Source organism: Schistocerca piceifrons, chromosome 2 (assembly GCF_021461385.2).
Source record: "Schistocerca piceifrons isolate TAMUIC-IGC-003096 chromosome 2, iqSchPice1.1, whole genome shotgun sequence".
Classification (NCBI taxonomy): domain Eukaryota; kingdom Metazoa; phylum Arthropoda; class Insecta; order Orthoptera; family Acrididae; genus Schistocerca; species Schistocerca piceifrons.
This window is the reverse complement of record NC_060139.1, coordinates 876,069,282-876,213,460: the sequence shown is the minus strand read 5'-3', so window position 1 is coordinate 876,213,460 and position 144,179 is coordinate 876,069,282. Positions and strand designations below refer to the sequence as shown.

At 42.0% G+C, this 144,179-nt stretch overlaps 1 pseudogene; it reads right to left on the bottom strand.

Annotated features, from left to right (window-relative positions):
- Window positions 1-52,545: 52,545 nt before the first annotated feature.
- LOC124775950 lies at window positions 52,546-84,270 on the bottom strand (annotated as a pseudogene).
- Between the last annotated feature and the right edge of the window lie 59,909 nt (window positions 84,271-144,179).

The following is a 144,179-nucleotide window of genomic DNA, read 5'->3' as shown; positions in this document are numbered from 1 at the left end:
GTGTTGAGCGAGCGAGCCAGTAAATCGCGCCTAGTCTAATATCAACTAATACTGCATCCGACGCTGTGACGTCGACTTTTAACGCTTCCTGTCCGCAGCTGGGTGCCCTCCAATGGACACGCAATATCATAGAGTTCAAAGGTTCTAGACCCGCAAGGTTTGCAGGAGAGTTTGCGAAGTAGGGAACGGCTACTGATGGAAGCTATGAGTGCGTGTCGTCAGTCATGTCTGCATTTGTTTGTCATCAGTTCTCTGACTTGTTTGCTGCGGCCAGCCATGAATTCCTCTCCTGTGCCAATCTCTTCATCTCAAAGTAGCGCAACAAACCTACAACCTTAATTATTTGCTGGACGTATTTCAATATCTGTCTTTCTCTACAATTTTTGCCTTTTACAGCTCCCTCTAGTGCCAAGGAAGTCATTCCCTAATGCCTTAACAGACGTCCTATCATCCTATCCCTTCTCTTTGTCAGTATTTCCCACTTATTCCTTTCCTCTCCGTTTCTGCGCAGAACCTCCTCATTCCTCACCTTACTAGTCAACCTAATTTTCAACATTCGTGTATAGCACCACATCTGAAATGCCTCGTTTCCCTTCTGTTCCTGTTTTTCCACGGTCCATGTCTAACTACCACACAATGCTCTGGTCCAGACGTACACTCTCAGAATTTTCTTCCTCAAATTAAGACCTATGTTTGATACTAATAGACTTCTCTTGGAGAGGAATGTCGTTTCTGTTACAGCTAGTCTGCTCCGTCCATCATTCGTTATTTTACTTCCTAGATAGCAGAATTCCTTAAATTCATCTACTTCATGACCATCAGTCCTGATGTTAAATTTCTCCCAGTTCTCATTTCTGCTACTTCTCATTACTTTCTTCTTTCTTCGATTTACTCTCAACCCATATTCTGTATTCGTTACATTGTTCATTCTATTCAGCTTCTCGCAGCTAGTTTTTCCTGACAAGATGTTTTTATATTAGAAGACACTACCAACACATATCATCACGAACTTCGGGTTGGATACCTGAAAGTGTTATCAAATACGAGTTCGTTACCGTGTCGTATCGTCATAGTTTTTGCACCGCCTAACAGCGTTGGTATACCTGTTATTCCGGCGTTGGTGTCGTAGTAGTTATTACCCCAGGATATGCTGGGAAATTTTTGGTGTGCGCAGTCCTCTCGTGCCAGGCCCTTGGCCATGTGAGGCGGACCTGTGTCTACTATGGAGAAGCTCGCGGAGCAGCCTTCGCGACCCTCCGACTAACGCACTGCCGCCCTTCGGGCAGAACCTCGGGGAAGAACAGTTTGGATTCCGTAGAAATGTTGGAACACGTGAGGCAATACTGACCCCACGACTTATCGTAGAAAATATATTAAGGAAAGGCAAACCTACGTTTCAAGTATTCGTTAGACTTACAGAAAGCTTGACAATGTTGACTGGAATACTCTTCGTGAAATTCTGAAGGTGGCAGGGGTAAAATACAGAGAGCGAAAGGCTATTTACAATTTGTACAGAAATCAGATGCCAGTTATAAGAGTTGAGGGCAATGACAGGGAAGCAGTGGTTGGGAATGGAGTGAGACAGGTTTGTAGCCTATCCCAGACGTTATTCAATCCGTGTATTGAGCAAACAGTAAAGGAAACAAAATGAAAAATTCGGAGTAGGACTTAAAATCCATGGGGAAGAAATAAAATTTTGAGGTTCGCCGACGACATTGTTATTCTCTCAAAAACTGCAAAGGAGCTGGAAGAGCAGTTGAACGGAATGGACAATGTCTTGAAAGGAGGATATAAGATGAACATCAAGAAAAGCAAAACGAGGATAGTGGAATGTAGTCGAATTAAATCGGGTGATGCTGTGGGTATTAGATTAGGAAATGAGACACTTAAAGTAGTAAAGGAGTTTTGCTATTTGGGGAGCAAAATAACTGATGATGGTCGAAGTAGAGAGGATATAAAATGTAGACTGGCAATGGCAAGGAAAGCGTTTCTGAAGAAGAGAAATTTGTTAACATCGAGTATAGATTTAAGTGTGAGGAAGTCTTTTCTGAAAGTATTTGTATGGAGTGTAGCCATGTATGGAAGTGAAACGTGGACGATAAAAAGTTTAGAGAAGAAGAGAATGGAAGCTTTAGAAATGTGGTGCTACATAAGAATGCTGAAGATTAGATGGGTAGATCACATAACTGGAAATGAAGTCCCATGCTTCTTTCCAGAGCGTAGGGGAACGATGCGGGAGACCCGCACCACTTTACTAGGCAAGGTCCTAGTGGATGGGGTTTGCTTTCCTCCGACCGGGATGGGGATGATGATGATGATGAAGGCGACACAACAACACCCAGTCATCTCGAGGCAGGAAAAATCCCTGACCTCGCTGGGAATCGAACCCGGGACCCCTTCTCGGGAAGCGAGAACGCTACCGCGAGACCACGAGCAGCGGAAAGATCAGATAACTAATGAGGAAGTATTGAACAGAACTGGGGAGAAGAGAAATTTGTCGCACAACTTGAATAGAAGAAGGTATCGGTTGGTAGGACATGTTCTGAGGCATCAAGGGATCATCAATTTATAATTGGAGGGCAGCGTGGAGGGTAAAAATCGTAGAGGGAGACCAAGAGATGAATACACTAAACAGATTCAGAAGGATATAGGTTGCAGTAGGTACTGGGAGATGAAGAAGCCTCCACAGGATAGCGTAGCATGGAGAGCTGCATCAAACCAGTCTCTGGACTGAAGACCACAACAACAACAACCATCGGTTAACTTAATTATCAGTGTCCGTCCTTAACGCCACAGCTCACACTCTTCAATTCGCTCCTTTCCCGAATTTCTCATATTCTGTGACACTTTTCCACATATAATTACCAGTACTATTGTTACTGGTCAAAAACGGCACATGCAATTTCCATTTCTTTAATTATTCTATGTAACTTCAACTTGCATCTCTAACCAGCAACATAGCCCCTCACACAACATCTCTCTCCAAGTTGGATTACCTGACAAATCCATCAGTATAAAATGTTAGTCATCCTCACAGATTTTCAGTAGTGCTTCAAACTGAAGCCAAGAGTTTCCCAGAAAGTCTGCACCTACAGCGAGATACGTACTACATTACTAGCTGATGGTGCTCACTCATCTCTAAAGATAATGGTACGATATGTCATTTTATAGAAGTCGACATTGGCTTATATTAATTGTGGACGCAGAGGGAAACAGAGTGGAGCTAACTTTGCGTATAATTTTTAAGCCGTAGGAAGTACGCAGGGCTTTAGAAACTTCGGGGAAGAGAGTCTCAAGATAAGCACCTTACAGCACGTCACGAATGAGAGTTAAATTTTGCAAGTTGTAGGAGTTAGGAAACCACTGAAGTACAGAAAAAGAAAGCAAAGAAGCAAAGTGTTGAATCTCTTCCAGAGAGTCCTCGACCCCTTTGCCCTCGCAGGTGCAATGAAAGACGCGCAGAACAATCAAGAATGAATCGTGAGGCATTTCGTTCACACACTGACTGATCGCTGCTTTAAATTGAAGTTTACGTGTTGCATGCTGAATTATCTTAAAGTCAAATAAAATACATTTTCAGGCAATGGCAATGACAACAACAGTATGAAATAGAAAAGCACATTATCTGATGATCTCAGATTTCACTGAAGTGCATTGCCGTAACATACATATTTTAACAGGTGCAAGAGCAACGTTGATCACAGTGTACGGCTCTGTCATTCAAATGTAGTGTACACAATTCACCAGTTGTCACGTACGTTACCAATAAAGTCTAAACAGAAATAAAAACGGGCGCATCGAGGACAAGTATCGATAAATCTACTTGGAGGCTATGAGAAGTCACTCGGGACTGCATTACGACTAGCGATGACACTTCACGAATTCGCGATACGGTCGAGAATCAGTAGCTCGACATACAGTCACATTCGAAGAAGTTTTGAACTACAGCGTCACACGAAAGGTCCGTGGGAAGAGGTGTTTTGGAGCTTTAATGACAACATTTTGTCAGATTTGTGTATAGGCATCACTTTAAGACTACCGAGGATATACTGTGAGACTACATCAAAAAAAGGAGAAGGAGGGAGAGAGAGAGAGAGAGAGAGAGAGAGAGAGAGAGAGAGAGAGAGAGAGAGGGGGGGGGGAGGGAGTGCGGGTGGAGGGAAAGAGAAATTTTGTCTTCGGAAATGTTTTTCTTATACAAACATCGATTTTGGCACCAAGACAATTTAGATTTTCACCAAACTGTTATCTAGGTGGTAATAGCCTATCTTCATACACGGCGATGGAGTACAACAGGCAGCGATAGATTGAGAGACCAGGGTATAGGTGGTGTTCTCGTAGAGAAAAACTGAAAATATTTTCTAAACACATCAAGTTCCTACGAAACCGCGCTGCTAATGATTAACACCCTTTGAGTAGAATATTTAATTTCTGCAAAATCCACAGTTTTAAAAATTGCAGTTACTGCTGGTAAAGGTCCGATGTGCATATCACCTCTAGAGGATTCAAGTACTGATTGATGATCGCTTGTACATTAGCCTTTTGACATTCACTGTTGGATAGACTACACGAAACAATACAGTTCCCGAAGATACACATCCACGTAGCTGCTGCATATTTTATATCTGCCCACTTCCCATTAGCTCGGAGTGTCTGTGTTCATCCTCCCTCGAAATGCAACACAGACTGTCTCTCTGTTCATTTACAATCCATTCATCTTTCTACACGTCCAGATCACTTCAATTTTATTTTCATTACAATCGTAATAGGTCTTGACTAAGTCTACAAGCTGTGTCCAAAAACCAACTGCAATTTTTGTTTTCTTGGAAAGCATTTAATTTATCCGGCTATGAGTCGTAACCTATCTCTGGAACGGTTAGTGTGTCCTTTCTTGTGCCCGCGCTTTGCCGCGGTGCGATTGGTTGCGATCGCTGATTTAGGTGCGCGAGAAACGATTCGAAAGGGGGAAATGGAAATGAGCGTATAGCATTGTTGGCCGGGAGGCCCCATGTTGGGGAGATCGACTGCCGTACTGCAAGTCCTCTTTAGTTGACGCCATTTCGGCGACTTGCGGGTCAATGATGATGAACAACACACAACACCCAGTTCCCTGCTGGGAATCGAACCCGGGCCCCCTGCGTGATAGGCGGAAACGCTATCGCCACGCTACAGAGGCGGACTCGAAAGGGGGAATCGGCGTAGCAGCGAGACGCGCTGGAAGATACGCTGGTTGCCGAGAGATGGCAGTGACCCTGTCAGTCGTCGTCGTTGCATTGCTGGTCGTGCTGTGGTCGATGGTGGGCCGTAAGAGCCCAGAGTTTATTTTGGCTGACTTCGGAAGCAACGTTTGTGAGTGGACGACGTGACGTGAGACTTGACGCTAAAAGCGGAACTGGGGCCATGCTACGTGTGGAGGACAATGTAGCCCTGCAAAGGCCTGAATACAACCGCCTGTAACCTATCACAATGCCGTTGTCACTTTCAGCTGTGTTAATTCTGGAGTGTAAGCTTTTTACCCATCCAGGATCGTTCTTGTAACTGTTGAGTGGCCCTTTACGACTTTCGCGGTGAGTTGTGGTATCTCAAATGTGCTATCGCGTTTTGTGTGTGGGAGTTCTTCGCCCTGTATGTGCTGTTTGCCGGTCGTTGGTGGCCGAGCGGTTCCAGGCTCTGAACACTATGGGACTTAACATCTATGGTCATCAGTCCCCTAGAACTTAGAACTACTTAAACCTAAATAACCTAAGAACATCACACAACACCCAGTCATCACGAGTGGTTCTAGGCGCTTCAGTCTGATACCGCTACGGTCGCAGGTTCGAATCCTGCCTCGGGCATGGATGTGTGTGATGTCCTTAGGTTAGTTAGGTTTAAGTCGTTCTAAGTTCTAGGGGACTGATGACCTGAAATTTTAAGTCCCATAGTGCTCAAAGCCATTTGAACCATTTTGTGCCGTTTTGCGTAAAACTACCACCTGTGTATATTGCGTAATTTACTGGGTCCAACTTACGAGAGCTGTGCAAGTTCATCAGACCATGCAGTGCTCTGCCACTTCGCCAACGCCCAGCGCCGACTGTCACGTACCCGTTTCCGTCGTAGTTGCCGATACGGTGATGTTAACATGGGCACATGCATGGGTTGTTGGCTGTGGAGACACACTTGTACTGTGCCAAGCATTAAAGTCTGATGTTAGTTCCGCCACAATTCGCCGCCTGTCCTCTTTTACCAGTCTTTCCAGCCTACAATGTCCGAAATCTGTAATGAGGGGTGGCTACCCAATCCAACGACATCTGAACGTTGTTTGACCTTGGTTTCGCCACCTGTCGAAGACACTCACCGCAGTACTCCTCGCAAAACCCTACAAGTCGTGCAGTTTCAGATATGTTCGCGCAGAGCTTCTAGGCCATCACAATCTGCCCTTGGTCAAACTCAGATATATCACGCGCCTTTCTACATACGGAAAGCACGCACTCAGATACTACACGTACCGTGCGTGTATCTATCGGTCATTCCTCGCCAGATTATGCTGCTCTCTCCTGGACGCCTTTATATCGATAGTACGTCGATGGTCCTAATGTTCTGCCTCATCTACTCTTTGTATGCTATCTGATAGGTACGATCAGAACCTATTATTACCCCTTATTCCTAATGCTTTTAGCTTACTTACTAGAATCTTATGGTCTAGAGTATCAAAAGCCTTAGGAAGATCTAAAAATATGCCTATGACGCATTTTTCTTTTCCAAGAGCATCAATAACAATTTTTATAAATTCTACGCTGGCTAAGGGGGCATACCACTAGTGGTCTAGGCGTAGCGTCTTTGATTACTAACCAAAACGTCCTCGGGCTCGGGTTCTAACGCCGCCACCTCGTAAATTTACAATAAAAATCATCAACAGTGGTGGCCGAAGCCTTCCGTGATAAGAAATCGCCGTCTTTCTATCAATGGCCTTGTCAAAGAGGGCGGAGGAACAGACACTATCTCAGGGCACCCTCGTACCCTTAGTGGTGGGAAACTGCCGCTAAAGGGGGAAGAATCAGCAATGATCAACGAAACTGAGGGTGCGTAAGGGAATGAAAACGACTGCATTAAAGGCACGTAATGTCTATCCACAGGAAATGTGGTCTGCCAAAATTGACATGATGATTTCTCCATTGTCAAAAGAGTCCGGAATACGCCCCCATTCGGATATCCAGGACGAGACTGCCGAGAGTGAGGTGACCGTGAGAAAAAGATTGAATAACCAACGAAAGGATAACGTTCTACGAGTCGGGGAGTGGAATATTTGAACGTGGTAGGAAAGCTAGAAAATCTGAAAAGGGAAATGCAAAGGCTCAGTCTAGATACTAAGGGTGCCAGTGTAGTGGAACAGAAAGAAGACGAGGATATCTGGTCAGATGAACAACATCAACAGCAGCAGAAAATGGTATAACGGGAATAGGATTCGTTATGAATACGAAGGTAGGGCAGAGACTGAGGTACTGTGAACAGTTCAGTGTTAGAGATTTCCTCATCAGAATCGACAGCAAACCAACATCGACAACGATTGTTCAGGTATATATGCCGACGTCGCAAGATGAAGAGGCAGAGAAAGTACATGAGGAAATTGAACGGGTAATCCAGTACGCAAAGGGAGGTTAAAATCCAATGGTTATGGGGGACTGCAATGCGGTTGTAAGGGAAGCAGTAGAAGAAAGGATTACAGAAGAATGTGAGTTTGGTGCTAAGAATGAGAGAGGAGAAAGGCGAATTAAGTTTTGCAATACATTTCAGCTGCTAATAGCAAATATTCTGTTCAAGAATCACAAGAGGAGAAGGTCCACTTGGAAAATACCGGGAGATACGGAGATGTTTCAGTTAGATTACAATAGTACATTATGGTTAGAGAGAGATTCCGAAATGGGATGCTGGATTCTAAGGTGCACACAGGAGCAGATGTAGGCTAACATCACAATTTAGTAGTAATGAAGAATAGGCTGAAGAATCAATGCGCAAAGAAGTGGAATACGGAAGTACTAAGAAATGATGTGATACACTTTAAGCTCTCTAAGGCCATAGATACTGCGATAATGAATAGCTCGGTAGGCAGTTCGGTTAAGAGAAATGGTTATCTCTAGAAAGAGCAATCCCAGAAATTGGAAAGAAAAACGTAGGTACAAAAAGGTAGCTACAAAGAAAGTATGGATAACGGAAGAAATACTTCAACTGATCGACGAAAGTAGGAAGTACCAAAATGATCAGGGAAGTTCAAGAATACAGAAATGCAAGTCACTTCGGAATGAAATAAATAGGAACTTCCTGGAAGTAAGCGAAATGGCTGCAAGAAAAATGCGAAAAAAATCGAAAAGAAATGATTGTCGGAAGGACTGACTCAGTATATGGAAAAGTCAAAACAACCTTCGTTGAAATGAAAAGCACGGTTGCTAATATCAAGAGTGCAATGGGAATTCACTGTTAAATGCAAAGGAGAGAGCGGATAGATAGAAATAATACATTGAAGGCATCTACGAGGCCGAAGACTTCTCTGGGACGTGATAGAAGGGGAAACAGGAGTCAGTATAGAAGAGATACGGGATTCACTATTAGAATCAGAATTTAGAAGAGCTTTGGAAGACTTAAGATCGAATAAGACAGTAGGGATGGATAACATTCACGTTGGCGTGTAGAATGCATGAGTCTGACGACATACCATCTGATTTTCGAAGAAAATTCACCCACACCATTCCGAAAACTGCGAAAGTCGACAAGTGCGAGAATTACCGTACAGTCATGTGACAAGGATAATACAGAAGAATGGGAGAGAAAATTGGGGATGTGTTGGATGAAGATCAGTTTGGCTACAGGAAAAGTAAAGGCACCAGAGAGGCAATTCTGACGTTACGGTTGAGAATGGAAGCAAGAGTAAAGAAAAGTCGAGACGTGTTCATGGGATCCGTCGACCCGGTAAAAGCTTTCGACAATGTAAAATGGTACAATATTTTCGAAATTCTGAGGAAAATAGATAAAGCTATAGGGAAAGAGGGGGTAATATACATTAAGTAAAAGAACCATGAGGGAAAAATAAGAGTGGAAGACGAAGAACGAATAGCCCGGTTTAAGAACATTATAAGATAGGGATGTAGTCTTTCACCCCTGTAGTTCAATCCATACGTTGAAGAGGCAATGACGGAAGTAAAGGCTGAAGAATGGAATTAAAATTCCAGGAGAAAGGAAATCAATCAGATTCGCTGGTGATATTGCTATCCTCAATTAAAGTGAAGAAGAATGACAGGATCTGCTGAATGGAATGAACAGTGTGATGAGTACAGAATATAGACTGAGAGTAAATCGAAGAAAGGCGAAAGTAATGAAACGTAGCAGAATTGAGAACAACGAGAAACTTAACATCAGGACTGATAGTCACGAAGTAGATGAAGTTAAGAAATTTTGCTATCTAGGCAGCAAATTAAAGCATGACGGACGGAGCAAAGAGAATATAAAAAGCAGACACGCAGTAGCAAGAAGGGCATTGCTGACCAAGAGAACTCTAGTAGTATGAAACATGGACTTTAATTTAAAGAAGAAATTTCTGAGAATGTACGTTTGGAGAACAGCATTGTGTGATAGTGAAACGTGGACTGCGAGAAAACCGGAAAAAAAGAGAACCAAAACATTTCAGATGTGGTGCTAAAGAAAAATGTTGAAAATTTGGGGGACTGGTAGATTACGGAATGAGGAGGTTTTTGTAGAATGTACGAGGAAAGGAGTATATGGAAAACCCTTGCAAGAAAAAGGTCCTGGATGGTAGGACATGTGGTAAGACATCAGGTAAAGAATTCCTTGGTACTAGAAAGAGCTGTAGAAGGTAAAAATTTAAGAGGAAAATAGAGTTAGTACTACATCCTATAAATAACTGAGAACGTAGGTGGCAGATACTACCTGAGCGAAGAAGCTGAAACAAGAGAGGAATTCGAAATTAGAGGCGGACCGCATCCAGCAGGTCATGTGACTAAAGACTTAAAAAAAAAAGCTATGGTTGATTCTGTATTTCTACCATTTTAGAAACGGAAATGATTTACTTAAAATATCATTCAAGCAATTTATTAATCTGCCTTTCAGAGTTGATTCTGTTATTTTTTAGAATCTGGTGGCAGGGAATTGGGACAGTAATTTTTATGTCTTATGCATTACCTTCCTTTAGCAGAGGTGTAACTATTGCCTGTTCTAAAAGCTCTGTAAAATTTCTCTAAAGTGAATGATTCAGTTACTATGTTTGTGAAGGTAACTTGTCCCCCCCATGAACCATGGACCTTGCCGTTGGTGGGGAGGCTTGCGTGCCTCAACGATACAGATAGCCGTACAGTAGGTGCAACCACAACGGAGGGGTATCTGTTGAGAGGCCAGACAAACGTGTGGTTCCTGAAGAGGGGCAGCAGCCTTTTCAGTAGTTCCAGGGGCATCAGTCTTGATAATTGACTGATCTGGCCTTGTAACATTAACCAAAACGGCTTTGCTGTTGTGGTTCTGCGAACGGCTGAAAGCAAGGGGAAACTACAGGCGTAATTTTCCGCGAGGGCATGCAGCTTTACCCTCTTGGGTAAAATATTCCGGAGGTAAAATACTCCCCCATTCGGATCTCCGGGCGGGGACTACTCAAGAGGACATCGCTATCAGGAGAAAGAAAACTGGCGTTCTACGGATCGGAGCGTGGAATGTCAGATCCCTTAATCGGGCAGTTAGATTAGAAAATTTAAAAAGGGAAATGGATAGGTTAAAGTTAGATATAGTGGGAATTAGTGAAGTTCGGTGGCAGGAGGAACAAGACTTCTGGTCAGGTGAATACAGGGTTATAAATACAAAATCAAATAGGGGTAATGCAGGAGTAGGTTTAATAATGAATAGGAAAATAGGAATGCGGGTAAGCTACTACAAACAGCATAGTGAACGCATTATTGTGGCCAAAATAGATACTACTACAATAGTACAAGTTTATATGCCAACTATCTCTGCAGATGACGAAGAAATTGAAGAAATGTATGATGAGATAAAAGAAATTATTCAGGTAGTGAAGGGAGACGAAAATTTAATAGTCATGGGTGACTGGAATTTGACAGTAGGAAAAGGTAGAGAAGGAAACATAGTAGGTGAATATGGATTGGGGCCAAGAAATGAAAGAGGAAGCTGTCTGTTAGAATTTTGCACAGAACATAACCTAATCATAGCTAACACGTGGTTCAAGAATCATAAAAGAAGGTTGTATACGTGGAAGAATCCTGGAGATACTAAAAGGTATCAGATAGATTACATAGTGGTAAGACAGAGATTTAGGAACCAGGTTTTAAATTGTAAGACATTTCCAGGGGCTTATGTGGACTCTGACCACAATCTATTGGTCATGAACTGTAGATTAAAACTGAAGAAATTGCAAAAAGGTGGGAATTTAAGGAGATGGGGCCTGGATAAACTGACTAAACTAGAGGTTGTACAGAGTTTGAGGGTCAGCGAAAGACAACAATTGACAGGAATGGGGGAAAGAAATACAGTAGAAGACGAATGGTTAGCTCTGAGGGATGAAGTAGTGAAGGCAGCAGAGGATCATGTAGGTAAAAAGACGAGGGCTAGTAGAAATCCTTGGGTAACAGAAGATATATTGAATTTAATTGATGAAAGGAGAAAATATAAAAATGCAGTAAATGAAGCAGGCAAAAAGGAATACAAACGTCTCAAAAATGCGATCGACAGGAAGTGCAAAATGGCTAAGCAGGGATGGCTAGAGGACAAATGTAAGGATGTAGAGGCTTATCTCACTAGGGGTAAGATAGATACAGCCTACAGGAAAATTAAAGAGACCCTTGGACAAAAGAGAGCCACTTGTATGAATATCAAGAGCTCAGATGGAAACCCAGTTCTAAGCAAAGAGGGGAAACCAGAAAGGTGGAAGGAGTATATAGAGGGTCTATACAAGGGCGATATACTTGAGTACAATATTATGGAAATGGAAGAGGATGTAGATGAATATGAAATGAGAGATACGATACTGTGTGAAGAGTTTGACAGAGCACTGAAACACCTGAGTCGAAACAAGGCCTCGGGAGTAGACAACATTCCATTAGAACTACTGACGGCCTTGGGAGAGCCAGTCCTGACAAAACTCTACCATCTGGTGAGCAAGATGTACGAGACAGGCGAAATACTGTCAGACTTCAAGAAGAATATAATAATTCCAATCCCAAAGAAAGCAGGTGTTGACAGATGTGAAAATTACCGAACTATCAGTTTAATAAGTCACAGCTGCAAAAAACTAACACGAATTATTTACAGACGAATGGAAAAACTGGTAGAAGCCGAACTCGGGGAAGATCAGTTTGGATTCCGTGGAAATGTTGGAACACTTGAAGCAATACTGACCTTCCGACTTAGATTAAGGAAAGGCGAACCTACGTTTCTAGCATTTGTAGACGTAGAGAAAGCTTTTGACAATGTTGACTGGAATACTCTCTTTCAAATTCTATAGGTGGCAGGGGTAAAATACAGGGAGCGAAATGCTATTTACAATTTGTTCAGAAACCAGATGGCAGTTATAAGAGGCGAGGGACATGAAAGGGAAGCAGTGGTTGGGAAGGTAGTGAGACAGGGTTGTAGCCTCTCCCCGATGTTATTCAATCTGTATATTGAGAAAGCAGTAAAGGAAACAAAAGAAAAATGTGGAGTAGGTATTAAAATCCATGGAGAAGAAATAAAAACTTTGAGGTTCGCCGATGACAGTGTAATTCTGTCAGAGACAGCAAAGGACTTGGAAGAGCAGTTGAACGGAATGGACAGTGTCTTGAAAGGAGGATATAAGATGAACATCAATAAAAGCAAAACGAGGATAATGGAATGTAGTCGAATTACGTCGGGTGATGCTGAGGGAATTAGATTAGGAAATGAGACACTTAAAGTAGTAAATGAGTTTTGCTATTTGGGGAGCAAAATAACTGATGATGGTCGAAGTAGAGAGGATATAAAATGTAGACTGGCAATGGCAAGGAAAGCGTTTCTGAAGAAGAGAAATTTGTTAACATCAAGTATAGATTTAAATGTCAGGAAGTCGTTTCTGAAAGTATTTGTATGGATTGTAGCCATGTATGGAAGTGAAACATGGACAATAAGTAGTTTGGACAAGAAGAGAATAGAAGCTCTCGAGATGTGGTGCTACAGAAGAATGTTGAAGATTAGATGGGTAGATCACGTAACTAATGAGGAGGTATTGAATAGGATTGGGGAGAAGAGAAGTTTGTGGCACAACTGGACTAGAAGAAGGGATCGGTTGGTAAGATATGTTCTGAGGCATCAAGGGATCACAAATTTAGCACTGGAGGGCAGCGTGGAGGGTAAAAATCGCAGTGGGAGACCAAGAGATGAATACACTAAGCAGATTCAGAAGGATGTAGGTTGCAGTAGGTACTGGGAGATGAAGGAGCTTGCACAGTATAGATTAGCATGGAGAGCTGCATCAAACCAGTCTCAGGACGGAAGACCACAACAACAACAAGGTAACTTGTATATTTTGTATGTGCTGTTTTCAGCACACACATTGGTACCTCATCTAAGCCTAACGAGTTTCTATTTTTTAGGTTTTATATATGTTTACTGATTTCGTTTCCTGTAGTTGGTTGTAACATCGCCGTACTTATTTACTGGTGCTATACTGGTTTTGGGGAATTTTTGATGTAATTTCACTGCAATAGTTGAACAATGCTCATTCGCATAGTTTGCTAGGTAGCGTGGTTCAATTATTATATCATCTCCCTGTCTTATCAGTAATTTATTACGTCTTTGTCTGTCTCTCCAACCTGTTGTCATGCATCTTTTCCTATTTTGACTATTTGTGAATCGTATTTATCGAGGTTTGGAAAGTGGGGACTAGCGCAGCATTTGCCTAAAAGAGAATGGGAAACCACCTAAAAACAACACCTACACTAGTCGGCGCATGGCTGCTAATCCGTTCCACGAGTTCGCTCCTGGGCTGGCTCATTTTCCTGTCTTCCAAGCTAACGCGCTGTGCGTTACGCTATATGCGAAGATACAATTGCTGTGCACCCTAATGGAAAGTCAAATTACATTATCGTGACATATATAAATATTGATTGTAGCCCATTACAGTTGTTTCAATACTAAAGAGCCTTATGTAGAAGTTTAATGAACGGTGAGCACACGACGCAAGTTAGTCGAGCAGACGTCTGTAAATACTGTAGAGATATGGAAGTCCTAGTAACGTAAAACATTGCGCACATCTTCGCAAGGCAGTGAAGTCGCTAACGGACAATTTCTAAGTTAAATCTCACTAAATTGTACAAAATTTTTCGTCGTATTGAAATCTATTAATGTTCGATTAAGCTGTTGGTGCAGAATCACTGTACATAGTAACAACCGTAAAATATGTAGGAGTAACTGCCCGGAGCTACCGAAAGTCGAATGACCCCATAAAGCAAACTAAAAAAAAATAAACAAAAAGGACGATGTCAGGCTGAGATTGATGAGAAGAATTATTAAGGAAATGTAATACAGCCACTAAAGAGGTTTTTGAAGCCATTTTGACTATTTCTCGACCGTGACCGTCTGAAGAAATACGTAATGTTTTTTAAATTACCGCTACCAGTCACAAACTTTGTCAACTGGAGTCCATCTTCCAAAGTGACAACACCTTTTACTAAGTTTTCTCTTCTTCCACAGGATGACCACAGCATTTACGAAAAGACTATGTAACATAAGTATGACCTTATTGAAAAGTTGTTTTTGTAATGTCATTCAGCCTGAAGATGAGGTTTAACCCTCTAAACATGTCGCTAAATAAATAAGTAATACAATAGTTGACAAAGTTTGTGACTGGTAACGGTAATTAAAAAAAAACTTTTATACTAAAGAAGTGCCTTGCAAAACAGTTGTTTGACCGAGTTTGAAATGTTCAAATGTGTGTGAGATCTTATGGGACTTATCTGCTAAGGTCATCAGTTCCTAAGCTTACACATTACTTAACCTAAATTATCCTAAGGACAAACACACACACCCATACCCGAGGGAGGACTCGAACCTCCGCCGGAACCAGCCGCACAGTCCATGACTGCAGCGACCGAGTTTGAGTAATGTTCATTAGTCTGGGACCCTTAACAGGTGCGATTAACAGAAGAGAGAAAGAAAATCCGAAGAAGAGCGGCACTTTTCCTCACGGGAGCGCGACGGTCTTGGGGATGTTCTCAACAATTGCCAGTGGCAATCGCTACAAAAGAGGCATTATGTATCACGGAACAGCTTACTGCAGAAATTCAGAGAGCGTACGTTCGGAGAAGATTTGACCAACATATTGCTTCATCACACGTTTGTCTTGCGAAATGACTGCGACGAAAAAATCAGAGAAATTAGAGCTCTTAAGGAAATTTGTCGACAGTAATTCTCACACCCACTGTTCTCCGTGGCGGGGTGATGATATGGATACTACAAGTACCTTTCGCCACACACCGTAAAGCGGCTTGCAGAATGTGAATATAGAATCAAGTTCAGTTATACAAGTCAGACTAAACTGAAGTCCGCTCGAGGAGGGAGTGAGTGGAGGTGCTGTTAGTAAGCGGTATGTGTCACCTACATGGGTGTTATGACAGTATTCTATAATGTTTGAGCTACTGAAGCATTCAAACGTCTTACGAGAAACTCACCTCCGGCCCTGAAGGTCAGCTACGACAGGCGTGGCGGTTGCGTGTCAAATACACCCCGCTTCCCACAAGAGGCTTAAACACTGCCGCCGCTACCGAGCCAGCAGCAGGTCTGACTGTGAAGTGCAACAGACGGCGGGTTGTTATCGCTGGCGCACCCTCCACCACCTGTGGCTCGCCGCTGTAACAGGCCACTGTCATAACGCCGATGCGATCGTATTCCGGTCCGATAGGGGCGGGCGCGCGCATGCGCCCTGCGCAACCGTCGTCCGGAGACAGCGCGCTGGACCTGTGACGCTGGTGTTCAGTGGCTAATTACCGAATCAATCACGCCTGCCCTCTACCAAAGCTCCGCCCTCTCACTCAATACGTGTCTCGTTTGAATTTTCTTTATGAAATGTCACCATCTCAGGTTTTACACGTAATTCCAAGTCACGACTGAAATAATTCTTCTTTAACATGCACATTCAAGGTTCAATATCGGGGACTACGAAGATAAATTTCGTTGCACAAGACATTCACAAATGGTCTCCAGCAATAGCATCTTCGAGGAAAGCTATTCGAATAGGTATTCCATAAAGTTCCATTAATGGTTAATTATACAGGGTGATTCAAAAAGAATACCACAACTTTAAAAATGTGTATTTAATGAAAGAAACATAATATAACCTTCTGTTATACATCATTACAAAGAGTATTTACAAAGGTTTTTTTTTCACTCAAAAACAAGTTCAGAGATGTTCAATATGGCCCCCTCCAGACACTCGAGCAATATCAACCCGATACTCCAACTCGTTCCACGCTCTCTGTAGCATATCAGGCGTAACAGTTTGGATAGCTGCTGTTATTTCTCGTTTCAAATCATCAATGGTGGCTGGGAGAGGTGGCCGAAACACCATATCCTTAACATACCTCCATAAGAAAAAATCGCAGGGGGTAATATCAGGGCTTCTTGGAGGCCAGTGATGAAGTGCTCTGTCACGGGCTGCCTGGCGGCCGATCCATCGCCTCGGGTAGTTGACGTTCAGGTAGTTATGGACAGATAAGTGCCAATGTGGTGGCGCTCCATCCTGCTGAAATATGAATTGTTGTGCTTCTTGTTCGAGCTGAGGGAACAGCCAATTCTCTAACATCTCCAGATACTGTAGTCCAGTTACAGTAGCACCTTCGAAGAAAAAGGGACCAAAAACTTTATTGGCTGAAATGGCGAACAAGTGTACAACTAAATGAAACTTTATAGCTCCCTTAATTCGCCGACAGATAGTGCTTAGGTCTGCCTTTTGTCGTTGCAGAGTTTTAAATTCCTAAAGTTGTGGTATTCTTTTTGAATCACCCTGTATTACTGTTTTCTTAAATAAGTAATCTACCACTTTATTTACACCAGCAAAATTAACTCGCGTAAACAGCTGTGTGACGGAAGAAATGCCATTGATTGGGTGCGATGTTGCCAGCTTGTACGAGGGTCACTCCAAAAGAAATGCACACTATTTTTGTAAAAATACAGTTTTCATTCTGCACGTGTGAAAGTTTTACAGTGTGTAGATACAACCTTCCCGCTAGTTTTCAAACTTTGTTCTACCATTTCCGGTCAGTGGCGCCGTCACAGCATGTCTTCAAGATGGCTGCTACACTTGACGTTCATCAGAAGCAACGTGCTGTCATAGAATTCCTGTGCTGTGAAAACAAGACAGTGGGAAACATCCACAAGAGATTGGAGAAGGTGTATGGAGATGCTGCTGTCGATCGCAGTACAGTTAGTCGGTGGGCAAGCAGGTGACGTGATGAAAGCGGGCACGGCAATATTGAGGATTGTCGTCGCAGCGGCAGGCCTCGTATTGCACGCACTCCAGACTATGTACAGAGAGTTAACGAATTGGTGACTGCTGACAGACACATCACAGTGAACGAATTTTGACGCTACGTTGGGATAGGGGAAGGAAGTGTTTGCAGAATACTGAAAGTGTTGGCGTTAAAAAAGGTTTGTGCCAGGTGGGTTCCCAGGATGTTGACAGTGGCTCACAAAGAAACAAGAAAAACGGTATGCAGCGAACTTTTGGAACGGTACGAGAATGGTGGAGATGAATTTCTTGGAAGAATTGTGACAGGTGATGAAACATGGCTCCATCATTTTTCACCAGAGATGAAGAGGTAATCAATGGACTGGCGTCATGCAAATTCACCCAAGAAAAAAAAAATTCCTAACCACACCTTATGCTGGAAAAGTTATGGCTACGGCGTTTTCCGATTCCGAAGGACTCATACTTGTGGACATCATGCCAAGTGGAGCCACCATAAATTCTGATGCATATGTGACAACACTGAAAAAACTTCTAGCTCGACTGAGTCGTGTTTGACCGCATCAGCAAAAGCAGGATGTTTCTTTTTTTGCTGTTGCACGACAATGCACGGCCACATGTCAGTCAAAAAACCATGGAAGCGATCACAAAACTCGGATGGACAACACTGAAACACCCGCCTTACAGTCCTGACCTGGCTCCATGTGACTATCATCTCTATGGGAAACTAAAAGATTTGAAGATGATGACTCCCTTGTGCACGCTGCCAAACTGTGGCTCCAACAGGTTGGTCCAGAATTTTATCGTGCGGGTATAAAGGTGCTGCTTCCAAGATGGCGTAAGGCAGTTGAGGGGATGGAAATTATGTGGAGAAATGAAAATATTGTTCCTAAACGATGTATCTACACACTGTAAAACTTTCAAACATGTAGAATAAAAGATTGATTTTTTAAAAAATAGTGTGCCTTTCTTTTGGAGTGACCCTCGTATGCAGGAAACCATGTGTTGATGGGATTAAATCAGTCCACGTTTGCTTCTCTACCTCCGTATTGGGAGCCCTGCCGCGTCGGAGACGACTCTGCCATTACCTACAAAACGAGTTACACAGCGAACACATGTATACCGAAAAACTACTGCATTTACCTGACGCCCGACCCCTACCTCACGACTCGCTGAAACGTAAGAAACAATCTCTTTTTGGATCGAATTCAAGTATAGATGTTAAGCGGAACAAAGAGAAATTTAATACGGAACATAGTTAATACTGTGTAAACCAACTACTCCTTTGTGTATTGTTCCGAGTACATGAAAGTATGTCTTCAGCAAAATACTCTTAATATCTGCCCGTTTTCCCGTGAAATTTAGACCAAAGAAATGAGTTTTAACACAATCTGACGACATTCCCAAAACATATTCAAGTGTAGATAGTACTTACCTGGCGAAAAGAAAGAATATAGACATAAACAGCGATTTGAATGAATCTTATGATCACAGTTACTTCTACCAGTTTCATAATCTGATTCGAAGACCCCATCTGTGATCCACCTTACAGGTGACGCACATGTAATAAGTATATTTGGCTTTGCCTGATAACCTACCACGTTCCTGTAGAACCGGCAAATATTCCAACTTTGGTAAGACTGTAGCTTTACGCAAGCCTTGCAATCCTGTTGAGCTAATTAGGGTCTACGTCAAAAGTCGGGTGATGTAAAGTCGTACCACTTTACGCGAGCTTTTCTGTGTGAATCTCAATGCATCATATCTTCTCTTTCTTCTCATTCTGCTTGATTCAGGACATGTATCAAGCATCTACAAACTCAAATGACATACTGTCAGTCATTTACACTCTTGTACAAGTTTTCAGGGGGTCTGTAATATTATTTACACTCTGAGATGTTGCTTTGGAAACAACGTTACCTATTGTAACTTGACGTTTATTCGCCCTGGTGAAAACTGTGGAGTTTGTCTACTGGTAAATTATGTAAGTTATCATCTTCAACTTTTGTAGTCCTGTCTTCTTCAGTTGCGTGTTATGTTACTGTATATTGATAATTTTTGCTTTTGGACAGTCTAACTACAAATGAAGGAAACACAATTTTCGTGCCATACAACCAGAAGCTTGCAGCACTGAGACATACGTATATAGATTACAGAGGGTTCCACTCAACAAGAGAAACTATGAAACAGAAATGAGAACAATCATTTAAATAGCTAGGAATAATGTGTATGACACACTTGTATTACACAGACTCAATCAAAAAATAAAAACGTAAACACAACATTTTCAGAATACAAAATAACTCGGAAGCTGCAATCTCACAAACAACAAACACACACACACACACACACACACACACACACACACACACACTGGCAGAACCACACATAATAGAAGCAGATGGCACACTGTGAGTTACACGTATAAATTAACACTCAGAGTGGCAAACATGCTAAAGAGGCAGGGTTTCCAAATACCATATAAAACTGCGCAAACCCTCCATTGTCACTTAAGCCAACCAACTACCAACAGGGATAAATTCCACGGCTCAGGGATATATCAACTTCAATGTCAAAGTCCTGATGCATTATACACAAGGCATTACATGCAGGAATTTTAAAATATGGTACGAAGAATACATCGCGTGTTGGAAGTACGAAACAAACCATTGCACATTTGAAGAGCATGTAAAACACCATAACTACCATCCTACAAACATGGAACAAGAAATGAAAATAATGTGCTGTGAAATGTGGAGAACAGAAACCCCAAATGACAATTATAAGAAGAGGAATAACCTCAAAAATGGAACAAAAACATAACATGTATAAAATCGTCCATGCAACCTGTAAGTAGGACTTCAAATGTTGCTACGTCATAAAAAACCACCCACCAGATTTGTTTGTAATTTATAGATACATTGCTCCAAAATGTAAACTAAATAGTAAAAGAATGTGCATATTCCACCCCACTGAAGATGCCTTGCGGAGAATAAAGGCGAAACACGCCTGGCACGAAAATCGTGTTTCATTCAGTTGTAGTTAGACGGTTCAAAAGTAAAAATTATCAATATACCGTAATATGTGAGTTATCTCTTGCATGTGTATCTCATGGATTCATTAACTTATACGTTTCCCTGGTATTACTAATTTCAACCACGTTTATTCCCATCTACACTCATGCTCGTAAATTATGGATAACGGCAGTATATGGTGCCACACATCGTGGCACTACACAAAACTGGCGCTAATAGCATAGGCACATGGGGAACACACACGACACAGATCTGTAAGTCCACGGTATTGGTGATAAGCTGAGAAAACCGACCCGAAACAAATCTTCTACAAAACGCCATTGTTTCCTGCGCATGTACCTCGACATCAATATGGGATATGATCACCATACATTCGTACACAGGCCGCACAACAGGTTGGCATACTCTGGATCAGGTGGTCGAACAGGTGCTGGCGTACAGCCTCCCATTCTTGCGCCAGTGCCTGTCGGAGTACCTGAAGTGCCCTAGGGGTTTGAAGACCAAGAGCATCCCAGACGTGCTCGATGGGGTTTAGATCTGGAGGTACTCCTCCACGATGGCAGCTCGGTGGGGCCATGAGTTATTATCCATCAGGAGGAAGGTTGGACCCACTGCAGCCGTGAAAAGGCGGACGTACTGGTGCAAAATGACGTCCCGATACACCTGACCTGTTCCAGTTCCTCTGTCAAAGACATGCAGCGGTGTACGTGCACCAATCATAATCCCACCCCACACCATCAAACCACGACCTCCCTACAGGTCCCTTTCAAGGACATTAAGGGGTTGGTATCTGGTTCCTGGTTCACGTCAGATGAAAACCCGGCGAGAATCACTGTTCAGATTATACCTGGACTCGTCTGTGAACATAACCTGGGACCACTGTTCAAATGACCGTGTACTGTGCTCTTGACACCAGACTTTACGGGTTCTCCTGTGACCAACAGTCAGTGGAATGCACCTTGCAGGTCTCTGGGCGAATAAACCATGTCTGTTCAGTCGTCTGTAGACTGTGTATCTGGAGACAACTGTTCCAGTGGCTGCGGTAAGGTCCCGAGCAATGCTACCTGCAGTACTCCGTGGCCTTCTGCGGGCAATGATGGCGAGTTATCGGTCTTCCTGTGGTGTTGCACACTGTGGAAGTCCCGTACTGAAGCTCCTGGACATGTTTCCTGTCTGCTGGAATCGTTGCCATAATCTTGAGATCACACTTTGTGGCACACGGAGGGCCCGTGCTACGACCTGCTGTGTTTGACCAGCCTCCAGTCGCCCTAGTATTCTACGCCTCATAATGTCATCAACATGTGTTCTTTGAGCCATTTTGAACACACAGTCACCATTATCATGTCTGAAAACGTCTGCACACTTACTCGCTGCACCGTACTCGGACATGCTCCAACACACTTCTGCGAATGTAGACTGCTGCCAGCGCCACCGTGAAACGACCGCAGGTCAAATGCACCGCATGGTCATACTCAGAGGCGATTTAAACCCACAAAACGCCAATCAGAGCGTTGTTTCACCATGTATCAGCATTATCCTTAATTTAAGAGCATGAGTGTACATTGGAATTTTTATGTTTTTTTAAGGGCAGGTATACTTTTAGCATACTCTTGAACTTGTATTAAGGGTTACACTGGACACGTGTTTCTGTTACGTTTTGATGTGACTAACAGTCTTCCGCAAACAAGGAAGTCGTAGCTGATGCTCTTACTCGGAGATTTTCGAGTGCTGAGACTACATGATTGTTAATCACACAGGTTATGTCTTATGACTTATGAGGGAAAGTAAGTACCAGCTGACAAAGACACTACTCCTTGCACGAATCGGACCCATAACGAGCGATGCCACCACTGGCACACCATGTTGTACACTTTCAGTAATTTCAGCCACGTGTTAAACGGTCCAGTCACATTAATATGACCAGCTGTTAACATGTTTGTATGCAAACACAGTGTATTTCACGAGTGCACATCGTAATAGTGAAATATGCAGTTCAACTTTATAAAACTGAAATATGGACGTGAAAATAATAACAAGTGTATAACAAAGTGGAAAAACTGTCACCACAGCGTAACGATAACAATGATGCATCTTCTTTATTGATCTCCAGCATATAAACATGTACATGAATGTATAAACACCTGAAGATGGGCGCCAGCCCCAAACTGGTCGTGCGACAAATAACCTTTTATTGTGACTGGTAGCGGAAATTTTTCTATATCCTGTAAAGGAACAGACACGGAGTTCAACAGCATCCACTATGGATAAAATTGATTTGCACTTTGTAATGACACCAAGCCCACATCCCTGCGTCAGCGAGTTACACTGTTGAGCACGTTACAACACCTAGCCGTGGGAGCTTTACTGTCCCTGAGTAGTGCGTGAACTGCATGCTAGTGTTCCGTAGTTCATGGGAGATGGGATTCAGACCACTAAATGGACCGTTGTCGTTAACGCGATGTCGATATCACTACTCTGTAACGACAGAGTCTAGGATAGTTACTGAGGCCGTTAACGGCTGCTAATGTCGGAAACGTGCAGCGACTGCAGGCGAAGGTGGCCAGTGAAAATCGGGTGAAAGTAATCGAAGAACTCCAGTGGGCAAATTCTGGTTCTAGGAAAACAGCATCGCTGCATTCTGATCGCCTGCGAAATCAGTGAAACGGACTTTTTCACAGAGTAACGGTTTAATCGAATGCAATGTTAGACTCTTGTAAATTACATAGCTCACAGAAATGCAGATCTTGGTACGAATCCCAGTAATATTTTTTGTTTGCATGTAGAACGTTAATGAGCCGACGAGTTTCAATATAAAGCGCGTTCAAATGTAAAAATTGGTAGAGCACGGATTGCATTTTGTGTGAAAATTTGTTACTACTTTTAAGTTCTGTCCTTTGACGCTTTCTCAAAGTTTCTGAAGTACCTGTTCCTTTCAAGACTACCGGATGGTGAGGTTTTAATGCTCGTATATCAGGCAGACAAACGGTCGTTAAACAAAAACCGTATGCTCTAAACGAACTGTGTTCAAAATGCCAAAATAAAATCATGTTTCGTAATGATGTACTTTCAAAGCATAACTTGAAACTCACTAAATCTATAAGGGGCGATCAAAAACTCTCAGTTCGGAGGCCATTCACCCCAGTATCGGTATACCAGTCACGCAAAATCGCCGTGAGCATTGAGGTAACCATCCCACCGGCGGATAAGGTTGAAGATAGCCGTTTGGTAAAACGCCGTTTTCTGTTGCGTGAAGAAGTCACATCCTCGTTCGAATGGATGGCGGCGGTCTCCCACATCGACCAGCTTCACTTTCTTCAGTCTCCGGTGAATATCTACCGGTGTTTGTCTTTCCGCAGGCACGAAAAGAATAAAGCACGTGGTCTCGTTTGGAAGCATCTGGTAATAACGCTTTCGCGTTTACCACACGCACCTGAGAACCACACGAACGCCACACTAATCTCTTGTCTACATATCGAGGCTTGTATGTACACATCCGTGGCTCCGCTACAATGGTTGAAGGGCATATAGTGGCAGCTACTCTGAAAACGCGTGGCTAATATTCTTCCACATCGTTCTCCAGGCCGAACTTGTGCTCCGTTTCCCATTGTCACGTCGTCGACATCTTACGCCTTAATCGTCCTTCCGTGATACGTTACGATGCCGTCACTCACATTTAGCATAATTAACTTTTATTCCCGTACCAGCCATCACTTTCGCGTTTAAGTTCGTGTTACTGAAGCGTCTAAAATCTCGGTCGCGTAAAGAACTAGCCTTCCAACGTTCGAGTAACCTTTGGTTTGGCCCGTTTGGGGGAAGAGACCAATCAGAGAGGTCATCGATCTCATCGGATTAGGGAAGGGCAGGGAAGCAAATCGGCCGTGCCCTTTCAAAGGAACCATCTCGGCATTTGCCTGGAGCGATTTAGGGAAATCATGGAAATCCTGAATCAGGATGGCCAGACGCAGGATTGAACCGTTATCCTCCCGAATGCGAGTCCAGTGTGCTAGCTGCGCCACCTCGCTCGGTTCCGAGTAACCTTTCAACTTGGAGAATATTCATGTTACTCATTGTATAGTAATGTCACGTATGACGCAATACCTCGTCTGCTAACCCGGCTTTCTAGACATTGTTATTATTTCGGCAATATTAACCGGCCAACTGCCATACTGATAGGAGATGCTCTTTAAAATTTCTAAGCTACAACAGAAATCACGATTGCCGGCCACGGCGGCCGAACGGTTCTAGGCGCTTCCGTCTGGAACTGCGAGACCGCTACGGTCGCAGGTTCGAATCCTGCCTCGGCCATGGATGTGTGTGATGTCCTCAGGTTAGTTAGGTTTAAGTAGTTCTAAGTCTAGGGGACTGATTACCTCAGATGTTAAGTCCCATAGTGCTTAGAGCCATTTGAACCATTTTTGAATCACGATATCGCATTGACAAAATGGAGAACATTGTATTTCATAGTCAAGTGAATCTACGCAAAAAGTCATGTTCGGGCAGGCAACGTGTTTGTATCAGTCACTTGTACTTGTATCGATAGTGGTGTCTGGCGAGTTCTTTCAAGGACACCCATTACTTTGATTCCACATATGACGTCACAGTTTCCATTAAACTCATTGTCGTTCTTGTAATGTGCAACATTTTTACGGCCTACAAAAGCGAAATGTATGTGATGAGCGGTTTCTAAGCAGAAAATCAGAGAAACTCGAGTCTATAAGGATACTCATCGACATCTAAATCTGTATCGATACGTCTTATGACACGTTTCGAAAGCTACCCAGTACCACCGCCAGTCATTTTCTTTCGTGTTCCACTCGCAAATAGAGCGAGGGTAAAACAACTGTATGCCTCCACATGAACCCTAATTTCTCGTGTCTAATCTTCGTGGTCCTTACGTCCAATGTATGTTGGAGGCAACAGAATCGTTCTGCAATCAGCTTCAGATGTTGGTTCTCTAAACTTTCTGAAAACCGATTCTCGGAAAGAACTTCGCCTTCCTTCCAGAGAATCCCATATGAGTTCCCGAAGCATCTTCGCAACACTTGCATCTTGTTAGGACCGACCAGTAACAAATCTAGCAACACGCCTCTGAACTGGTTAGATGACTTCCCTTAATACGACGTGGTACGGCTCCCAAACACTCGAGCAATACCGAAGAATAGGTCGCACCAGCATCTAATTCGCGGTCTCGTTTACAGATTATCTACACTTTACTAAAATTCTCCCAATAAGCCGAGTTGGTCATTCGCCTTCGTACCACAATCCTCACAGGCTCATTCCATTTCATATCGCTTTGGAACGTTACGTCTAGATATTTAAACGACGTGACTTTGTCAAGCAGGACACTATTAACCATGTATCCGAACAATAAGGGATGGTTTTCCTACTCATCAGTATTAACTTGCATTTTTCTACATTTACAGCTAGCTGCCATTCATAACGGTAACTACACTTTTTTTAAACTCATGTTATATCCTCCTACAGCCTCCTCTGACTCCTTACCATGCACCACAGCATTATCAGCAGATGCTGTCTACCCTGTCCGCCACATTATTTGTGTATATACGGAACAACAGCGGTCCTATCACTCTTCCCTTGCCACCCGCTGCGGCAGAGCGGTTCTACGCGCTTTAGTCCGGAGCCATGCGGCTGCTACGGTCGCAGGTTCGAATCCTGCCTCGGCCATGGATGTGTGTGATGTCCTTAGGTTAGGTAGGTTTAAGTAGTTCTCAGTTTAGGGGACTGATGACCTCAGATGTCAAGTCCCATAGTGCTTAGAGCCAGTTAAACCATTTGCACTCTTCCCTTGGGCTCTCCTGACGATACACTTGTCCCTGATGAACACTCGCCGTCGAGGACAACATACTGGTTTCTGTTACATATCTGCGAACCTATCCCGTATCCTTGTACCATCGTTAGCAATCTGCAGTGGGGTACAGTGTCAAGTACTTTTCGGAAATCTAGGAATATGGAATTTGTCTGTTGCCCTTCATACATTGTTTGCAGTATATCACGTGAGAAAAGGGAAAGCTGAGTTTAGCAAGAGAGATGCTTTGTGAAACCACGCTCATTAGAGGACATTCGCATCAGGATCGCAAGAAAATTTATTGAATTCTGCAGCAAATCGATGTTAGGCATATTGGTCTGCAATTTTGCGGATAATTTTGTCTTCTTATAAAAATGAGTCACCTGCCTTTCTTTCTAGTCGTTTGGGGCTTTGCGCTGGGCGAGGGTTTGCGATGCCGGCCGGTGTGGCCGAGCGGTTCTAGGCGCTTCCGTCTGGAACTGCGAGACCGCTACGGTCGCAGGTTCGAATCCTGCCTCGGCCATGGATGTGTGTGATGTCCTTAGGTTAGTTAAGTTTAAGTGGTTCTAAGTACTAGGGGACTGATGACCTCAGATGTTAAGTCCCATAGTGCTTAAAGCCATTTGAACCAGCCAGTTCTGCGATAAATGCAAGCTAAATAAGGGGCAACGCCTTACAGTATTCTTTGAAAAACCGAATTGGGATTCCATACGGACGTGGTGAATTGTTTGTTTTCAACTACTTTAGTTGTTTTTTTAAGCCACAGATGTTTATTACTTTGTCATCCATACAGGAGTTGACGGTCAAATGACGATATGTTTGTACGGTTCTTCTGCGTGTACGATTTCTCGAGCGTGAAATTTCAAACCTCGGCTTCCGTTTTGCTATCTTCAACTGACATACCAGAATGGTGAACAAGTAACGGGATGAAACCCTTATACTCACTTAGCTATTTTACAAAGAACCAGAAATTTTCTCGGTTTCTCTGGCAGATCTTTTGCTATCGTATCACGGTGCTAGCAGTTGTATGCTTCGCTCATAGATGTTTTCAGATACGCACGAATCTCTGCAAACCTTTACATGTCGTGATTTGCACGATCCCTTTTGAACCGAGAGCGCAAGAGTCTCTGCTTATCAGCATATTCCGAATCTAGTTATTGACCCATGGTGGGTCTTTTCCGTCCTTAATCCACTTACTAGGCACATAATTTTGCAGACGACGATTTACACTCTGCTGAAACTTTGCCCATAATTCTTCAACGTCCATTTTACTGGATCTAAGTGATGTCAGTTCACTGTCTAAGTGAGATGCAAACAACCGCTTATCTGATCTACCTAGCAGAAACTCTCTCCTAGCCTCCTTACCTGATTTATTAACTCTCGTAACCATAGTTGCTATAATGACATCACGATTGCTAATCCCGTTTCTATAATGACGTTGTCGACAAGGTCAGGCCTATTTGTTGTTACAAAGTCTGAGACATTACCATTGCATGTGGGCTGCCGAACTAGTTGCTCGAGACACTTTTCAGGAAACGTGCTCCGAACTATACTACTGGCCATTAAAATTGCTACACCAAGAAGAAATGCAGATGATAAACGGTTGTTCGTTGGACGAATACATTATACTAGAACTGAAATGTGATTACATTTTCAAGCAATTTGGGTGCATAGAGCCTTAGAAATCAGTACCCAGAACAACCACCTCTGGCCGTAATAACGGCCTTGATACGCCTGGGCATTGAGTCAAACAGAGCTTGGATGCCGTGTACAGGTACAGCTGCCCATGCAGCTTCAACACAATGCCATAGTTCATCAAGAGTAGTGACTGGCGTATTGTGACGAGCCAGTTGGCAGTCGAACATTTTCTGTATCCAGAAAGGCCCGTACCGGACCTGCAACATGCGGTTGTGCTTTATCCTGCTGAAATTTAGGGTTTCGCAGGTATCGAATGAAGGGTAGAGCCACGGGTTGAAACACATCTGAAATGTAACGCCCACTGTTCAAACTGCCATCACTGTGAACAAGAGGTGGCCGAGACGTGTAATCAATGGCACCTCATAGCATCACGCCGCGTAATACGCCAGTATGGCGATGACGGATACACGCTTCCAATGTGCGTTCACCACAATGTCGCCAAACACGGATGCGACCATCACGATGCTGTAAACAGAGCCTGGATTCATTAGAAAAAATGACGTTTTGCCATTCGTGCACCCAGGTTCGTCGTTGAGCACACCATCGCAGGCGCTCCAGTCTGTGATGCAGCGTCAAGGGTAATCGCAGTCCTGGTCTCCGAGTTGATGGTGCATGTTGCTGCAAACGTAGTCGAAGTGTTCGTGCAGATGGTTGTTGTCCTGCAAACGTCCCCATCTGTTGACTTAGGGATCGAGACGTGGCTGCACGATCCTTTACAGCCATGCGGGTAAGATGCCTGTCGTCTCGACTGCTAGTGATACGAGGCCGTTGGAATCCAGCACGGCGTTCCGTATTACGCTCCTGAACCCACAGATTCCATATTCTGCTAACAGTTATTGGATCTCGACCAACGCGGGCAGCAATGTCGCGATACGATAAACCGCAATCGCGAAAGGCTACAATCCGACATTTATCAAAGTCGGAAACGTGGTACGCATTTCTCCTCCTTACACGAAGCATCACAACAACGTTTCACCAGGCAACGTCGGTCAACTGCTGTTTGTGTATGAGAAATCGGTTTGAAACTTTCCTCATGTCAGCACGTTGTAGGTGTAGCCATCGGCGCCAACCTTGTGTGAATGCCCTGAAAAGCTAATTATTTGCATATCACAGCATCTTCTTCCTGTCGGTTAAATTTCGCGTCTGTAGCACGTCATCTTCGTGATGTAGCGATTTTAATTTCCAGTAGTGTACTTTGCATGACGGTCTGAACTCCCTGCGATGAATCCATACAAATCCCAATCTATATCGGTAAGTTACAGTCACCCCGAACTAGTAATGCACGATATGGATACTGACGCGCTACAGATCATTGACATTCGTTGAATGACAGTTGAAGTGTCACAGCAGAAGCGGGAGACCGGTGAAAACATTCACCTTGACCTGTTATACGCGGTCAGATAACTTCACTGTCGCACCTAACTTCGACCACAATAGAGACAATAATTTTGTCAACTGCAATGAATACTCCCTTCTTGTGTGGTCTCTAATCTGTCTTTTCGATATACGTTCCCCGATTCGCTAAATATATCATAGTTTTCCACTTTGTGTTTCAGCCAGCTCTCTGTCCCGAGAATAATTTGAGCGCCAGAACTTTTCTGTATCGCAGTAAATTAGGGAACTTTGCTGCGAATACTCTGACAATTTACTGCCAAAGTTTCAGCATTCGTTATTAGTACGCACCGCTCTATGCAGAAAATGGCTCTGAGCACTGTGGGACTTAACATTTGAGGTCATCAGTCGCCTAGAACTTAGACCTAACCTAAGGACATCACACAGATCCATGCCTGAGGCAGGATTCGAACCTGCGACCGTAGCGGCCGCGCGGTTCCAGTTTGAATCACCTAGAACCGCTCGGCCACATCTGCCGCGCTCTATGCAGATGAGGGAGGAAAGGACACTGGTGTCAGATGTATCCACCGCCACCCAACGCGAGCTCATTTGCTTAGATGTTGATGTAGATGCGAAGTCCGAATCCTTCCTCGTTCACTCCGTTGGTTTTCACTCCACGAGTGAGTTAGTGTATTTGGAGAATTGCCCTAGTCAAAGGGCGAATAACATAATTCCACAAAAAGTCTTGACATGGAGTAAACTTTAGATTCTAAAACTTCCTAAATTTGAGCAAATTCTTCTCCTTTCTCTTTAGGGCTACTGTACATCAGAAAGTTGTGAATCACAGAAATAAGCTGTAAGCCAACGCCAGCCTCTATCGAGACGAAGTCTGGAATACAGACGTCAATATCAGCTGGCGGATTTGGAAGTAACTTGTTACTAACTCATGAATTTGAGCGCGTCATTTGCTAACCTGATTGTGACAGTTTAATTACCTCCTGACAGTTTGAGATGCTTGACCTCCAACATTTCAGAATAACTGGGTACTATTGACGGATGTCTGCGGTAGGACTGGGGCGCCGGACTTCCTGTGCATTAATTGTGCAGCTGATGTCTTTACTGTCGGCAGCACACGCACATCTCGGCTAGGGGATAGTTCCAACTTGTGCAGCAGCTAAACAGATATACAGGAAGTTAAATTCTTAGTATACAATATATTACAGTGTTTCCTTTATGACCGCTAGGGGTCCATGAAGGTTGTGATACTAGTGATGTTCACAGACCACGTTAAAAGTGCCGTGTGATGAGTATTGTTTCAGAGATGTTACTGGAAATTAACATTAATGCACAACTAGCATCTACATGCTAATGATTGTCTAACAACCAGGCGTTCATGAATAATGGCTGCACCTTCAGCCCAACGGGCAGCCTCATTTTATGGATGGTCTTTCGTTGTCTCCTACAACAAACGCTTCGTCTTCCCACTCTAAAAGAAACCCAAAGAGTGAGGTAACATCGCTGAAATAATATTCATCACACGGCAGTTTGAACACCGTCTCCGAAACTCATTAGCTTCAAAATCTTCACGATCCCGTAGCGGGGGAACCGTGCACCTATGACATTTTTGTGACAGAAAAATCTCTGTCTGCTCTGAATATTCTAGAATTTTTGTATTTATTGTCTGCGTTATGAATATCCAACTATGGCCATAATCTAATTACTGATCGTGTCAGGTTTATGCGTTAAAAATTACATAAACAGCAATTTTTTATTGTCATTAGTGTTTTTCCAGTCGTTTATTACAATATCAAACAGATTATAGTAAATTTCTGAATAAAAAGTCCTGGGAAGTGCGAGCAGCACTAGCTCACCGAGGATTCCGTACAAACCCGATTGTGTGTATAGGCAGGTCATCGAACCCTGGAGTCGACCATTTCAACGATTTTTGACTGTTATCGATGTCGATACTGACAAGATATGGAAGAATCTGACATAAATGGCTGTATCTTTTGATTGCATTGATGTAGAAGCTTAAATTTCATTTATCGCCAAGGGATCGTAGACTTTAGAAAGTGACAAAAATTGCAACTTGGTACGCCTACCCGTTCCTGAGAAAGGTTTGTCTTCACAGACGGACATGCAGACAGTCGGTAACATGACAAAAGAATATTTTTATCTTATATCAATAAAAAGTTGCTACTTTTGGTTTTCTTTCTTTCTTTTGTAGTGCAAAATCTTACGTGCTGCCAAATTTCACGATCTTAAGTCGAAGTGAAACATGGTCGACAACTAGTTTGGACAAGAAGAGAATAGAAGCTTTCGAAATGTGGTGCTACGGAAGAATGCTGAAGATAAGGTGGGTAGATCACGTGACTAATGAGGAGGTATTGAATAGGATTGGGGAGAAGTTTGTGGCACAACTTCACTAGAAGAAGGGATCGGTTGGTAGGCCATGTGTTGAGGCACCAAGGGACCACAAATTTAGCATTGGAGGGCAGCGTGGAGGGTAAAAATCGTAGAGGGAGACCAAGAGATGACTACACTAAGCAGATTCAGAAGGATGTAGGTTGCAGTAGGTACTAGGAGATGAAGAAGCTTGCACAGGATAGAGTAGCATGGAGAGCTGCATCAAACCAGTCTCAGGACTGAAGACCTCAACAACAACAAAGTCAACGGGAAGTCCGCTGTACCTTTTGATGTGTGAATTTGCGGGTCTCATAGTATGTGACATAAATAAACGTATCTTTCGTTTACATTGACGTTGTTGTTGTTGATGTTGTGGTCTTCAGTACCGAGACTGGTTTGATGCAGCTCTCCATGCTAATCTATCCTGTGCAAGCTCCTTCATCTCCCAGTACCTACTGCAACCTACATCCTTCTGAATCTGCTTAGTGTATTCATCTCTTGGTCTCCCTCTACGATTTTTACCCTCCACACTGCCCTCCAATGCTAAATTTGTGATCCCTTGATGCCTCAGAACATGTCCTACCAACCGATCCCTTCTTCTGGTCAAGTTGTGCCACAAACTTCTCTTCTCCCCAATCCTATTCAATGCCTCCTCATTAGTTACGTGATCTACCCACCTAATCTTCAACATTCTTCTGTAGCACCACATTTCAAAAGCTTTTATTCTCTTCTTGTCAAAACTATTTGTTGTCCATGTTTCACTTCCATGCATGGCTACACTCCATACAAATACTATCAGAAACGACTTCCTGACACTTACATCTATACTCGATGTTAACAAATTTCTCTTCTTCAGAAACGCTTTCCGTGCCATTGCCAGTCTACATTTTATATCCTCTCTACTTCGACCATCATCAGTTATTTTGCTCCCCAAATAGCAAAACTCCTTTACTGCTTTAAGTGTCTCATTTCCTAGACTAATTCCCTCAGCATCACCCGACTTAATTCGACTACATTCCATTATCCTCGTTTTGCTTTTGTTGATGTTCATCTTATATCCTCCTTTCAAGACGCTGTCCACTCCGTTCAACAGCTCTTCAAAGTCCTTTGCTGTCTCTGACAGAATTACAATGTCATCGGCGAACCTCAAAGTTTTTATTTCTTCTCCATGGATTTTAATACCTATTCCGAACTTTTCTTTTGTTTCCTTTATTGCTTGCTCAATATACAGATCGAATAGCATCGGGGATGGGCTACAGCCGTGTATCACTCCCTTCCCAACCACTGCCTCCCTTTCATACCCCTCGACTCTTATAACTGCCATCTGGTTTCTGTACAAATTGTAAATAGCCTTTCGCTCCCTGTATTTTACCCCTGCCACCTTTAGAATTTGAAAGAGAGTATTCGAATCAACATTGTCAAAAGCTTTCTCTAAGTCTACAAATTCTAGAAACGTAGGTTTGCCTTTCCTTAATCTTCCTTCTAAGATAAGTCGTAAGGTCATTATTGCCTCACGTGTTCCAACATTTCTACGGAACCCAAACTGATCTTCCCCGAGGTCGGCTTCTACCAGATTTTCCATTCCTCTGTAAATAATTCTCGTTAGTATTTTGGAGCTGTGACTTATAAAACTTATAGTTCGGTAATTTTCACATCTTTCAACACCTGCTTTCTTTGGGATTGGAATTATCATGTTCTTCTTGAAGTCTGAGGGTATTTCGCCTGTCTCGTACATCTTGCTCACCAGTTGGTAGAGTTTTGTCAGGACTGGCTCTCCCAAGGCCGTCAGTAGTTCTAATGGAATGTTGTCTACTCCCGGGACCTTGTTTCGACTCAGGTCTTTCAGTGCTCTGTCAGACTCTTCACGCTGTATCGTATCTCCCATTTCATCTTCATCTACATCCTCTTCCATTTCCATAATATTGTCCTGAAGTACATCGCCCTTGTATAGACCCTCTATATACTCCTTCCACCTTTCTGCTTTCCCCTCTTTGCTTAGATCTGGGTTTCCATCTGAGCTCTTGATATTCATACAAGTGGCTCTCTTTTCTCCAAAGGTCTCTTTTAATTTTCCTGTAGGCTGTATCTATCTTACACCTAGTGAGATAAGCCTCTACATCCTTACATTTGTCCTCTAGCCATGCCTGCTTAGTCATTTTGCACTTCCTGTCGATCTCATTTTTGAGACGGTTGTATTCGTTTTTGCCTGCTTCATTTCCTGCATTTTTATATTTTCTCCTCTCATCAATTAAATTCAATATATCTTCTGTTACCCAAAGATTTCTACTAGCCCTCGTCTTTTTACCTACTTGATCCTATGCTGTCTTCACTACTTCATCCCTTAGAGCTACCCATTTGTCTTCTACTGTATTTCTTTCCCCCATTCCTGTCAATTGTTCCCTTACGCTCTTCCTGAAACTCTGCACAACCTCTAGTTTAGTCAGTTTATCCAAGTCCCATCTCCTTAAATTCCCAACTTTTTGCAATTTCTTCGGTTTTAATCGAAAGTTCATAACCAATAGATTGTGGTCAGAGTCCACATCTGCCCTGGAAATATGCTACAATTTAAAACCTGGTTCCTAAATCTCTGTCTTACCATTATATAATCTATCTGATACCTTTTAGTATCTCCAGGATTCTTCCATGTATACAACCTTCTTTTATGATTCTTGAACGAAGTGTTAGCTATGATTAAGTTATGCTCTGTGCAAAATTCTACCAGACGGCTTCCTCTTTCATTTCTTAGCCTCAATCCATATTCACCTACTATGTTTCCTTCTCTCCCTTTTCCTACTCTCGAATTCCAGTCACCCATGACTATTAAATTTTCGTCTCCCTTCACTACCTGAATAATTTCTTTTATCTCATCATACATTTCTTCAATTTCTTCGTCATCTGCATAGCTAGTTGGCATATAAACTTGTACTACTGTAGTAGGCATGAGATTCGTGTCTATTTTGGCCACTATAATACGTTCACTATGCTGTTTATAGTAGCTTACCCGTACTCCTATCTTTTTTTCATTATTAAACCTGCTCCTGCATTACCCCTACTTGATTTTGTATTTATAACCCTGTATTCACCTGACCAGAAGTCTTGTTCATCCTGCCACCGAACTTCACTAATTCCCACTATATCTAACTTTAACCTATCCATTTCCCTTTTTAAATTTTCTAACCTACCTGCCCGATTAAGGGATCTGACATTCCACGCTCCGATCCGTAGAATGCCAGTCCGTAGAATGCCAGTGACGTAGAAGCTTAAATTTTTCACATCCAGAAGGACCATAGGCTTTAGTATGTGACATGGAGAAAAGTTGTATTTAACAGCCGCAGACGCAAGCAGATATACAGATGGACAACCAAGTGATACTACAAGGGTCCATTTTTACTGATCGAGGTACGGAATCTTAAAAAGTGATATATTTAATGAATTTTCGGCCGTTACTTCACAGAACATGACAGTAATATTAAAAAGGGAACGATTTTTCAGATGTTCTATACAGTGCCCATAGATTTTGCTGCAAATCAGGCAAATGTTCCGTTTGTTATAAAAAATTAAAGGAGCCTTTATCAAGTGTCTTGCCTCTACGATGAGACATCAGTATTTACCAGGACTACCTCTAAAGACTGACACAGCCTTCAGAAGCTTAATGATATTGCTGACCAAAATGGTCTTCAAATCATTTACTAGATGATACAGTATATGGACTCACAATCGCTGCGCTGGGATGGCAACATCATTAACGTTCAACACTTCAAGTACTTTGGTGAAATTATCGGGAACACTGACATTGAGAATATAAGTAACAAAACAGTGCAGAAATAATATTTATAACAAGAAATCCCTTTCACCAAGGACAAAACACGCCGCTACCGCACAGAAGCACTATACGCACTTGAGACATCATCATTAACCTCTTCCTCCCCTGATTCTTCTTCTTCTTTTTCTTCTTCTTCGTCTTCTACTTTTCACAGAGTAGGCCTATACATCTGTTATGGCCTCAGTTACATCTATTAATTGGTCGTTCTATTTGCCTCTTGGCCTTGGGTTTGTGTTGTAGGCTGATCTTTGTATTACTTGTCTTGATTTTTTTTTTTTTTTTTGCATATTTTCCGGATGTTCCTTCCAGTCTTGTTTATGTGCTTCTGGTTTGTCCATTTTCTGCAAAAATATATATTTATTGTCTAACGTTTTAATTAGGAACCCTGTTCAGCTTAGTGTAACCTCTGACTTTCATTTCTGTCACCTGGCCTTGGCTAGAGATTTTTCTCTGTATAAACGAAGGTTCACTGCCGTGATTGAAGAAGATCGTCTTTTGACAGTGTGAATGACAAGAAGAGGAATGAATGATTGAAGCGCATGCTTCTGATGGTTGCGATAGGTGTCAAATTTGACACTGCCTTTCTCTAATCATTTTTGCAGATCTAAACACTTGAGAGTCTTGTTACTATCCATTAGCTCTTGACTGATTGGCATCTGAGGATGTAGCGAATTAAACCTTCAACTAGCCCTGAGACCTCTTCCACAGTACCTTCAAAGATAGTAAAAATGTCATCCACTTGACGCTTATAGAAAAGAACCCAATGGAGCACACCCAATGAGCCAATCATCCAGCGGCTCCATAGCACAAGCACCTTCTTTCACCGCAACATGGGACGGTCGGCGGCAGTCACACGGCCGACTTGTACTTGGAGCTACTTGACGCTTCACAGACACCCCCTAATCGCAGCTCCGAGACCGTCATTCGTGCTTTAGCTAAGAGAGTCTCAGCCCTGTCGCTACAGTGTTATATGGACTCTACTTCTTGCTGCATTATTTGAAATGAGTCTTCGTCCACTTGGAGAAGTACTAGTATATCATCTGTTTACTGTATTTTGTTCGCTAATCATATCCGCTCCTGTCCAGCTTTCCAACGACGACAATTGCCACGCCACTCTGTACCCCACCCATCTTTACCGTCGTGTACGAAGTCGTACGGAGTACAAAGTGGTAATATTAATAATAACAATAATAATGCTGTTACGTTGTGGTAGCAGAGTTAATTCACCTGATTTTTCGCTGCCATGTTTTGACGTACTAGATTTCACCTTAGTATGAAAAACATTCATCTACATCTACATCTACATTTATACTCCGCAAGCCATCCAACGGTGTGTGGCGGAGGGCACTTTACGTGCCACTGTCATTACCTCCCTTTCCTGTTCCAGTCGCGTATGGTTCGCGGGAAGAACGACTGTCTGAAAGCCTCAGTGCGCGCTCTAATCTCTCTGATTTTACATTCGTGATCTCCTCGGGAGGTATAAGTAGGGGGAAGCAATATATTCGATACCTCATCCAGAAACGCACCATCTCGAAACCTGGCGAGAAAGCTACACCGCGATGCAGAGCGCCTCTCTTGCAGAGTCTGCCACTTGAGTTTGTTAAACACCTCCGTAACGCTATCACGGTTACCAAATAACCCTGTGATGAAACGCGCCGCTCTTCTTTGGATCTTCACTATCTCCTCCGTCAACTCGATCTGGTACGGATGCCACACTGATGAGCAATACTCAAGTATAGGTCGAACGAGTGTTTTGTAAGCCACCTCCTTTGTTGATGGACCACATTTTCTAAGGACTCTCCCAATGAATCTCAACCTGGTACCCGCCTTACCAACAATTAATTTTATATGATTATTCCACTTCAAATCGTTCCGCACACATACTCCCAGATATTTTACAGAAGTAACTGCTACCAGTGTTTGTTCCGCTATCATATAATCATACAATAAAGGATCCTTCTTTCGATGTATTCGCAATACATTAAATTTGTCTATGTTAAGGGTCAGTTGCCACTCCCTGCACCAAGTACCTATCCGCTGCAGATCTTCCTGCATTTCGCTACAATTTTATAATGCTGCAACTTCTCTGTAAACTACAGCATCATCCGCGAAAAGCCGCATGGAACTTCCGACACTATCTACTAAGTCATTTATATATATTGTGAAAAGCAATGGTCCCATAACACTCCCCTGTGGCCCGCCAGAGGTTACTTTAACGTCTGTAGACGTCTTTCCATTGATAACAACATGCTGTGTTCTGTTTGCTAAAAACTCTTCAATCCAGCCACACAGCTGGTCTGATATTCCGTAAGCTCTTATTTTGTTTATCAGGCGACAGTGCGGAACTGTATCGAACGCCTTCCGGAAGTCAAGAAAAATAGCATCTACCTGGGAGCCTGTATCTAATATTTTCTGGGTCTCATGAACAAATAAAGCGAGTTGGGTCTCACACGATCGCTGTTTCCGGAATCCATGTTGATTCCTACATAGTAGATTCTGGGTTTCCAAAAACGACATGATACTCGAGCAAAAAACATGTTCTAAAATTCTACAACAGACCGACGTCAGAGATATAGGTCTATAGTTTTGCGCATCTGCTCGACGTCCCTTCTCGAAGACTGGGACTACCTGTTCTCTTTTCCAATCATTTGGAACCTTCCGTTCCTCTAGAGACTTGCGGTACACGGCTGTTAGAAGGGGGGCAAGTTCTTTCGCGTACTCTGTGTAGAATCGAACTGGTATCCCGTCAGGTCCAGTGGACTTTCCTCTGTTGAGTGATTCCAGTTGCTTTTCTATTCTTTGGACACTTATTTCGATGTCACCCATTTTTTCGTTTGTGCGAGGATTTAGAGAAGGAACTGCAGTGCGGTCTTCCTCTGTGAAACAGCTTTGGAAAAAGGTGTTTAGTATTTCAGCTTTACGCGTGTCATCCTCTGTTTCAATGCCATCATCATCCCGGAGTGTCTGGATATGCTGTTTCGAGCCACTTACTGATTTAACGTAAGACCAGAACTTCCTAGGATTTTCTGTCAAGTCGGTACACAGAATTTCACTTTCGAATTCACTGAACGCTTCACGCATAGCCCTCCTTACGCTAACTTTGACATCGTTTAGCTTCTATTTGTCTGAAAGGTTTTGGCTGCGTTTAAACTTGGAGTGAAGCTCTCTTTGCTTTCGCAGTAGTTTCCTAACTTTGTTGTTGTACCACGGTGGGTTTTCCCGTCCCTCACGGTTTTACTCGGCACGTACCTGTCTAAAACGCATTTTACGATTGTCTTGAACTTTTTCCATAAACACTCAACATTGTCAGTGTCGGAACAGAAATTTTCGTTTTGATCTGTTAGGTAGTCTGAAATCTGCCTTCTATTACTCTTCCTAAACAGATAAACCTACCTCCCTTTTTTTATATTCCTACTAACTTCCATATTCAGGGGTGCTGCAACGGCCTTATGATCACTGTTCCCTGTTCTGTACATACAGAGTCGAAAAGTTGGGGTCTGTTTGTTATCAGTAGGTCCAAGATGTTATCTCCACGAGTCGGTTCTCTGTTTAATTGCTCGAGGTAATTTTCGGATAGTGCACTCAGTATAATGTCACTCGATGCTCTGTCCCTACCACCCGTCCTAAACAATGAGCGTCCCAGTCTATATCTGGTAAATTGAAATCTCCACCTAAGACTATAACATGCTGAGAAAATTTATGTGAAATGTTGTTCTGCCACTGAGAGAACATTTCTGTTAAATGAGTTATGTGAGATAATCCAATTTATATAATGTGAACTGAGCATAATTATTATCAGTATGTGCAGCTAACGAACACGAATATAAATCGTATTTATTAAAATGAATACTGCATAGCAGTACTTTATTGAATGCTGTCACATATATTTTCTACGCTCAGTCACACACGTTTTGAATGTGAAGACGTGTTGTCTTCAGTTGGTATCTGTCAGCTTATAGAATGGAATTCATAGAAATATATTGTGTATAAGTGCGTGTTGTAAACAATTTCGCAAAATCAGCTGGGAAACGTGCAAGCCTTCAACCAGTTTTTAACTGTAGCTTTCTATATATTTTATGTTCACATGGTTATGGATTTGCTCTGTCCATAGCCCTTAGAGTCTCACTAAGTACATTTTTCAATTATTTTTGAACAACTTGTCCGGGAACGTTAATTTATGTTATAGTATAGCATCGTTCAATTTCCGTGAGCTATCGAATGCTGACTGGAAGAAAAGAGGGCGTATTATTAAGTCTATTTTTTTTTTAACTGAAGAAAAGTTCCTTATACTAGTCCTCGGAGATTCCGCGGCTCTTGTCCGCACGATCCTAGAGAAGTGTCGCGGGAGAGTCATTGCGCAACGTATTAAAACACTAATAAGTAAAGTAAGGGTTGATATGTGTCACATCTGTTACATTTGCAATAGGGTGTTAATATTGTCCATAGACTTGTTTTGAGCACGGTACAGGACTAGAATGGAAAGTTCTCCTTCACCGATGATAAATGCTTATCAATATCTCAACCAAGACCAAACAAGTTAACAATTCAGAGCTACGTGAATCAAGAATCACACCAGAAACAAAACAATTCAAGTCATGACAGTACTAAATACGTTTTGTGAGTTTCAATGAAACCTCGCCAAGTCTTCCACTACACGGGACATAAAACTGGCTATTAAATCCATGATTAGTACGAGGCGCCTGCCTACCAATTATGTGCACATTCACAAAGTCGTAACACTCGTCCATCGAAACCATACAAACTTAAGTTACTCATTTCATTTATTGCATACTTCGAAATCTCCTGCCTATTTTAAAAAGTTGTTCGTACGTTTTACAATTTTACATGCTACATAATTTTGTTTAATATTTCTAACAAAATTGTTTTTAACGATAAAACAAGAGTAACAGTTTAAATGAATATAATTTGAGGAAAAGAAAACAGAAACAACTATTTTTTAAAGTAGCTAACAGAGGTTTTTAATGGAAGGAGGTGTCCCACTAGCTAGCTATTCCAGGTTGGAGGACATCGGAACAACTTCGAGCCAGTCCCAGATGGAGCAGCAATTTGCTTAGATCTAAGCACACATTGTATTGAATTACGTTATTTACAATTTTTTTTATTATGTATAATCAATTAACATATGTTTCTCATATTAATTTTGGTGTTATAGTGCATATTGTAGTTACGCATTATGGAAAACGGTCTATTACGCAAAATTTACAGCTTACATGCCATTTGACAATAGTGGCATTCTTAAATAATTACTGGTAATGACATAGCTTTTCCTGTGGGTGGGAACCTCGGAATTTTGTAGAGCCTCCCCTCCCCAAGGAATTTTAGCTCGTTGTATTTCTGTATTGTAAGCCGCTATGAAATTAAACTTAGCAATTGTTTTCGCGTTACTTACCCATATTTACAACCCGAATAAATTTTCTATTGTTGGTTAATTCTATATATAGTTTTATTTTCTCATTGTTCTATTATTTTCTTTTACTTCGGTCTATGTATCCATGTTGTCTTGTTCTGAGTTCGTTGAGGCGTCCGAGTCAGTGGTTGTGTTGTTGTCAGAACCCTTCTATGTGTTGAATTGCCTGTTAGAGTGATTCCCTATTCTCCGTTTCACGTATGGTCGTTTCTGTCTGTATGATGCATGAAGTGCTTGAGAAATTTTGCTTGTGATAGTGTTTAGTTCTAAACAATAATCCGGCTGTCTCATCCTTTATCGTATGTCACCGGCTTGCTATTGTAGTAGTGTGTGTCTAAACATGTCGCAATGTAATGTAATGTGTCCCGCCGTGCAGATTTCTCCACATGCCCATATTCCTGTGTCAGTTAGTCTAACACGATGGATATGATGTCGTTACGGTCTGTGCCCTGTAAGAAAGTGGACCATGCCACACGTCGGATCTATGTATTTCATGCTCATTCGTTCTTGGATGTTCGGGAAGAATTTGTGTACTCTGCGTCTTTTGTTGTCTCCTATGTGGTCTGCCACGCTTCATTTCACCATTCATTAAATTGTTTCGTGTCAGTTATTTGTTGACCTGTAATTTCCTGTTCTTTGTCCTGCCATCCCACTTTCGTCTAGTATGCTACAGCTATGAAACGTACGCTAATCTTCTGGATACACACCCAGGACGACGCATAGTGCCTCTATAGATGTTCTCCAAAAACCGCTTCGTACTGTGGCTTTGTGTGAAGTGGCTGCAAAGCTCAGAATGGACTCAAACAAGGCGAGATGGTAGGTTTATATGATCTGTAGTGGTAGCCTAACTGTGCTGTGTTAAGTGTGGCCAGTTTATGTATCAGTTTCGTCGCTTTGTCAGTCGCGAGTTCTGCGTGGTCTTTGAGAGTTTTCTGTCAACATTTACTACGAGATATCTTGTAAGTCATCGTTATATAGTGGTATTGTCAAGTCTGATTGTTCGGTTTCTTTGTTATGTTCCCTTCAGCTGTAGGTAGGCAGTTTTGTTGCCTGCTACTTGAAGTCTGTTCTTATTGCACCAGTTATTCTCTTTTTCCAGTATCTGTGTTGTCTTTAGTTCAAGATTTTCTCTTGAGTTGGAGATGTAACTATCATTACGTCGTCTGCATACGCAATTACTCCTGTCACCATGTTGTTCTCATCAAGAGTATTTAAAAGACGTTATGCAGCGATGTCCTAGAAAATGGAACCGTACATACAGGGTGGTCCACTGATCGTGACTGGGCCAAATATCACACGAAATAAGCGTCAAACGAAAAAACTACAAAGAATGAAACTTGTCTAGCTTGAAGGGGGAAACCAGATGGCGCTATGGTTGGCCCACTAGATGGCGCTGGCATTGGTCAAACGGATATCAACTGCGTTTTTTTTTTAATAGGAACCCCCATTTTTATTACATATTCGTGTAGTACGCAAAGAAATATGAACGTTTTAGTTGGACCACTTTTTTCGCTTTGTGATAGATGGCGCTGTAACAGTCACAAACATATGGCTCACAATTTTAGACGAACAGTTGGCAACAGGTAGGTTTTTTAAATTAAAATACAGAACGTAGGTATGTTTGAACATTTTATTTCGGTTGTTCCAATGTGATAGGCGTACCTTTGTAAACATATCATTTCTGACAACGCATGCTGTTACAGCGTGATTACCTATAAATACCACATTAATGCATTAAATGCTCAAAATGATGTCCGTCAACCTCAATGCATTTGGCAATACGTGTAACGACATTCCTCCCAACAGCGAGTAGTTCGCCTTCCGTAATGTTCGCACATGCATTGACATTGCGCTGACGCATGTTGTCAGGCGTTGTCGGTGGATCACGATAGCAATTATCCTTCAACTTTTCTCACATAAAGAAATCCGGAGACGTCAGATCCGATGAACGTGCGGGCCATGGTATGGTGCTTCGACGACCAATATACCTGTCATGAAATATGCTATTCAGTAACTCTTCAACCTCACGTGAGCTATGTGCCGGACATCGATAATGTTGTAAGTACATCGCCATTCTGTCATGCAGTGAAACATCTTGTAGTAACATGGGTGGAACATTACGTAGGAAATCAGCATACATTGCACTATTTAAATTGCCATAGATAAAATGGGGGCCAATTATCCTTCCTCTCGTAATGCCGCACCATACATTAACCCGCCAAGGTCGCTGATGATCCACTTGTTGCAGCCATCGTGGATTTTCTATTGCCCAATAGTGCATATTATGCCTGTTTACGTTACCGCTGTTGGTGAATGACGATTCGTCGCTAAATAGAACGCGTGCAAAAAATCTGTCATCGTCCCAATAATTTCTCTTGTGCCCAGTTGCAGAACTGTACACGACGTTCAAAGTCGTCGCCATGCAATTCCTGGTGCACGGAAATATGGTACTAGTGCAGTCGATTTTGATGTAGCATTCTCAACACCGACGTTTTTGAGATTCCTTATTCACGCGTAGTTTGTCTGCTACTGATGTGCGGATTATCCGCGACAACTGCTAAAATACCTACTTGGGCATTATCATTTTTGCAGGTCGTGGTTGACGTTTCACATGTGGCTAAACACTTCCTGTTTCCTTAAATAACGTAACTATCCGGCGAACGGTCCGGACCTTTGGATGAAGTCGTCCAGGATACCGAGCAGCGTACATAGCACACTCCCGTTTTGCATTTTGATCACAGTAGCCACACATCAACACGATATCGACGTTTTCCGCAATTGGTAAACGGTCCATTTTAACACGGGTAACGTATCACGAAGCAAATATCGTCCGCAGTGGCGGTATGTTACGTGATACCACGTACTTACACGTTTGTGACTATTACAACGCCATCTATAACAAAGAGAAAAAAGTGGTCCATCTAATTCATTCATATTTCTTTACGTACAACACGAATATGTAATAAAAAATGGGGGTTACTATTAAAAAAAAACGCAGTTGATATCCGTTTGACCTATGGCAGCGCTATCCAGCGGGGCAACTATAGCTCCATCTGGTTTCCCCCCTCAAGCTAGACGAGTTTCGTTCTTTGTAGTTTTTTCGTTTGATGCTTATTTCGTGAGATATTGGGCCCGGTCACTACCAATGGACCACCCTGTAGACTCCTGTGGGTAGCCCATCGTAATTATTTTGACGACCCTCTGATGGCCTGCGTTCCATTCTACAGCTCTATTATTGCAGTTGTCTAGCAGACTAATATAAAGAAGTATCTGCATTTCCCTAAGTCTTGCAAATAGTGTAGGCCACCAGAGGTTATCAAAAGGCGCAGGCTATATCAATTAAGGCCGCTACTACATATTTGTTTTGTGTCGTTTTTATTGTCTGCAGTGAGTTGTTAATGACCTTATCTATAGATTTCTGTGGTCTAAAGTCGAATTGATGGGGGATAAGGTCGAAGAGCTGTCTGTGCAACTGAAGTCTGTCACACAGCAGTCTCTCCTGCACCTTGGCCAACGTGTTTATCAAGCAAATTGGTCTGTATGTCTTCGGATTCGTCGACTCTTTGTCCTCAAGCTTCTTGATGATTACTGCATATTCAGAGTACTATGTTGTGGGTGTCTTGTGTGCTTGTAAGGCATCATTCAGTAATTCAGTCCGAAATGGTGTGATCTGCGGTGTTATGTTCGTGATAGTTTCTTGCTGAATTCCGTCGGGGCATGGGGCTTTTTTGGGTTTGAGTTTGTTAACTGCCAGGGCAACTTCCTCCCGAGCGAAGGGGATGACTACTTGGTCAGTAGCGTAGTTAATATCTATTAGTCTGCGGAGATCGACATGTTGTTGGTCCTGAATGGGGTCATCGTCCGTGAGAAGCTTTTGTAGAAGGTATTCTGCAGAACGTCTCCAGCCTTGCGTAGTGGAGCGTCTGGACATCTCAGTGTGGACAGTACAAGTGGTGATTTGATTTTGTCAGTCTGCATTATGTACTGTTCTCCCCACACATTATATTCCAATTGAGTCCGCGTCAATTGTCCCTGTGGTCCTGTCTTGTTAAGTTAGGTTGCACACCTTTCTTTAGCTTCGCGATAGACTTGGAATCTAATTACTCGGTCTTGTGCTGTTTTCACCTTTGATAGAGTCGTCTTTTGTCTCGCGAGTCTTTCCGGAGTCTAGTCGATGTTGTGGACAATGGCATTCCATCCTTGCGTTTTCGTTTGCTACTGGTATGGCAGCTGATCGGGATTTTGTAATGTATGTGTCAGCATGTAAACCATGAAGTCAATACTACTGTGTGTGGTAGAGAGACGTCAGTTATTGATCTCCTCTCAGAGTTTGCCTGTTTGCCTTGTGTAGTAGCTACCGTGGGTGCTGTGTTGTGTGTGTGTTTGCGTCAGTAGCGGTTGCTGTATTTGACTATTATGTTGTGATCACTACGTGTGACTTTGTCTAGGACATGCCAGTGTAACTAACTTTTAGTTTGCGAGTGTAATGTCAATGTTACTGGTTCCACCTGCATATCCACAATGTTTCGGTGGTTGTCCTGCTTTATTTAGTACGAAAAGGCCTACTGTGTCTATATCGTCCTGCTCTATGGCGTCCGTTCTGTCGGCATGCCAGAGGTTCGTGTGTGCATTGATGTTGGCGTGTATCAGTAAGCGTCTGTCTCTGTCGAACTGTGTTATGTCCCTTATACTATTTGTAAATGGTTTTATTTCGAGGTACTATTGAGCATACATGGAAGAGGTTACCCAGTGGTCCCTGCCTAGTATGATTTATATTGTTACTGTGTGTTCCGTGTTCAACTGTGTAGTTTTTGTCTCCGTTATCTGTGTGTTTGCCACCACGATTGCTGCCTTTCCATGTGCGGAACCTGTGATTAGTGTATTGCCTCAAAATGGCAGGTATATTCTGATTGCGCATGCATGGTTACGTCAACTGCTTTGTCCTCTATTAGATTAATTAGCTCTGTCCTCACAAAGGCACTTCTCATGCAATTTAATTTGATATGTTGCATGTTTTGGTGGGTATTTTGTACTAATGTAGCTTTTTTGTCCTACCTCTTTAGGGTCATAGTAAACACACCCGTATGTCCTTACAAAATCCTTGTAAATTTGTTTCCAGTCTTTTCCTTTATCCCTTCTTGAGAATGTCTGTTCCAGGAGTTTGATTGAGATACGGTGGTCTGTCGGGAGATTTGCAGTTCGGAGTACCATTCCATCCGTTTGTTTGGTGATTGGAAAACCTATTTCATCGTCTTCTAGATATTGAATACGTATTATCATTCTTAGTGCTGTTTGGAAAAATATCTTTATTCTCTAGTCTATTGAGAAATGGGTTACTTTAAAGTTCCTTGTATATTAACTCGCTTTTGTCTGTTGTAGTTTGTTTGTCGTCTTTATTACGTGATGCGTCGATTCTCGCTGCATTTCTGTCTGTTGTGCGTAGGTCTTTATCTAGTTTTGTTTGTGACGAGTATTCTTCCCTGCCTGTGAGTGTATTTGAAGTGGAGATATGCTATCTGCTTGTATTCCTATGGTGGCTGTGTTAGCTTTTTGATTCTGTGTCAGGTTTTCTTTTACTATTTGGTGTATTTGAGATTTTGTTGTTTTCAGTCATAACATTTGTGTTTACTTTGAGTATTGGTGCATCTTGTGTATGTTGGTTGTTTTTATTTTCTGTCTTCAGCTTATATGGGCTGTGTGTGCTGACTCCATATGTGAAACGTAACGGTTTTATTCTATTTTTACATTTTGTTGTGTGATATTCTATTTTGTTTTCTGTATTTTCATATTGTGTGCTTAGCGCCCTTGTGTTCCTTTGATTCATTTCATCTTCCTTATTGTATTGCGGATGTGTTGCGTGTGTACTATTGCGGCGTCGTATGCCATTCTGTGCGTAGCTCGGATGGGTAGTACTTCCGTTTTGTGTATCTATATTGTGTAGATTCCTGTGTGTTACTCCATTTACACTGATATCAACTACTTCTAGTTCCTCAGTTCTTAACAGTGCTACATATTGCAACGTTGCTCACTGAAGAAGTCATGTTTGATTCAAATGGTTCAAATGGCTCTGAGCACTATGCGACTTAACTTCTGAGGTCATCAGTCGCCTAACTAACCTAAGGACATCACACACATCCATGCCCGAGGCAGGATTCGAACCTGCGACTGTAGCGGTCGCTCGGCTCCAGACTGTAGCGTCTAGAACCGCACGGCCACTCCGGTCGGCTTCATGTTTGATTTGTCTAGCTACGTAACAGTTCATGGTTCCTTGTGCGCATGCATCGTCAATGTAATCTGTGACGCGAAAATATTTTTCTTCTACCATGGTATTCATAAGGAAAACTGGGTCTCCGTTGTGCTCAGAGTCAAATGTTTGTGGTAGCGGTAAGTATTGTCTTCAGCCAACTGTGAGCCTCCAAGCTCGTCTTTTCGTGGAGGGTGATTTTTATTTCCTCCCACAGCCGTTCTGGACTGTCTCAGTGAACCGTATTCTGTTACATTATTAAACATTATCTAGGGAACCATAGGCGGTTCTCTCTAGTTATCTCTCGTACATGGATCCTTACGTAGGACAATCTGGTCCTTCGGCTTTATTCCATGTTATGTTGCGCTGTTTTCACGGTATACAACCAACAGTGATATCTTCTGCGCAGTCAGCCTAGCAGCTAATCAGAATGCTAAACGTTGGTGTGAGAGATACTCCCAACGCCTGGGACTTAGTCTGCCCTCAAAGAATGCTAGCTGCACAGGTCGACCGACAGGCTAGGCAAAACGAGTCCTCTAGCGGACTCGCGCACATCACTGAACGGCCGCGCTCCCTGGATTGATTAAATGGCAGAGTTTGTTACAGAGTCTGTTCCTGCGAGAGTTACAGTGAGAACCAGTCGAAGTTCCAGTTCTAGTCACCACAGCCGCTACCGCTTCAATTCATCGCAGCTCAGTTCTCCGAAGGAGGATCCGCCACTCTTTGACAACGCGCGCTATCGCCAAGGCAGTATCGACGACTGATTGAATTGGACTGAGAGCACAGGCAAGGGATATTGTACAACGATCTCTTGGAACTGAGTATTTGTCTGGCGGCCAGGTCCTAGCGACTGCCGACATTGTTTAAACATTGAGACCTTCCAGACAACAAGACCACGGGAGCAGAAAGGTTCATTTATACTCTGTTGTGGACCATATAATTGGTAGTCCCCTTCTCCCGTCTTTGAAAAGTGCTGTCTCCAGTCAAGACTTCTCGATATATTGATCCATATTTCATTGTGCTGGAACAAAACCTTATATCAGCATAAAGTCAACGAAAAGAATCCCTAAACGAGCCTTGTTGACTTTACCCTCGACATGCGTGTCAAACATTCTAAGCTGAATACTTCAGCATTGAGCAGCTTCTCAATTTTTTCCTATACTTCCATTTTTATTATATTCGACAACTGAGAAATACCTGCTTAGTGCTTTCCACATGTTTTACGATCGTTTCTTCTTCGGTATTGTGAATATCTAAATGAACATGATGTACCACTCATCGCACTTACTGTATTAACATAGAGTTTATCGACTCCGGTTCACATTTTTCTGTGCTTTGTCAATCTCTGTACACTCAGTTCATCATAAAGTTTTCACCTCCATTTCACAGTACCTGTTAGGGATCTGGCAAGCCTTACTTATTTATTTCCTTATAATATTTTCCTGACTTTTTTACTCCAGCATTTTTAGTAATTAGCGAAGTGGTCATTGCCTCAGTGATTTTGCACATCGTGTTACTATCTCTTAAGTTATCAAAACATTCCAATAACTTCTTTTACAGTTATTATGGCTGTTTACTAACTCAGCATATATAATCACGCTATTCTTTTATAAATACACTTATGCAATCAATATTCATGCTGTGTAGTCGCATATGGCGTCAAAATCGGGGACGAGAGGTCGAGGTTCCAATACATAAGGAGACACGCCATAGTAATAGCTTACTGGTTTCTGTAAAAACTTATTTCTACTTCTGCACTCTCAGCAAAGAAGGACGTGATGGTGATCCTTTTCTTTTCACACAACTCAACTAAATATGTTCCAATACGACAATGCAGTGCCTGTCATATTCCGAATTACGACACCAGGCAAGCTACTTTAAAGTACCTTGTCTCTCCTGTACTGGAATATACATAATACATGTACGGGAACATGTTACAGATACAGGGTTGACGACTTATGGAAGTTTGTGCCTGGCCGTGAGTTGTCTCGTACAGGCAAACGGAAAGGCGACCGCTCGCGGTAAGCAGGAAATCTGGGTTCGAGACCCTGTCTGGCACAAATTTCCATTTTCGTAATTCCATTATACAGCTGATGGTTTTCAGTATTCGCAACTGCGAATACATTTCATGTATAAATATCACTCAGCTTAATCCCGTATTCTCACATATTATTCCATTTAAGTCAACAATTCACAGAATGTGATTTCGAATTAGTAGTAAAGTAACAACTGTAGTAATTCTGTGCTGGTCCTACAAAAACTTATGTATGTGATGGTAAACATAAGAGTGAAGTGATTTAATGTGCAGGTGACTTGGTTCCAGTTTTTAGTGTTAGCACTAAGTACTGTTCACCTCCATAACGCCAGACCACGGCAAATTAGGCGATCTGCCATTGCAGGAAGAAGTATAACTGGAAAGATTCCGTTAGCTGATTTTTAGCAGATGAACTAACGTATCTCTGTCAACATTAAGCCATCGAGTTGCACACAAATCCATTAGAAATGCCCCTAGAAAACAGCGAGTCGACGGCAACGTGACTGTCCTAAGAAGGATTTTCACATGACCAGAGGCATGTGACAGCCAGTTTGAAATTCCGATTATCACGCCAGTGTTAAAGTACCACAACGTTTCGAAGAGTGGTATAAATCATCATCTTCTGCCAAACGTTGCAATACTTTGCCATTCGATTCGAAACCCGAGAGATTTTCATCAGCAGTACACGCCGGGAGAGTCAACCGTTCGAACTCCATACCACAGTCCTTACGTGCTCGTTCCATTTTGTGTGGCTTCGTAACGTTACACCCAGATATTTAAACGACGTGACTGCATCGAGCAGCATAATAACAATGCTGCATCCAAACATTACGGGTTTGTTATTTTTACTCATCCGGGTTAGCTTAGGTTTTTCTACATTTGGAACCAGCTACAACTAGAAATTTTGTCTAGATCATCTTGTATCCTCCAACAGTCACTCAATTTCGACACATTCCCGTACATTATGTAAGTAGCCTGTTTATATGGCTGTATGTTGGCAGCGCTATAGACTGTATCAATATCGCTGACAGCGGTCTGCGCCCTCAGCAAGAGACTCTGTGGTTGGACGGACTAGCAGTTAGCGAGCGGACAGTGTTGGTACGACATGCATTGTATAATGGGGATGGATGTAGTTGGTAATGTTTGGGTAGTGGAATTATTGATGAATATATAATTTTTGGAACTGGATGTCACATGAATAAGGTGAAATCTGTTAAATACATTGTTTGCTCGTCAACAAAATCATTCTTTTGCTAACCATATGCCTCCTAGTAGTTAGAGCCCATCGTAGTTAGAATCTTTTTATTTGGGTGGCTGTAGTTGCTGCTTGCTGTAATTACTGTAGTTCGTGTTGTGAAGATTTTCTGTGAGGTAAGTGTCTTGGGAAAAAGTATGGGTTATTGTTAGGATTTCTTGCAATTCAGGGCCATTCTTTTGTGTTAATTATTTGAACCCATGTTGTCATTGTACAGCAGTCAGATTGCGTTGCGCTTGTATATTGTGGGTAATAAATGAATAGGTTAAGTTTGAGTTGTCTTTGTCAGGGAAAATTCTGTTGGTCAGTGTTGAAATGAAAAAAAAAGAGACAGCAGCAGCAGTTTCACTCAGCAGTGTAAGTAAATACTAAGAAGTTTCACCTGTCGATCTTTAGCCGAGGATACTTCACAGGAATCTTCTGATTTTCTTGAAGTTTGAATTATTAGCACATGATTAGAAATTAGTTATTGTTTACTGCTAGCAAGTAATTGTATGTATCGAATTTCCTTTGTAGTTGTGGTTTCTTATTGTTGAACTATATTGTCATGAGCAAAGTGGTTGTAGCATGCATGTGGATTTACAGTCGCTTTTGAAACTAATTAGATATTGATTATTTTCAGTGCTATTATAGTGTTTCTTCCTGCTTTTGCTTTTAAAATCGTTTATTGTGTGTTTTTGTGTAAAATAGTGTGATAATTATGGCGAGCGAAAAGCGTAAAACTAGGCTGCAAAGCGAAGTGCGAAATGACTGAGGACGAGCGTAGCTTGTTAGCACCACCTAGTAACGAACTGACAAATGTTCTAGACAATAATTTGGTAATAGTGCGTAGGGATATGGACCTGGCAAAAAATAGAGGGGTAGAAACTGACACAATCAGTGAACAGGGAACTATTGTCGAATGATTGCTCGGTAACAATTCACGTCAGGAATGCGAAATAACAGAACAAAATCTTGCAAATACCTTAGATTCAAGTTTTGCGTCATAACACTTTTCTCAATTAAGTCAAGACACAATCTCTGGTTTTCAAAATACGAATATTGCCGGTGCAAATGATCTGACGAAAGGCACAAACGAACATGTTTCAGGCACTAATGCATTGTTATTGATATTAATTAAAAAATTTGATCAAACAGAGAAACAAACACAACAACACCTTCAGAAGATGGACGCAGTGGAACAAAATCAGAAACAAACACAGCAACAAGTGTAAAAGTTAGACACAATTGAATGAGCACTTGAACAAACATATAATGATTTAACCTCTGAGATATTCAAAATCAAATCAAAATGTCAAAACATTTCTGAAGACGTAAAAACACCTGTTTTTGAGCATTTTCAGCCTATTTTTTCGCGACATGAAGACACATCACAGAATCATGAAGCCGCTGTAAAAGAACTGGAGATCAATGCACACGAAAATCACGACACCTTGCGGGCTAAAACTGACTCTGTTGCATCTACCGATACGGTCGCGCAAATAGTTAAAAATCAGGAAAACTTCATGGACACAGTAGATACGATTACGACACAAATGGGCACACTAAAACTTGGCTCAGAAAAACACACGGAGGAAATCAACACATTATCGGAAAAAGGAGCCGAACTTTCGCATCAGTTAACAAATTTATATACGAAGGTAGAAGATCATTTGAATGATACAAGACCGGTAGCTTATAATTACACAGAGGAGTACGAGGAAATCAGGAAATTTAAACAAAGTCAGAAATAAATAAATACGCATCACAAAAGAGAAATGAGGGAAATATAAGATCAGTTGGCATAGGTGAAACTTCTTAGTGTGTACTTAAACTGCTGAGTGAAACTGCTGCTACTGTCTCTTTACTTATTTTTATCATTTCAACACTGACCTACAGAATTTTCCCTGACAAAGACAACTCAAACTTAACCTATTCATTTATTACCCACAATACACAAGCGCAACGCAATCTGACTGATATACAATGGCAACATGGCTTCAAATAATTAACACAAAAGAATGGCCCTGAATTGGAAGAAATCTTAACAATAACCTATACTTTTTCCTAAGACACTTACCTCACAGAAAATCTTCATAACACGAACTACATAAATTACAGCAAGCAGCAACTACAACCACCCAAATAAAAAGATTCTAACTACGATAGGCTCTAACTGCTAGGAGGCATATGGTTAGCAAAAGAAAGATTTTGTTGAAGAGCAAACAATGTTTTTAGCAGATTTTACCTTATTCATGTGACATCCAGTTCCTAAAATTATATAGTCATCAATAATTCCATCACCCAAACATTACCAACTACATCCACCCTCATTGTACAGTGCATCTCCTACCTATACTTACTCTCCACGAAGGACACATGTCCAAACCGTCCGCTCGCTAACTGCTAACTGCTAGCCCGTCCAACCACAGTCTCTCTTGTCGAGGGCGCAGAGAACTGTCAGCGATATTAATACAGTCTATATCGCTGCCAACATACAGCCATATAAACAGGCTACTTACAATTACAGCAGCGTTAGTTATTAACCAAAGACTTTTGCCCACCCCATCCGCCAAATCACTTATACCCGATGACCGCTGTTCTTCTCGAATCCGTGACCGGCATACGTTGGCAGTTATCGCCTCTACTATTCTGCCCCTGTCGCTGTCGTTGCAGCCACCACGGTGGTGGCAGTGGTAGTGATAGTGGTGGCTATCCCAGTCTTGCAGTCTGCGGTCCGTAGCCGCCATTCAATCGCTGTCGAGTGCAGACCTAACTGTGTGGTAACATCTGTCTTTTCCTGGTTCAGAGTAGAATTCCTCTTCTGACTTAGTTGTGGACCTTTGTCTCTGTTAATAAGACCGTCCTGGAATCTAATTTCAATGTTCTCTATTAGTCACGCTGTCGCTGAACGAGAATGGCGGCCACCAGAGAACTGGTTATACTTTCACTATACAGAGATCTACAAACGATGGCTTTGAAACATAACATCCCAGCCCATTGGCTGGAAAACCTGCAACAAGTAGAAACAATGAGAGTGAACTAGGGAACAGAAAAGAAGGGCAGAAGAACACTTTGCTATGTAGCAGTTCCGGTTCAAAATCGTTCAAATGGCTCTGAGCACTATGGGACTTAATATCTGAGGTCATCAGTCCCCTAGAACTACTTAAACCTAACTAACCTAAGGACATCACGCACATCCATGCCCGAGGTAGGATTAGAACCTGCGACCGTAGCAGTCGCGCGGTTCCGGACTGAAGTGCCTAGAACCGCCCGGCCACCGCGACCGGCAGCAGTTCCGGTTTCAGCCCTCGGAACAGGATACTCTGACACAATGTGCTGCTCTAGTGGATCCTTGGAAGAGTCGAGATGTGACATTAATCGCTGATGCTCCGAGATGGTAGCATTGCCTATGTCTTGCCTATGCTGCCGCCTGGTCCACTCTGCTGAGGACGACGTCGCGATGGCAGAGGGCCGAGGACGCTGTCTGACTGCCCGTGTACTGCCTGCAGATTATCTCAGAAGGCGGTAAATGCTGATTCTTCCTAAAGTCTCACTCTGCTGTTGACAATAACTGGTAATAGCTTATAACGAGTGTGTCTAGTGTAACCCAGGCAAAACATCCTAGGGGAATATCGCTGTTTGAGATATCATTCAATATTTGTAGCAGTCATTCGATTATAAATACTTTTCATATTGTTTATCCTCATTTTCAATTGTTCAATATATGTAGCATACTTTTTTTCAGTCATCAGTCTTCTGGCTGGTTTATGCGACCAGCCACGAATTCCTATCCTGTGCCAATCTTTTCATCTCAGAGCAGCTATTGCAAACTTCTTCGTTAATTGTTTGTTCGATGTATTCAAATCTCTTTCTTCCTCTACTGTTTTTACTCTCTACAGCTCCTTCTAGTATCATGGAAATATTTCGCTCATGTCTTAACAAATGTCCTATCACCTTGTCTCTTCTTCTTGTCAGTGTTTTTCATGTATTCGTCAATTCTACGGAGAACTTTCTCATTGTTTAGCTTATCGCTACACATTATTTTCAACATTCTTCTGTAATACCACATCTCCAATGCTTCGATTCTCTTCTGTTCCAGTTTTCCCATAATCCATGTTTCACTGCGAGCGTACGTCCTCAGAAATTACTTCCTCAAATTGCGGCCTATGTTTGATACCAACAGAGTGCCCTAGGCCAGGAAAGGCCTTTCTGTCAACGCTTGTCTGCTTTTTCGTCCTCCTTGCTTCGTCCGCCACGGGTGTACTTAAGCAACACAAATGTTTCATTAGTCGATACAGCACATTTTCGTAACGTATTCCTAACATGATCTCTTTCAGAAGTGCACGCAAGCTGTACCAAGCTTGAACTGGCCTGAAAAAACTAGCTTGTCGCTCTGATCACATAATTGAGCCACTTTGGCAAAAATTAACTAGATGTGACAACTACGAGAAGATGATTCCAGATTTCAGCAATTTCCTTTCCAGTAACTCTTGGACGTTAAAATTCCAGTGATTTCATCGAAAAGAAACTGTGAACGATGAAAAGCTGTATAAGAAGTTAAACTTCTGGCACGAGTAGTGTAATACGCTCAGCAATTTATTGCATATGACATGCGTTCCAAAAGGTAAGAAAATAATTCTATTTATTATAATCACTCATACGACAGGAAGTCATCTTAGATGGACAAGTATCTCAGAGGAAAACTCCAGTAACAAGTCCTCCAGACTGCATTGGAAGAAGTAATTATGACTCCAAAGAAAAGGAAATGGAGGTTAGTGGAGCGTTTTACCAGGAACATGGGTGGCTGATGAACCGAGATTATTGGATTGCAGGAGGTAAGAAAAGAACGAAAGGACGAGTTAAAGGAAATTTCGTACGTGATATGCAAGTACTGCAGAGGCAACACAGATACGAGTGACTGAAGACCATAATATATGTAAAAGTCTAGATGAAATATGTGTCGAACAGTGGATGTTAAATGGTTGGTGCTGACGACGACGACGACGACGACGACCAGTGAAAACAAGCAGAGATGAAACGGTATTAATAAGAAAAGTGTAGTATAAGAATAGGTGGAGGACAGCATCAAACTAGTCGAAAAACGAAGTACAGGACAGTCAAACGCCTAGTTTCTTGGTGCAAGTCGCCGAACACTGTGGCTCTAGGCTATAGTGCTGGACTGGTGGGAAATACCGTTTAATTGGTGACTTTCTTGGTTTTCGGTAACACAATTCTAACTTATCAATTAGGGTGGCCTAGTTCAACTAAACCCCAAGTGAACATTTCATCTAGTTCTGAGATTATTTTAATATGAAATTGATGTTCGATAAACTTAATTACGCTTTATAGAATTTAATTTTTGGCGCGTCATTTACAAAAATATCTACGTTTTGTGTATTATCCATTTTTCGTTGTTGGAAACGTAATTCATTTTTGTATCTAATATTTCAGTTATTGACTATGAGTCAATAAACAAAACGTCGGCATTACTGTTCCAATCGTCACCATTGTGAGCCGGGTGGCTCATTATCCGAAGATAGCCTACTACTAGAGGCAGGCCGGCCGCTATGACCGAGTGGTTCTAGGCGCTTCAGTCCGGAACCGCGCAACTGCTACGGTCGCAGGTTGAAATCCTGCCTCGGTTCAAAATGGCTCTGAGCACTATGGGACTCAACTGCTGAGGTCATTAGTCCCCTAGAACTTAGAACTAGTTAAACCTAACTAACCTAAGGACATCACAAACATCCATGCCCGAGGCAGGATTCGAACCTGCGACCGTAGCGGTCTCGCGGTTCCAGACTGCAGCGCCTTTAACCGCACGGCCACTTCGGCCGGCAATCCTGCCTCGGGCATGGATGTGTGTGACGTCCTTAGGTTAGTTAGGTTTAAGTAGTTCTAAGTCTAGGGGACTGACGACCTCATATGCCAAGTCCCATAGTGCTTAGAGCCATTTGAACTATTTGTACTAGAGGCAGAAACTGGTCATATTTTTAATAAATAACTGGGCGATCGAGGGCTGTTTTTTTAACTAATTTTGGCGTAGTCTGCAAGCCGCCTTACGACCTGTAATGGAGGGTGACTCGTGTACAACTGCATAACTCCCCCTCCTCCCCCCCCCCCACTTACTTTTACAATCACGAAGAGTATGCGTTAAGTACGACTGGTGATAAGTGGCCTTGTGAATTCTTCATGCCCTTTTCGCGAGATATACGTAGGCTGAAGCAATGCACTGTACGATCAAATGTATCCAGACACCTGTAGGACTGACCATTAGTCGTCACGAGAGATGGACGTGCCTGTTTAAAAATAAGCGGAGAGGACCGTGTTGTCACTAGAGAAGGAGTAACCAGCGGAATCGGTCGGCCAGGAGAGTTCAGTGACTTGGAACGTGCACTAGTCATTGCATGTCATCCGAGTGAGCAAGTCATTAGGGACATTTGAACCCTTCTAAAGCATCCCAAGCCAACGGTCTGTCACTGTTCTGATTGTGAAGCGGTTACGCTAAGGAACAACCACTGTTAAACCATGACCAGACGCACCTAATACGAGGGTTATTCCAAAAGTAAGGTCCGATTGATTGCCAAATTGAAACCACAGTGAACATCAGAAATGTTTTACTTGTAACAATTAGCTACACCTTTCAGCTACTTTTCTACGTAGTCGCTGTTCTGACTTAGACTTTTGTCATAGCGTTGTACCAACTTTTCAATAGCCTCATCATAGAAGGCAGCCGCCAGTGCTTTCCGCCAATTCTCCACGCTGGCCTACACCTCGTTGTCTGTGTCAAAATGTTGTCGTCAAAGACAGCGGTTCATGTGACCAGAGATGAAACTCAGGGGGAGACAATTGCGGACTGTATTGTGGGTAATCTAACATTTCCATTTGAAAACGATGCGGGAGCATCTTCATTGCCCCTGCAGAATTCGGCTGAGAATTGTCGTGAAGACGAAACAGCATGACAGTTATGTAATGTTGGCTGCATAGCTTCAGGCGAAATTTCTCACCAGGCCCTCGTACTTGGCGGCAGACACTATTTTCTAGACATCTTTACGCACTCAGTGCGAGCTCAGAAATGAGAAGAGCGACGTGATGCTAACTGGGGTTATACTAGAGACACTACCCAACACATCTGTGCAAAGCTTTATCGGATTTTCATAGTCGTTTCCATTTCGCGACCGATCGGACCTTACTTTTGGAATAACCCTCGTATATTAACGGACAGGGACCGTCGAACATTACGGAGGCTGATTGCAAAATATCGCATGAAATCTGCTGAAGGAATACGTCGCGAGCTCTAAAGTGTTACCAGCAGTCCAGCTAGCGCAATGAGAGTTCGTGGTTGGGGCTTAAGAGAATGTGCAGTGGTCGAGCAGCTACTCGTAATCCACACTATTCTGCAGCAAATGACGAGCGACTCTGAGGTACTGTAATAAGCGATGCCACTGACCAATGGCTGACTTTGGAGTAATGAAACGGCATGACTCTCTTCACCTCGGCAGAATCGTGGTGTCAGCGCTGTTTAATCTTCGCTATTTGGTCGTGGTATGAAGAACTTTCATGGGTTCAGTGCCTGTTTGCACTAAAAGAGTTAACCTAGCGATCAGTCGTCACATGCCTTTAAAAATGAATGGAATGACGTACTCTCAACACATAATACACGAGTATCATAAATTTCCTACGAAATGACACTCCAACGCCATAGAAGAAGATTTGAAAGATTTAGTTGACAGTCAAAAAGCGAAAAATTCCAACGATCAGCAGACAGGGATCATTGTTCTGTATGTCAAGAAACACTTTGTGCTAAATTTGCAGGATGGAGGACGTGAAGGAACTGGTGGTGCGAACTTCCGAAATCGCACGTGTTATTCCAGTCAGGTGCATCGGTTTTTGATGTAGTTGATCGAAGAGCGTGGAGATTTTATAAATTACTGCGGTGTAAGATCATTAAGTCAAGCCCGCTATTGTTGACTTTATGAAGGGAAAAGGAAGGGAGTAACGAAAATGAGGACATCCTAATGGACTGGAGACCTCCCATTTTAAGTGGTTTTGACTGCACACTGTCCACAATAACAAACTGAAATGAGAGACAACTTATTTATCCAGAATTAAATTTCCACTGTGCAGCGGAGAGTCCAGTGATATGAAACTCCCTGACAAATTAAAGCTGTGTGCCGGACCGAGACTCGAACTCGGACCCGAGTTCGTGTCTCGGTCCGGCACATAGTTTTAATTTGCCAGGGAGTTTCAACTTATTTCTAGTTTGATAGGGACACACTGAAAAACAAAACCGCATTGTAGAAGGGACAAGTTAGGACAAAAAAAGACGCATTCCAGTTCTCTAAGCTCAATGGCTCTAAAGGAAAAGCCAAGTTTGAAGAATTCGTTTTGGTCTTGAAAGAATTTCAAGGATAGTTTTCTAAATGTTTTGGAGACACTGCCAATCATACATCTGTTTTCGACCTGTTTTCCAGAGCGTAGGATTTTCAGTTGAAAGCACGGCTGTGCACGCGCTGATGGAACTGACTGATCTACAATTTAATTCCCGTTTTAAAGACAAACCGTTCCACGTTAAAAGAGTCCAGGAGGTCTAAATTGTTTTCCTCAGGTACAGTTTCCACACCTCCATAATGAGGCTGCAGAAGTGCTACAGTATTTCGATCTACATATATATGTGAAAGACCTTTCCTCGATTATGAAACTAAATAAGTCACGATTATGTACAACCTGAGTGTGAAAATCTGCGAAATTGTCCTCGTATGTCCGTACGTCGGCAGCTTTTAACACACAAAAAAATATTATGACTTCATCGCTCCCAAAAATAATTAAAGAATACTAAAAATTAAATTCATTTGTGATCTATGTGATTTCCAACATCTCGTGATTTCCTTGTGCTGGAAACAATTAAGTGCACTCAATGGAATATTGTTGTACAAATAATTTCATCGAAAAAAATGCAGGAAGGATCATTCAAGTACTGTAGATAATATTTAACTAGGACCCTAAAAGATTCCTGCGACACCTGTTTAATTTATTAGAGTTAGAACTGCACTTGTTTCTCCAGACGAAAGCTATTTATTTACGAAAAGTATAAATAACCCAAAAATGACCAGACGAGCACTTAATGGGTTTTTGGAGTGAGCCTACTATATAATGAGCAGAATTAATCATCGTTTACATACTGCTGCTGCTAAGAGGCTTACAAGTATTTGGTGCTGTAACAGATGTATGTCTTTCCTCTGTTATCACAACACAACGTTAAGTCTTTGATGTTTAGTTGCATGTATAATAAAGATTGTAGCTATTTACATCCTCTTAATCCTTTGTATCTATTTGATGTTATAATATGAACGATATGTAATGTATCATATGAATTTGTTGTGATATTTATATGTGAATTTAATTGTATGTAATTTATGTGTAAACTAGGTATATACACTTTGGAAACACAGGAAAAATTCATGTGTGGTGAAATTTTGTTATCTGGAGGGCAGAAAGCGAAATGAGTCTGTGTTGGGCCTCGTTCAAATAATGGGAAGTTAATTAATCTAAAAATAATAATCCCCCGGAAGAAGAAACTATTTTCATTGTGGTGGAAGATAGCGGATAATAAGAAGAAAAGATAAGTGTCCTATTGACATGCAGAACGTGGTATAAAAGTGTGGAAATGGGTCGACCACAGAAGTTTCCACAAAACTACTGCATCGACATTGTTGCAGAAAAACACTAAAATTTCTAGAAGATATCTGTTTCTAAAAATCAACGAAAAAGAAGTTTGGCAAGAGAAGATTTAGAGAAAAGCAAGAAGAAAGCAAGAAGAAAGATTTTCAGGACGGAATAATCATCCAAAAATCGGTGCAGAAAATAGTCGGGGATCAAGACGAACGTTATGTCGGGAAGAAGAGAGACAGAAGCAGATTCGTCTAGAAAACGCGAGCATATTTTGATTCTACTGGACGTTTATGTTTGCATGTTAGAAATATCGTGAATTATGCCAAAATTAAGGACTGTGTTATGGACAATAACTTATCAGTTATTTCGTACACCAAACGACTGAACTATGAACAGATTACCATAATGAACCCACTTCGTGAGAAGACCAAAGCGTACACAAAGTAAAATAAGTGACGATACGCCAATTAAATACATCGTTTTATACAGTCGACATTTTTTGCGTGCTAAAACAGTGTACATATTTCATTCAGACTTATATGTTGTCTGAAATAGTTTAACAGTGACAGTTTCACAGATGGTGGACGCATCGGAGTGATGGCTGGAATTTATTTGGTATTTTATCAAATTAATGTGCGTTCACGAGATAGTTCCTGCCATTCTTTTTTGTTTCTGCGAATCGTCAAACATCTGCAACGTGACGATAACAGAGATTTTCTGCGACAGCGGCGGCAACCAGGTGAAACAAGATAACATTCCGGTAATTAATCTCGAATGTCAAATATTGTTTTGTAATTCAGCGAATATAATCTCACAGCAGAATCTGCCGCAGGCACTTACGCAATACAAAGAACAGTAAAAATCAAATCCCCTTAGCAAAATAACGATTAGAGATTTAACACTTTTGTGTTTCTATCAACTTAAAACAATATCGTGATTAAAAATTATTATTGCAATACTTGAGTGGGCTGTGGAAGTATATGTGCTTAATTGGAAAACACAAACTGAACTGCTAATAAATTTCACACTGTAATTTGCTATTTCTCTAAATACGTTCAGCTGAAACAACTCAGAATAACGTATACCGAATGAGACCAGGAATAAAGCCCTACAGTACAACAGAATATGACAGAAGTTTCATTTCAGATCTTTTACGCTGCTGTCTCGTAGAGCTTTAAATCTTCTGCGACAGTGGTTCTACAACCTTTAACAAGTCATAGCTGTGCATACTTCAGTGATTTTCCTCTAGTAAAATTGTGTACCTTCAGACGCAACAGATACTTCGACAGAATGCGCTTATTACTAATCTCATTCCGAGTACCATGAATACCACTGAAAAATGACAACAGTCCATATTTTTTCCCTTTCGTTGAAAACTAGTTCGTAACCACATCAGTGTTATCAAAATGTGAACTAGTTTGTGCCACTGTAGGGAGAACTTTTTTCCTTTGCAGACGTAAGACAAATAACGCAAACGGAACTAGTCACAGGCTTAATTAAAATTTGAAAGTACCTCTAAAATGTGCGGTGCACAGCGGCAAAGTACTGGAATGATAAATAGAGGTTTACTACCACAATAATAACTGCAATCATAAATAAAGGCGATGTGATGACAACAAAGGGATTTGTTTTCAGGATAAAATGACTAATAATGCCACACACAATTAGAGTGCGGGGTAGATCTTCAAAGAGGATGAAGCCAATTTATACAAGCAAAGTTCCAATTATCATCTACCAAATTATTTTTTTTGTTGTAACAGAATATTCTCCCACAAGTTCCGTCAGATAACACAGATCAGCAGTGACAGTCACAGCCACAAAGCACACTTGCCACAATTATACAAACGAACAAGTAAAAGAATCGTATCTTTAGTACAACTGTATCAATGGCATTACGATACACGATAATGAATATGCATTTCGGGTTTCATTGCAGCTTTCTTAAACTTATCCTTTTCTCTTTGGTGTTTCTCACTGTGTTTGTAGACAAGCGGTTAATAATAGCATGTCATATTTTAATGATTTTTGGCTTACTGTAGAAAGTGAAGAGGTAGTATTATTATGTCACTGTCAGTGGCTGCAGTCAGTATTCTGGCATATATCAGCGATGCTCACACGTATGAGAACAGTAGCACTGCATAGAGAGACGATTTGACTATGGCGATATAATACAGTATCACATATTATTGTTAGTAACGTACAATTTCAGACCGTTTTAATACTAAGAAACGTGCATCACATGCGCAACAAGCTATTAAAGTACAGTGTAAAATAAAGATATACCTCTTACTTCTACAAAAAGGTATTTTTGTACTGTAACCTCTTTCACATTAGGCTAATAACGAACTCACTTACATGCAGTGTGTAAAAAAGCGTATACAGTATCAGTACAGTACCAGGGCCTGCTGAAAAGTAAAGCCTCTGAATTTATGTGAAAACTTTTAAATCATCTTAAACATTAAAAAACTTTAGAAATATTCTACATCTTCATTCTTCATGTTTACATACTAAATTCTCAACATAGTTTGGCGACAAACACATTTCTTCCAGTGAGAGACCAGTTTCTTGATTCCTCACCGTAGAATGTTTGACTTTGTTGACGGATCCACATTCTCACTTCTGCTTGCAATGCGTTACCACTGTTATAGTGAAGTCCTCGAAGATGATCTTTAAGGTTTAGAAACATGAACATTGTGTGGGGCCAACTCGTGGCTTTATGGAGTATGATCGATCACAGTGAACCTAAGGCGTCGGACTGTTGCAGACGTCGCAGCGTTTCTGTGTGACCTTGCATGTTATTTCAGTTGGAGACACGCATTATGCGGCTACAAACTCGAATACAGCACTGTGTTTCTCACGCATCGACATAGTTACGTTACAAACCGCCATGTTACACACTGCAATTCGGTGCCCTATAGCGGCAGAGGATTGATACTTGCTTCAGTGAAGCGAGTAGTATGCATACATTTAAATACGTCAACTGATACTGAGAACAGAATAAAGAAATTCGGAGGCATTAGTTTCCAGCACGCCGTTGTGCATTCTATTTCAGACTATCCCTTGAGGAATTCTTGTATATAATTCAAGAATTACTTGGATAAATATTACAACCTATACATGTAGTCTGATTTTATTTCTAGTTCACCTCCGCATTTCGAATTAATTGTCTTTCCATTTTCTTATCATACCCCTCCCTCTGCCACGGGATTTTGCTGTAATTTCATGACAGCGCATCATCTGAAAGTGGAAGTTCCAATAGTACAGTAATCAGTATCTCAGCGCCGCCAAGTTTGAGATTCAACGTGAATGAACGTAACAACTCACTGGAGACCGTAACACTGTCGGACAGTATTGTGTACCACACCTGACAGCAAACAATCACGACTGACTAATGCTGCAGATTTGTATTCTCTGAAAATGTATCCGGTTAGTCTTGGTTACATTCAGAGACAGACCTTTTGTAACATAAATAACATTCAGTCCATTCATTCACTTCACTTCTCAGAGTTCACGGTGTTCCGTAAAGAATCTTCACTCATTTTTAAAAGACCTTATCTCCTATACGAATGAAGATATTGCGGTAAATTTTAACTTTATTATCGAAACTAAAAGTGTACCTCTGCATCACTTGTAAGCAGCTGGTTCATGTGGTTGCCGGTACGTTTCTCTCTGGCACAAGTAGCTCGCTTGCAAGCTTCTTCACTATGTAACGGCGACGTGTCGAGATGGCGCTAAGACAGTAACAAAAGGTGGTTTGCACATCTCATTTCAACACCAGCACTTCACTTACGACCGAACCGAGTGTTTTTCGTCCAAATTGCGGCCCTGCACTCCTTACAGTTCTAAGCATTCGGTGATGGAAAGCGTGTGTCTGCCATGTCTTTGGACAATTGGTATTTCAAACAACAAAGGTTGTAAGTAGACTGTTTAGGTTTTTATGTTGGTAACGCCACGTAGCGCTCTGTACGAAAATCACTGACAATGCCGTGTGTAATCTGTGGCTGGTTGGCATTGTTGGAATATTCGCTATAGTGTTGGGCAGTTGGATGTGAACAGTGCATAGCGTTGTGCAGTTAGAGATGAGCCGCCAGCAGTGGTGGATATGGGGAGAGAGATGGCAGAATTTTGAGAGCGGACGATCTGGACGTGTGTCCGTCAGAAAAAGGAAATTTGTGAGACTGGATGTCATGAACTGATTTATATATTATGACTTTTGAACACTATTAAGATGAATACAGTGTTTGTTCTCTACCAAAATCTTTCATTTGCTAACTATGTCTATCAGTAGTTAGTGCCTTCAGTAGTTAGAATCCTTTATTTAGCTGGCAGTATTGGCGCTTGCAGCAGTTCGAGTAACGAAGATTTTTGTGAGGTAAGTGATTCATGAAAGCTATAGGTTATTGTTAGTCAGGACCATTCTTTTGTAGGGATTATTGAAAGTCAGATTGTGCTACGCTTAAAAAAAGAAAAAAAAAGAAAAAAAAATTGTGTGTCAGTTTACTGATGATCAGAAAATGTCTGAGTACGTTCAGTTTTGCTCAGCTGTTTGAAAATCAAATAACGTAAGAGGTTTACCAGCACTGTCATTCGTAATTTTTCTAAGGGGATGTTTCACGGTTTCGATTGCTACAAGCCCATGTGATGGCGTTAAATAGCAGATGGAGAGGGAATGCTTAACAACAAGCGCGGATGGAAGACACCACTTTCATTTATGTTTAGTGTTCAGTGATGAGGAATCATTCTATTTAAGTGTAAAAGTGTAAGAGTATAACGACGGATTGTCTTTCGTATATTTCTTTCTTGCTGATGTGTTTGTGAAAGACTTCATCTACGTGATTTCGCGCCCAACAGTTTTAGACGAAGTGTTACACCGAATGGGAACAGCGGTAGATGCCTTATCTCCAGGGAGGATCGCAAAAGAATTAGACGAGTTCGACTAAAAGTACTTGAATAATGATAGCAAAACCAACAGTTGTACTAGAATCCAACGTCGTTTGTTCAGCACATGCTACCAGTCTCGACAAGAATATGAGAGCACCGACAACATAAATCATAATTTATGACTAAAAATGGAGATAAATCGCATCATATAATTACATAATAAAATATATCATTCTTATAGATTCAAAACAATATCAGCACGTAACATATACTGCATTTTTTAATCCAATGGGAAAATACACCAATGACATAATGGACCTGAGAGAAACCCACTCGTACAATGAGTTACATCAGCAAAGCAGTCGAAGTCACATATATTCCTAACAGTAACACCTACAAATTTGGACATAACAATAATAAAAAAGGAAACAATCTAATAACATAATATCAAACAGCTGAAGTGAACAAATTCAATACATATCTAATGAACAATATAAGAAGAAAACGAAGCAAAGCGATGTAAAACAGCACAACGAACATTATGTTGCAATAATGCCTACTTGCTTCGTGCATTGGTGCAAAAAATGTTTATGAAAGTATGCAAGGCGTTGACTATGCGATAACCTGAATGGATGAACGTGCCAGTTTTTGAGTTGTGACGTTAGGGAACTTGCGTCAAGGAAAATGCCGAAGCAGTGTCATTCACGCTGTGTTGATGTCTCACGACCATCACGGTTTCCACGGATTGCAGCACAAATAATAATTCCTGGGTGTATCGTACACGATATCAGAACTGAACATCAAGGAGAAACTGGATAATATTGCAACAGCACACTTTTAAATCTCATGAAATATATTTCACGCCTCCTGTCTTCGAAGAGAAGCTCATGATGTGGAAAACCTAACTTTAGCGAAATGAAAGGTTGTTTCTGACGCTGGAATGCGCTGCGCGAATTTTTCTTCAATCAATGAAAGTAGCTGGTAACATAGATGTATAACTGCATTACTTCTTACGACAGAAATACCTATAGCAAAAGCGACACATTGTATCAAATTCAGAGCGTTCTGCTAGCCAGAGCAACAAGAAATCCCCTTCATGAAGCACCTTCCAGGAAGCACCAGCTTTGTTTCTGTGTACTAGTGCCGTCTGTCTACCGCTATCTGCTGTTAAATTCAATGCCACGTCACGCATAAGCAATACCAGATAACGGCCCACGATATTGGCTATCGAACAGAACGAGGCCAAGTAGCTTCTACGGGATAAGGCGGCGCGTTATTGTCTCTGCAGCTCACTACCGTTCGTAAGCGTTTCCGCGCTGCACGCCTGTCTGAAGGCACGACTAAGGAAGAAACAGTGCAACTCACCCGGCCGCTAGTCTAAAGATAAGGCGCGGTAATACCAGAAAGCACAGTGCATACAAGACGTATAAATTTCTGATAAAGCGTGTTGTTCTTATATCGATTCTACTAAGTTTCCTTTTGGCAGTGGTATTCCATTATCTGCTAGTTTCAGTGCCAATTTCATATTCTGGTATTGCAACGTGTTTTGATTATTTGTAGATCAGCTTAAATTCTAGACAACATTTTATGGACGCAGATATTCTCAGTATCCTGGAAATGCACATTTCGAAATGGAGAAGCGGCAGACCCATATGTACCTATGCTGCACAGTAAGAAAGCAAAAGAATGTAAATGGGAATTTCAGAGGAAACTTTATATGCTTCCTCCAGGCAACACTATTCACACAGGTGGGAACTATGTCCACCAACAGGTGAAAGGGGCGACGATCGTGCTACTGGATTCCAGGTTAACGATTCCTCTCCTTAAGTACTTACATAGCGGAGGAAATAACTAACCCATCAATAACGTTAGAGTTAAACGACCCGTCGACGACGAGGTATTTAGGGACGGAGTACAAATGCGGAATAGAAAGCACGGGGAAAGAAACGAGTCGTATCCTTTCCGAAGCTACAAACCTGGCATTTATCTTAAAACATTTATGGAAACAATTGGAAATCTGAAGCTATGTGGTCAGGTGAGGATCTGATCCACGGTCCTTCCGACTGAGTGTGTGATGTCTTATCACGGCGACAACTCGTTCGATCCCGTTGTCTACAAGAAATAGCAACGCCTAACGTAGTTTCATAAACTTACAGCCAATAAGCCTGCGCTTGAGGATAGACTTCTTTCACGTCTTCTAGGTAGCACGTTTCAAATTCATTTCAGCAACTTTAGATTTCTTTCATTTTCTACCAGTATTCCTTCATTCTTTCACTATATTTGCTTTTCCTGTTTTCAGACCACTTTTGCCAGTGTCCTTTACTCTTCTGCTTTGAAATACTTCCAGTTCTAAAACTCTGTTTTCCCAGTAGCTGTTCTTTTCTTATGTTATTCCTCCCCATGTACTTCCTTTTGAATGCAAGTGATTGTTAATTTGTTTCCGGTAAGACATTCAGAGATCTGCTTCGTGAGGATATTGTCAACCATTCTGTAAACGTACCCCAAACTGGTAATCTGCCCTTCCTTATTGTTTCTGACGTGTTTTCTATATTCCCGTTCAATTTCATTGCTACTTCTTAATTTCCGACAGAGGGATTAATAACCTAACATTTTTAATTCCTCACATTTATAATTTAATATTAGTCACTCGCTAACGTACATTCATTCGTTCTGGTTTCACTAATGTGTTGTAGGGTCTTACTTTGAGTTTTATAGTGAGTTATGCCATGTAATTTCTCCCACCTTTTACGAGTATATCCTTTCCTCTAAAGCAGATTTTTTAAATCTTTTTCTTGAATAATCTCCCCCCAGATATGTGAATCTTTTCGCCTTTTGCATTTGCCCAAAATCTATTACTAATTATTTTGGGGCATTGTCCTTATTTTTGTAGGGATATCTGTCATATTGATTGTATCTTCCAGAAGATTAACTTACACTACTGTATATGTCAGACTTTGTTGACTTACACTGAGTATGTGTCGAGCTTTCAGGAAGTACGGCAAAATCCTCTGCAAATGCTACGACATGTATTGTAGCATCTTCCTTCTTTATCCCCTGCATTAGTGACGATATTTTGGGTCCTTTCAGTTGTTATTCAAATTGTTAAAATGTTCTGGATGGCTATACTTAGTCTGGTTTACGTTTCAGTGGGTTGAGTGGTAGAGGCCGGGCGTCAGCCAATCGCTGCTGTTTCTTAAGCTGCAAGTGCTCGCTGTGTTGTCTGTTCTGCAGGGTAGATCGCAGACGCATTACATTTCTTTTGTGCTCACTTAACTGTGGATAGCATGATCATCATCTGGCATGCGTACATAAATCGGTGCTCCGGTCTTCAATATCATATACATCTGCCAATCACGAAGTTATTTTAATTGGTACACGTGCGACAATATACTGCCTGACAATGAGAGACAAGACACTACGACAATGACAACGAGGAAGAGAGAAGAGAGAGCAGCAGTGGGAAGGAAGGAATGAGATAGTAGGAGAAACACAGAAAAGAGAGTGAGAGTGAGAGTGAGAGGAGACAGCAGTAGCAGAACAGAAGGAAGGAATTGTGGCTGTGAGACAGGTGACAGTAACAGTTGGAGAGACACAAAGAGATAATGGCAATGAGTTGAGCTGAATGAGAATGGGCAATTATGGGGGATGTATCTGAACAACTTGCAGCGATAGAATGGTTCAAATGGATCTGAGCACTATGCGACTTAACTTCTGAGGTCATCAGTCGCCTAGAACTTAGAACTAATTAAACCTAACTAACCTAAGGACATCACACACATCCATGCCCGAGGCAGAATTCGAACCTGCGACCGTAGCGGTCGCTCGGCTCCAGACTGTAGCTCCTAGAACCGCACGGCCACTTCGGCCGGCCTGCAGCGATAGACTAGTGGGTGTGAATGAGTTACAGTTAGGGAAGCTTGTGGGAGTGATAGGTGAGCTGAATGTTACAAAGCGCGCAAATATGTTCGCAAGCCATAATTATTGGTATAATTCTTAAAGGTGCTGAGGGAGGAAGAATGTGACAAGCTGGTACCCCACTACTCAAAGTCTTTTAAAGTGGAGCATATTCGCATTTTTTTTATGCTCCAGTAGCAGCATTTTCCCCTGTCGAAGTATGAACGCTAGAAATTTCAAATGAGGAAGCCATTCGTGGAGGGGAAATTAGTCACTGTGCAAACCCTACTACAGATTTCCTATGAAGAGCCAGAGCTTCATCCTAGTAAGCTTGGACCAAAGAATGATAGGAGTGCTCCTGAAGTACACCTTACTATGGCAGAGCTTCACTGAAAAAATGGTTCAAATGGCTCTGAGCACTATGGGACTTAACATCGGAGGTCATCAGTCCCCTAGAACTCAGAACTACTTAAACCTAACTAACCTAAGGACATCACACACATCCATGCCCAAGGCAGGATTCGAACCTGCGACCATAACGGTCGCGCGGTTCCAGACTGAAGCGCCTAGAACCGCTCGGACACATCTGCCGGCAGCTTCACTGACATGACCTCTGTAGATGGTCGAGGAACTTCAGAACCAACATAGTACATCAATGTCTCAGTGACAGTAGCGTCAAGAAAACTTGGTGCAGCATCAGTCTTTCACATGCCCACAGTGAGCATGTGGTGAAGAGCAATTCTGAATGATGTTGAATAGTTAAAAGCTGTCCGAAGCTGCACTAAATGATTTCTTCGAAAATTATTCCGAGTAAATGGTTCAGGAGCCTTCACGAAAGGGGTGTGGTTGCTACAGAAAACTAGACCTCTTAACGATAAACAATCCTGAGGAAATAGGGAGTGTCATGACGGTTTGCAGAACTGGTGACAACAAGGTTGTTTTAGCGAGACTGAATGCCGAAACATCGAAGCTCACAAAAATGAAACGCATCTATTTAAAAAAGCTCACAAACCTTACCTTGGCGATTTCCTAAGAGGCAGCCTCCATTCCTAAGTATACACTGGCTAAATGTGACTGAAATAAAAACAAATATTGACGGTAAATGAGAGTTTCATACCAAGTAAATTAATAAGAGACACAACAGATCATACGCGTTACACAGACTGGGACGGGACACTTTTGCAGAAGCAACGAAGGAAGCATGCCAGATTTAAACGAACGGTAAATCTCCAAGTTTTGCGACGGTTTGAAGATGCTCTAAATATAGTGCGAACATCAACACGTGTTGCTATTAATCGTTTCCACAACGAAACCCTTTTAGAAATATGGCAGGAAATCCAAAGAGATTCTGATCTTATGTAAAGTATATCAGCGCTTAGACATATTGTAACGTTGCCACTAATGTAAAGTTGCTAAGTATAGATTCCTAAAAGTCTTTCACCAAACAAGACGCAAAAAATTTTCCAGCATTCGAATCAGGAACAACTACCTGCATGAGTAATCTGGAACTAGATATCTTGATCTAGCGTGACATCTAAAGGCACCTAATAAAAGCAAGTGTACCAGGTTTTATAGCAATATTGTTAATGTCAAACTACACTTGTGCAACTACTCCATTCTGAGCTATCATTTACAGCCGCTTGCTAGACGAAAGATCCATTCCTAAGGGTACCACAAAAAGAAAGTAGACATAATCCGCTGAATCATAGACTCATATCACTGACAACGATCTGTAGTAGGATTTTAGAGCGTATACTGTGTTCCAACATTATGAAGAACTCTGAGAAAACGATGTACTGGAAAATGACGAGCACGGATTTGGAAATCATTGTTATTTCAAACCAAGTCCATATTTCTGGATTTACAGATTTTTTACGCCGTTCTCCAAAAGGCTTCTATTCAGACTGCGTACCTACAGTGTATTGTCTCAGCTGCGTGACTGAATTAGTGATTTCGTGTCAGAAGCGTCACACTTTTCAGAAACTGACGGGAAGTCATATAGCGAAACCGAACTTATATCTGGGGTCCCCCAAGGAACTTATAGGCCCTCTGCTGTTCTTAGTCGATGTAAACGCCGTCCTCCTAGACTGTTTGCATATGATGACGTTTACCGTTTAGTAAAGTAATCATAATAAAAAAAGAAACAACAAAATGATTTAGATAAGATAGCCATTTGATGTGAAGAGCGATAATTAATCGTGAAAATGAAAAGTGTTGTGTCCTCCACCCGAGTACTTTAAGAAATTTGTGTTACACGATAAACCACACAAATCTGAAGGTTCTAGATTCAACTAAATACCTAGAAATCCCAATTACGGACAACTTGATGAAGAGATGAGCTACGATTTTTCGAAATCTAGCATGTGCTTTTCCGATGAGCACTGCCCGGTCAGTGCAGATTTATTTCCCTGCCCGAGTACAGTAAAACGTAGGAAGACACAGCATTGCGTTCTCCGATGTAGGAATTGCCATTTTCGCACCGGATATGATATGCCTCAGGTCTACGAACCAGAAGTCTTATTTTACGCTGCCCAAAAGGTTCTTTATTTTTGAAATTGGTAGAAAAATGGGCTTGATACCTTTCTTAGGTATACATCTCCCGTTTCTTTCCGGAGCTGCACCGACATATGGCAGGAACGAAAATTTCTGTTTCATTGTTTCCTCGTGTTTTTCTTTTGTCGTTGGGTCTTTGCCTCCAGCGCTATCTTAAGTACGTCATTTTAACGTAAGTCATTTTTGGCGGACCAGCTCTATCGGTAAATCCCTCTAATTACATAATGGCCTTCGTTCTGTCTGGCATTATCGTCAGAAAGGAGTGCAGATGTCCTGGGTGATGGCAGCTGGTCCCTGGAAGATACAGGGCCGCCTCGTTGGGTTTCCTTTGTACTCCATGTCCCAAAGCGACATCAGGCGTTTTCTGCTCATAAACTGTCAAAATCTGGCTACATTTGCTCTCCATAAATCTCACTGTAAATTCCATATTTTGAGGTCTTTTGCTGAGGTGCTCGAAGAATTCGTCTGGGGACTCTCCCATACTGTCACATAACGAACGCACCATCGACGTATGCGTGGAAATGATTAGTTTCAGATTTCATGAAAACTTGTTCTGGGTACGTATGTATATATGTATTACATCTTTTGCCTTTCTTATAAATGAAACTAAATTGTAAATAAAAATCAGAAGACCAGCAGTCGTCTATTTGCATTTAATTCATTTACGCAACGAGATTGTGTGTTCTGTTACACGATCTTTAGGCCCCTTGGCCAATGTAAACGGGCAGGATTCCAAGCTTGTGTACAGTCATATAATGGGCCCACATTAAATAGCTGGCGTGTAGTCGACACTACCCCTTCATCCATCAAACGAGATGGTACCAATATCGTCAGTTTTCCTTTCAGTTCCAGCTGCGCACTGAGCGAGGAAAAATACAGCTATATGTATGCCTCTATATGCTATCTGGTCTCCTTTATCTTATTCTCATCATCGAAGGGCGAAACACTTGTAAGGTGCAGCATAATGTCCACACAGTCATTTTAGGACCCAGATTGTCAAAAATTTACCTAACTGTGTTTGACGAGGACTACATCGTTCCCTAGGAGCAGTAGTCTGACCTGTTACAAACCTAGCAGCGCGTCACATAATTCGTTCAATTTCTGTTGGCATGCGTACTTGATACATATTATCAATACTGGAACAATATTCTCGAGTTGGTTGCACCAGAGTCCAGTATGTGATTTCCTGTACATATGCGAGACACTTTCCCATTTTGTGCGTTCCTCTCATTTTATATCGCTTCTTTGTTTTATTCATAAATACTGGATGGCACATAGGAGAAACGGTTTTTGAATAAAGAATGCTTGATCAGTTCTAAAACTAATGCATGTTTATTGACATTAAATCAAAGAAAATCACTTGCCATTTAATGTAGACGACACTTGCTTGTGAAGAACAATATCCCGAAGTGATGCCACAATTTTGAATGCACAGTTCAAGTGTCTTCTTCAAATCCCTCGTCCAAGGGGGATGGCTGTCTCTGCAGGAATGGCATCAATTTCTTGAATGATTCGATTCTTCATCTGGTCCAAATATCGAGGCTTTTGAGTTATTTCCACAGAAAAAAGTCAGACACTGATAAGTGTGGAGATCTGGGAAGCCAAGAAACGGTGCCGAAATGTGAGATTATCTGTCCAGAAACCATGCGTCGTAGAATGGCCACAAGAGTGTTCGCAGTGAGTGATTTTGCGCCATCCTGCTGGAACGAAGCAACTCTTCTTAGTCCTGGTTTCAAGGAAGTTTCAAGCTTACAAATGTGACGAGCCGAAGTAACAGTGATTGTGGCCCAATTACGATGACGAAATACGCCTCACCCAACGAGGCAATGTGCTTTTGTTCACCGTCATGTCTCCGTAGACTTTTTGCAAGCGCCTTTGATTTTCTGCGATAGTCTGTTTTTTTGCCAAAATAAACTCAGTGACAATTTTCTGCTTGGAACTCAACTCCGTAACAGACGCCGTTCTGAAGGCAACGTTCAGCGCAGCAAACTATCATAATTTAATGAAATTACAGGGACTAAAGCGGGAACCTTCCACGATGTCCAACAACAAAATCTGCATATTTTCAACCGAAACAGGCCGAGGAAAAAAATAATGCGTTACTTATTGGACTGCAATACACAGGAACGTCTCCACAGAGTGTAAAGACAGCGTACTCTTTCGGAGGCGTCGCGCTCACGCTATGTCTTCTACGATACAAAAGCCGTGAAGCTTTTATGGTACTGTCTACATCTACATCTACCTTTATACTCCACAAACCACCCAATGGTGTATGGCGGAGGGCACTTAACGTGCCACTGTCATTACCTCCCTTTCCTGTTCCAGTCGCGTATGGTTCGCGGGAAAAACGACTGTCTGAAAGCCTCCGTGCGCGCTCGAATCTCTCTAATTTTACAATCGTGATCTCCTCGGGAGGTATAAGTAGGGGGAAGCAATATATTCGATACCTCATCCAGAAACGCACCCTCTCGAAACCTGGCGAGCAAGCTACACCGTGATGCAGAGCGCCTCTCGTGGAGAGCCTGCCACTTGAGTTTGCTAAGCATCTTCGTAACGCTATCACGCTTACCAAATAACCCTGTGACGAAACGCGTCGCTCATCTTTGGATCTTCTCTATCTCCTCCGTCAACCCGATCTGGTACGTTTCCCACACTGATGAGCAATACTCAAGTATAGGTCGAGCGAGTGTTTTGTAAGCCACCTCCTTTGTTGATGGACTACATTTTCTAAGGACTCTCCCAATGAATCTCAACCTGGTACCCGCCTTACCAACAATTAATTTTATATTATCATTCCACTTCAAATCGTTCCGCACACATACTCCCAGATATTTTCCAGAAGTAACTGCTACCAGTGTTTGTTTCGCTATCATATGATCATACAATAAAGGATCCTTCTTTCTATGTATTCGAAATACATTATATTTGTCTATGTTAAGGTTGATTTGCCACTCCCTGCACCAAGTGCCTATCCGCTGCAGATCTTCCTGCATTTCGCTACAATTTTCTAATGCTGCAACTTCTCTGTATACTACAGCATCATCCGCGAAAAGCCGCATGGAAATGTCAAAACCGAATGAATGGCGATTCAGTCTCTCTGACACTGCCGCTGCCAAGTTCCCCCTCCTAGTCAGATATGCGTACGCTCTTGACATCCGCTACATCGCACGAGTCGTGAATCGGACGTGAGCTAAAAATTCGCAGTCGCGCTCCTAGAATTTCTCCGGTCCTAGGACGCGCTGACATTTACGTCATACAGCGACGAGGCGAAGACCCCGGGTCAGCTGTCGGTGATCTGCGACTGGCCCTCGGTCTGCTTCCAATGACCCCCGGAGGCGACCTTGCAGCGGTACTGCGAGCCAGAGGAGGACTCGTCGCACGTCGTTGGGGGAAATCGTCCCGCACGGGCAGAGCCGCAAAACCCGGACAGTATGTGGTAGTGCGCCGGCCCAGGTTCAAGGCGAACGTCCTGGCGCCGCTCCAAGCGCACCCGCAGCCTGCCCTGGCTAGGGGGGAGATGGAGGGGGAGGCGTCAACTGCCACCGGAGAAAATGAAATGGAAAATTCAGCACGTCGCATTCCCGGAAGAAGAACGCGTCGGCCCGATGAGGAAATCAGAACGCACTTCCAGGTTTACGACTGAATTTATATTTTCTTTGCGGTAGTTTGTTCGTTTCTTTGAGATACGACTATGGGTTTGTTTTCGGTATGCGTAGTGCGTGGAAAAGGGGAGGGGGGGGCCGATGTAATTTGAAGACGCGTCTGAGAGGCGGCGCTACGACTCTTTATATTCCGCTTTTGCCCGTCGTACAAGATCTTTGTAAGCAAATGAAGAAGTATTTTCAGTATCCGTCGTTTTAACACATTAAGCACGGGTGGATTGTGAAATATAGCACAAACCGCTGTTGTAAGTCAAGTTAAAATCTTCTGTACTCTGACAGACTATGAAATAATCAAAAGACAAATGATTTAGGCATTTTAAATATCTGGCAGTTTTGACCCGTTAGACATGCTCGCTCAGGTTGCTAAACATCAATTCGAGTCATGCCTGGCACATAAATGAAAACTTAATCAGTTTGTCTCGACATGCGACTTGTTGGAGCCCGATTCTGATATTCAGCTGACATTTCTTTAGAAGTTCTAATGGTTCAAATGGTTCTGAGCACTATGGGACTTTACATATGAGGTCATCTGTCCCCTAGAACTTAGAACTACTTAAAACTAACTAACCTAAGGACATCACACACATCCATGCCCGAGACAGGATTCGAAACTGCGACCGTAGCAGTCGCGCAGTTCCGGACTGAAGCGCCTTGAATCGGTCGGGCACCGCTACCGGCTTCTTTAGAAGTATGTTTGATATTTTAAAAGTAGTATGTGCTGTACGCTAAACGTATTTGTAAAGAAATCTTCAAACTATCAGTTGTAAGGTCTGGACAAACAGTGAGATATACAGTCGATAACTAGACCAAAAACTCGAACCTAAAGACTGGAATGCTACTCAGGTCACACCAGACACATGAAAGGAAATAGAAGTAATCCGCTGAGTTATGGATTCATGTCACTGGTATCTGATTGTAGTAGGATTTTGGATATATTGAGTTCCTCGAAGAAAACGATCTGTTGATACTTATGCAGCTCTTATTCAGAAAACATTGTGCTTGTGAAACGCAGCTGGTACTTTTCACGCGAAGTAACGACTGCTACAGTTTCAAGTTCATTCCATATCTTTTGATTCCCAGAAAGCTTTTGACACCGTTCCTCACTAACGGCTTCTAATTGAATGGAGTGTCTATGGAGTATTGCCTCAGTTACAAGAGTAGCTTCAAGATTTTCTGCCAAGATCACAATTCATAGTAACTGACCGGAAGTCACATAAAGTGGCTCGAAGACTTCTTAAATAAAACAACCCATTATGTTGTCCTCGACGGCGAGTCTTTATCAGAGACAGAGGTATCATCAGGAGTGTCTAAGAGCAGTGTAACAGGATCGCTGTTGTGCTCTGTATACATTAATGGTTTGGCGAACATGATGGGCAGAATCTGCAGTTTTCTGCCGATGATGCCGTTATGTGCGGTAGGGTGTCGAAGTGAAAGTAGAAAGATTCATGACGATTTAGACAAAATTTCCAGTAGGTTTGATGAATGCAGCTAGCACTGAATGTGGAGAAGAGTAAGTTAATACGGATGAGTAGGATACAGTTTTACTAGTGTCCTACTTAACACAGTGAAGTCGTTTAAATATTTGAGCGTAACGTTGCAAGAGATGGAACGAGCATGCGAGAACTGCGGTGGGGAAGGCGAATGGTCGATTTCGGTTTATTGGGAGAATTTTAGGAAAGAGTGGTTCTCTTGTAAAGGACACATACTCTTGAGTACTGCTCGGGAGATTTAGATCCATATCAGGTCTGATTAAAGGAAGACATCGAAGCAGTTCAGAGGTACACTGCAAGATTTGTTACCAGTACAGACGAACTACACGAAAGCGTTACGCAGATGAATCGGGATCTCAAATGGGAATCCCTGGAGGGAGGGCGACGTTCTTTTCGAGAAACACTATTGCGAAAATTTAGGGAACCGGCGTTTGAAGCTGACTTCTGAACGATTCTACTGCCGCCAACATACATTGCGCTTAAGGACCACGAAGATAAGATACGAGAAATTAGGGCTCATACGAAGGCACACAAACGGTCGTTATTCCCTCGCCCTATTTGCGAGCGGAAGAGGAAAGGAAATGTCTAGTAGCATTACAGTGCACCCTCCGCCACGCACATTACCGTTGCTTGTGGAGTGACTATAGAGATGTAGATGCAGTGATATGTAGGGTTCCCCAAGGAAGTTCACAGGACCTCTGCTGTCATTAATCTATACAAACGATTTATGAAAGAATGTAAGTAGTCCTCTTAGATTTTTTGCAGATTATGCTACCGTTTACAGCCTGGTAAAGTCATCAAAGATAAAAAGGAATTGCCAAATGACCTAAGCAAGATATCTGTATCTAACGGAATATGCCAACTGACCATAAGAGATAAAATCTGTGAGGTTCTCCACATGAGTGCACTATAACTCACACAGATGTAAACATTTTCGATGCAACTAAATGCCTAGGGTATGCAATTACGAATAAATCAATTTCTAACTATTTCACAGAAAATGCGCAAGGGACGTGAACCAAAGACTGCCTTTTATTTGCAGAACATTTAGAATATTCAACAAATCTATTAAAAAGTCTACCTAAACTACGCTTTTCCCCCTTGATCCGTATTACTGCTGCGCAGTATGGGATCCTTACAACGTAGGACTGACGGTGGCACTTCGACGTTGTTCAAAAGTTTTGTTGTATCGAGAAACAGGGAAGAGACCGCTACGCACAAGGAAGAGAGTGCTATGCATATTGTACCCAAACTGGGGTGTCAATCATTAAAGTAAAGCCGTAAAATATTTTGTTTACCCCACAGACATAGGGAGAAATGGCCATCATAATAAGAGAAGTTAGAGCTCACACGGAAAGATTTCGGTGTTCATTTTCTCCATTTGCTGTTTGAGAGTGGAACACTAGTCTGGAAGTGATTCCATGTACCTGCTGCCAAACTCTTAAGCGTGAATTGCATAGTCCTGCAGATATAGAGAGAGTCTCTAGTACTATGTCTTACAAGTGATATTTCCCTTGCCTTCTTAACCACATATGAGGGTTTAGTGGGGAATAAGCACAGGGTAGATACAGGGTGTCCAGAAAAGGACTCCCTGATTTCAAAATTAAATATCTCTAAAACAAAGATCGATAGAGGAATGCAGTAAACGGTATGTTTATTGTGAAAGCCGTAAGAAGTTTATACAGCAGTTTGAAATAATAGTTACAAAAGCTGCTAACAGATGGCGCTGTACGCTGTACAGCTCATATCAGCATACATAAGTGAAATAATCGTATGAAAACAATCTTTGCAAACAATCACATCACAATGTTTTCAAAATGTTCACCATTGGCACTACATAGGTGGCGCAAACGGAGAATGACATTCGCCATCACATTTCGTTGTGTCTCAACCGAAATGGATTCACATGCCACAGAGATCGCCGATTCAAGCTCGTCCAGCGTGGCGGGATGCTTCGGCGAATATGGAGGCCAATCCATGCCTGCACCAGTAAACCTGGGATATTCCAAAGCAATGACTCGATTCCCGAAGTATTCCTCAAGAAAGCGAAACACTTGTTCGGTCCCATGTGGCCGGGCTCCATCTTGCATAAACCATTCAGTACCTGGTCGATCCTCTAACGCTTGCTGTGTGGCGACACATTGTTCCAAAATTGCAACGTAACGTGCACCAGTGACCGTTTCTTGAATGAAAAAAGGGCCAATAATGCCTCTGGTGCATACTGCAGCCCACACAGTAACTTTAGAGAATACAGGAGTTTCGATTCACACCAATATGGCTTTTCGGAACCCCAAAATCGCCAGTTTTGCTTATTCACGTATCCATTCAGGTGGAAGTGTGCTTCCTCTGTAAACCAGATGCAGCCAACATCAAATCCTTCACTATCAATCATTGTGAGCATCTGATTAGCAAAGGCAACCCTTTGTTGCACAGCTCGTACGGGTATGGCCTCGTGCGTTTGAATTTTGAATGGAAACATGTGTAGGCTGTTTCTCAGTATTTTCTGCGTGCTGGAACGCTTCAAACCAGTCTCAGATGCAATTCTACGGACGGATGACATTGGATTTCGCTGAATAATTCCAGAAACTGTGGCGATATTTTCAGGCGTAACTGTGGTTTGCTTACGGCCAACATGCGCCACTAGATCATTAGTTACGCTGCCTGTTCGTTGAAATTTTGCGAAGAGAGTACGAATGTTTTTCGCATCGGGTCCTTTTGGAACATTAAATCGTGCTTGAAAACTTCGCCTTATTGCCGTAGGACTCTCTTTTAACCTGTGGTACTCTAGCACCAGAAAAACGCGTTGTTCAATGGAGTACATGGTTTTAATCTCTTCCTTCGGTATGCTAACCTCCTTTCACGTTTCAATAGTGGAACTGATCGCTGTGGGCTTCGGATGACTATTTATACTAGGCATTACGTATGGTGATTACAGTGCCATCTGTTAGCAGCTTTTGTAACTGTTATTTCAAACTGCTGTATAAACTTCTTACAGCTTTCACAATACTGCATTCCTCTATCGATCTTTGTTTTCGAGATATTTAATTTTGAAATCAGGGAATCCTTTTCTAGACACCCTGTATGTTGCAACTTCTGCAACGAGAAAATGTAACAGGCTAAGATTCCTGTCAAATTTGAAAGGAATATTCGACATTAAACTTGATTCCACCGTCGAGTCCCTAAATTACTAACCAGATATCTCAGTGCGACTGAAATTAATGTATGCGATTCACATTATGGATTTTCCGCAGCATCCGCAGCGAATTTGTTGATGGTTCCTCTGAATAGTCTAGGGCCATATTCTTCCCTCACCCTGACTGACGGAACTACAGTAGTTAATGAGATGAACAGGAGGTAATTTGTCATAAAAAACAGCTTTTAAATGGAGTCTATAGACGTATGAGTATGTGTGTCTTGCGGAACTGTTTTGCTCTAACTTTAGGAACCCCGCCACCAACCGCGCACGGCGGTGTCTGTTATATTGACGCCCTCTGACGGTTGTTTTCGTGACTTGGCGCTTCCAGCCGTCAAGGAGGAACTTCTCTAGAAGCCGTGATGATGTTTTTGTTCGTTCTATCGCCGCGGCTTGAAATATGTTTTTAGATGTTGCTGCCGAATGCTTTTCACTGCGCCGTCATGGGCAACACAATAGTGTTGAATAATGCTTAGTATTCTTACGAGTAGCTGAAGTGCTTCAGGTATTTGGTACACTTGTTCCATCGTAGTTACTCACTTCTCAAATGTTGAAAGCATCGGATGGAATTCTTACCTTCTGCCAACTATAGATTTGTTTCTTGTAGCTGACGTCTCCGTGGTTTCGCGGTGAGTGTAGTGTGTTCCTAATCGATCATAAATCAGGTATTCTGAAATGTGCTGGCCCAGCTTTGAGTGGTTTAGCAAACAACCTGTGGTTAATGATAAAAAATACGTATGGTCTGATTGGTATGTAAACCGTGTGTATGAATAGATATTAATAGTATATTTGTCGGTCTCATACTAGCACCAGTGTGCAAGTGTGTTGCCGATAAGCTTGGGGCCGGCCGCGGTGGTCTCGCGGTTCTAGGCGCGCAGTCCGGAACCGTGCGACTGCTACGGTCGCAGGTTCGAATCCTGCCTCGGGCATGGATGTGTGTGATGTCCTTAGGTTAGTTAGGTTTAAGTAGTTCTAAGTTCTAGGGGACTGATGACCACAGCAGTTGAGTCCCATAGTGCTCAGAGCCCTTTGAACCCTTTGATAAGCTTGGGCGTCACATCCACGGAAGTCGTTTTGGATCGCTTCACGAGATTTCTAGCGTGACGTGCCATTCCTAATGGTATATTTACGTTTTCAGTGCGTGCGGAAGGTTTGTAAGTTTAGCCTAAACTTTATTTCCGATACTTGGTACTGTCAGCTGTACACTGAGATCTGAGCTGCGCAATTCGACTGAATCCTGTACTCGATTTCCCTAACAGTGATTGTAAAGTTCCTGTAGTGCATTCAGTCATGTGCAATGAAATCTGCACAGAGTGAGATGCTATACGGTGTGCCCCTGGGAGTGAGACTCTTTTTGAATTGTTTCTCTTTGCTGTCACATGTCTTCGTAACTTACTTATGAAACGATAAACTGCTGGCTATCTTCTGTCATGTTCTATCAGCAGCAGGTTAGGTTTTGCTTCCTGTGCCAGCCACCGAGAAGCTGTTATCTGAGTGGTTTTGTTGGGAGTTTGATGGCGTATGTGTTCGTGGTCAGTCCTGTATCACGTGTTCGATAATCGCGTTTAGCTCCATTATGAGTGGTTCCACTGTGACGTGTGATCGGTGATTCGTCACACGCGTGTCGTGTGTGATTTTGGTAGTCAAATTATGTGAAAGATTCGTGTCTTATACACTGAAGTGCCAGAGAGACTGGTATAGGCAAGCGTATTCAAATACAGAGGTATGTAGACAGGCAGAATATGGCGCTGCGGTCGGCAACGCCTATATAAGAGAACAAGAGTCTGGCGCATTTGTTAGATCGCTTACTGCTGCTACAGTCACAGGTTATCAAGATTTAAGTGACTTTGAACTTTTTTTTATAGTCGGCGCACGAGCGTTAGGACACAGCATCTCCGAGGTAGCGATGAAGTGGGGATTTTCCCGTACGACAGTTTCATGAATGTACCGTGGATACCCGGAATCCGGTAAAACATCAAATCTCAGACATCGCTGCGGCCAGAAAAAGATCCTGCAAGAAATGGACCAACGACGACTGAAGTGAATCGTCCAACATGACAGAAGTGCAACCCTTCCGCAAATTTCTGCAGATTTCAGTGCTGGGCCATCAACAAGTGTCAAGGTGCGAACCATTCAACGAAACATCATCGATATGGGCTTTCGGAGCCGAAGACCTACTCGTGTAACCTTGATGACTGCACGACACATAGCTTTACGCCTCGCCTGGGCCCGTCAACACCGATATTAGGCTGCTCATGACTGGAAACATGTTGTCTGGTCGGACGAGTCTCATTTAAAATTGTATCCAGCGGATGGGCGTGTGCGGTTATGGAGACAACCTCATGAATCAGTGGAACCTGCACGTCAGCAGGGGACTGTTCAAGCTGGAGGAGGCTTTATAATGGTGTGGGGCGTCTGGAGTAGGAGTGATATGGGACCCCTGATACGCGCAGATACGACTCTGAAAGGTGACCCGTGTCCATTCATGTCCATTGTGCATTCCGACGGACTTGGTCAATTCCAGCAGGACAATGCGACACGCTACACGTCTTTAATTGCTACAGAGTGGCTTCAGAAACACTCTTCTGAGTTTAAACACTTCCGCTGGCCACCGAACTCCCCAGACATGAACATAATTGAGTATATCTGGGACGCCTTGCAATGTGCTGTTCGGAAGAGATCTCCACCCTCTCGTACCATTCGGATTTATGGACAGCCCTGAAGATCCATGAATTCCCTCCAGCACTACTTAAGACATTAGTCGAGTCCATGCCACGTTGTGCTGCGGCACTTATATGTGTTCGTGGGGGCCCTACACGATATTTGACCGGTGAACCAGTTTCTTTGGTTCTTTCAGTGTAGTTTGTCGTGTGTCTCGTATTAGTTGTTGTTTTGAGATGTACTGGAAGTTGTGTTGTGCGAGTAGTGAGTCTATTGATAATGAAACAAGTTTTGCATATCATTTGAGAGGAACGACTAAGACATTTAACTTGTTTTCTGTGCCAAACTTGAACACCTAAATTAAGACTGGAGGCATCACTGTGTGTTAGGTGGCCACTTGTGGTGTTGTATCGAATACATATGGTTTGCGAGAGCGGTTTTCCCACAGAATATTAAATTTGACTGGCTGTGTTTTATAAACTGGTCATGACCTTGTTGAACGGCGGGTTTTTTGGCGCGCTTAGTTGTGTCGCCGCCTCGTGTTCCTCAGTATATGTCTTTATTGTTTCCGCAGCGATTTGGGCATTACTTGTCCCTAGATCAGCGTGTGGCTTCAGGATTGCCGTTCTGTGATTTGGCTGATTCTGAGGAACGAAGTCCTTGTTGCTTGTTGGGTGAACATTTCGTGTACTTCTCCTTGTTGGTCCCTATTTATTCAGCTGAGGCCTTCTGTGGCATAAGGACTAACGGACATGCGTTCCTTGTTTCAGTGGTCTACTTTCCTCTGTGGCGGTCTTAATCATTCATCTGCGAAGTTCTAATTCCTTCAGTCATAAATTAGTCGAGGGCACTGTTTACTATTAAGGTTACCGCTGTATGCAGTGATTTACTAGGCTAGTGCTTGTCTAGTTATAGAGGGGTTATCTGTCCGCTTTAAACTGAATACCTGCATTAAACAGCAGCTAATCCAGATAAGCAGAGTCGTAATTTAGTAAAGTACTACTGGGATAGTTACAACTGATGCTAAGCTCATTGAAGTTAACAAATTGCGCGCGCTCTAGCTTAAGCAGCTTCGGGTGTCGCTCAGAGAGGCCGCTACTCTGTCGTCTAACCTCTAGTATCCTTTATTACTAACTGGGAATGTGGAAAACTGTAAAGTATGTAACTGCTTGACTGGGAATCCTTGTTTCTTAACCAATGTGTATGTTGATTTTATGTTAATATTTGTTGAGGCCGGAGGTTCTATTTACGCATTTCTGATTACGAAGGAAAATCAGAAAGTCTTTCCCCTACTTTTTTAGCCAAATAATGGCTAAATGTGAAGTCAGCACATCCATTCCCAGCGTTTTACCTTTCTTGCTTCGTGGTGTCATTATTTGGCTGTAGCTCCACCGCACGGCGATGATATTAGTTGTTACATAAGGTAGTTGTGCTTCACTCGTACACGGCTTTAGAGCAACGAAGTGTAATTCGTTTTCTATGGAGAAAGGGACGAACGCCCATCAAGATATGCAGGGAAATTCAGTCCGCATATGGCGAAAACTGTCTCGCTTTGAGAACCGTGAGGTGGTGCTGTTGTGGGTTCGACGAAGGCCGTGAAGCCTTGAATGACAATTAGCGGCCGGGGAGGCCGCGTTCGTCGCTGACTGACGACAACATTTCCTGCATGGATGCAATTGTGACAGCAGATCGGTGTGTGCACATCACAGCCATTTCCCGGGAGCTTGGCATCACGGGTTCTTAGCGTACCGGAAGGTTTCATGTCGGTGGGTGCCTAAGCAGTTGGGTGACATGATGAAAGGCAAACGAATGATGTCGTCACAGAATCACCGGGAACGATACTCCAAGGGGGGTCAATGGTTCCTGGAATGCACTGTTACAGGTGATGAAATGTAGATACTGCATTTCACATCGGAAACCAAGCAGCAGAGCATGGCGTGGAACCATCCGGGTTCGCGTGTGACAAAAAAATTTCGTTCAGCACCATCTGTTGGAAAAGTGATGTTAACGGTCTTCTGGGATAGCCGCGGACAGTTCCTGCTGGATTTCATGCCACAAGGTGCAATCGTCAATGCAGACAGTTATTGTTCCGCACTGTTACGTCTGAGAGCTGCTATCAGGCGAAGGCGCCGAGGGATTTATCGATGTGACAACGTGATTCTTCTCCACGACAACGCGAGACCACATGTGGCAATCAGAACTGCCGAAACCTGATTGCGTATCACTGGGAGATTCTAGATCACCCACCATACAGTCTAGACCTAACGATTTCCACATTTCCGGCCGCCGATGAAGTTCCCGGTTGGACAGCGACCCACAAGTAACGATGAAGCCAAGACAGCAGTCCGACGGTGGTTCCACAGTCAACCAGACGAATGCTACCGCAGAGGCATCTAAAATTTATTGCTGCGGTGGGACAAATGTGTTAACCGGTGTGGGGAAATGTGGAAAAATAGTGTACGATACGTATAACAGCATCTGTATTTGTCATTACCTGTACGTACCTTACTCTCGATAATTAAAAAAACGGGGGCAAATACTTTCCGATTTGCCCCCGTAAGTTATTAGGCATTGCTCAACTGAAAGTTTTGAGGTGATTTTAAATGTCTTCAGGTAGTGGTGGTGTTATTGCTTGAAGTGATATTGGGTTGCTTTCTCATGTCTCTACTTCAGAGTAAGAGTTCGGTCTAGTGGCTGACGTTCAGGCGCCACAACCGACGACTGTCTTACCGTTGACCTTTGTGGAAGCCCTGAGAGGCGACGTGAGGGAGACTTCCGATGGGCACCAGCAGCTGCCCCCTATAGAGAACATGGACACCAACGGGCTGGAACTCCGACCACCGGTTCCACCACAGCAGACACAGGACACCGCACAAGAGATGCAGCTGACGGCCGCTCCAGGCTCATCCGTGGTGGCTACCAGTGCTTCCACCGAGAGCGTGATAGGCCAGGCCCAAGACGGAGGATACGCAACTCCAACAGCTGATGCGGCAGCAAGGCAACGGAAACAGCGTTCGCCGAAGAGAAGAAAGAAGCGTCGACTGACTTCTGCTGACGATAGCCATAGTCCCGAGGGGACTGTGGACGACAACGACAGTATCGACCTGAGACCAGTGGATTCAACAGATACCGAGATGACGATGCAGGAACTACACAGCGACGATAACTTGAACTCTCCTTCTGGTGACCGGAAGGCGGAAGTGGAGATGACAACTGTCCAACATCAGAGCGATGACAACGTTACCTCCCATCCTTCGACCAGTTCCGGAAATGTGCTGGGGGACTGGGCGTAAGAAATGGACCAACAGGAACAGGATGAAAATACGAACGCGACGATTGAGGACAGTCCTGACCAGAGGCCGGGAGGGGTCGGGAAATGTTGACCAACTTAGTGTGTTGAGGAGCGCCGGGAGTGCAGATGGACGCTTAATGACACCGCCCTACAACTGCTGAACACAAGCCAGGCGTACCGCATTGCCACGATAAACATTAATGGCATACGGACACCGCTTAAAATTCAATTGCTGAAAGATATGTTACGCGCTGCGGACGTGGATATTGTACTCCTACAAGAAGTGCGTTTCGCATCGCCGCCAGAGTTCTACGGTTACGAGGCACATTATTCAGTGCACGATGAAAGTGGATGCGGTGTGGCGATTCTCACCAGGGAAGGAATAGGAGTGGAGGACGTCAGGTCTCTCCCTTCGGCACGCGGCATAGCGGTCACTGTCGACGGCGTTCGCTTCATCAATTTATACGCACCATCTGGCTCCACAAAACGAAGAGAAAGGGCGACTTTTTACACCGAAGAGATAGCACCGTTGTTCGCTGAACGCTTTGATAACTATATAGTGGGCGGCGACTTTAATTGTGTCGTCGACAAAAAGGACCAAGTACCTCATTATGTGCCATGCATGGAACGGCGTGCGTTCATTACCGAAATGGCGCTTCTGGATACCTGGGAACTGCAGCATGGTGACAGACCGGGTTATACGTTTGTCACGGGACACTCGGCGAGTAGACTTGATAGAGTGTACGTGACACGAGCTCTACGGACGACGACACTGGATGCCGAAATCTGGCCAGCGGCTTTTACGGATCATATGGCGTACGTCTGTACGATTTCACTAACGCGTCAGAAGATATGGCGGAGTAAAGGTCACTGGAAAATGAATTGTGCACTTTTACGTGACACTGAATGTCACCGGTCGATAGAGGCGGCCTGGGAGACCTGCGTTCGCCGCCAACGAGCATACACCTCGGTTCTCCAGTGGTGGATTAAATGCGCAAAACCAACGTTACGGAGAACGTTGATACGATACGGGCAGGACAAATCGCAGTGGAACCGCACAACGGCTGATGTTTATTTTACAGCCCTGAGGGAGCTGATGACCCAACAACCATCGCCGGAAAGGCACACGACCATGCGCAGGATAAAAGCCAAGTTATTACAGCTGACGAAACTAAGAATGGAAGGTATAATGGTCCGGGCGAGATTGGCGGACACAGTTGCTGCCGAAACCCCCTCCATGCACCACGTGGTACGTGAACGCCAACGACGACGCAGGACATTGATCAGGGAACTAATCTCTGAAACTGGCCAGCAAGTTGTGCACCAGCGTGATATTGCGCATGTGTTTACCGACTATTTCCGCCAGTTATATGGACCTGTACATGTGAACCACGAGACACTACATGATGTCATCTCGGAAATGCCAGATAGAGGACCAACACTGGATGCAGAGACTTTCATCACAGCGATAGCAGAGGACGAGCTGACAGACGCAATTACCAGGGGGGCTCCGAACAAGTCCCCAGGACAGGACGGCTTCCCAATTGAATTTTACCGCGCCTTTGCATACCTCATGGGACGGACCTGGATTCAGATGTACAACGAACTCCTGTTACCGCAGACTGAGATACCGGCCGAATTCACGGAGGGTATCATCATCCCAATACCCAAACCACGCGGTGGCAGAAATCCAGGAGATTATAGACCACTCACTCTCTTGAACTGCGACTATAAGATTTTCGCGCGCATCCTTGGGGCTCGCCTGCGGTCTTCACTTTCTGATAGACTCCTCATAGATCAAACTTGCCTCGGCGGTAAGAGCAACGTACATACGGCGCTCAGTGACTACCGAGATATCATCGCATTAGCAGCGGCATGCCGAGTGCGTGGGGCACTCGTCGCTATTGACTTCGATCATGCGTTCGACAGAGTGGATCATACCTTTTTGCGTGCGGTGATGGGCAGATTGGGAATCCCACAGGCCTTCATCCTAGTGATCATGCGACTGTTACACGGCGTACGATCAAAGGTCTCGGTGAATGGGCGGGGCACTGACTACATTGTTATTTCAAGGTCAGTTCGTCAAGGTTGCCCCCTTTCGATATTTTTGTATGCAATGGCTTTGGAACCCTGTCTATATGGTCTCCGAAGACGGTTGGAGGGAGTGCCGTTGCCACAACTGACCTTTTATTGCCGCGCTTATGCTGACGATGTGATGCTGGTGGCACGGACAGGCGAAGAAGTACGTACGGCGTTGGCATGGATATAGCGATACGGGATGGCGGCAGGAAGCGTGCTTAATCTACAAAAATCACGCTGCATGAATGTCGGTCGAGGATTACCACCGGGGGAAGAAGGCCCGCTCATCTTAGTTAAGACCATAAAATGCCTAGGTATTACATTCCACACGGATGTGCGGTGGACAGCAGCGGATAACTACCGACGCATATTGCAGCTGATGCGGACAATGGTACTGTTACAGAAATTAAGAGCGTTGGATATGATTCAGAGGGTGACCTATGTTAACGTATACCTAGCACCGAGACTCACTCACGTAGCGCATGTCCTGCCTTTAACGCGCACAATGGCATCACGGACACCAGCAACTTTCGGAACCTACGTGAGTGTGGGACACCTGTTTAAGATCCGATACACAACGCTTACGCTACCACCTGGAGAGGGTGGACTTGGTCTAGTGAACGTATATGAAAAGGCACGGGCTTATTCGTCTGTACGATTTCCGACAGTGGCGCGGTCAAATTCGCAATATCTCGGGTGCGTTGGCCGATGTACTAGCGCCCACTTCAATGCTGCCCCCAGTCGATGTGGGCCATATTTCACCGAAGCTGTCACATTTCAAGTCTTTTTTTTTTTTTTTTTTTTTTTTTTTTTTTTTTTTTTGAGCTTAGCTATGTCAGAGATTCCTTCCCAACAACACGACTACCGACGACGCGAGACGAATACCAACTCTTACTGCGCCGGTGCCCCAGGAATACCCTGGAAAAGAAGTACCCAGACAAGAACTGGCGACAGATATGGCGCGTTAGCGTTATACGGAACGTTTACCTCCCAACGTCGGTACGCTCAACATGGTATGTGGTGATAAATAGAAAGTTCGCAACGAATCAACGGCGGCACGCGATTCATTTGGCAGACACTCCACTATGTTTAGGCTGCGCAACAGTGGACACTGATGAACATCGTTTGGCATGTAGTGGGACGGCTCCAGTGTGGCACTTGACACTACAGATTTTGGCGTTCCTGTTACGCTCCGCCCCTCACACAATTTCATCAGACACACTTTTTTTCCCCCACGAATCTTATTTCCCGGTCCAAAAAACCAATGCAGTGACATGGGTGCGGGGAATGGTGGTGGGCTACGTGTATAACGAATCGGAAAAGGACAAAATTGATTTTTGGCATTTTCTCCTGAATGGACACACGAAGCTGCAACAGCATAAGAAATATAGGCAAGACTTCGCTAATTACTTGCGACTTACATTTACCGACCCGCCGGCCAGATGGGGTGTGACGGGTGAGAGATGAAATAGACGAAGAAGCCGAGATAGACATCGATCACACTTACGGACCCTTAGTTAATTTCGAGAAGACGACCCAGTCTTACACCAACGTCTGGAGAACGAGTCGATAGATGGCTCTCTTGCTCTATCGAACGTCGGGCCCTGAGCAGGTGTCGCCCCCGACACGAATTTCATTTCATTGCTACAGGAGCATGTTTCTTTTGTATTTGTACTATCAGCAATGTCTTCATGTCTTTCATTTGGGCATTTTCAGTTTTATTCATTTCCTTAATTAATTAATCTTCTAATTATCCACTATTTGTCAACATATGGACTTTGTAGACACTATTTATGGGATAGTACAACAAAATGTATGTCAGCAAAGGTGGTAAGCCTGACATTGCATACAAACAAAAAAAAAGAAAAAAAACGAAAACAAAAAACAAAAAAACAAAAAAAAACAAAAAAACAAAAGTTGGTAGAGCATTTGCCCGCGAAAAAAAAGAAAAAAAAAAGATGGATAGAGCGTCTGCCATGCAAGCAGGAGATCCCGGGTTCGAGTCCCGGTCGGGGCACACATTTTCATCTAAAAAAAAAAGTGGCTAGCATTGTTGCCTCTGGATCTCCGGTTCTCGGGTTCGATTCCCGGACCGGCTGGAGATTTTTCCTGCCCACGGACTGGGTGTTTGTGCCATTTGTGACGGTGGCTGGTTTGGACTGTGAAAAAAATTGGGCTGTGTAACAATTGGGACTTTGTACGGGCGCTGATGATCGTGCAGTTGAGCGCCTTTAAACCAAACAGCATCATCATTAGAATAAGAGTACTTCCGTTTGTCTATGGTACCACACTCTTATCAGTAAAGAGGTGTGAGCCGAAGCCGCATTGGTCCGGCTGGGAAGGTTCTCAGTACGGGACCTGGCTCACCCCAAGTACGTCGGGATTTACTAACTGGCGTCACATCCTGGCGTTTATGGATGGATTTTAAGAAAAAAAAGAAAAAAAATGTCGTCGCAAATCGCAAATACTCAGCGCTTCACGCCCCAATCACGTTCCTTGCCATTTCAATACGGTGATACTAGAAAAAGTATTTTAAATGGATTCCTCTTCTTGTAATACGAGGGCGTGCTGAAGAGTACGGGGTACGAATTTTTTATGCGAAAACTCTTAAAGATTTTTAAATAAGACGAACTTTATCGACATTTTACCTCTTTATCCTTGATGTCCACATATTTGCCCTCTGCCACTAGAGGGCTCTGAAACATATCGTGTAACACTGCTGCGTGTAACGTAACCATGTACGTGCGTGAGAAAAAGCGTGCTCTAATCGAGTTTCGAATTCACATATGGAGCACACTCTCCTTCAACAAAACAATGCCAGAGCACACACGAGCACTGCGAAATCTACATCAATCCGAACCCTTGGTTTCACTGTCATCGATCACCTTTCATACAATCCCGACTTGCTTCCATTCGATTTTCACCCGTTTCCATAACTTAAAGGACTCCTTCGAGGGCTTTACGTCCATAGTCATGAAGCGGTGTAAGCAGAGGTGAGGTTGTGGCTCCGACAATAAAGTCAAACCTTCTATAGTGACGGTATCCACAAATTGTTCTTTGTTGGGAGAAACGTGTCCGTCGGCAGGGTGACGATGTTGAGAAATATATATATGTACACATGAGAGATCGACATGTAGAAATGTTAATATAGTTCGTTTTATTTTGAAAGTTATAAGAATTTTCACAATGAAACTTGGAGACATTACCTTCCAGAACGCCCTGGTACCTGACCTTTAACACACAGCATTATAGGATTCTACTTTAAAAGGTGCCATATGGAAATAGAGTGACACGTGTTTTAGATTCACCTGACGATAGTAACAGCCCGTAGCAACCACCTGAAGGTGGATTTTTAAACAAAGTACCAGGAATTTTTTTTTTGGTCATCAGTCTACTGACTGGTTTGATGCGGCCCGCCACGAATTCCTTTCCTGTGCTAACCTCTTCATCTCAGAGTAGCACTTGCAACCTACGTCCTCAATTATTTGTTTGACGTATTCCAATCTCTGTCTTCCTCTACAGTTTTTGCCCTCTACAGCTCCCTCTAGTACCATGGAAGTCATTCCCTCATGTCTTAGCAGATGTCCTATCATCCTGTCCCTTCTCCTTATCAGTGTTTTCCACATATTCCTTTCCTCTCCGATTCTGCGTAGAACCTCCTCATTCCTTACCTTATCAGTCCACCTAATTTTCAACATTCGTCTATAGCACCACATCTCAAATGCTTCGATTCTCTTCTGTTCCGGTTTCCCAACAGTCCATGTTTCACTACCATACAATGCTGTACTCCAGACGTACATCCTCAGAAATTTCTTCCTCAAATTAAGGCTGGTATTTGATATTAGTAGACTTCTCTTGGCCAGAAATGCCTTTTTTGCCATAGCGAGTCGGCTTTTGATGTCCTCCTTGCTCCGTCCGTCATTGGTTATTTTACTGCCTAGGTAGCAGATTTCCTTAACTTCATTGACTTCGTGACCATCAATCCTGATGTTAAGTTTCTCGCTGTTCTCATTTCTACTACTTCTCATTACCTTCGTCTTTCTCCGATTTACTCTCAAACCATACTGTTTACTCATTAGACTGTTCATTCCGTTCAGCAGATCATTTAATTCTTCTTCACTTTCACTCAGATAGCAATGTCATCAGCGAATAGTATCACTGATATCCTTTCACCTTGTATTTTAATTCCACTCCTGAACCTTTCTTTTATTTCCATCATTGCTTCCTCGATGTACAGATTGAAGAGTAGGGGCGAAAGGCTACAGCCTTGTCTTACACCCTTCTTAATACGAGCACTTCGTTCTTAATCGTCCACTCTTATTATTCCCTCTTGCTTGTTGTACATACTGTATATGACCCGTCTCTCCCTATAGCTTACCCCTACTTCTTTCAGAATCTCGAACAGCTTGCACCATTTTATATTGTCGAACGCTTTTTCCAGGTCGACAAATCCTATGAAAGTGTCTTGATTTTTCTTTAGCCTTGCTTCCATTATTAGCCGTAACGTCAGAATTGCCTCTCTCGTCCCTTTGCTTTTCCTAAAGCCAAACTGATCGTCACCTAGCGCATTCTCAATTTTCTTTTCCATTCTTCTGTATATTATTCTTGCAAGCAGCTTCGATGCATGAGCTGTTAAGCTGATTGTGCGATAATTCTCGCACTTGTCAGCTCTTGCCGTCTTCGGAATTGTGTGGATGATGCTTTTCCGAAAGTCAGATGGTATATCGCCAGACTCATATATTCTACACACCAACGTGAATAGTCGTTTTTTTGCCACTTCCCCCAATGATTTTAGAAATTCTGATGGAATGTTATCTATCCCTTGTGCCTTATTTGACCGTAAGTCCTCCAAAGCTCTTTTAAATTCCGATTCTAATACTGGATCCCCTATCTCTTCTAAATCGACTCCTGTTTCTTCTTCTATCACATCAGACAAGTCTTCACCCTCATAGAGGCTTTCAATGTACTCTTTCCACCTATCTGCTCTTTCCTCTGCATTTAACAGTGGAATTCCCGTTGCTCTCTTAATGTTACCACCGTTGCTTTTAATGTCACCAAAGGTTGTTTTGACTTTCCTGTATGCTGAGTCTGACCTTCCGACAATCATATCTTTTTCGATGTCTTCACATTTTTCCTGCAGCCATTTCGTCTTAGCATCCCTGCACTTCCTATTTATTTCATTCCTCAGCGACTTGTATTTCTGTATTCCTGATTTTCCCGGAACATGTTTGTACCTCCTCCTTTCATCAATCAACTGAAGTATTTCTTCTGTTACCCATGGTTTCTTCGCAGCTACCTTCTTTGTACCTATGTTTTCCTTCCCAACGTCTGTGATGGCCCTTTTTAGAGATGTCCATTCCACTTCAACTGTACAGGAATTTTTACCTATCATTTTGTAACTTACCTATGGCTAGTTGACTTTACTATGCGTATATTAGTAAGGCCTTATGTTTATTAAATAGATTTCCTTTCGACAAGACAGTTTAAGTAAATTCGTAACTATGAGGTTATAGGCGGATTATATCCAGGGAGGTTTTAACTAGCCAGTCATTTTTATTGTTACTGCGCCTTCTTATAGCAACTTAGTAAGCTGCAGGAACAGCAACATGCATTCATTCTCGTATTTAATATGTCTAGAAGTTCACAGGTTTACTTGCTATGCTCCTGAAGAGAATTTTGCACACTATTTCTCTCAGTTTTGTGATCGAAGTAAAAAAAATGGGACTCTGCAGAGAAGGGTGCCTTGGATAAAGACATAAATCCGATGAAACAAATCATCATCGAGACTAATCTCTGCCTTTGGAAGTCGGAATTTTAGAATTGAGCGAGTTTCCTTACATTTACATTGCCGAGGTACAGAATGTTACTTGAGATATTCACGGACTACGTGGTCGAAAACTACCTCCATCAGTTAACTCCACGAGTGACAACTGAAGAAGGGTGGATCACGATTCTCGTGAAGAGCCAGGCGGCACGGCCCGTTCCCAGACACCATTCGCTCGATTTTTCGACCCACCATCATACTCCTGCTTTATGAATGTCTGCCTTACAAAGCTCTATGCTAAAAATAAGAAAAATATAAGACGGCGAAGACGTACACGTAGTAATGGTGATTTAGTATCCTTCTGTTCCAGGGAATTTATTATTCTGTACTGCCCGCAGCTGAGAAGATAGAGCGCGGTAGGAATTTGGCCGCAGCTGGAGTGACGTGATATGGATAGGACAGTACGTGCTATTCTGAAAATATTTTCCATGAATTCAGCTTTGTGAAAATTGTGACTGACTGGCCGATTTGAAGAGGTCTGAGTGAAATAAATGCAATAAATCGTTTCAATTCTTCAGTACATTATATTTCTAAAATAATCTCAGTCAAATACTCTGTTCGTGTACGTGGACTCAGTAACTGCTGTCTTAGTAACACTAACCGAAAATCAAATTTTTTCTTAAAGGTAAAGTGTTTTCTGGTGTATTTTATAGTGCAAATTTCAGGCAAAGTAACTAGAATGCTCCATCAAATGTAGTTTTGACCCAAATTCAGACTTTCTACGTGGTGTGCAAAAGGTAGTTATTTAATCATTATAATAATGTCAGCATTGTTTCGTGAAAGTTTGCAATGTAACCTGCTCCAAAACCATGATTAATTTTATAGTCTGTAATACAACTTTGGTGATATTGTATGGCACTCTATGTTTGTTTTATCTATAGCTTTTACGCAGATTTCTGTAACGAGCGATAAATCGAGTGGTGCTTGCTTTTGCAAATTTCATATCATCGAGAGTTTACACACACATCAAAAGTGTGTTGGATCACCTAAGTTCCGAGAGCTCCGTAACCTGTAGAGAAAATTGGAATAGACATCAACATAAACATCATTTCCGCCCTTTTTATTGCTCACGAAAATCACACATTGCATTTTGTACCACCATAGGGCGAGACCTTCAGTGATTGTGTTCCACATTTCTGTACAGACCAGTACCTCTAATACCCAGTAGCACGTCCTCTTGCATTAATTCTTGCCTGCGTTTGTCGTAGAATATTATTCACAAGTTCATCAACGCACCGTTTGTCTACCAAACGATGTGTGACAAATGTGGTGGTTGCCGTAGAAATTTGAAAGAGGGGGTGCTCTGTGTAGACTGTAAGTTATTGTTTCATTGGGGCGAATGTAGTCGTGAGGAAAGGAGGGTAGAAATGAGGCTCTTCGACGGCAGTGTAAGTTATGTAGAAAGGACAGAAAAATCGCTGAACAGGAGGCAAAACTTTGTGCCCTTAAGGCCGAATTAGAAAACGCGAACTTTGAATTACGTACGTTAAATGAGGAAAAAGAGATTGGGAAATGGGAAAAGGTAGCAAGCAAAGGCCGAAAAAGAGAAAGACTTGAAAAAACTCCAGAAATTCAATTACTAAATCAGTTTGGCTTGCTATCTGAAGTGGAGGAAGGGCCTCACCCAGCTGTAGTTGAAAATAGGGTGAAGCAGAATATTAACTTAAAGAAAACAGACAGGTCGGAAACAAACCATAATAGGAAAAGAAGAATTCTACTTATAGGCAGCAGTCATGGGAGGGGTGTGTGCCAGCATCTTCAGGAGAAATTAGGTGCAGAGTACCAGGTCCCAGTTTTTTTTTTTTTTGTTTTTTTTTGTGAAAACAAGTGCTGGCCTTAGCCAGGTGACAGAAAACTTAGGTCAGCTATGCAGGGACTTTGAGAAACAAAATCAGGCAATTATAGTTGCAGAAGCAAGAAACAGCCTGACTATGACTCCGAGATACAGTATTAGGAGTGACCTGGATAAACTAGGGGCAGAAACTGAGCACAAAAATGTGGGGTTTGTGGAGGTCTTTCAGCGCCATGATCAGCCCTGGGTAAACACTGCTGTAAGGCATGTTAACACTGAGCTGAACAGGATGTTCCAAACACCGGCAAAATCTCACATAAGTGTTGTTCCAGTAAATGCTATTGGTAGGTGGGGATACACTACACATGGCCTGCACCTGAATAGGATGGGGAAAAATAAGTTAGCTTCTCTATTAGCAGAAACTGTATGGGGGTCCACAGTCACACAAGGGGTGATCCCTGTGGTTAATGGGTCCAGAGAGACAGGTTTTTTTAGGTTAAAGCCAAAATCCAGACAGATGACAATCAACAGAAATAGAATAAAACAAACTTCATGTACAGTAAATAAGGGTAAACCTAAGGGCAGTAGCAACTTACGTCATCAAAATATCAAGGGAATAAAAAATAAAGTAGATGGGCTATTAGTGTGTTTAGATGATCTCAAAAATAAGAATGAGACTGATGCACTTTTATCTGTCTGAACACCGTGTAACTGTGGGCATGGATAGTGTCAGTATAAGTGGGTATAATTTAGCAACTTACACTTGTAGATATAGGATGGATAAAGGAGGAGTTGCCATTTTCATAAAACAAGCAAGAGTATAAATGCAAAACTGTAGAAGTATGCAAATTTTGTGTTAATCAGCACTTTGCGGTTTGTGCATGTGAACGTCAGCTAGATAATGTAGTATCGATATTAGCAACAGCGTACAGGTCCCGATTAGGAGACTGGGAGCTGTTCATAAAAAAGTTTGACTCTCTATTATGCTGTCTGTCAGACAAAAAGAAGAATGTATTGATCTATGGTGACTTCATTGTAAACTTTCTAAGTAATTCTAACAGGAAAAGTGAACTAGAAGTGTTATTAACAACATATAACTTAGAATCAGTGATGAATTTCCCTACACGTATAGCTCAAGACAGTAGCACGCTAATAGGTAATGTATCTGTACAGAAATAGGATGTAAAACAAACACCTGCTTTCCCTGAGGTAAGTGGATTGTCAGACCATGATGCATAACTGATTAACTTACAAAACCTAACAGGGTGTACAGTTCGGAAACCATCAAGTAAAAGTGTGAGGTCGCTCAACCCGGAATCTATAGAGCACTTCAGAGAAAGCTTAAGACATGGTAATTGGGGAGATGTATATAATGAGTCAAATGCTAATGATAATTGTAACATATTTCTTGATAAATTTATATCCGTTTTTGAACATTGTTTCTCAAAGAATATTACTAAATGTATCACCACACATTGTTCAAAGAAACCTTGGATTACTACCGGTATTAAAGTGTCTTCAGGAAGAAAAAGAAAACTGTCTGAGACAGCAAGAACTAGTAAAGATCCAAAAGCAGTTTTACTCTATAAAAATTATTGTAACATACTGAGAAAAGTTGTAAGGAAATCAAGAAATACGTATGTCAGAGAAGAAATTGAAAATTCTTGCAATAAAATCAAATCAGTATGGAATGTTGTTAGAAGGGAGACAGGTAAAGTAACCCCTGGGGTAGGTAGTATTACTATTAACCCTTACAGACCCTCTGGCTACAATTGTGTACATTAAATTTTACTGTGTCCTGGCTGCAGCAAAAGTATTTTTTACCAATGTTAACCTGAAGCATACATTTGTGAGTGTTCAATTTTTCCATCATGTTCAAGTGCTGCCAACTTTTGGGCTTCACTGTGAAAATATCAGCAAGACAGTGTAGCAAATGATGAACAACAGTATACACGGTTGTGGTTGGTTCGATATATTACACCGTATAATCGCATATTGTTATTGTTATTTTGTATGATAATTATTAAACGAATATTTTACTAATTACTACAGTAGAGAAAATTTCGAAATTAGTTATTTTGGTCAATATCATGAAGTCAAATGTACGAAATATGTTCTGAAAACAGACACAGAATTTTGTATAAAACTTGCATATAAATTCTTTAAAAAGTCATCTAAGAGCATTACCACATAAATAAAAATTTTCCTTCCTCCAGAAAAAAGTGGGGTCTGAAAGGGTTAAAGAGGACGAGACCATCCTAACCAACTGTACACAAGTAGCTAATATATTTAACAACCATTTCTTAAGTGTAGGAGAAAAAATTGGCGAGAACAGTTTAAAAGTAAAAGCCAGGCACTACATGGAAGAGTCTGTTTTGAAAAAAAATTTATTCAGATTATGTTTCACCTAACAACCTCTTGTGAAATAAGTAAAACTATTAAATCTTTAAAAAATAAATTTTCTGTTGGAGTAGATGACATCTCCAACAAGATATTAAAACAATGTGGAGAAATTACAGCTGATATTCTGAGTCACGTACGTAATGCATCGCTAACTCAAGGTATTTTCCCAGACAAGTTAAAATATGCCACTGTCAGGCCTCTCTACAAAAAGGGAGAAACCACATATGTCCATAGTTATCGGCCAGTATCCTTGCATACAGCATTTTCAAAAATCTTCGAGAGAGTAATGTACTCAAGAATGGTTAGCCATCTCAACAGTAATGGGATACTTAGTAAATCACAGTTCGGATTTCAAAAATACTGTTGCACTGAGACAGCAATATACAATTTCACTGTCCACATAATAGAGTCTTTAAATAGTAAAATGTCACCAATAGAAATTTTCTGTGATTTGTCCAAAGCATTTGATTACGTGAGCCATGACATTATGTTCCAAAATTCACAATTCTATGGTATAAATGGAATATCAGATGAGTGGTTTAAGTCATACCCACAAAACAGGAAGCAAAACGTTTCCTTATATGGGTGAAGTGATGTAAATAAGTTTGCCACTTCATCTAACTGGGGTGAAATTACATATATTGTGTAAACGTAAAGCTGATGAGGTCGATTACAAAGCTGCACACAGAGATAAAAATTAACACCCATTTATATTCCAAAAGTAAACAAAACAGCGAATAATAATGGCTCTATAGCACACTGGAATCCCATACCCGAGGGAGGACTCGAAACACCGGCGGGAGCGGCCACGCAATCCGTGAAATTGCGTCACAAAACGTGCGGCCACTCCGCGCGGCCCAGGAGGAATGGCCACTATTCAGGGATATGACAGGTATGATCATTCGAAACCAAAGGTGTAGTAAACATTGTCTCAAAAATGCATAGCTACAGACCTTGGAGCACTTCGTCGTCATTCGCCTCAAGGGTGCTCCCTTGACATCTTAAAAACGGTTCAAATGGCTCTGAGCACTATGGGACTTCACATCTGAGGTCATCAGTCCCCTAGAACTTAGAACTACTTAAACCTAACTAACCTAAGGACATCACACACATCCATGCTCGAGGCAGAATTCGAACCTGCGACCGTAGCAGTCGTGCGTTCCAGACTGAAGCGCCTAGAACCGCTTGGCCACACCGGCCGGCTTGACATCTTGTTAGGACAGCGACGCCATTGGAGTTTGATCAGGGACTGTAATACCTGATAGTGTACCGTTAAACCTCTGTTGCAAAAACCCCAGCGACAGCACGAAAACTGTAGAGAATGGACTGTCCTATGCTACACCCACTAAAAAGTTAGTCAGTTTTCCATTAACTCAAACCCCAGCGGATATGGCACAAATCATATTCCGAATTACTTTTATTACACACTCGTCCCGTCTCTCTTTCTCCAATAATGTCATTATGTATTGATTGCTGACACGATAAAAGGTCTTGGTCACAGCTGCTACTTGAATGAAGTCTCTGATTCCAGAAACAGCTAAATTAATAGTCCTTCCGTTAATGCAGACCTGATATTATTTGAGTAGTCTTTTAAGCAACGGTGTTATCCATCTGTTAATACCTCTGGCGGTTGTTTTGTAGTCAAAGATCAGCAGTGTGGCACGCTGAAAATTTTCATTGCTTTTCAGAACGTTGTTCTTCGAAACGAGAAAAATTGTTCCTTCCATGTTGTTAGGCGCAACCACAAAACTAATTATGTCACCATGAACTTCAGTACCAATAGTCCCGATAATGTCTAAGAATTTGTGATATAACTCTTTGGTAATTCCGTCCTGTCGTGGCGCTTTGTTACCTGGTGATTTAACAAATACTTCATCCACGCTAAAATCAGCTAAAAATGCTGTATTCCCATCTTGAGTGATATCGCTGTCAAGCGGTGGTGTGGATTTAGTTGCCAACTCCTTATCGATGGGACTCACGGAGTAGAGGTTCCGGCAACGCCTTTGCTTTTCACTCACCATCTCATTTTAATGATTGAGTATATTCCCATCGTCTATGTTCAGTTCGTCTAGGAACGAGCGTTTGCGGCTGGTCTGATGTTCGATGACGTGATAGATGGAAGCTGTCTCGCCTACTTCTATGGATGCTGCCTAACACAGTCTGCCTCCTGTTGTGGTAATGAATTTCGGTTTAATTCTCCTTATTCCCGATTGGAAGTTGAATTTTTCGTACAACTTTTAAAATACGACGAAACAAATTTACATGGTTTTCTTTACTTCAATGATATTATGTCTTTCGCTAGCTATTATGCATGTTCTTGAGCGCCTTTTAATAAATTCAACCTCTCGGTTGTTTGTTTTTGATGTGAAATTCTGGAGTGAACGTATGCAGTTGGTCCATGAAGTTCTGACTATGCATCTAGGTTAGAGACATTTAACATCCACTAGCCTCGATACCTTTCTGTAGTCTGTTTCTCAATGTTTAATGATACTGGTGACACGAATTAATCTGAAAATGGAGCGGGGGCAAAATTTTTAATGAACACTAGTTGATGAATGTTCTCTATTAGGTATTTTCTATCGCTCCTGCTGTTCGAAGTCGACATGAGGAAAATACGTTTCACTAGCGTATGTATATTTACTTCCAATAATCCGTAAGCACCAAGTGCTGCACAAGCTATTGTAATTCATAACAGTAATATATATTAATCACTGCTCTTTTACATGAAGTACAGAAACAATGTCTCCTTCTGTAAGTCGATTACGCGGGTTTCTTCTGAGATAGATAAATTATTTCATGTTTAAATATGATAGCTCCCTCTGCCGTTGTGCTACTGCCTGACGGGGCTTAAAAGTTTAGAAGGGTGACATTGTACATTCTGCACCCGTATTCTAATTCCTCAGCGTCTCTGAATGACTCTTGCGAGCCTGTGTTTTCTTCGAGTGGAAAGTTCACAATTGTTCAAAAACCAGGTGGATTTAAGTTTGTAGCGCTTCCTGTACTAGGGAAATATGTGCTTCAGACTCGAATGTGAAATGCTGCAGTGCAGATACTTCTAAATCGGTTGTGATTCGGTTGTTATACAGGGTAATGAATGTGTTTGCCTGTGATATCACTGAATTAGCTTTGTTACATTCTGTAAGTTTATTCCATTTCCGTGACTTTCACTGCTTTAGGTGTATTATTTAGGTTCGTTTTCTTGTGAACTTTACCACGGGTTGTAGTTTCGTATGTCTACGTGAACTGATGCTACTTCTCTCAACAGGTGATACCGACGGGAGGACCGGCCGCTGGTGACCGAGAGGTTCTAGGCGCTTCAGTCTGGAACCGCGTGACCGCTACGGTCGTAGGTTCGAATCCTGCCTCGGGCATGGATGTGTGTGATGTCCTTAGATTAGTTAGGTTTAAGTAGTTCTAAGTTCTAGGGGCTGATGACCTCAGATGTTAAGTCCCATAGTGCTCAGAGCCATTTGGACCATAGAGCCGACGGGAGGATCCTGCTACCATCCTAATCTTGCTCCTCGACTGTTACTTCGGGTGCATCTCGGGTGGCTTTTCCTCCAACTGGTCTGTATTTACAATTTGACTTCCATTTCTCTCTTGTTTGCGTACACCGTCTGCGCTGCTCGGAATGTTTGTTGTTTGGCGGGCACGAGCACATTTGTTTACTGTCACCAATTTCCTTGACCTGTTTGTTTTCCTTAACGTGTGGCTTGTTCCTGCTTGTTTTCATATCTGGTGTCGGGTAATTCGTGCAAAAGTGATGGCACGTTTTCTTGTTAGCGTTCTGGCACTGACTGAAATAATGTTCAAGATTTATAGTGTAACTGGCAACTTCATTACCTAGACGCAGGTTTTAGAGTGTTCAGTTTCAGTAAAGGCGTCATAAAACTGTTGCTTTCGTGTGTTCGTAGTCCCTCATTAACTACCACAGCGTTAGCTATTTTAGGAATAGGCTGTTGTACACCAGGTTTACTTTCTAGCAGCGGAAAACCTTCGTCACGTAACATGTCAGCTTTTAGCACACATCCGGATGTACTTGACTGAACTTCTCAGTTGCTTAAACTGGAGTAACGAGCTCTGCAAAAGTTAATTTCGTTGAACCATTTTGAACCGAATTGTGGCACGGTATCCTTCCTCGTTATCAGGAGAAAGAAAACTGGCGTTCAACGGATCGGAGCGTGGAATGTCAGATCCCTTAATCGGGTACGGTCGCTGGTTCGAATCCTGCCTCGGGCATGGATGTGTGTGATGTCCTTAGGTTAGTTAGGTTTAACCCTTTGTTTCCTGACATAAGAAAAAATTTACTTTTTAACATTTTCTTTGCAGAATTTATGCTATTGTGGCCTCAAATGACGGTAGGACTTTTTGTAAAATTTTATTTTATTTTTCACAACTTTTTTCTCTCCTGGTACTCAGAAGTACCGTCAGACTCCATGGACAGAATCACAATATGCGCCGAAAAGTGCTCCAATTTTTATAACTTGTACTTTATTCCACATAAATATGAAATATTTTTACATTACAAATTAATTAACAGAAATATATTTCTGAATTTTTTTTTTTAATTTCGCATAAATTTATTCTAGAGCAACTTCACAATACATAGTAACTTAGCTATACATTTTTGACAGTATATACGTATCACATATTTAGTGTTAGTGATACCTCATGAAATTGTAGGAAACAGTCCTTTTTCTCATTGTAGCACAAATACACTTTACATGTACTACATTGTGAATGTGGTGTCGACTGAATTTTATTTTTCGCACACATTTCGCATCGTCCTCTTTTACAACTGATCACTACAAAATGGTTTTCTCAGTTGCCAAGACGTACATTCTTCGGAACAGAAAAGTTATCCTTCCTTCTCTTTGGGGGAGTTATTTCATTTTTACCGGAGTTTCTCTTTTTGAGATTTGGCACTTGCTGTTCATTCATTAGCCCTAGTGCTAAGCACTCCTGAATTCCAGCAGTGGCAGTGCCCCATGTAGATCACTGAAAATGACGTAAGCATTGACAAAAGCAATTTCTATTGCTCCCCAGAAGAGACGGTGCCACCATTTCTTTGATCGCCTGTCAAGACCATAAGTTGAACGTAATCTGTCTGCGTGATCCACACCACCCATGTGTTTATTGTAATCACATACAATAACTGGTCATGGTCTAGTCATACTAGTTCCATGTTTCTGTTTTCTTGTCACTACGCTCTGTTCAGTGCCATGGAAGTTTGACGCAAAATGCACTACTTTACTTTCCCTCCGTTGAAATACTGTTAGGTCTAAAGATGACTCTCTGTGATTTGAAACCCCACGGTTTAGACATTTTTCTTTAGGTAAATTCTCTGGCAAACCTTTCCTGTTTGTTCTAATTGTTCCACAGGCAAATGTATTTACGGATTTCTGTGTGAGAAAATGTGGACAGAACAACTAGTGAGAGGTAACGCATTGTTGCTACAATAAAGTGTTCGCACAACCTGACGGTACTAATAAGTCCGCCTTATATTTTCACTTTATCTCATTCACTTGTAACGTAATGCTTCAAACTATTATAAAAAAAACAAAGAAGGTAAGTACGTACAATGGAAAATTCAACGGAAGTTTCAATAAATTGCACACAAAATTCAGGCAACACCACGGAAAAAAGCACATACAATCTTCTGTTTTCACAGCAGCGCGTGAAAAACAATTTCAAGCTCTGACCGCCAGAGAGGTATATGTATTGCACAATAACGTCTATGAAACAGTAGAGCAGAGTTACTGTTACGTACCGACAGGCTTTCAGATCACAAAACTGCACCACGAGAAAATAATGAGAGTCAAAACTTACTGGTAGTTTTAAGTACCGTCAGGCAACAAAGGGTTAAGTAGTTCTAAGTTCTAGAGGACTGATGACCTAAGATGTTAAGTCCCATAGTGCTCAGAGCCATTTGAACCTTAATCGGGCAGGTAGGTTAGAAAATTTAAAACGGGAAATGATAGGTTAAAGTTAGAAATAGTGGGAATTAGTGAAGTTCGGTGGCAAGAGGAACAAGACTTTTGGTCAGGTGAAAACAGGGTTATAAATACAAAAACAAATAAAGGTAATGCAGGAGTAGGTTTAATAATGAATAAAAAATAGGAGTAAGGGTAAGCTACTACAAACAGCATAGTGAACGCATTATTGTGGCCAAGATAGACACGAAGTCCACGCTTACTACAGTAGTACAAGTTTATTTGGCAACTAGCTCTGCAGATGACGAAGAAATTGATGCAATGTATGATGAGATAAAAGAAATTATTCAGGTAGTTAAGGGAGACGAAAATTTAATAGTCATGTGTGCCTGGAATTCAAAAGTAGGAAAAGGGAGAGAAGGAAACATGGTATGTGAATATGGAATGGGGTTAATAAATGAAAGAGGAAGCCGCATAGTAGAATTTCGCGCAGAGCATAACTTAATCATAGCTAACACTTGGTTTAAGAATCATGAAAGAAGGTTGTATACATGGAAGAGCCCTGGAGATACTAAAAGGTATCAGATTGATTATATAATGGTAAGACAGAGATTTAGGAACCAGGTTTTAAATTGTAAGGCATTTCCAGGGGCACATGTGGACTCTGACCACAATCTATTGGTTATGAACTGTAGATTAAAACTGAAGAAACTGCAAAAATGTGGGAGACCTGGATAAACTGACTAAACCAGAGGTTGTACAGAGTTTCAGGGACAGCATAAGGGAACAACTGACAGGATTGGGGGAAAGAAATACAGTAGAAGAGGAATGGGTAGCTTTGAGAGATGAAGTAGTGAAGGCAGCAGAGGATCTAGTAGGTAAAAAGACGAGGGCTAGTAGAAACCCTTGGGTAACAGAAGAAATATTGAATTTAATTGATGAAAGGAGAAAATACAAAAATGCAGTAAATGAAGCAGGCAAAGAGGAATACAAACGTCTAAAAAATGAGATCGGCAGGAAGTGCAAAATGGCTAAGCAGGGTTGGTTAGAGGACAAATGTAAGGTTGTGGAGGCTTATCTCACTAGGGGTAAGATAGATACTGCCTACAGGAAAATTAAAGAGACCTTTGGAGAAAAGAGAACCACTTGTATGAACATCAAGAGCTCAGATGGGATTCCAGTTCTAAGCAAAGAAGGGAAATCAGAAATGTGGAAGGAGTATGTAGAGGTTCTATACAAGGGCGATGTACTTGAGGATAATATTGTGGAAATGGAAGAGGATGTAGATGAAGATGAAATGAAAAATATGATACTGCGTGAAGAGTTTGACAGAGTACTGAAACACCTGAGTCTAAACAAGGCCCCGGGAGTAGACAACATTCCATTAGAACTACTGACGGCCTTCGGAGAGCCACTACTGACAAAACTCTACCATCTGGTGAGCAAGATGTGTGAGACAGGCGAAATACCCTCAGACTTCAAGAAGAATATAATCATTTGATCCCCAAAGAAAGCAGGTGTTGACAGATGTGAAAATTACCGAACTATCAGTTTAATAATTCACAGCTGCAAAGTACTAACGCGAATTCTTTACAGACGAATGGAAAAACTGATAGAAGTCGACATCTGGGAAGATGAGTTTGGATTCCGTAGAAATGTTGGAGCACGTGAGGCAATACTGGCCCTACGACTTATCTTAGAATAAAGATTAAGGAAAGGCAAACCTACGTTTCTAGCATTTGTAGACCTAGAGAAAGCTTTTGATAATGTTGACTGGAATACTCTCTTTCAAATTCTGAAGGTGGGAGGGTAAAATACAGAGAGCGAAAGGCTATTTACAATTTGTACAGAAACCAGATGGCAGTTATAAGAGTCGACGGGTATGAAAGGGAAGCAGTGGTTGGGAAGGGAGTGAGACAGGGTTGTAGCCTATCCCCGATGCTATTCAATCTGTATATTGAGCAAGCAATAAAGGAAACAAAAGAAAAGTTCGGAGTAGGTATTAAAATCCATGGAGAAGAAATAAAAACTTTGAGGTACGCCGATGACATTGTAACTCTGTCAGAGACAGCAAAGGACTTGGAAGAGCAGTTGATCGGAATGGGCAGTGTCTTGAAACGAAGGTATAAGATGAACATCAACAAAATCAAAACGAGGATAGTGGAATGTAATCGAATTAAGTTGAGTGATACTGAGGCAATTAGATTAAGAAATGAGACACTTAAAGTATTAAAGGAGTTTTGCTATTTGGGGAGCAAAATAACTGATGATGGTCGAAGTAGAGAGGATATAAAATGTAGACTGGCAATGGCAAGGAAAGCGTTTCTGAAGAAGAAATATTTGTTAACATCGAGTATAGATTTAAATGTCAGGAAGTCGTTTCTGAAAGTATTTGTATGGAGTGTAGCCATGTATGGAAGTGAAAGGTGGACGATAAATACTTGAGACAAGTAGAGAATAGAAGCTTTCGAGATGTGGTGCTAGAGAAAATTCTGAAGATTAGATGAGTAGATCACATAACTAATGAGGAGGTATTGAATAGAATTGGGGAGAAGAGGAGCTTGTGGCACAACTTGACTAGAGGAAGGGATCGGTTGGTAGGACATGTTCTGAGACGTCGAAGGATCACCAATTTAGTAATGGAGGGCAGCGTGGAGGGTAAAAATCGTAGAGGGAGACCAAGAGATGAATACACTAAGCAGATTCAATAGGATGTAGGCTGCAGTAGGTACCGGGAGATGAAGAAGTTTGCACAGGATAGAGTAGCATGGAGAGCTGCATCAAACCAGTCTCAGGATCGAAGACCACAACAACAACAACATCCTTCCTTGAAAACAAGACAAATATTTCTAACGAACCGAAGGGTTTAATAGTCAATAAACGCTCAACAACACGCTCGACAGAACGAGAATGTTAATATACAGTCTTCTGGGACTAGGTAAATTTTATTTTACGATTTTAACTTAACCCGACGCCATAGTCGTCAGTATTATCGAAAGAAGGGAAGTCGTGTGCCATCTGCATGTAAAACGTGATGTGTCCCTTACGGAAACGCAGGAAGAACAGTGATCAAGTTTCAACACGTCTACTGACAAACAAAAATACGTCTGAAGATCTACTGGGTTGTTAGGCCGCGTCATATTTCCTTCTGAAATAATTGACGTTTCGACCCCTCTGCTGGGATCTTCTTTAGGATATTTCTGTGTCCACTATTGCTAGAACACTATCAGAGACCAGTGTTGCGTTCTCTTATAAAGGGGAGTTTTCCGGCGTTTGTGCTTGAGAAGTGGAAGTATCGGTTAAAATTCATGTGACTACCATTGGTGGGCCATCGTCACGCGCTGATGCAGAAGAAGGGTAGTTAGGGCTAAACTCTTATGGATACTATTGGTGACCCGTCGTCATTGAATTGAAAGGCAATATTCCATACTTCCGATGGAGAAGGGTTATTGGTTTAAATTCCTCCTGCTGCTATTGGTTGGCCATCATCATTGGCTGTATGCGAAACGGACAGAGCAATAGTGAGACATGTTTACCCAAAACATTATTGCCTGCCGAGGTAACTTGCAGCGCGTTGTTTGTATTGCTCGCACACCGCGGCCGCATATTCACTTCCTAGAAGGCTGAGAACCACGAGGCCGGAAGCGTATAGCCGTCCTCTCTATTGAAAATACATGCATTTTTGGGAATTTTAACCGTTTCTCGGACCTTTCTTCTATAAATGTTGGTTTCCTTAGCCAGCACACGTACGTCATTAAAATCGAAGTCAGAGTCTCAGTCCTTATGGTTTTCCGCTACTGCCAATTTTACATTTTGCTTTAGCCGTGTGTGCCGTTCGTGTTCCTTGATGCGTTCTTTAACAGTTCTTCCCGTTTCGCCTATATACATTTTGCCCCAGCCACATGCCACTTAATAGACGCCGGCATTGTGGAGGCAATCAGGTGCATCCGTTTTTCGTCGGAAAAAATCTTTTATTTTGTTTTGGCTAAAGAAAGATGTTTGGATATCATTTTTCTTTCGAATTCGGTTTATGTGGTCAGTGACCTCAGAAAAGAACGGTAACCTAATGGAGCGAGAAGGCGGTTCCTCGTCATTCTTATTACCGTGATTAATATTGAACGTCTATCATAGCGATTTGCCTTACTGGTCCTCTGTAAAAAAAGTTTGGTTGGAGATTTTCTCTGCCGGGGAACTGAGTGTTTGGGTTGCCCTCATCATTTCATCATCATCATCATCATCATCATTCGTGACAGTGGTTAGATTGAATTGTGCAAATTGGGACTTTGTATGGGCGCTGGTGACCGCACATTTGAGCGCCATTCAAATCAAACATCTGTAAAAAAAATCCAAAGAGAGCTATTTAGATACCACTTCGGATCATCACCCGGCCCAGCAGCAAGCAGTGCTCAACACTCTGTCCTGACGTGCCGTCCGTATCAGCGATGACGACAACCTGGAATCAGAGTTGGATGGGTACGATAGTCGTTCAGTCGACAGGGCTTTTAGGCGGAATGTTAATCATGCCAATAAGAATGACGAGGAACTGCCTTCTCACTCCGTTAGGTTACCGTTCTTTTATGGGATCACTGACTGCATAAGCAGAACTCCAAAGAAAAATCGTATCCAGCCTGCTGACTTACAAAAAATACGTCTAATCCGACGATACGAACAGAAAGCACAAAATAGAGCGTCTCCCTAGGTACTGGTACAGACGCTTGATAGAGGTGCTATCTAAAAGTCGCCTGACTGTTTCTATTACGTAGCAACACAACTAGCAGCTTCGTAGAAAAATACACTTGCAGGGAAATAATCTAAGTTCCGAGAACGTCGTCCTGATTAGGTCCAACACAGCCACAGGAAAGTCTAACCCTAATTCAGTGTAAGTGCAACGATGAAAGCTGGAAAAAGCGGCAATGGTCCCTACGATGAGGTGAGTAGCATCCGCCCGGAGGCTAGGTGAGGCTCTCGAAGCTGGAAAAACTGGCTGACATAGTCCTTGCGCTGGTCTTTATGGCTTCCGGCGATGGAATACTCGGTATACTATTTTCTTGTCACGTGTTGTGCCGACGCGAATAGGGCGCTAACAAGTGGCGGCCTCTGTCATCGCTCGAACTGCCGCCTGATGTCCGGTCGGGACTGCGACATGGGGAGTTCGCGGTGCCGAGATGTGCAATAGTCACATAGACTGCATGCATACCCGAGATACGCGAGGGGTTGCCGCTCCCTTTTTCGCAGATCTGCGATATAGCAAATCGTATTAACTTTGTTCTGTGTATTATCACAGCTGTATGTATACTGAAGAGACAAAGAAACTACACCTGCCTAATATCGTGTAGAGCCCCCGCGAACACACAGAAGTGCAGCAACACGACGTGGGATGAACTCGATTAATGTCTGTTGCAGTGCTGGAGCAAATTACAACCATGAATCCTGCAGCGCTGTCCATAAATCCGTAAGAGTGCGAGGGGGTGGAGATCTCTTCGGAACAGCACCTTGCAAGGCATACCAGATATGCTCAATAATGTTCATGTCTGGGGAATTTGGTGGCCAGCGGAAGTGTTTAAACTCAGAAGAGATTTCTTGGAGCCACTCTGCGGCAATTTTCGACGTATGGGGCGTTACATTGTCCTGTTGGAATTTCTTAAATCCGTCGGAATGCACAATGGACATGAATGGGTGCATGTCATCAGACAGGATGCTTACGTACGTGTCACCTGTCAGAGTCGTATCTAGACGTATCAGGGACCCCATATCCAACTGCACACGCTCCACGCAATTACAGAGCCTCCATCAGCTTGAACACTCCCCTGCTGCCATGCAGGGTCCATGGATTCATGAGGTTGTCTCCATACCCGTACACGTCCATTCGCTCGATATAATTTGAAATGAGACTCGTCCGACCAGGCAACATGTTTCCAGCCATCAATAGTCCTTTGTCGGTGTTGAAGGGCCCAAGCGAGGGCTAAAGCTTTGTGTTGTGCAATCGTCAAGGGTACACCAAAAGCCCACATCAATGATGTTTCGTTGAATGGTTAGCACGTTGACGCTTGTTGATGGCCTACCATTGAAATGTGCAGCAATATGCGGATGGGCTGCACTTCCGTCACACTGAACATTCTCTTCATTCGTCGTTGGTCCTATTCTTGCAGGATCTTTTTCCGCTCGCAGCGATGTCGGAGATTTGATGTTTTACAGGATTCCTGATCTTCACTGTTCACTCGTGAAATGTTCGTATGGGAAAATCCGCACTTCATCGTTAGCTCGGAGATGCTGTGATCTGTCGCTTGCGCGGAGACTGTAACACCACGTTCAAATTCACTTAAATCTTGATTACTTACCATTGCAGCAGCAGAAACCTATCTAACAACTGCGCCACACACTTGTTGCCTTATAGGCGTTGCCGACCGCAGCTTTGTAGTCTGCCTGTTTACATATCTCTCTGCATTCGAATACGCATGCTTATACCAGATTCTTTGGCGTTTCAGTATATATCGCATTCCATAAGAGGCAATTTTGGTACCAGCCTGGCTTTTGTCTATACGAGAGTGAGAAATTGCTTAAAAACAACAGCCTGCCAGCGTTTTTAATCACCGCGCGTGTCTGACTGACTCTCATCCCTGTCGACCTATAAGGGCATCTCCAGCGTTAAGAGAAGATCATAAACAAGAATGAATTTTGCTTTTTTATGGACTATAAAAAACAACTATCAGTAGCATCATATATTAGTGCATGTCCTATATTGCTTCTTATTTCATATTCCTAAAAAGACGATTTACCTTTGAATGATGTTTGTACTTTGGACACGATTTCCGCGTCTCAGGTCTCTTTCAGTTTTTATTTATATAAAATCATGGAGTCTTCTCTTTGGCTAACTTTCATTGTATTTGGCTCCAATTTGTTTCCAATTTGTTTATGTAATTTCGTTGATTTAAGGGCTCCCACAGCACAAACTTCCTTTGTGATGGGAACTCACTCTGCCTACCTACCTATGAGAAGAGGCTTAACCGTGACTGTCATGTTCCCTATAACATTTCCCCTCTTTTTCAAAATAATGTCTATAGTGGTGGGGTTCTTCTTTCTCACAGAATAATGATAAGCGCTTCTGCAGTAGGGTGAGAACACAAACTAATGCCGACTTCCGAATAAAGTCTGCTGTTTACACGGAAGTGTTATTTACAACTAGGCGAGGCTTACAGAGAAGAGCGTTCACATAAAATTTCGATGCAGGGCACATACTTATGACTGAGGTTCTCTTCTGAAGATGCTCGAAATGCCATAATTCTTAGAGCAATTGACATCTCCAAAGAGAAAAGAAAATCTGGAGATAAATATCTACAAGAGTTTCAACTTTAATAGTGGCAACTAGTTACTCAAAACTTATATAAAATAGGCGTGCTAAATCTACAAAGCAAGAACCTACTCATTTTTCCAACTTCCTTTTATTAAGGAAACTACAATAAACCACCATTAGCAACAAACTTTTCAAAGCCAGAAAACAATAAGGATTGCTTCTGCGGATGAAGCAAATCACAACTAAATCCTATAATCACAGTTCCCTTCGACTCTAAACCCGTACAACTGTTTCACGTCGAAGTCGGCTATTAGCAGCTGGTAGATAGCCTACACGACGGAAGCGACGTAGCACAATCGTTGCGGAGGAGAGGATGGTTGAGGTGACACACCGCTGCACCGGCCTATCTTCTCCGGACTCGACGAGTCGAGAACTGCCTGTTCAATTGCCGGGCGCCGGCTTATCTAGCCCCGAGCGGAAAGTTATTTCCGGGACTATGTGCACACACGTGATCGCCGGGAAGTAGTTTGTTGATCATCGCGCTTCCTTCCTTTGCTGCTGGTTGATGCCCTCTGATAGACGTTGGCCGCACCTACGTGTTTGTTGTCAACTTTGGTACTTGCTTGTAAACACTCTTGCGTCAGTCAGACTTCGCAGCGGAGTCGGCAACCCGCACCGCTGGTGTGTCTGTGGTGTTGCCGCTGCAGTATGCTTCTGTGGTGACTGCAGCAAGATACTTGTTTCAAAGTTTTACCTCAAATTTTGACATCAGCGTTCTGTATAACCCGTTGTCAGCGATGTGGAAGTCGTAATAGAACCTTATGTTAGCGAGTGGAGCAGTCTATTGCTCGACGAACCTCTTTAACAATTGTGAAGCGAATGCCATGAAGTGCTTGCTTCAATTTAGGAATCAAGTTGAATTCCCCAGGGCTTAAGTCTGGGGAGACTGGTTGGTGGAACAGAACTTCTCAGCCCTATCGGTCAAACATGTCAGTCACAATTTGCGAAATGTGCTCCCGATCATGGTCCTGCAAAATTACGGGTGGGTCCTGTAGAAAGCGTCGCCGCTTCTTTCTCCAAGCTGTTAATTTTCGGAAGACAGCCTGTGACCAAATGAGAGAAAGAAGCGGTGACGCTTTCTGCAGGAGCCATCCATCATTTTGCAAGACAATGGTCGGACACTTATGACGCTAGTTGTGACTGATTTGTTCGATTGATAGAACTGCGAAGTACTGTACCTCCCACCACACTCTCCGGACTTAGGCCTTGCGAATTCAACTCGATTCCTAAATTCAAGCAAGCAATTCATGCCATTTGCTTCACAACTGTTACAGAGATTAGTCGGGCAATACTTGACTGGTCCCCTCGAACTAGCAGCACAGCTGGCGCGGTTAAGGGTATTCTACGACTTTCACATTGAAGCATCGGTAATACACGATCCTGGAGACTACTTCGATGGACAGAAAATCTTTGACGCATATATCTATTTAAAGAAAGTCGTAAATAAATAGCTCCCACTATTAATGTTCCAACCATCATAGAATAAAATGTTGTTATGCTATTAATCACTTGCCTTCGTTATTAACTAACTGAAGTTCTTCCTGTTTCATTTTGTTGCTCATGTGGTAAACCGTTTTTTGTATATTGTTCAACAATGACGAATTAGTAACCTTTCATCATGGAACAAAGACAATGTTTTTCGAAGCGGTGGTTCTCTGTCATGCTCTCAATCGATTGATGTTATTTCATACCTTCTCCATCCGTTGCAAAGTAGGTGAATTAGATTATAAAAAAGTAAGTTACGGTAAAAGATTTTGCGGTATCTGACTTACACGTATGAGTACTGAAAGGCAGTCACGTAGAAAATGGTGATAATGCTGTTGTTCATTGGGAACCAGATAGTTGGTTTCAACATGTGACATCCTCGGACAATTTTCTAGATTAAATGCTTGATTCAGAAGTATACGATTTACACGTTCTCGTGCAGAGGTGACAAAGTACTTAATATTGTAGCAGAAGAAGCTCAGTAGCACAGTCACCGTGGTGTAGTGGTTATGATACTACATATAGGGATCGTGAGTTCAAAACTCATCTGAACTCCGAAATTTTAATTTCTATATGCGGTTCGAGTACATACCAGAAGTATCCACAAATGTCAAGAATCATTATACTGGGATGTTCTGCAACTGTATATATACCGTATGCGTTCTGGCCGGAGGCAGTTCGCTCCGCGCTCTTGTATGTGCAAGTGCTGAATAACCCTTCGTTAAGTGAAGTTAGTGTTCGTCATTCATCTATTTACACGTTCTTCTACTTGGCAATATACACGCATATGAGTATAGTTTTTGTTTAGATTTCCGATAATGACATTGTTATAGAACTAGTAGTCGTTCAACACTTAAGAAACATGTCTTCACATCTTACCAGGATGTCATTATGTTTTGCGTAAGAGACTGTCTGCGGTAGACTATGGTTAGGAAGCTATAGGTGAATTTTTGAGCAGGTTTCAGCAGTTCTTAGAACATAATATGAAATAATTACATAAGGTAAACACATGGGCCCTTGTTGCAATTTTTCTTTCAGCGAAAATAAACCATAGTTTACCCCGAAAAAGTTAAATTTCGGCATTCTAGCAACATTTCAGTGAAGCTGACAATGACCAATGGTATTCAGAACGATTTTTCACTTTGCAGTGATTTTGCCCCGATCTGAATCTTCCTGGCAGATTAAAAATGTATGCAGAACAGGAATCGGACCTGAGATCTTTGCCTAGTCCAGCAATGTATGCACGAGAACTTGTGTGAAGTTTGGAGGACAAGTTATCTGCTATTAACGGAAGTAAAGCTGTTATGGGGATCGTGAGTCGTGATTGGATAGCTCAGTCTGTGGAGCCCTAGCTCACGAAAAAGTCCAATATTCGAGCGCCATGTTTAATCTGCGAGGAAGTTTCAAATGAACAGTATTATCTCTCAAGATGCAAAATATTCGCAATTCTTTTATTAAAAAATAAGAAAAGCTCTTTCACTGAAAATACAGCTCATTGTTAAACTGATTCTTTTGCGAAACGCAAAAAGAACTTCAGTTAATTTTTTCGAAAAACTTCTTAAAGGTTTATGGAAACACCCCTCGTTGTAATGTACAGGAGAGTATTCAAAATGAATTTCAATCGAATCTTGTGGCTGTGTAGACTTATAAATATCGTCACGACATGTAAGTAAAGCTGTCTAGGCTGAGGTCTTTCCCACATCCTCTTATCTGAATAGTGAAAATTTCGTTGCAGTGTGATGTCGGAGTCGGTTCTTGCAAAAAGAGCGTACGTTTCTTTGGTCCAGAATTGAACTTTGGAGATGAGTCACACCTTCGTTCCTGTACCCGGTTGTTAAATTAAACACATGTTTCAATTGACGAAATTAGAATGGCAGGTATAGAGGTGAAGACAAGTTGACGTAAGGGATTTATTCATTGGTAAAGTTATCTTGTTTTACGAATAGGTCCTTGGTTAATATTAGTGCTTTTAGACTGGTAGAAAAAGTAGGCTGGCCAGGATGATCCTGACTGAGCCAACCGGCACGAAATATCGACCGGCGTGTGTGATGGATTTGGCATTAACTGCTGCAGGATGTCACATTAATTACACAAACACGCAGGATCTGACGCACGTGGTAGAGGAGGGAGTGGGGAGGGAATGCTGTTAATGTGGTCCCACTACAGGACGGAATGGGACATCTTGACAGAACATTTGTCCAATGTACCAGCCTAGCGACCAGTTTATAACGCAAATGCAAGAACTTCAGTTGTAGTCACTTGTTCATTGGTAAATCTGGACAACCAGAAACCGCTTCATGTATCCAAAAACGCATCCATCAGCATTTCACCTGCTGTTTTTCAGTAATCAGTGTCCTGACAGGTTTGATGCGACTCGCCACGAATTCCTCGACGTGGCCAACGTTTTCCTGCGATTATCACTTGCAACCTATGTCCTCAGTTATCTGCTGTGTATATTTCAAAGTCTATCTTCCTCTATAGTCTTTAGCCTCTATAGCTCCCTGTAGTACAGTGCAAGTTATTCCCTGATGTCTTAACACATGTTCTGTCATCCTGTCCATTCTCCTTATCAGTGTTTTCCCACATATTCTTTTTCTCGCCGATGCTGCGGACAACCTGCTCAGTCGATCTTATTTTCAACAATCTTCTGTAGCACCACATCTCAAATGCTTCGATACTCTTCTGTTTCCGTTTTTCCGCAGTCCTTATTTCACTGCAACAAATTACATTCTCATAAATTTATTTCTCAAAGTAAGGCCTATGTTTGATACTAGTAGACTTGTCTTGGACAGAAATGCCCGTTTTGCCATTGTTAATTGCTTTTTATGTCGTCTTTGCTCCATTCCTCATGGATTATTTTGCTGCCTAGGTAACAGAGTTCCTTAAGTTCATCTAATTCGCCATCACCAACTTTGATGTTATGTTTGTACTGGTTTCTGCTACTTCTCATTACTTTCGTCTGTCTTCGATTTACTCTCAGTACACATCCTGTATTCATTAGATTGTTAATTTCATTCAACACATTTTGTAATTCTTCTTCACTTACACTGAGAATAGCAATGTAATCAACAATACTTAACACAGATATCCTTTAACCTTGAATTTTAACACACTCTTGACGCTCTCTCTTATTTCCGTCATTTCTTCCTCGACCAATAAATTGAACAGCACGGGCGAAAGACTACATCAATGTCTTACACCCGTTTTAATCCGAGCACTTCTTTCCTTGTCTTCCACTCGTATTGCTCCTCCTTGGTTTTTGTACCCCTATAGCTTACCTCTAATTTTCTCGAACATATTGCGCCATTTTATATTGTCGTATCTTTTTTCCAGGTCAATTGGTCCTATGGAAGTGATCTGATTTTTCTTCAGTCATGCTTCATTATCAACCATAACATCAGAACTGCCTCTCTGTTGCCTTTACCTTTCCCAGCGCGAAACTGACCGTCATCTAATACGTTGTTAACTTATTTCCCTGCTATCAATCGTTTAAAAAAATGATTATTTAGCTTGCTTTCAACCAGTTTGATGAACAAAATGTCCCTTTATATCTACAATCATATTACATATATCACACGGGTTTGAATGTGAACTTTGAAGAAATCTTAGACAACTTCATGTACGAGGGGATAGTCATCTTGAAAAAATAAAGTTACATGACTAAGTTTTTGTTTATTTGTAGGTACAGATCTAAAACCCTGCTGGACACTGAAATCCCCTCGTCACAGTACCGCAGCACGCTGCTAGAAGAGACAAATGAAAATGGCGGAGCCCATTCGTAACGTGGCTTATTATTAGAGGATGCAATGACGTACCAATCACACGACTTGCCGAGAGATTGCATTGGCCACAACAGCACGTGAGCTTTAGCACCAACACCGTTTATCTGTAATTCAGTTGCCATGTGAGTGTATACAGAATAACAGACTCCACCTCAATTTATAATCTTTTTCTTAGCGCACTGTAATTGTCTTATACGTATTTTAGTGTGTGGTCTCTTTCCGGCTCGTTACTACTAAATAAAAAGAATTAAAAACGCAATACTGTTTAACGTGATAGGGAAACTCGGAGCGAAACGGGATGGTTATTGTTTGACAATTTTGTAAAATAATTTAACACGGTAAAGCACTTGTTAAAGATACAAAAAAATCAACTTGTACTTTAACCTAACTTACCTTACTTGAAAATCACTTGAATCTGTATGTAATGTATTTTTGACATTTTTTGAGAGAAATGCTTGTTTTTTGGGAAACTATTGCATAAAAGTTGAAATTATTACGAATATTACCTCAGGACTAAGACACAAAGTCATTTAGCGGCCAGTTTAGACTAAGGAATATGGAATCTTCAAAAATGATTAACAACGAGAAAATATTTTAATGACATTCTGACGATGTAAAAGTATTTTTAAAGCTTAATGTAAAGTTACTCTTATTTTATTGAATCCCCTCACTCGACCACCAATTGAATTTTCCGCCTTGTGAGTAGACAATGTAGGATGCCAAGTAGTATATCCTATAACACGTTTCTTTGTCAAATCTGAGTAGTAAGCTATTTCTTTATGCTAGTTGATAAGCTACCAATATGACAATGAGATGTATCACCGTTGGACTAAAAGGTCTGCTGTCTACAGAACTGGATATGCCACCAGCTCGTCTTCTTCCACAGTGAACACATTTCTTAAATTTCCCATCTGTAAGCCGTGCTCTCTCGCAACTAAGAGTTTTCGTGAACTTCGCTGTCTATCCGTGTTTGGATTCCCGCCCTTGTCGCGGTTACGTTATGGTTTTTCTGCCTTCTACGTGTGGCAGCAGTGATGTGTATCGACATTTGCGCCGTGTACCATCTTTGGTTTGGTGCATATAGTTTCCGGCAAGGGGGTCTGGAGGGAGTTGGTCGATTGTTGCGGACGAGGAAAATTATCTCCGCGCGGTGTAGTCGGCTGGGGCTGCTGGCAGCCCCTGCGCAGTGTCGTAGCGTGTGTGGAGCTGTCCGATCGCTTCGAGCTTCGTGGTTCGCCGACCCAGGACGTCAAAGTTGAGTAGTAGTTTCAACTACCCAAGCCACGTCTATTCATGTTCGTGGTCCGCTTCGGTGGTTTGCTGTTGGGGAGGTTTTCCGGTGAGTAACACCGAGTGGTTCTACTGCTGAGATTCAACCGCCATGCGGTGCAATTAACTCTTTTGGTCGACTACGAACTGAGTGCACCAGAGGAATTTTCTGCCTTGTAGCCGTTAGTGTTCTGGTTACCTGTCCTGGGCACTGACGTAAATTCAGGCAGTGTTTTTTTCAAAGAAGTTAACTATTACCGTGTTTCAAATTCAAGTGTACCAGCGGAATTTTCTGCCTAGTGGCCGTCAGTGTTCCTGCCCTGGTCACTAACGTAATTTCAGGCAGCGTCCTTTCCTCACCTGTTGTCGCCGTCCAACATGGTGTGTAATTTTGACAGCTAATACATACTCCATTATGGATTATCACGATTGTAACACTGCCAGTTTGAGTTCTCATATACTGATTGACGGGAAGCAAGTCGTTCTGTCGGTCGGTCCGTGGCTGACCCCTGGTTGGGTTCCGACGGATCAAGTATAGCTGGGTTCACCACCTGTCTCATCTAAGGGAACGAGGGCAGACCGACCTCCCTGGAGGCTTTCTGAGTGCCACCCGTGTTTAATTATCTGTTGTCACCTATTTTAAATTTTAGGTTTATGGTTATTGGTTGTTTTCTTAAAATTTTTCAAAATTAATTTTTAAATTTATCTTTCCGGCTTAAACACTGCGGCCTTCTGCCTTTAAATATTATGGTAATATATTTTAAAAATTTTGAAGTTTAATCGTGTTGCTTCTTTATTTTATTGCTATTTTAAGGTTTCTTGTTGTTAAACATGCTGGCCTTCTGCCTTTAAGATTCTATGGTAATATATTCTGAAGTTTTGAAATTTAATTGTGGCCCTCAGCCATTTGTGTTGCACCTTACATATGTTGCCTTTTTGGCTTTTAAATTATTTTATTGCTATCTTAATTGAATTTTTGATTTTTTAAGATTTCTTCTTCGCCTTCTGCCTTTATAGGCCTATGGTAATATATATTAAAATTTTGGAATTTCATCTGGCCCTCAGCCATTTGTATTGGACCTTGCGTATGTTGTTTTTGAATTATTTTATTGTTATCGTAATTGGATTTTTGTCTTGTTACGACTTCTTGTTGGAGGCCATCAGCCGTGAAAGAGTTGCATTCGGTTAAGATTCGGCTATGTGCCGCTTTGGTTGTAAAGGTTATTAAATTACAATAAATGACAATTAGAAGCAGAAACTGACCTCAACCCTTGGCCTTTTCCACAGTCCTATTACCTGTTCTGCCCAGCGGGTTAAGCGGGTGACTCAATCTTATTTGACAATTCAGTAGTTGGGATTATTCTCAGCTCTACGGACGTATCTTTTCAAATTTGATTTGGATACGCTGAACTCCGTAGCTGTTTTTAAAACTCCCACTTCGAAATATAAATTGGCTACCATTGCCATTGATTTAATATTGCATTTCCGTCTATTAGTCTTTATAACGTAATGTCGTACCATTTGGAAAACCTAAAGGAAAAAAGAAATGCATAATTTAAAAAAAACTAGTTGCATCTAAAAGCGACGGGACATAATCGAACACTAACCAATTCTGCCCCTACTGTTCCACTCCAAGAGCACACTTAAAACTTCAGATTAACAACTTTTGCGGAGCTTAATAACTGACGGATTTAGGCGTTGTATACAACTAATATATAGTGATCGGCATGTACCTTAAGATTATATGTCATTTAAGGGCGTACAGTTAGATATTAACTGTTTACAAGTTGAAATTCACCAAAAGTTACAGAAACACAGCTGGAGACGACAGCGCTTCACAAGTACTAATACAAACCAAATCAAAATAGCTGTCGCAGCTTCCCTTCCATTCGGAGACATGGTTGCTGCAATAGGTTGCATCACTGTCCAGTTTAGTTCCCCTACCATTAGATGGAAAACCTACTGAAGTACGAAATGGAGCTGTCTGCTAATTTTACACAAGCTGAGAATAGCGATCACTGTTATGAAAGACGAGTTAGGGCATATCTAATGAAGTCCAGCAAAACAGAAAGAACGTTGTTAATAAACAAAGCCGTGTTTGCACATCGAAATTTCAGGGATACTTTTAAATGTTTCGATGTCGATGACTCACGTATTTCAATTTATCTGGTACCCGACAAAAGTTACGGTAGGTTAAAATCTCAGTGGTCAGTGAATGGAAACGTGGATGGGGCAATCAAATGCCGCTAACCGGTCGGCCAGCCAGCGGCGGAGTAATCCCGGGGCTAGCTAGGGGAATCCATCCAGTGACCGCTGCTTGATTGGCCATCTGGAGGGATGTCGCCGTGGATTAGCACGGCTTGACGGCATCCGGGGGCTTTTGGACAGCTGCCGACAGTTTGATAGCGTCGTATTTTCGCAGCGTTCGACAGGTGCAACAACCATATTACGTCAGCAAATTAACTGGTAATGAAAATGCTTTACATTGTTTTTGGGCTTGACACAATTATCTGTTTCATGTGTTGCATAAGTTTGTATCCCGAACGCAATAAGATTCGAACATTAAAGGGAGTTGGAACACCCTATCCCGAACGATATTAAATTTAGTGACTTGGCTCCCCTATATTTCAGGAACCACTGTAGCCATTGATATGAAACTTCTACAGGACATTAAATGTTATGTTCTGAGTCTACTGAACAACAATAATATCATTTCAGCCATTGCTTTCGAAAATACAATTTTTTTAATTACACAGTTAAAATTTTGTGTTCTTTGTATGTTACCCTAAATAATTTTAATTATACATAACACTGTGTTATTCTTTTAGTTCAGTAGACTCAGGATATGTATGTTATTACTCTCTGAAAATTTGAATACTCTACTCGAGGTGGTTTCTGATATGTAGGGAAAAATGCAACAGAAAAAAATATAATTTTCAGGAACGGCTTCTAAAGTTTCAAAAGACTGTAATTCAATATACACTCCTGGAAATTGAAATAAGAACACCGTGAATTCATTGTCCCAGGAAGGGGAAACTTTATTGACACATTCCTGGGGTCAGATACATCACATGATCACACTGACAGAACCACAGGCACATAGGCACAGGCAACAGAGCATGCACAATGTCGGCACTAGTACAGTGTATATCCACCTTTCGCAGCAATGCAGGCTGCTATTCTCCCATGGAGACGATCGTAGAGATGCTGGATGTAGTCCTGTGGAACGGCTTGCCATGCCATTTCCACCCGGCGCCTCAGTTGGACCAGCGTTCGTGCTGGACGTGCAGACCGCGTGAGACGACGCTTCATCCAGTCCCAAACATGCTCAATGGGGGACAGATCCGGAGATCTTGCTGGCCAGGGTAGTTGACTTACACCTTCTAGAGCACGTTGGGTGGCACGGGATACATGCGGACGTGCATTGTCCTGTTGGAACAGCAAGTTCCCTTGCCGGTCTAGGAATGGTAGAACGATGGGTTCGATGACGGTTTGGATGTACCGTGCACTATTCAGTGTCCCCTCGACGATCACCAGTGGTGTACGGCCAGTGTAGGAGATCGCTCCCCACACAATGATGCCGGGTGTTGGCCCTGTGTGCCTCGGTCGTATGCAGTCCTGATTGTGGCGCTCACCTGCACGGCGCCAAACACGCATACGACCCTCATTGGCACCAAGGCAGAAGCGACTCTCATCGCTGAAGACGACACGTCTCCATTCGTCCCTCCATTCACGCCTGTCGCGACACCACTGGAGGCGGGCTGCACGATGTTGGGGCGTGAGCGGAAGACGGCCTAACGGTGTGCGGGACCGTAGCCCAGCTTCATGGAGACGGTTGCGAATGGTCCTCGCCGATACCCCAGGAGCAACGGTGTCCCTAATTTGCTGGGATGTGGCGGTGCGGTCCCCTACGCACTGCGTAGGATCCTACGGTCTTGGCGTGCATCCATGCGTCGCTGCGGTCCGGTCCCAGGTCGACGTGCACGTGCACTTTCCGCCGACCACTGGCGACAACATCGATGTACTGTGGAGACCTCACGCCCCACGTGTTGAGCAATTCGGCGGTACGTCCACCCGGCCTCCCGCATGCCCACTATACGCCCTCGCTCAAAGTCCGTCACCTGCACATACGGTTCACGTCCACGCTGTCGCGGCATGCTACCAGTGTTAAAGACTGCGATGGAGCTCCGTATGCCACGGCAAACTGGCTGACACTGACGGCGGCGGTGCACAAATGCTGCGCAGCTAGCGCCATTCGACGGCCAACACCGCGGTTCCTGGTGTGTCCGCTGTGCCGTGCGTGTGATCATTGCCTGTACAGCCCTCTCGCAGTGTCCGGAGCAAGTATGGTGGGTCTGACACACCGGTGTCAATGTGTTCTTTTTTCCATTTCCAGGAGTGTATGATTAATTTTTTATTTTTAGTCATTCAGACGCACCCTGCACCATACTGTATATCATTCTCTTGATTTTTCCTAGTTTTTTCTTCTTTTTTTCTCTTTTCTTTAGTTTCTTCATTCCTAGAAATACATTTTTTGGTAAGCGAGTCCATATAAAACGACTCATTGGGATTTTGAGTCTGACCATGCAGACATTTTTCCAGAAATTCAGGATTTCCCAGGTCTCTGTAAATAGGTTTTATGACATCCATGACTGCTGCTGGGATGAAATGTTTATGACTGTATGAGCTGTTTGAGTACTGGGCTTTGAGGTGTTTGCACCATGAATCGGGTCCAGGAGGGCAAAGGTCGTGTACTAGTTTTTCATCAGTTGACAGTCTGTGAAACAAGGTAGCCCGTACTGCATGCTTCATTTTCAACAAATCCTCAGTATTATTTCTAATGGCCATCCCATAATACTGCAGTACTTCATCAATCATTTTGTCTGTCAGCGTGCCTCTTATGGTTTTACCATCAGAAAGTTTCTTCAATGCACAACCTTGTAAATAAAAAATTACCGATTTTATTAGATCTTGAACCAATGCACGTAAAAATTTTAACGTTGCCAACTGGTGTAGATTATATTTAAAAATTTCCGTTGTAACTCCCCTTAACTGCGACATCTGTATTGAATAACTAACAGCTGATATTGAATACTTTGTATTCATCGTTCAACTTTTTTATTAGATTTCGATATACATAATGGGTTTCGGAATCACTGTGGTCATACGTACGGGATGTCCAGTAAAGGAGTCCCTGATTTCATAATTAAATATCTCGTAAACTAAGATCAATAGGCAACTGCAAAAAAAGGTATGTTTATTATGAAAGCTGTAAGAGTTTTATACAAAAGTTATGCAGATGTTCGACATAGTTCGAAAAGCTACTAATAGATGACGCTGTACGCTGTGCAGGTCGCTGGGTGTAGTATCAGCGTAAGTAATTAAACTTGTCCTCTGCAAGCAGTCTCTGCAATCACATCAGTCTTTTCGGAATGTCCACTACTCGCAGTACGGACATGGAGCAAACGAACAATGCAATTTGTCACCACATCCTGCAGTACCTCAACGGAAATGCCTTAGATGCGTCCTTCAATGTGCCAGACAGAAAGTAGTCACAAGCAGAGAGATCTTGTAATGTGGAGGTCATCCCATCCCTGCGTCAGTAAATTTGCACTAATCCAACACAACGACTCTCTTCTTGACGTATTTATAAAGAAAGCAAAACTCTGATGCGATGTGGTCCAGCCCCATCTTGCAAGAGGCACTCGGTGTCTGATCGATTCGCCATCCTGTATGGCTACAAAATTGAATCCTAATATTCACAACTGATCATTTCTCGCATGAAAAAAAGGCCAATAATGCTTATACCGTATAGCGCAGCCCTAACAGTAATTTTGAGAGAATACAATGGTTGTGCTTCACACATGTGGTGACCCTCGAAATTAAAAAAAAAAAAAACGCAAGTTTTGTTTATTCACGACTCCAGTCAGATGGAAGTGTGCTGCATCTATGAACCATATGCAACCATATGCGGCCTTCTGTGGCACAGCTGGATTTTGAATGGAAACATTTGTTGACTCTACCGCAGTATTTTTTGCGTTTTGGAGCGCTTCAGATGAGTCTCTGCTACAATTCTTCGGTTTCTTAGATATTGCTGAACAATTCCAGAAACCATGGCGACATTGGCAGGAGTAATTACAGTTTGCCTGGGTCCCACATTCCCCGCTAAATCATCAGCCGCGCTGCCGGGCGTTGAACTTTGACGAAGAGGTTGCGATTGGTTCCCGGATGAGTACCTTTAGGAACATTAAATCGTGTTCGAAAACTGCATGTTGTTGGCGTAGGACTGTGCTCTAACCTGTCGTATTCCAATACCAGATAATCACGTTGTTTATAGGATTACATAATTTCAACCTCGTCTTTTGAAATTCTAAGTTTCACGTTTTAACTGTGGAAATGATCGCTCTGAACTGCGGCACACTGTTTACAGGCACTACATATTGCGATTACATGGCTTTCTGTTAGAAATTTTTCCAGTTGTTTTGAAACTTCTGCATAAAATTCTTACAGCTCTCACAATAAACATACGCGTTTCTTGCATTCGTCTATTGATCTTAGTTTTAGTGACATTTAATTTTGAATTTAAGGACTGTTTCTCTGAAAATAAATGAATTGGATGAAGGGATGAAAATGAGATACATGTCACTGTGACTTTTCAGGACAGACACACAGTACCCCGTCATATGCTGCACTTCACTGTGTATACGTAAAAGTCGAACTGAGTTAAAGAATCTATTGAGGCAAACTTTATTATTAATTAATACAATGACCATTTTTATGTAACGATAGAAATAATACAAATTAAATTCCTGCTTAATTCAATAATAATCGTTATTTTTGAAATTTTTGTTTTATCAAATACATGATTGTCTAGATAGCGAAAGGCGAGGCGAATACTGAAACTGAGGAAAAAATTAGTGCTCAAGACTGAGCTCTTAATACAGAGTGTTAGGTAATTCCCGTTAAAAACTTCAAGGACTTGTTGAGGGCAGTGAGTACATAATATATTGAATAGCAACCCATGTCCGGGAACGTCATCCAACGAAGCAACAGAGCGTCAAAGGTATAGGTGCCAGCGCCTGTATATATATCTGTATACAGGGTGATTCCTTGATGATGTTATAAAGTTTCTAGGATGGAGAAGGGTGGTTGTTGTTGTGGTCTTCAGTCCTGAGACTTGTCTGATGCAACTCTCCATGCTACTCTATCCTGTGCTAGCTTCTTCATCTCCCACTACCTACTGCAACCTACATCCTTCTGAATCTGCTTAGTGTATTCATCTCTTGGTCTCCCTCTACGATTTTTACCCTCCACGCTGCCCTCCAATACTAAATTGGTGATCCCTTGATGCGCCAGAATATGTTCTACCAACCGATCTCTTATTCTAGTCAAGTTGTGCCACAAACTCCTCTTTTCCCCAACTCTATTCAATGTCTCATCATTAATTATGTGATCTACCCATCTAATTTTCGGCATTCTTCTGTAGCACTACATTTTGAAAGCTTCTATTCTCTTTTTGTCTAAACTATTTATCGTCCACGTTTCACTTCCATACATGGCTACACTGCATACAAATACTTTCAGAAAATACTTCCTGACACTTAAATCTATACTCGATGTTAACAAATTTCTCTCCTTCAGAAACGCTTTCCTTGCCATTTGCCATTCATTTCCAGTCTACATTTTATATCCTCTCTACTTCGACTATCATCAGTTATTTTGCTCCCCAAATAACAAAATTCCTTTACTACTTTTAGCGTCTCATTTCCTAATCTAATACCCTCTGCATCACCCGATTTAATTCGACTACATTCCTTTATCCTCGTTTTGCTTTTGTTGATGGAGAAGGGTAAATATATCGATTTGAGGTAAGAGTCTCTGCGCCGGAAAAGAACGAGTCGAAAGTTACAAGCAAAAACCGTTCTGATACCTCTGACGGTGCAACACATGTACTGGTACTGTTGTTAAAATTGTAGTCATATATCAGAGGTGGTAGTACGAACCAGAACAAGAAAAAAATGTCCAATAATCATTGGCTCTGGAATGCATACCTGACGAGCCACATGAAAAATTATGACTTCCAGAATTCGTATTTGCATGCATGAATGAAAGTCATCCAAGTTAAATGTAGATACACGAAGAAGGGTGATGGAAGTAGAAGATTTTGTAGTGTGGTGAATATGGTTTTGAAAGATTCTATTGAAGTGGTAGTTGGTAAAGTAGCATTTCTAAACAAACATGGACTTCTAAAAGCGAGGGAAAGGGTTGAGATTATGTTTAAAAAACTAGCTCTAGATCAGAACACTCCCCCCTTGGCCCAGCCAGGCCTTCATGGAACTAGAAGTAATAGTTTTAGTGACGATCAGATCAAGTATGTGACTGATCACATTAACAAAATTGCGAAATACTCAAGTCATTACATCCGGAACATGCTATATGTTGGACATGAACACTGAATTAGAAGTATCTATGATCATTAAGTCAATAATTTCTGCAAAGGAAATGCACTAAAGCCAGTTTCCTTCGACAAATACAGAAAACTCTTCAGAAGACTGACTGTATATTTGATGAATCCTAACAGTGACAGGTGTAAAACATGTGACACACTTTCCTTGAAAATGAAGGACTGGCAATTAAAAATGGATACCAAGGAACTCCATGTGTTAGAAGTTCAACAGGAGCTACCCCATCGAAGAGCGCAGGCTGAATTTATAAAAACAAACGAAAATAAAGATTTTTCCAAAGATGAAGAAGATACTTACATGTTCACATTCGACCTTCTCAAGTACTGCCTCTTCATAAACTGAGTACTGGCACAGCTTTTTATTCCAGGAAATTGTGGTGCTACAATTTCAGTGTACTTGACTGCAAGTCTGGACTAGGTCACTTTTGTATTTGGAATGAGACCACAGCTGGCCGTGGGTAAGAGGAGATCATAAGCCATTTAAAGAAGCATATCGAGAAATTTAATGTGAGAGGAAAGAAACTTGTTTTGATAAATGATAACTGTGGCGGCCAAATCAAAAATTGGCCTGCGTTAGCTTTTTTATCATATCTCATTTCTTCTGATCGCTTTGAACATTAGCACACCATTTCCTTACTTCATACCATACAGTGCTTCTTTCAGACAAAGGTTTTGGCCATATAGAAAGCTATGAAAGATGGCATGCGTAGGTTGTGTACATTCCACAACAATGAGTGGAAATTATAGAATAATCGCCTCAAAGAAAGAAGTTCATTGTAATGAGCATGATGCAAAAGGATTTCGTAAGTCTGGAAACCTCAGGAAATACCTTACCATCACAACAAAGACTGACCAAAAGGAACCAATTTAATTCAAAGATGCAGTTACCATCTCATATTCATTGGATGACCCAATGAAATTAAACATTAAATGCCAATGCAATGGCCTGGATGAAACATATATCTTTGTTCAAGAGGTCAAGTTGGATCACCAGCAAAGGCAGAACAATGGACGAAGATGAATAGGTCTGTTAAAAATGAATCCCATCTTCCTTGAAAATTATTACAGTTAAGTGAAGACAAGTCACAGACCAGAAAGAGGGCTAGACGAAGAGGACTGTTCCGCAATGATAACTGAACACACACAAATAAATTCCTATGAACTTCAGTACCACTGTTCATTATATTTTTCCTACCTCTCAATGTAAAAGGGTGTGAAAAATGTCAGAATGTGTTATGGAACTCAAATTCATGAAATTGTATTAGACTAAATTGATTTATGAGTATTAATTAAGGTTCATATTTGGTATCAGTGAGTTCTTATAACAGAAAAATACACACACTCTTAAATATTCAGTATATCTTTTATATCAGTAATAAGTTATTGTCATAAGTATATCGTTTGTGTTATGGTATAATGTTTTCAACAGATGTTACTTAACACTTATTCCTTAAGAGTTATATGATGGTAAACATGCAGTCATTTGCCTGTTATTGAGATTATTTTCATATGTGTGTCTGTTTGTATGAAACAATTTTGTTTTCAGTTGATGTTTACTGAACAATGAACAAATGAATCCATATTGTTAGGTACAACTTTTTATGTCGAGAAGATTATTTCTATAAGTTTATTTCAGTAACACAGTTAGGTGTTAGACAGTGTGACACAGTACAGTTTTCTCAGGAGTTAAATAATAAATATTAATGACGCTTCATACAGAAAGAATAGAATTATTAATATCAAAAAACATGATAACCAACACTTCAGATGAATTTTCCTATGAAAAACATGGTAAACCACATAAAACTGTTAGAAAATACTAAAAGAAATCATTGTGATTTGATAAAATGCTTCTATACATTAAATTATGATATCTCTGCATTTTCCAGCTTACATGAAGCTTGGTTTGTGTGGATTACCATGTTACTGCCCCCAGCTCTCCCTTTTATCCCATTGACATGTGGGTGCAATTACTCACGTTGTAGACGAATCATAATGCATAAATGACATTGTAACAGAGGTGCAATTTTATTTGCTGTACTAAATAACTGCAATGTACTCTTTACTACATGTACAAGCTTTTAATTTAATAATTATGTTTCAGGAATTGTTCTCACTGCTGCTGGACAGGAATATACAACTAAATATATACGAACGAAATAATAATGCTGAATGAAGTATCCTTTTATGAACTATATGAAGTATGCGCTATAGTTTAAATTAATATAGTATGATGACTTACCTGTTGCTCTCGTTTACTGTTCTTTAATTGATGTCATAAGTAACGAGCTGCGTATGCCTCTTAGGCGGTACCTGAAAAAAGTCAGAAATATTTATACTTTGTGCATTGTTAATGTAAATAGAAACTGGGATCATTTAAATTAGGGAAGTAAATACAAAAAATCAGTCAAAAATCTCAGCATTATATAGCAAAGAAAGCAGGTGTTGACAGATGTGAAAATTACCGAACAATCAGTTTAATAAGCCACAGCTGCAAAGTACTAACACGAATTCTTTACAGACGAATGGAAAAACTAGTACAAGCCGACCTCGGGGAAGATCAGTTTGGATTCCGTAGAAATACTGGAACACGTGAGGCAATACTGACCTTACGACTTATCTTAGAAGAAAGATTAAGGAAAGGCAAACCTACGTTTCTAGCATTTGTAGACTTAGAGAAAGCTTTTGACAATGTTGACTGGAATACTCTCTTTCAAATTCTAAAGGTGGCAGGGGTAAAATACAGGGAGCGAAAGGCTATTTACAACTTGTACAGAAACCAGATGGCAGTTATAAGAGTTGAGGGACATGAAAGGGAAGCAGTGGTTGGGAAGGGAGTAAGACAGGGTTGCAACCTCTCCCCGATGTTATTCAATCTCTATATTGAGCAAGCAGTAAAGGAAACAAAAGAAAAATTTGGAGTAGGTATTAAAATCCATGGAGAAGAAATAAAAACTTTGAGGTTCGCCGATGACATTGTAATTCTGTCAGAGACAGCAAAGGACTTGGAAGAGCAGTTGAACGGAATGGATGGTGTCTTGAAAGGAGGATATAAGACGAACATCAACAAAAGCAAAACGAGGATAATGGAATGTAGTCGAGTGAAGTCGGGTGATGCTGAGGGAATTAGATTAGGAAATGAGACACTTAAAGTAGTAAAGGAGTTTTGCTATTTGGGGAGCAAAATAACTGATGATGGACGAAGTAGAGAGGATATAAAATGTAGACTGGCAATGGCAAGGAAAGCGTTTCTGAAGAAGAGAAATTTGTTAACATCGAGTATAGATTTAAGTGTCAGGAAGTTATTTCTGAAAGTATTTGTATGAAGTGTAGCCATGTATGGAAGTGAAACATGGACTGTAAATAGTTTGGACAAGAAGAGAATAGAAGCTTTTGAAATGTGGTGCTACAGAAGAATGCTGAAGATTAGATGGGTAGATCACATAACTAATGAGGAAGTATTGAATAGGATTGGGGAGAAGAGAAGTTTGTGGCACAACTTGACCAGAAGAAGGGATCGGTTGGTAGGACATGTTCTGAGGCATCAAGGGATCAAGGGATCACCAATTTAGTATTGGAGGGCAGCGTGGAGGGTAAAAATCATAGGGGGAGACCAAGAGATGAATACACTAAGCAGATTCAGAAGGATGTAGGTTGCAGTAGGTATTGGGAGATGAAGAAGCTTGCACAGGATAGAGTAGCATGGAGAGCTGCATCAAACCAGTCTCAGGACTGAAGACCACAACAACAACAACATTGAAGCTGGCCTGAACAAACTGTTATAGCATGCAAAAGAATTCTGTTTTGCTTACAGGCAACGCAAAACTTTACCAAAATATTTCCACTTCGTGTCAAATAGTCCAGTCTTCAGTCCTGCCGAATCTTACGGTTAGTGATATAGTTCCACATAGTGAAAATACCAGACCACTTCAGCTGGCTCTGAATGCTTGTGTCCTGTGTACCTTCCCGTTGTCTGATCACGTCAGCCCTTTCTGAGTTAGAGTGAAAGCGATCGGATAGGTGACGTGATGTTCGCACGCTCTGCCTTATTTTTCGGTTTCTCAGTCACTTTGTGAGAAAACTGTCATGACAACTTACGCAATATTTGAACTTTTAAGTAGCTCGCCGGCCCTTGTCGTTTGATTCGAGGCATTATCGCCGGAGCTGGTGACTATCGCAAGCTCCGAAATAAGGAGGCAGTCAGAATGTGACCAATCTGAAGAAATAGACAGTACGTAAAATGACGCTAAAATGACCCCGAATTCGTCTCTGCTTTGCGTATACGGTTTCCTTATTTCACTAAGTGGGCAAAGGCCATGATTTTTAAGGTATAATCAGCTTACTTCTTCCTATTTCACCAGTATCGTATTTCTCTGCTTTTTGTGTTGTTACATCCTCTTTAGATAGGACACACAGCTTTTTTGTATTTCCTCCCGTTTGTACAAGGCAATTTATTTCACGATAATCACTACAATTTTACATTTTTTTTATTAGTATAACTTACAGCTAACTTAAAACATTTTTATAGGCTGATTTCAGTTGCAAAAATGCGGATTTTATTGTAGAACATCATTCAATATTTACGCTTTTCGCCTATCGTTTCATGAAGTTTCGATGTGGCAGCACTGTATTTTACCGTCGAAATGGCATCAGAGGTGCACTACAGACAGAGAGATATCAATTAATTTCTTTTGGGGGAAAACAAGCGCATCTCAGATATCCATAGGCCATTGCAGAATGTCTACAGTGACCTGGCAGTGAACAAAAGCACGGTGAGTGGCTGGGCGAGGCATCTGTCATCGTCGCATCATGGTCTCACAAACGTGTCTGATCAACCGTGTGCCGGCAGGCCATACGCAGCTGTTGCTCCTGCAGTGTTGAGACAGTCGGTCACTCTCATTCGAGGTGATCGACGGATCACAATCAAACATCTCCATGCTTAAAGGGACGTCTCAGTTGGAACTGCTGACACGCTCGACGGCCAATTAGCGTACTCACAGGTGTTTACGCGCTGGATTCCTCGCCACATAACAGAAGACCATAAAGAGCGAAGAAGGACGATCTGTGCGGAACTGCTTACACGTTACGAGGCTGATCGTGACAGTATTTTGTCGAACATCGACACAGGCGATGAACCTTGGGTTCATCACTTCGTAAATAAAACGGCTGGGGCCACACCACCTCTCCTCCGAAGGAAAAATTCAAACCCGCACCCTCAGCGTGCAGAGTAATGGCGATGGTCTTCAGGGACTCTGAATAGGTTGCTCTGTTTGATGTCCTCCTTCACTGTGCAACGAACGGGCTCTGAAGTATATTATGCTACCGTCAGAAAAATGAAGAAACGACTTTAACGTGTTCGTCGCCACAAAAATGCACACGAATTTCTCCTGCATGAGAACGCATGGCATCACATAGGTCTGCGCACCCGAGAGGAGTTCACAAATCTTCATTGTACTCTTGTCCCTCACCCATGTTACAGCCCGAACCTAGCATCCCCCGACTTCTGTCTGCTTCGCCCAATGAACGATGCCCTCTACAGGATGCAGTACGTGGGTGATGTGGAGGTTATTGATGCAGACAGACGGTGGCTCCGACGTCGACCAATAGAGTGGTACTATGCGGGAAATATACGATTTCGTAGGTCCCTCAGCAAGGAGCCGTAAGTGCGTCTCATTGAACGGACATTGTTCTGAAAAATAGAGGTTGATAGCTAAAAGAGTGGGGAATAATATGGTGATTGAAATCCTGAATAAAATCAACATGCTTCCATAAGAAAAATGTGTTGCTTCGCTTATTAAACGCCCCTCGTACTATTTTTACCATTGTGAAATCTCTTTACCACAAGCTGAATGTCGCGCCATATAGGATCATCAAGTGCCACATTTTTACGAGAAGATATGTCATAGGGAGGGATGCTTCGAAAGACACTTTATGGTTGTCATTTTCAAGTGGAGGATAAACACTACATTTGTGTCAACAGCTTGTTGGTACATTAGTGCAACGATCTGGTTTAAACAGATTCTGACGACACGCCTTATTTACTGCACTGTTGCTAATGTCTTCGATATCGACGTAACTGTGTACCCCTGTTACTCTCTACAAGTGGGTTCAGCATGATAAATAAAAGGATTATTAATTAACAAATTTTCGAAAAGTTCTGAAGATTCAAAGCAACAGACTAAGGTCAATGACTCCGTGAAATTCAGTATGTTCTCTAGTTATCCGTACTGAACAACTATTCTTTCAGGAGGAACAGCCGCTCTATTTAGCCGGCAAAAAGCAAACAGCATTCGTTTCTGTTATGTCTTTCACCATGGACACTGAACGAAAGGAAACAAACGATCTCTTGCGCTGAACGGAGATGTGCTACATCGCAGGAGTTCGTCTTGATCTGTGAAGCCGTTTAGCACCGTGAGCTGTGTTGACGAGTGGAAGACTCAGGGTCTCACATTAAACATTTATGCTGCTACCAGCTGCCGCTTCTCTGGAAGTGTCAACATTTTTTTTTGCATCTTTGGCATTCAGTGTTTGCAGACACTTTCATCGGCCCTTAACCTTCCACACTGTTTAAACATTCCAGAGGATAATTTCCACGCCAGTGTATTTTTACAGCAATAAACACGGAGAATTAAATGCGTCCTTTAAGCGGTGGGGATATAAAGTGAGAAGTCATGCCTCCACATTTCATATATGAAAATTTCAAGTCTGTAATTGTGGTTTACTATGTTGTTGCCTGCGTTACATTACAATACAGGTGCAGTGTAGTAACACACAAATAATCTACAATATTTATAATAACCAAGTATGGAAGTTAAAATAAGGAATGTTCGTAATAAGATGGCTGTTTTATTGTTGAGTTACTATTGTTTAGCTTGTTTGTCCATGCAGAAACGAATGTAGTGGAGGTAAATTTCGTAACACGAAATAAAGTGTAAAGGGGCAGAGGCAAATGTTAGGTTACGTATCTGTCTAGCGGAAATTAGTTTTTCATACGTCCCGCAAATAATTTGCATGGTTTTCATCGAAATGATATGAAACGAGTCAGTTTACGTTTTACGGACATATACATGAATACCAGTTTTAGATAAAACGTTTCCAATAGAATATGCTTACTTGACCAGAAGAACCGATTTTGAGCAATATTTTAAAGTTGGCTTGATTCTATGCCGATATTATACATTGTTGGATAAACTATCAAAGATGTTTATGCTTGTATAATGATATCTTCTCTCAAGCAATAATAGCTTGAGAAACGAAAGCAATTTCGTTCCTAGTGCTAGAGCTGTGAACACAATTATTCCTCTCAAGTTATTTGTAGCGAATTTCATTAGCGAACACACGCGCATTGTAAAGGAGCAGAGGAAATGCCTAACTCTTTTAAAATAAGCCTACACGATAAAGGAGAATGAACAGAGCATATATTATTCTCACTTTTTGCTTTTGGGCAATCGATACTTTCTTTCTAAGTGTTGAGTTACTCCAGAAAACTATGATATAAGATATCAATGAGTGGAAATATGCAAAATAAAACGAAATATGACTTTTTTGTTCTCAGAATCAGCAAATCCAAGAAGAGCCAATTATCCTGAACTTTGTTGCTTGAGCCGCTCGGCAACGTATATCTTCCACGTCAATTTTCCGTCAACAACTATACTAAAAAGTGGACCACTCTGTTCGTTTCTTGATTCCTGTCAATGTTCTGTATTAGTTGCTGGCTGTTTTCTGTTTGTTTATGGAACTGAGTATACTGTTTCCGACTCTTTCAAGCTTGAGAGTGTCGGTTTTCAAAGAACTACATGACTATGCTTTCAGAACATCATTAACAATTTCTTCTATTGCTTCGTCTCTAATATTATTAACATTTGTGTCATCTGCAGAAAATGCGTTCTCTGCTGGATTTATGTCAGCTAGAAGATCAAACACACATTTCGGGAGCAGGAGTGAAACCAAAATTCCTCTCCAGACACTAAAATGTAGGAGTCACTTATGAGTACTGTTAAATGGTTTCGACAGAATATGTATCTCGCTATTTCGTATAATGTTAAGGAAGTGATAATATGTAACATTTGGTTCTATATGAAGTGAAATTGTATATTAAATCAGAATCAGAGATGCATTTGAAGTAGGCAGCCTCTGGCAAAGAAAACTATCGAAAAAATAACTCGGATTGTGAAGTATTTACATAAAATTGACGGGTATTTTTCTGGAATTGTGTGAAGTGTCGGTTGGGCTTTTTAGCATACCTATAAGGCATTACAGATCGTATCCCCGGTGGCCTTCAGGGGTTGGAAGCTTCCCACAAGATTAAAAGGAAACAAGGTCTAACAACAGATAAAGTATTATTAAGTGAAATTTAGTAGGGGTGGCCCAGTGAAGCGTGAAAACATTGGAAGCAGACTTCACGCAGGCATTTTAATGAATAAATTACCGAAGAAAACTAATGGTTGCTTTAACAATTTAGTTTATTGCTGTAAACATCATAAATGATTTAAACATTGAATCAAGAGTACAAACATTTAGCAATTGGACAAGTGATTAAAAATATGAGCTTTAGCCTTCACATAGATGAGTGGACACATTAAAGGACGTTGTAAAACTGCTAATGATTGAGGGAGAGGTCAGTAATTTAAAGGAACTTTCTGAAACAGCGTGACTGAACACCGTATGATCACCTTAGTGTATGTTGGAAGCAACTAGTTGGCTTCGAAAATCAGATATGCAAAATGAAACCCTGATGCAGCTTAAGTGACTCCTCACTCATTTCCCCGAGGTAGTTGAAATGATGACACTTGTTTACCACTCTTAAGTTGTGCGAGTGTAGAAGATGGCTCCAGTAGCGGCAGCAAACTAAGTTTAACTTGGCCTAAATCAGAGGCACCTCCCTCTACGGTTCTAAGACCTAGCGTGCTGCACCAAGCAAGTCTTCTCGACAGTGTCTATGAATTAACTCTGTTCTAACTTTACTCAACGAAACTTAACTAGTCCTTCCAGCGTTGGAGCCTTGTCAGCCAATTGCAGCAGACCTTGCAAGTTCCGAACAATGATAATTTCCTAATGATATTTTCTTTCTGTCGTTAAAACTACAAGAAAATGCGTGTTTTATGTCAGCAGACGGGTTCCGCTTTATTGAGCTAAAGCATCATCAGTGGTAGCGATTTCCGATTGGTTTCTCGACTACATCGAGAGATGCCGTCTGATAGCACATGTTTGGTGTCAAAGATGTGCTGGAAGACGGCATCTCCCGATGTAGTCGAGAAACCAATCGGAAATCACCACCATTGACGATGCTTAAACTCAATAAAGTGAAACACTTCTGCAGAAAAAAAAAGAAAAAAAAAAGCATTTCCTTGTAACTGCAACGACGGAACGAAAATACCCTCAGAAATTGTAAAGCAACTATGGACAATATGGCCACACAAATGAAGAAATTAATGATAATTTAATAAAGAAGTTTAACAATTTCCTACACTTGTAGATTTTGTTGTGGTTAACCAGTAAGATGTATTAGTCCTGTGGCGCGGGAAGAGGCAGAAAATCTCTCCCGCTACACGGAAAATTTTCAGTTGTGGCCAACCAAATGGTGTACATGTAGGCACGTATGGAAACTCGCTGCTCCTATCGAAATAATTTTTATGAGCCAAGCAGGAAACCCCATACTAGAATTCGAACAAAGATTCCAGCAGGTCACACGTGGGCTTAACGACTGCTCTCATGCTTCATAGCCTCGCTTTTCTCTTTTCTTTCAGATTATTAAGTTAGCTGAAAGGAATTCCTTGCACTTCGCACACAATGCAGTTTTATGGGACACTGTCCGGCCTTCTCAACACTCATGCTGGGCTGGGATGGCAGACTGCTCTCCACCGCTCTCTGTCTGTGTCGAGAATGGCTTTCACCGGAGGACAACTGCACCTCGATCCTGTTCACGTAAGAGAAAACTTCCCCTTAGTAAAACAGCTATTGGCCCCAAGGCTGCCAAAATAACAAGACTCTCTCACTGTACCTAGAGGAAAGTAGTGTAGAAATATTTAGAAATCCAATCATAGGCCTGTAGTTTTCAAGCAAGATCTGTGATTTGACTTGACTGACTACTGGAATCTCGATACGGAGCTATATAACAGATTATGCGATAGTTTCGGAATATAAGGGGCGTCTTACCACGGTTCGCGTGTGGTTCTTAGTCTTTTAAGCCTAGGGTCCGATGACCTCAGCAGTTTGTTTCCATAGGAACTTACCACAAATTTCCAATTTTTCGGAATATAATGCCACGTAGCAATTAAATTTCATAAGACACGTATCAAATTGGTGATGTAGAAGTTTTTCGACATTCGAGTGCATACAGTAAGAAGGCACTAAAATGAACAGCGTGAGAATACTCTGAATTGGGAAAAGCTATTGGACAGGAGAAGATAAATAAAACCATGTAAAACGGTCCCTAATATAAGGGCTCTTCAATTAAGAATGATCATAATATTTTATGGTCATAATTTCTCGCACTAAAATTTAATCTTACGATAATCTGTTAGCTTAATCTGCAAAAAACAAGCCGTAGTAGTTTCTTCTTGGGACTCCTGGTTCCCGCCTATGAGAGGCAGGCAAGGTTAGACATGTTCAGTATCGTCCACCGCTGCAATGGAGGTAACATGCGAGGAACAATATGCGGTTTCAAATGCTGCTTTATTCTCAACAAATCTTCAGCTGAGGCCTATGCAATGCTACTGGAAGCCTATGGAGAGTGTTCTTCCGTACAGCACAGCTCGAAGGTCGTTTAAAATGTTTACAGAGGGGACACAATTAATTTCAAAGGAAGGTGGACCCGGTGCTCCAGTTACTGCTCTTGTGGAAGAAAACATCGACAGTGTTGCTGTCGTTGTGAGACAGGATCGACGAATTACCTTAAGATTACTTTCTTAAATACTGAACGTTTCACGGGGTGCCAACCACATGTTGGTGACAGAAAAAAATACACGTGACACGTGTTTATGCGCGATGCATTCCAAAACTGTAGGTTCCCGAACAAAAGGACGTTCGCGTGCAGGGCTGCATGCAGTTAAAGTTGATATTAGAGGAAGGTCCGGAGTTTCTTTCAAATGCAATCACTGCCGATGAAACTTGGCTACATAATTTCGATCCTGAGAGCAAACAGCAAAACTCAGTGTGGAAATCTCCTTCATCACCAACCCCAAAGCAAGCAAAAGTGGTTGCTTCGGCTGGGAAAGTAATGGTTATCTCATTCATGGAACAGTTTAACAACATTTGTACGTGCACACACATCAGTAACTGGTCAATACTACAGGGATGTCCTGAAAACATTGCAAGTCCGTATCAGGCGCAAATGACCACATTTCCGAGAAGCAGGCTGGATGCTGCGCCACGATAATGGGCGGCTGCATATTGCCAATGTTGTTGCTGAATATCTTGCAAAAATCAACGTGAAGTGCGTCCCTGACCATCCCTATAGTTCGGATTTAACCGCATGTGACTTTTTTCTATTCCCTAACATAAAAAACACCTTCGTGGAAGGCATTATCAATCATCAGAAGCAGTGGTGAAGATTGCGGAGGCGATTTTGAAGGATCTCTCAAAAAATGGTTTCCATTATGTATTTGAAGACTGGTATAAACGCTGGGACAAGTGCATCGCATTCATGTGAGACTACTTTGAGAAGGACCATCAAAATTATGAGGACTAGTAAAGATGTGTTGTCAAAAAAAATGATCATTCTTTATTGAACAGCCCTCGTAGATTTAGGGATGTTCGTAATATATACCGACGGAAAAAATATCGCAGCACAAAGGAGTTTTGCGAACAAACGAAAGTTGGTAGGCACGTTCCTACATTAGAAAAATGATACCTATTCCAATTTCGCGCCAGTTCGGTAAGAGTGACGCTAGTACCACCACCACTATGAGGATTGGAATCAGATTTGCTTTAAATTCAGGCTGTAAAGGTCGTGAGCATTAGTTATCTTTGAGATTGGATGCGGGTGAGTTGACGTTAGTCAAGAATGCCTTTAAGGCGAGAAAGACGCCATTATCAGAAACTCACTGAGTGAACGGGGTAGTGTATAGGACTACGAAAAGCTGGACGTTCTTTCTGTGATATTGCAGAAAGACTTGGCAGGAATGTAGCCACTGTACATGATTGCTGGTAGCGATGGTCACGAGAATGTACAGTCGCAAGAATACGAGCTCCGGATGGTCACGTAGCACTACCGACAGGAAACAGTATCGTGTTCGGTGTGTGGCTCTGGATCACCGTACTGCATTTGCAGCAGCAGTTTGAGCAACGGTTGGCACCACAGTGACACAACGAGCTGTTACAAATCGGTTACTTCGAGGACAGGTTCAAGCCAGACGCCGTGTAGCGTGCATTCCACTGACGTCAGATCACCGCCATCTGCCATTTCAGTGTTGTCAAGCGAGAGCTCATGGGAAGGCAGGGTGGAGGTCTGTTCTGTTTTATGATGAAAGCTGGTTCTGTTTCGTTGCCAGAAATTGGAAATTTCCCAAAGTTTCTATGGGATCAAACTGCTGAGGTCATCGGTCCCTAGGCTTACACAGTACTTAATCTAACTAACTTACTCTAAAGACAACACACACACCCATGCCCGAGAGAGGCCTCGAACGTCCGGGTGGCGGGGTCGAACAGTGGCAAGGCGCTTCAGACCGCACGGCTAACTCGTGCGGCTTTCGGTGCCAGTGATGGCCGTGTGCTCGTTAGAAAGAAGCCAGTTGAGGGCCTGAAAAAAAAACCTGTATGTGTGCTAGACACACTGGACCTACAACTGGAGATGTTGTCTGGGGTGCGATTTCGTATAACAATAGGAATCTCGTAGTTATCTCACGCACCCTGACTGCAAATTTGTATGTCAGCCTGGTGATTCTATCTGTTGTGCTGCCGTATATGAACAACATTTCAGCGGGTGTTTCACATCAGCATAACGCTCGGCCTTATACCGCTGTTGTAAACCCAACATGCGCTAGGGAGTGTCCACTTGATGCCTTGGCCTGCTCCATCACCAAATCTGTCTCCTATCGAGCACGTTTGGGAAACCATCGGACTACAGCTTTAGCCTCATCCAAAACCAGCGCTGACCGTTCCTGTATTGACCAGTCAAGTGCAACAGTTATGGAACTCATCCGACAGACTAAGATCTGGTACTTGTACTACGCATGCACGTTTACATACTTGCATTCATTCAACATTCTGGCGGTTACACCGGTTATTAATGTAGGAACATTTCACCTGAGCAATGGCTTATCACGTACATACATTAACCTGTGGTCTTGCAATGTTATCTACTTAAATATGGTACCTAGATAAATGTTTTTCCGATATTTCATTAATCTACATCAATTATTTTTTGGTATTGCGATTTTTGCCATCAGTGTATTATCAAACTACATGGCTTGATTGACATTCGTCGCAGTCGAAAAATTGGTAAAGTCTGGAAAAATATATAAGATATGAAGAACATAAAACTTTTGACTTTCCTCTGGTGTGAATGGTACAGAAATAGAAATTTTAAAATTCATAAAATGAGTTAGATTGTATTTTCAACGGAACAACATATGTGACTACCAGGAAGATACGTTAGCACTGCAATATATCGGAAAAGAAAATCCATAAATGATTGTCACTCAATAGAAAAAAAGTGGAGCATAATAACGCATAGAGAATTTTTTCCATGTGACATTAATGATTACGGAAGAATTCAACCAAAGTGTTACAATTGCAGTTCCGAAGAAGACTGCGCTGACGGGTGTAAATATCACCAAACCATGAGTTCATTAGTAACAATGGTTGCAAAGTTTATCTACATAAGAGTGGTAGAGCCTGGTCTTGAGGAAGATAAGCTTGGTTTCTGGGGAGATATAGGAACAGTCGAGGCACTACAGACCCTCAGTTTAACCACAGAAAACTTATATTACTACATGAACTGTACAGTGTTGCGTGGTTTCCGGTAGTGTTGGGCGAGCGCTCCTGTTATTTTCGCATTGCTGAGGGAAAAAGTTGGCGAAGTACAGTGGAAGTTTCGTGTGGGTGGTGAATGGCGTGGTAAATGAAAACTAAAAATTTACTGGGAAAATTCAACATACATTTTAGTTTTTTTTAAACAAAACAAGGGAGAACAGGCATTTTTCAGTATCCATTGTCCTCATCCTGATAGTCCATATCAACGGTGGGTCCATTCCCGCACCCCCCCCCCCTCTCGTCTCCTCCATCCCCTTGTCTCACCCATTCGTGAATGGTAACATTGAACTTCGAGCATTAGTTTGTCGGCGATCCTTGTCACACTAGAGTCATTGAATCTGCTGTATCCGTTTTAGTCATTCTTTTAATGCTTTGAATAGTGACAATGAAGGGAAAAGAAATACTCATTCCTCACAGAGCCCTACAGTATTCCATTGATAAAACTTTATTCAAAATTATTTTTGTATCTCTTATATTATTTCTGTTTAACGTCAATCTCTCATTGAAAGGAGACCGCACAAAGCGGATGGAAACAGTTGTTTGGCAAAAACGATGGGAGACATGCAGCTAGGCTGGACTTTATTGTTGATTACCAGTGATCTACTTACACGTGTACTCTGTTGCGGGTCATGTGCCTGCGCGCGTTCCGAATTTCAAGGTTTCCCTACGGAATTAAACGAGCGAGCATTAAACCTGAAACCCCTTCTCATGCATTTTTATTTTTACTGATCTGTACGCCTCTCCACATTCTCTGCACGTATGGAACAAAACGCCTCTTTGTACTAAAATACAAGGACTATGCGAGGGTTTTTCAAGGGGAATAAAATTCCCTCGTTCGATAAAACAATACCTTCACATCTTGAAATTATGTATTAAACAAAAAGAGAAGGCCTTCTGTTAACGTTTTGCTATAGAAAGAAAGAACAAAGCTTCTATGAACTTGATACTATACAAATTCTGTTCGAAATCGGTGGATAGCAAAACAGAACGTAAAAGCTATAGATGTGGAACAGAAGTGAATGCCCGCAAAAATTTCGTTATACGTGGACGCGTGTCCCAATAGAAAGACACCGATTTAGGAATTCGCGGGCACAGGTAAGTTTGAGGGAGAATGGTGGGAGTTCATTTCCAGTTATGCAGTATTTCAGTTTGTAGCGTGCACAATTTCCACTGCAATACATCATAAATTACAGCAGTCTGTCAATAAAGGAATGTAGTCATCCGCCCACAGGACTGTTTAAATATAATTAAAAATGATCCTAGAGGAGACGTTCTGAATGATCCTCCCTATATAAGACTACAGGAAATCCGTCAGCAGCATATCAGTGTACAATTTCTGTTGGATAATCCTGGGAATTGGGTAGCTCTAGAAGTTCTACGCTTGTTAGCAGCGATATTATTGCAATGAGTTAACTTGCACACACATTGAATGACATTAAAAAAATATTGAAAAGAATAGTGAAAAGAATGTAAGGAAAATATCTTTAAATACGCAGCGTGAAGTCATAAATATTTGCTAATGTAAGAAGTAAAATGTATAATGTACGTGAAGTAATGAGGCGACAGCAATTTTGTGAATGTATAATACATATTCATCAGTTTAAATGTTATAAATGGTTTATACCAAATATTTTTATAAATTTTGAGGTCAGATCCATCAAAAAAATGAGAAAATTAGTGTTATATATATAAATCCTTCGTGTCAAAATAACTTACAACGTTGCTAGACAGGAACTTAGAACCCGCCTCCGGTTGGTTCTACTGGGTGGATCAAGCGAAAGTGAACCGGACGAGTGGATAAGAATGGAGGAGAATGTATGCACATAGCCACAGCCCAACAGGATGTAGCAATTGCCCTTACAGCCGGCCGAACATTGGAGCACATTGACACAAATTTCACGCCTGACGAGCAGAGGTCAGTCTGGTTGTGGCATTACTTAGGCACCTAGATCACCTGATCTGTCAGTCTGCGATTACTGTGTGTGGGGAGCCCTGAAGTCTAAGGTGTATCGCAACAACCCTCACAGTCTTCAAGAACTGCAGCAGAACATTAAGAATGAGACTGCATCAATTCCAGCAGTCCAGCTCCGACCCACCTTCAGCAACTTGCTGACCAGAGCTCAAAAGTGTCAAGAGATGGATGGTTGTCACTTTTAGCATCTGCTGTAGTCAGGTTAGTACTTAATTTCCATTCCTCTGCTGTGTTTCTTTGTACCCTAGAAATCAGTCCTTTGGGGTGGTTTTATTTCCCCCTTCCTGTATATATGCATACCATCGTTGAATCTTGCGAGCGGGAACAGTGGAAAGTGGCTGGAGGATGATTTGGATAGACGACGGTTCAAATCGTTGCCTAAACGTGCATATCTAAGTGTTTAGCTGGTGGAAATTTCTGGGATGGTTCCTTTGAAAATGATCTATTTCTTTCCCCTACATTCCTCATTCCGAGCTTATGCTCCAATTATTCTGTCATCGAGGACGTTAAATTTTAGTCTAGTTCCTTACTCTCGATCATGTAGCGTTGCCATCATTGAAATACCGCCTGAAGCTGCTCAATTGTTTTCCTTGTTTCTAACAGTCATTGATAAAGCGTCTTCAGATTACGAATTTCTGTTAAAATTAGGTGGTACCAGCAGGGATAATAACACAAACGACTGGCGGTGTGTGGGAGGTCCAGGCCGCGGAAGTGCAGTCTTAAACCTAAAATGTAGATATAGCGCTGTGGAGAAGTGTATGTCGAATAACTGGACTGAGAATGGCAAAGATCGGCCGGGGTTAAAAAAAAATAAAAAAAAAAAAATAAAAATTCGGAAATGCTGTAGCACATTCGTTTCAAAAATACCACACAAATGTTGACGAGCAAACGTTAGTAGAGATTAGTGTGTCTATAAAAAGATCGATTCGCGGGGCATACGTACCACTTCCACTGCCTGAGTTTAGCAAATGATCTCTCTGGGCATCCTAGAAAATTCTGGTCCTACGTAAAATCGGTAAGCGGATCACAGTATTCTATTCAGTCATTAGTAAACCAGCCTCTTGTGGCAATAAAAGTCAGTGAAAGGAAACCTGATACTGTAAATTTTTCCTTCGCTCCATTTGCGAGTGGACTAGGAAAGGAAATGACTAGTAACAGTACAAGGTACCTCTTGCACACATCGTAGGACAGAGTATGTTTGTGGATCTACCGTAGAAGGTACCGGGGATTGCAGCCATGTTATTGAAATGTACTGGAGCCCGATCATAAGTGAACCATACACTTCTTCGTATAGAAGGAGGAAATCGTATTACTACTCTAGTAAAGTGTCCTGGAATACTACATGAATTTCGCAGACAGGGCAATTCTGTTTCATCATGGAAAATTATCTTATGCAGTTCCTTGTCTGTAATTCGAGGCATACCGTGAGGATTTTGATATGGCCACAAATATTGCATGTAGTAATTAGATATTTCACCAACTCTAAGCAACGCTGAAGATAAAAATAATGGATTGGCGGCTTATGCAATGGACCATAAGTAAAAGTTTGCTCCTTGGACGGTGATCGGGAGGAGAACAAGGCTGCAATCACAGAACGAAAGTAAATGTCGGGCTTGGTAAACGCTATTCTCCCGAGTAAATTTTGTATGTTTGCTTGGTTTACAGACACCCTTCTTGCATTTGATTTGGACAGTGTGCTTTCAATTTTAATTCTGAAGGCAACACACACATGAAAAAAAGTTTTCCATAACTCCGGTTCCCAGTACTCCTGAAGATAGACATTGACTGTGGATATTGTATCACGGACACAGTCCTTTTGACTGTTCATAGATGTCACTAAACCCGCCCAAAGATGTAAACAACCATGCTGAGCAGCGCCTATTAGACGGAGGGCGTCCGACAGCCGATCAGTTCCAGTCATTCCACCAGGAAGAAGGTACACGGCTCGTGGTGTCTGTAGTTCAACCATGCCTAGACGCTCAATACCGCGGTTCGATCGAGTCAGCATTGTTACTTTATGCCAGGAAGGGCTCTCAACGAGGGAAGTGTCC